This window comes from Cydia strobilella, chromosome 15 (genome assembly GCF_947568885.1).
Source record: "Cydia strobilella chromosome 15, ilCydStro3.1, whole genome shotgun sequence".
In the NCBI taxonomy this organism is placed as follows: domain Eukaryota; kingdom Metazoa; phylum Arthropoda; class Insecta; order Lepidoptera; family Tortricidae; genus Cydia; species Cydia strobilella.
Window position 1 is genome coordinate 8,411 of NC_086055.1, and position 110,645 is coordinate 119,055.

Below are 110,645 nucleotides of genomic sequence, written 5' to 3' on the forward strand. Positions count from 1 at the left end.
TAACCTAACCTAACCTAACCTAACCTAACCTAACCTAACCTAACCTAACCTAACCTAACCTAACCTAACCTAACCTAACCTAACCTAACCTAACCTAACCTAACCTAACCTAACCTAACCTAACCTAACCTAACCTAACCTAACCTAACCTAACCTAACCTAACCTAACCTAACCTAACCTAACCTAACCTAACCTAACCTAACCTAACCTAACCTAACCTAACCTAACCTAACCTAACCTAACCTAACCTAACCTAACCTAACCTAACCTAACCTAACCTAACCTAACCTAACCTAACCTAACCTAACCTAACCTAACCTAACCTAACCTAACCTAACCTAACCTAACCTAACCTAACCTAACCTAACCTAACCTAACCTAACCTAACCTAACCTAACCTAACCTAACCTAACCTAACCTAACCTAACCTAACCTAACCTAACCTAACCTAACCTAACCTAACCTAACCTAACCTAACCTAACCTAACCTAACCTAACCTAACCTAACCTAACCTAACCTAACCTAACCTAACCTAACCTAACCTAACCTAACCTAACCTAACCTAACCTAACCTAACCTAACCTAACCTAACCTAACCTAACCTAACCTAACCTAACCTAACCTAACCTAACCTAACCTAACCTAACCTAACCTAACCTAACCTAACCTAACCTAACCTAACCTAACCTAACCTAACCTAACCTAACCTAACCTAACCTAACCTAACCTAACCTAACCTAACCTAACCTAACCTAACCTAACCTAACCTAACCTAACCTAACCTAACCTAACCTAACCTAACCTAACCTAACCTAACCTAACCTAACCTAACCTAACCTAACCTAACCTAACCTAACCTAACCTAACCTAACCTAACCTAACCTAACCTAACCTAACCTAACCTAACCTAACCTAACCTAACCTAACCTAACCTAACCTAACCTAACCTAACCTAACCTAACCTAACCTAACCTAACCTAACCTAACCTAACCTAACCTAACCTAACCTAACCTAACCTAACCTAACCTAACCTAACCTAACCTAACCTAACCTAACCTAACCTAACCTAACCTAACCTAACCTAACCTAACCTAACCTAACCTAACCTAACCTAACCTAACCTAACCTAACCTAACCTAACCTAACCTAACCTAACCTAACCTAACCTAACCTAACCTAACCTAACCTAACCTAACCTAACCTAACCTAACCTAACCTAACCTAACCTAACCTAACCTAACCTAACCTAACCTAACCTAACCTAACCTAACCTAACCTAACCTAACCTAACCTAACCTAACCTAACCTAACCTAACCTAACCTAACCTAACCTAACCTAACCTAACCTAACCTAACCTAACCTAACCTAACCTAACCTAACCTAACCTAACCTAACCTAACCTAACCTAACCTAACCTAACCTAACCTAACCTAACCTAACCTAACCTAACCTAACCTAACCTAACCTAACCTAACCTAACCTAACCTTTTTTTTTTTTTTTTTTTTTTTTTTTTTTTGACCCAGGGGAAATCCGTTATGGATCCCACCCGGCCCGGGAGAAGCCGAGTGGGTATGTCCGACTTACACGGACTAAAACCCCTGGGGTGTTCCACCGCTCGCTTTTGGACGGGGTTTCGGGAACGCGGCTGCCAACTTCCGATACCCCGTCAGCGTTGCCTATTGGGACCCATTCTGTGGTGGCTGCTCATGCAGCGTCCTCCGCTGAAGGCGCCTCGGAACACTGGAGGGCCCTCCAGCTCAGAACCTCTTCAGGCGGGTGATGGAACTCCCGATCCATCACCCTCAGGTTCCCGTTAAGGCGGCAGCAGTAGCGGCAGCACTCTGGCTGCGAAGGCTCTTCGCCGCCTTCCTATCCTCCTGCGGCGCTGAGGAAGCGAATTGGCGTCGTCCTCGCGCATTCTTTCAGCAGCCTCCTTTCGCGTCATCACTGCGACACTGAAGTTGGCTACTGCCACCCACGCCTCCTCACTGTCAGCCATTTGGTGAATTAGTGCTGGAAGTGAGAGGTCTCCTCCCATAGCCGTGGACAGGACAGCGCGAGGCTCCGCCCAAGCAGGGCACTCCTCGCGCGTGTGCTGGGCCGTGTCCACGGCTCTCCCGTCACAATGATGACACTCTGTGGTTGGCTCCCGTCCTACCCTCTCACACAGGTACCAGCCGAAGCAACCGTGCCCCGTCAGCAGCTGTGTGAGGTGGAAGGAGGGTGTGCCGTGTTTACGTTCGACCCATTTTTTCAGAACGGGCCGAACAGCAGTAACTAGATTCCGGCTAGCACCCGGGATTTCAAGTCGCTCCGTCCATTTATGGTAGAGGACGTCGTGCGCCTCCTCCCTCCATTTTCGGACCTCCTGAGGTCCAGGCCAGTTTTCTTCTGCTCTTGCTCGCATAACCCTCCAGTATACGCTGGATTGGACCTCAGCTTCGAGATCCCAGGGCGGGCTCCCAGCCAGAAGACAGGCTGCTACGTGTGAAACGGTGCGGTACGCTCTAGCTGCCCTGAGAGCTATGGCCCGCTGCGGCCGCCGTAGTAGGGCCGCGTTTCGGGCTCTCAGGGTATCCGCCCATATCGGAGCCCCGTAAAGCGCCATAGAGCGGACCACACCTATGTAGAGCCGCCTGCATACTCCTCTTGGCCCACCCAGATTCGGGAGGATCCGCCCGAGCGCTCCAGCGGCAGCCATCAGCTTTGGAGCCAATCGCCGAAAGTGTTCTTCGAACTTCCACCTGCCGTCGAGGACGAGTCCCAGATACTTCATCGTTGACCCGACGGCAATGGAAGTTCCCCCTACAGTGATTTCTGAGCCATGTGGTGGTTTGTTGCGAGGCCCATGAAAGACCAGGACTTCCGATTTGTGTAAAGCCACCTCTAGGCCCAGTGCCCGTATTCTGTGGACCACGTATGCTACCCCTGCTGTAGCTACGTGGGCAGCCTCTCTGTGGGTCCTACCGCGAGCCGACACCAGGGTATCGTCAGCGTAGCAGGTGATGCTGACTCCCGGCATAGTGGCCCCGCGTAGGACCCAGTCATAACCTATGTTCCACAGGAGCGGGCCCAGCACTGAGCCCTGTGGAACACCGCACGACATTTGTCTTCGCCCCCAGCCGTTAGCAGTTGGGAATATCACAGAGCGCACGGCAAAGTAATCCGCCACTAGGTTTTGCAGGTATTCGGGCACGCTGTGATACTTTAGAGCCGCCTTTATTGTTTCCCAGGGTAGGGTGTTGAATGCGTTGGAGATGTCGAGCGATACAGACATTACCACCCCACCCCGTGAAACTTCCTCTTGCGCGAAGTCTCTGACCCGCGCGATCGCGTCCAGTGTGGACCGAAGTGGGCGAAATCCGTACTGGCAGTCGCTAAGACCCGGTTGCATACTCCTGGTGAGACGAGTGGCTATTATTCGCTCAAAAAGTTTGCTCATCTCGTCGAGCAACACGATGGGGCGATAGGCCGACGGCTGATCGGGCGGGCGTCCATCCTTTCGGATCAGCACCAATTTTCCCGTTTTCCACCGTTCGGGAAACCGCCCGAGAGTTAAGCACGTAGTGAAGAGGGCTCTGACTTTCTCCTCCCATTCACTGAGTGCTATCCCCAAAACACTTCCTGGTACGCCGTCTGGCCCGGGGGCAGTTTTCTTTGAGCGGAGTTTGAGAATAGCCATCCTGAGTTCCACCTCTGTCACTGGTGGTATTTCTGTCACCACTTCTGGTAGACTTGTAATAGGCGGCATCAATGGTGGAACAAACTCGTCCCTCTGTGGGAATAGAGCTCCTACGACTCGCTCCAAGAGGTCCGGCTTGAGACTACTTGTTAGTGGGGGGGTCCAAGGTCGAAGTTTTTGCCGCACAGTCCGATACGGTCTTCCCCAGGGATCTCTATTTAGTGTCTCGAGCCACTCCTCCCACGCCGCCTCCTTGGCTTGTGCAATAGCCGTCTGCAAGACTGTACGAGCAGCCCTATAATTATCGTACAGGATATTCTCATCGGCCTCGTTTCGAGTACGCCTTCTTCTGTATCTGGTATACTGACGGCGCGCAGCCACGCAAGCGTTCCGCAGTTGTCGGAGTTCTGGTCGCCACCAGTATACCTGTTCCTTCGGTATGAAGGGTTTCGCTCTTGGCATTGCCGCGTCACAAACGCGAGTAAGAGCTGCGCCAAGATTGTCGGCTTCGTGATCTACCTGTTCTGTCACTGGGCCGGCAGGGGCTCCCCACGATTCAACAATTGCTGCCTCCTTTGCAAGTTGCCGGTCTAGTTTCCTAGTCACCCATTTCGGACCGTCTCCTGCTCTAGGTTGGGTTTGTCTGTTCGGTGTGGCTGTGGGAGTGGAGAGGTCAAACCGGATATACCGGTGATCGGACAGCGACTCCACGTCTGTTTCTACCCTCCAGTTTAGAATAGAGCGAGCAAGGGCATTGGATGCGAATGTGATATCTACGATTGATTCACCCTGCTGCCTCACGCACGTACTTTCCGCACCGGTATTGATGACATTTAGTCCAAGAGATACTGCCCACTCTTCTAGGACGTCCCCCCGAACGTTTGTAATGGGAGAACCCCATGCTGCAGATTTAGCATTAAAATCCCCAGCGACGATGACAGGGGTGGGGTTCACCTGACCAACTAGAGCTCCAATTTCAGCAAGCATTGTTTCAAAATAAACCAAGGTTTTATTTGGCGAGGAGTATACGCCGATTATGACTACACCTCCTACTATGGCAAGCACGAAACCACGACCCTTCACAGTATTTTCAAAGGGCGGAGATCCCGCTACAGTGGGGGCTACAATGGCCACTGTTTCATCAAGGTCAGAGACCCAGTCATCTCGATTAGGAACGAAATACGGCTCCGAAACGATAGCCACCCCTATACGCCACTCTGCCATGGTTTGGACCATAAGATCTTGGGCCCTGGCGCAGTGGTTGATATTCGCCTGTAGACACGAAAGCGCCATATTATTGTTCGGTGTCCATTGATTCCTCTGTAGCTAGTTGCTGGGAAGATGGGGCGGCTACCGGGCCAGGTCCTGTCTTCTTTCCTTCCCTTGTGGCAGGACGTGCCTTGCCACTTTGACAACCTTTGGCACCAATACGGTGCCCTGCCGGTTTACTAGTAGCCGTGCATATAACACACTTCGCTTCAGCGGTGCATTCTCGGGCTTTGTGGCCTGCAGTACCGCAGTTATAGCACAGGGAGCTGCGATCTACACCTCTATCGCACTTTGCCCCAACGTGGCCTGTTTCCAGGCACTTATAGCAGCGCAACGGCTTTGTTTCTAGCAATACCACTCGCGCAGAGACCCAACCCACTCTGAGCCGGCCGGATTCTAAAATTTTCTTAGCGGCTGCAACTGGGCAGCTGAGCCATAGTGATCCTGAACCGGTTCGCCCTTGTGAGATTGTACCAGATTTTATGGCATCCACTAGACAGCCCCCTTCCAGTGCAACAGATGCCACGACTTCCTCGGCAGTAGCGGAGTCATCAAGTCCTGTGACTCGAAGCTCGGCACATTTCATAGGCCGTCGAACTTGCACTTCAGCACCAATAACTCCGCGGAGTTTTTCGGCGAGCTCGTCCGCTGCTGCCTCGGCGTTCTCGGTTTCCGGAGGCAGCTCTAGCATTCGGGCACCAGTGACTGCTGTTCGAAATCGTAAGGCAGTGATTCCCAGCTCCTCTAGTTTAATGTTTTTCCTCGCCTCGGCCAGGACAGTTTCGTATTTGGTCCCTTTTTCAATTGCCTCCGGTCTTAGCGTTAGTGTAATGGCAGCCGTACGCGGAGGATTAAGTTTCCTTTTTCTCTTCGGTTGAAGACTCGACTTTGGAGCGCTGACCTCTTTGGACTCATTCGTTGTTTTATTTGCTTTCTTTTTCTTTGCATTTCTGCCTTGTGAATTTTTCCAATTTTCGCGCGCAGGCTTAGGCGCGGTAGTCGTTGGTGGCTCCTTAGGGGTTTGTCTGGCTGCGGCCGCCTCCTTGGCAGCTAGACTGGCTTTTTTGGGCTTTGCTTTTGCTTTAGCCTTTTGTTTTCCGTCGTCGGGAATGGGAGAGGCAGGTATCACCGTTTCCGTTACTGATAGGGATTGGGAAGTCGTAGTGCTGGGGCCTTGATCCTCCGATGGTGTCCTATCGGCTGCTAATGCAGGTCGGAGCCTGGGCTCCGGTAGCAGACGGCATTCAATGCCGTCCATGCGTGCATTAAGCATTTTGCTGAGCTGATCGTGAGTGGATCTCGAGACCTCTTCCACGAGCCGGCGAATGTCTGGCTCAGCTAATGCAGCAGGTTGGCTTCGAATTTCTTGCACCTGCCTACGAACCTCCGCTAGCTGGCAAGTGAGCCGCGCGTTGGCTGCTTCTAGGCGAGCAACCTCCTCTGTCGCAGTTCGCGTTCTCAGCTCCTCGAAGGCACCCCTAATAGTCGTGATTGAGTCCTTTAGAATTTTTTGGTGCGTGCCTTTTAGATGGCCCGATGTGTCAATCACATGCTTCACAGCATTTAGGGCATCCTGGACCTTCGACTCAATGGCAGTCCCTGTAAGGTCCTCCTGGTAATGGCCAGGCGAACCTGTGGTTTGCGGCCGGCCCCTACCCCTGCCCCGTTTGGGTGTCACCTTCATATATTTGCTGCGCAATGGTGTGCCTTCCTGGCTGCAAGCCCCAAGATCGCTCTCGGAGCCAGAGGTACCGCCATCTTTGCCCTGCTTGCACCAGTGCTTTCCGGTGGGGATACCATCCTTCATAAACACACCCGCCACCTCTTTAATTGTCTCCCCATCGCTTAGGTGACCTGAAGTTCTCTTATTTGTGTCACCCTCTACCGGGATCCTCTTATTTTCCACGGCCTGGTCCCCATTACTATGTTTGCCGCTTCTAGTCGGCTCAGAGGGCCCAACCGTCATGCTCCTCGCATCAAGCTCGACCTCCGCCTCCTTTGCACCGACGCGGGCATCCGTCTCTTTCTCACTGGGGGCTCCAGCCTCCGACCCCCTCCTAGTACTCTTCGGAGTAGGTGCCCGGGCTACAAGCTCGCGATCGCAGCGGGTTAAAAGCACCCGTAAATCTGGGAGCGATCTCCTCCATTTAGCCAAAGCCTCTGCTTTCGCCGAGGGTTCGGTTGCAACTTCCGTGCACGAAATCACCGCCTTTGCACTACGCACATCCGACACTCCACTCTGTGAGAAGGCTGCTGCCATTGACGACCCGGCCGTGGATTCCGTGAGTTGTGGGGTGGGCTTGGGTTCCTCACGCTTCAGCTTCGGGGATTCAGTTTTGTCCCGGGCCACCCTTGCGTAGTGGCCTCGCCCTCTCTTATTTGGTCCAGAGCTAGGCCTCGCTCCGGGGTCGGAAGCGTCATCACTGGATACTTCCGACCCCTTTACCTCGCTCAGCAGCCGCTTCCGTACATTTCCGGGTCGGTTTGAGGCGGGGGTAGGCAGCGACCAGTCGGAATCAGCTGTCTCGGTATCGGCATCCGTCGCCATCGTTAGAGGCGAATAGTAATCCTCTTCACTAGGAAGGTCGCGCGTGTCTACTTTCGCAGGGGAAAAGAACTCCTCCCTACCTGGGGAGAGCGTCTCCGGCGCACCACGAGCCCTCCTCCCACAAAACACCCTCGTGAGAATTGGTGTGGGTGACCGCACGAACTCCTGCGGTGCCACGGGTGCCTCCTTCTCTCCGTCCTCGATATCAGGGACGGTGTGGCGTATAAAACGCCCCCATTGGTCCCGAATTGGGCGAAACTCCATAATTGGGGGGTTTGAAGAGGGTGCCGCCTTCGCACCTTCCTCGTCCCCTCCTCCGCGTAATCTAAGTACTAATCCGCCTGCATCGTTGTCCAGTAAGTATTTGCCATGGTCGTCGTATGTATCTGTCCTTGAGCGGTGTGCCCCCCCAGAATACGGTGGGCGGCATGTCACCACAGCGCGGGCACTTGCCCGTTCTGTGGTGACACAGAGGATTGGAACCTCCTGGGGTAGTTTTTCCCATTTCTGGCCACTCATGATTTGCTATTTTTTTTAGGGGGTATGCCCCCCCTTCTGACGTTCGTGACTGGGCTCCCCCCAGCCACGCATCCCATCGGCACGCCAGTCACACCTTGGGATTGGGGATTTTTTATAGTGGTTAACTCCACGTGACCTTCCTCTCAGTGAGGCAGGTCCCCGGTCCGCTCAATGCGGGTTACGGGTTGCCCGACGGTGGCCGAAGCCACAACGCCGCACCGGGCGGTCTGCGCCAACCCACGGCAGCTCGTTTCCGAGCACCGACTCCGTCCCAGTGGGACCTGGCGTCTCACACTGTGCCCTCTGCTGGTTTCAGAGGGACACGCGGAGCCGCACATCGGGACCCCTCTCCTCAGGCCTGTCCGGTTTGGGAGGCCCTGTCCGGCATAGCCCTGAGGATCATTGGAGCACACAAACACGGCATTAAAGCCAGCGCAGGAGAAAACTCGACTGCCATTGCCGACTGTGACTGGTAGTTTGCAGAGGGAGAATAGCAATCGCGCAACTGAGCGGCTATCCTCCCCCTCCCAGGGTGCACCACAAGGAGGTCTACCAGCCCTGCACCCCAACCTAACCTAACCTAACCTAACCTAACCTAACCTAACCTAACCTAACCTAACCTAACCTAACCTAACCTAACCTAACCTAACCTAACCTAACCTAACCTAACCTAACCTAACCTAACCTAACCTAACCTAACCTAACCTAACCTAACCTAACCTAACCTAACCTAACCTAACCTAACCTAACCTAACCTAACCTAACCTAACCTAACCTAACCTAACCTAACCTAACCTAACCTAACCTAACCTAACCTAACCTAACCTAACCTAACCTAACCTAACCTAACCTAACCTAACCTAACCTAACCTAACCTAACCTAACCTAACCTAACCTAACCTAACCTAACCTAACCTAACCTAACCTAACCTAACCTAACCTAACCTAACCTAACCTAACCTAACCTAACCTAACCTAACCTAACCTAACCTAACCTAACCTAACCTAACCTAACCTAACCTAACCTAACCTAACCTAACCTAACCTAACCTAACCTAACCTTTTTTTTTTTTTTTTTTTAAGAGGGGAAAATGCTTTACGCATACCACCCGGCGCGGGGACGGGCCGGGATGGTTATGTGGGACTCCCTGTTGTGGGCTAATGAGGCCCCAGGTGTACCCACTAAAAACCCCTCTATTGGCCGCCTCGAGGCTATAAGGCGGGGCACGGGGAACGACCGAGATCACGCTTCCGAAACCCCGCCAGCCGCTGTCCGAACTGCGGACTCATCCTCGGAGGAAGTACTCCTCTTCAGCTTGGAGTACGCCCTTATTTGGCGTACTAACCATCCCCGGGACCCTCGTGTAGGCGGCAGACGTCCCCGAGCCTGCCGCCCACGGGTACCGTTAAGGGGGAAGTCGACGGACGCACGCCAAACGCCTCCGTCCTACGCGCTTGCGGCGCATCGGATGGGAGGCCGGGTCTTCTTCCCTTTCTCTTTCCGCGGTCTCTTTTCTTGCCATTACGGCTTCGCAGAAAGAGACCACCGCTTTCCATGATCTGTCGCTGTCTGCCATAGTTTTCACCACGGCAGGCAGGGAGAGATCGCGCCCCACTACTGCCACGAGTGTGGCCCGCTGTTCTGTCCAAGCTGGGCATATAGCCAGAGTATGTTGTGACGTGTCTTCGGCAGCACCACACTCGTGGCATATTGCCGTCGGTTCTCGGCCCAATCTGTTGCACAGATATCGACCGAAACACCCGTGTCCTGAGAGGACCTGCGTCACCCGGAAAGTCATGGAGCCATGTTTCCGGTCAAGCCATTGTTTAAGGACCGGACGTATTGCCTCTATGGTATGGTGGCCAGCAATTGGATGCGCCAGTCTCTCCTCCCAGCTTGCCACCATTTCCAGATGAGCTGCTTCGCGCCGTCCATCTATTTCCCTTGGTGCTGGTGGCTCATCCCTCTCACGCATCTCCTCGCGCCAGTGGTAAACAGCCGCGAGGGCTCTTGCATCAAGGTCCCAGGGCAAGGATCCCGCTAAAGCACACGCACCGTCCGTAGATATAGTACGGTATCCCCGAATTACCCGCAGCGCCATTGCTCTTTGAGCTTTTCTCAGCTGGGTAATGTTTTGCCTTCCAAGAGCGTCAGCCCAGACGGGTGCGCCATATAAGGCCATGGAGCGCACGACTCCCGTATACAAACGGCGGCATGAGGCTTTGGGCCCTCCCAAATTCGGGAGTATACGCCCTAGAGCCGCCGCTGCACTGAGCAGTTTTGGAGCCAAGCCTTCGAAATGGGCCCGAAAGTTCCATTTGCTGTCAAGTGTAACGCCGAGGTAGCGCAGAGTCGGCCTGACAGCAATCGGGACCCCGCCTACTACGATCCGGGCTCCTACCGGGGGACCTCTGCGGTGGCCATAAAAACAGATGGCCTCGGATTTTTGTAGGGCGACTTCCAGGCCCAACCGCCTTATTCGGCTGACAACGTGGGCAACGCCCGCAGTTGCCAGAATGGCCGCGTCGCGAAAACTGGGCCCGCGGGCCGTCACCAACGTATCATCGGCATAGCAAAACATGTCGACTCTAGGAAGGTTTGCCCCCCGCAGGACCCAGTCGTAGCCAACATTCCAGAGTAGCGGGCCCAAAACCGATCCCTGAGGGACACCGCACTCCATCCTTTTCTGTCCCCAATTTCGTTGCCCAGGCCAGGTCACAAATCGCTCACTTAAATAGGCTCTGATGATATGGGCCAGGTGAGGAGGGACCCTGTGGTAGCGCAAAGCCTCATTTACAGTTTCCCAGGGCATGGTGTTGAAGGCGTTGGCTATGTCTAGCGACACAGCCAAGACGACCTCGCCCCGAGAAACAGACTCCTGTGCCAGCCTTTTGACTTGCAGGATCGCGTCCACTGTGGAACGGCCGCTCCTGAAGCCGTATTGATTTCCGGCCAGGTCTGGACCAACCCCTTGCAAATGCTTGATGAGGCGGGACGCTATGATGCGCTCGAATAGCTTCCCCACCTCATCAAGCAAAACAATCGGCCGGTACGCCGAAGGCGAATCAGCCGGACGACCCTCTTTCTTTAGCAGGACCAGTTTTCCTAATTTCCACTCTACTGGGAAGCGGCCCTGCTCCAGGCATGCCGTGAAAAGACGGATAAGTCGCGGCTCCAGCTCTTTCAACGCGAGGGCCCAAGCGCGGCCAGGGACTCCATCTGGACCAGGGGCAGTGTTCTTGGCTCGCATCTTAATCACTGCTACGCCGAGTTCAGCTGTTGTTACAGGTGGCACTTCAGCTTCCTCCACTTCGTCTGCTCGTGGTGGTGCCATTGTTGGCGGCCTGTTGTTTGCTCCCCTAGGGAACAATGCCGAGACCACTTCGCTGACAAACTCGGGTTCCAATGTTTGGGTGAGCGGGGGGCCCCCGGAGCGCAATTTGTTTCTGACGAGCTTGTAAGGCCGACCCCAAGGGTCCGCATTCAAGGTGTCGAGGAATGCTTCTCTCGCAGCGTCCTTGGCATTTCCTATGGCGGCTTTTAGGGACTTCTTTGCCTCCTTATATAAGGCGTAAAGGTTCCTTTCTGCGTCTTCGTCTGTTCGTCGGCGCCTCTGCCTTGTGTACCGACGCCGCGCGGCTGTACAGTCCTTGCGCATCTGTGCAAGCTCGGCAGTCCACCAGTACACCTTCCTTTTTTGTGGTGGAGGCTTGGCCCGGGGCATCGCCGTATCGCATATTAGTGTCATGGCATCCCGGAACCAGGATGCTTCCGTCTCCACCACTATTTCACCTTCTGGCGAAGGGAGCCAAGCCTGTACAATAGCCGCCTCTAAAAGAAGGTCCCGGTCCATTTTACCGAGAGCCCATCTCGGACCTCCGCCGCCAATCAGTAGCCTGCAATTTTGGCCGGATTGTGCTAATGGGGATGTGGAGACGTCGTAGCGAATGTACAGGTGATCCGACATCGTCTCCACGTTTTCCAGTACCCTCCAATCGAGGACACGGCGTGCCAGGGCGGCATTTGTGAAAGTCAGATCCACTATTGATCCGCCTTGTTGCCGCACGCACGTGTTAGCGACTCCCTGGTTGGCTAGGGTCAGCCCTGACGCAAGTGCCCACTCTTCGACGACCTCACCACGCACGTCCGTCGCCGGCGAACCCCACGCAGTGGACTTCGCGTTAAAATCTCCCGCGACGACCACTGACCCTCGGCCATAAAGCTGGCTAACTCGGGCGCCTACCTCCGCCAGGAACCGTTCGAATTCGGCCAAACAGCGATTTGGAGAGAAGTAGATGCCGACAAAAGTGACACGTTCATATTTTGCCGACACATAACCTTTCCCCCTTATTACGCTTTCGAATGTGCCTGGACCTTCTCCTGCCACCAAGGCGACCACTCCGTCTATGTCTGACACCCAATCGCTTCGCGGTGGGACCCAATACGGCTCAGCCGCAACTGCTACATTAATACTCCACTGAGCCAGGGACTGGACAAGCAGATCTTGAGCCCTGGCGCAGTGATTGAGGTTCGTTTGCAACACTTTTGTTGTCATTTTAATTGTCGGCGATTGCAGTGTCCATCTCGGCTTCTTCCACCGCACCGGTGGGGGGGCTAACATTCTGGGAGGGGGCTCGGGGGCCATCGCCAGCGCGTTTGGTCTTCTTTGGGTTGGGGTTGGTGCACGCTTTGGACCCTATTTTATGGTCCGCAGGTTTTCCCGCAGCATGACACAGAATACATTGTGGTGATCCAGAACAAGCTGACCTCTTATGTCCTGGTTGACCGCAGTTGTAGCAGCGGTCACTGTGGTCTACGGACGCTGTGCATTGGACCCCAACGTGCCCCATCTGCAGGCAACGGAAGCACCTCATGGGTCTTTCTTCAAGAAGGCTGACTTTAGCCGAGAGGCCCCAACCGAGTTGGAGGCGACCAGCCTGAGTGACCTTCTTGGCTGCCGTAAGAGGGCAGCGCACCCACAGAGTGCCAAGTCCTCTAAAGCCTCGACGTACCTCACCGGTCTTTACCAGTTCTGCCGAGCACTCGCCGACGCTGGCGATCGCGGCTACTATCACCTCCGGCGATATTGAGTCGTCCAGCTCTGTCAACCGGAGCTCTGCGCATTTAACAGGTCTTGATACCCGAACAGCTTCTGGACCCAGCTTTTCCTTAAGCGCTCTGGCCAATTGGTCGGCCTTGTCACCACTGGTTGTTCCCGGGACCTCTAGAACTGTACCCCCAGTGATTGCACGCTTGATCCGCAATGCAGTAATGCCGAGTCCAGCCAAGTCGACCCTGCTCTTTGCCTCCGTAAGGACGTTCGCATACGTCACCCCCTTTTCTAATGCCTCTGGGAGCAGTGTCAGAACCACCGCTGAAGAACGCGGTGGTACCAGTTTGCGTACCTTCTTTGGTTGCTGTTTCTGTTTCGGTTGTGTTTTGGAAACAGCATTCTTTTTCTTTTTGCCCTTGGACTTTGGAGCGCCGACCTCTTTGGGCTCATTGGATGTTTTCTTGATCTTGGCATTTCTGCCTCGTACCTTTTTCCAATTTTCGGGCGCAGGTTTAGGCGCGGAAGTCGTTGGTGGCTCCTTAGGGGTTTGTCTGGCTGCGGCCGCTTCCTTGGCAGCCAGACTGGCTTTTTTGGGTTTCGCTTTTGTTTCAGCCTTTTGTTTTTCGTCGTCGGGAAAGGGAGAGGCAGCTGTCACCGTTTCCGTTACTGATAGGGATTGGGAGGTCGTAGTGCTGTGGTCTTGATCCTCCGATGGTGTCCTATCGGCTGCTAATGCAGGTCGGAGCCTGGGCTCCGGTAGCAGACGGCATTCAATGCCGTCCATGCGTGCATTAAGCATTTTGCTGAGCTGGTCGTGAGTGGATCTCGAGACCTCTTCTACGAGCCGGCGAATGTCTGGCTCAGCTAATGCAGCAGGTTGGCTTCGAATTTCTTGCACCTGCCTACGAACCTCCGCTAGCTGGCAAGTGAGCCGCGCGTTGGCTGCTTCTAGGCGAGCAACCTCCTCTGTCGCAGTTCGCGTTCTCAGCTCCTCGAAGGCACCCCTAATAGTCGTGATTGAGTCATTTAGAATTTTTTGGTGCGTGCCTTTTAGATGGCCCGATGTGTCAATCACATGCTTCACAGCATTTAGGGCATCCTGGACCTTCGACTCAATGGCAGTCCCTGTAAGGTCCTCCTGGCAACGGCCAGGCGAACCTGTGGTTTGTGGCCGGCCCCTACCCCTGCCCCGTTTGGGTGTCACCTTCAAATATTTGTTGCGCAATGGTGTGCCTTCCTGGCTGCAAGCCCCAAGATCGCTCTCGGAGCCAGAGGTACCGCCATCTTTGCCCTGTTTGCACCAGTGCTTTCCGGTGGGGATACCATCCTTCATAACCACACCCGCCACCTCTTTAATTGTCTCCTCATCGCTTTGGTGACCTGGAGTTCTCTTACTTGTGTCACCCTCTACCGGGATCCTCTTATCTTCTACGGCCTGGTCCCCATTGCTATGTTTGCCGCTTCTAGTCGGCTCAGAGGGCCCAACCGTCATGCTCCTCGCATCAAGCTCGACCTCCGCCTCCTTTGCACCGACGCGGGCATCCGTCTCTTTCTCCCTGGGGGCTCCAGCCTCCGACCCCCTCCTAGTATTCTTCAGAGTAGGTGCCCGGGCTACAAGCTCGCGATCGCAGCGGGTTAGAAGCACCCGTAAATCTGGGAGCGATCTCCTCCATTTAGCCAAAGCCTCTGCTTTCGCCGAGGGTTCGGCTGCAACTTCCGTGCACGAAATCACCGCCTTTGCACTACGCACATCCGACACTCCACTCTGTGAGAAGGCTGCTGCCATTGACGACCCGGCCGTGGATTCCGTGAGTTGTGGGGTGGGCTTGGGTTCCTCACGCTTCAGCTTCGGGGATTCAGTTTTGTCCCGGGCCACCCTTGCGTAGTGGCCGCGCCCTCTCTTATTTGGTCCAGAGCTAGGCCTCGCTCCGGGGTCGGAAGCGTCATCACTGGATACTTCCGACCCCTTATCCTCGCTCAGCAGCCGCTTCCGTACATTTCCGGGTCGGTTTGAGGCGGGGGTAGGCAGCGACCAGTCGGAATCAGCTGTCTCGGTATCGGCATCCGTCGCCATCGTCAGAGGCGAATAGTAATCCTCTTCACTAGGAAGGTCGCGAGTGTCTACTTTCGCAGGGGAAAAGAACTCCTCCCTACCTGGGGAGAGCGTATCCGGCGCACCACGAGCCCTCCTCCCACAAAACACCCTCGTGAGAATTGGTGTGGGTGACCGCACGAACTCCTGCGGTGCCACGGGTGCCTCCTTCTCTCCGTCCTCGATATCAGGGACGGTGTGGCGTATAAAACGCCCCCATTGGTCCCGAATTGGGCGAAACTCCATAATTGGGGGGTTTGAAGAGGGTGCCTTCGCACCTTCCTCGTCCCCTCCTCCGCGTAATCTAAGTACTAATCCGCTTGCATCGTTGTCCAGTAAGCATTTGCCATGGTCGTCGTATGTATCTGTCCTTGAGCGGTGTGCCCCCCCAGAATACGGTGGGCGGCATGTCACCACAGCGCGGGCACTTACCCGTTCTGTGGTGACACAGAGGATTGGAACCTCCTGGGGTAGTTTTTCCCATTTCTGGCCACTCATGATTTGCTATTTTTAGGGGGTATGCCCCCCCTTCTGACGTTCGTGACTGGGCTCCCCCCAGCCACGCATCCCATCGGCACGCCAGTCACACCTTGGGATTGGGGATTTTTTATAGTGGTTAACTCCACGTGACCTTCCTCTCAGTGAGGCAGGTCCCCGGTCCGCACATTGCGGGTTACGGGTTGCCCGACGGTGGCCGAAGCCACAACGCCGCACCGGGCGGTCTGCGCCAACCCACGGCAGCTCGTTTCCGAGCACCGACTCCGTCCCAGTGGGACCTGGCGTCTCACACTGTGCCCTCTGCTGGTTTCAGAGGGACACGCGGAGCCGCACATCGGGACCCCTCTCCTCAGGCCTGTCCGGTTTGGGAGGCCCTGTCCGGCATAGCCCTGAGGATCATTGGAGCACACAAACACGGCATTAAAGCCAACGCAGGAGAAAACTCGACTGCCATTGCCACGACTGTGACTGGTAGTTCGCAGAGAGAGAATAGCTTACGCGCAACTGAGCGGCTATCCTCCCCCTCCCAGGGTGCACCACAAGGAGGTCTACCAGCCCTGCACCCCAACCTAACCTAACCTAACCTAACCTAACCTAACCTAACCTAACCTAACCTAACCTAACCTAACCTAACCTAACCTAACCTAACCTAACCTTTTTTTTTTTTTTTTTTTTTTTTTTTTAAGAGGGGAAAATGCTTTACGCATACCACCCGGCGCGGGGACGGGCCGGGATGGTTATGTGGGACTCCCTGTTGTGGGCTAATGAGGCCCCAGGTGTACCCACTAAAAACCCCTCTATTGGCCGCCTCGAGGCTATAAGGCGGGGCACGGGGAACGACCGAGATCACGCTTCCGAAACCCCGCCAGCCGCTGTCCGAACTGCGGACTCATCCTCGGAGGAAGTACTCCTCTTCAGCTTGGAGTACGCCCTTATTTGGCGTACTAACCATCCCCGGGACCCTCGTGTAGGCGGCAGACGTCCCCGAGCCTGCCGCCCACGGGTACCGTTAAGGGGGAAGTCGACGGACGCACGCCAAACGCCTCCGTCCTACGCGCTTGCGGCGCATCGGATGGGAGGCCGGGTCTTCTTCCCTTTCTCTTTCCGCGGTCTCTTTTCTTGCCATTACGGCTTCGCAGAAAGAGACCACCGCTTTCCATGATCTGTCGCTGTCTGCCATAGTTTTCACCACGGCAGGCAGGGAGAGATCGCGCCCCACTACTGCCACGAGTGTGGCCCGCTGTTCTGTCCAAGCTGGGCATATAGCCAGAGTATGTTGTGACGTGTCTTCGGCAGCACCACACTCGTGGCATATTGCCGTCGGTTCTCGGCCCAATCTGTTGCACAGATATCGACCGAAACACCCGTGTCCTGAGAGGACCTGCGTCACCCGGAAAGTCATGGAGCCATGTTTCCGGTCAAGCCATTGTTTAAGGACCGGACGTATTGCCTCTATGGTATGGTGGCCAGCAATTGGATGCGCCAGTCTCTCCTCCCAGCTTGCCACCATTTCCAGATGAGCTGCTTCGCGCCGTCCATCTATTTCCCTTGGTGCTGGTGGCTCATCCCTCTCACGCATCTCCTCGCGCCAGTGGTAAACAGCCGCGAGGGCTCTTGCATCAAGGTCCCAGGGCAAGGATCCCGCTAAAGCACACGCACCGTCCGTAGATATAGTACGGTATCCCCGAATTACCCGCAGCGCCATTGCTCTTTGAGCTTTTCTCAGCTGGGTAATGTTTTGCCTTCCAAGGGCGTCAGCCCAGACGGGTGCGCCATATAAGGCCATGGAGCGCACGACTCCCGTATACAAACGGCGGCATGAGGCTTTGGGCCCTCCCAAATTTGGGAGTATGCGCCCTAGAGCCGCCGCTGCACTGAGCAGTTTTGGAGCCAAGCCTTCGAAATGGGCCCGAAAGTTCCATTTGCTGTCAAGTGTAACGCCGAGGTAGCGCAGAGTCGGCCTGACAGCAATCGGGACCCCGCCTACTACGATCCGGGCTCCTACCGGGGGACCTCTGCGGTGGCCATAAAAACAGATGGCCTCGGATTTTTGTAGGGCGACTTCCAGGCCCAACCGCCTTATTCGGCTGACAACGTGGGCAACGCCCGCAGTTGCCAGAATGGCCGCGTCGCGAAAACTGGGCCCGCGGGCCGTCACCAACGTATCATCGGCATAGCAAAACATGTCGACTCTAGGAAGGTTTGCCCCCCGCAGGACCCAGTCGTAGCCAACATTCCAGAGTAGCGGGCCCAAAACCGATCCCTGAGGGACACCGCTCTCCATCCTTTTCTGTCCCCAATTTCGTTGCCCAGGCCAGGTCACAAATCGCTCACTTAAATAGGCTCTGATGATATGGGCCAGGTGAGGAGGGACCCTGTGGTAGCGCAAAGCCTCATTTACAGTTTCCCAGGGCATGGTGTTGAAGGCGTTGGCTATGTCTAGCGACACAGCCAAGACGACCTCGCCCCGAGAAACAGACTCCTGTGCCAGCCTTTTGACTTGCAGGATCGCGTCCACTGTGGAACGGCCGCTCCTGAAGCCGTATTGATTTCCGGCCAGGTCTGGACCAACCCCTTGCAAATGCTTGATGAGGCGGGACGCTATGATGCGCTCGAATAGCTTCCCCACCTCATCAAGCAAAACAATCGGCCGGTACGCCGAAGGCGAATCAGCCGGACGACCCTCTTTCTTTAGCAGGACCAGTTTTCCTAATTTCCACTCTACTGGGAAGCGGCCCTGCTCCAGGCATGCCGTGAAAAGACGGATAAGTCGCGGCTCCAGCTCTTTCAACGCGAGGGCCCAAGCGCGGCCAGGGACTCCATCTGGACCAGGGGCAGTGTTCTTGGCTCGCATCTTAATCACTGCTACGCCGAGTTCAGCTGTTGTTACAGGTGGCACTTCAGCTTCCTCCACTTCGTCTGCTCGTGGTGGTGCCATTGTTGGCGGCCTGTTGTTTGCTCCCCTAGGGAACAATGCCGAGACCACTTCGCTGACAAACTCGGGTTCCAATGTTTGGGTGAGCGGGGGGCCCCCGGAGCGCAAACCTAACCAGAAGTACTCCTCTTCAGCTTGGAGTACGCCCTTATTTGGCGTACTAACCATCCCCGGGACCCTCGTGTAGGCGGCAGACGTCCCCGAGCCTGCCGCCCACGGGTACCGTTAAGGGGGAAGTCGACGGACGCACGCCAAACGCCTCCGTCCTACGCGCTTGCGGCGCATCGGATGGGAGGCCGGGTCTTCTTCCCTTTCTCTTTCCGCGGTCTCTTTTCTTGCCATTACGGCTTCGCAGAAAGAGACCACCGCTTTCCATGATCTGTCGCTGTCTGCCATAGTTTTCACCACGGCAGGCAGGGAGAGATCGCGCCCCACTACTGCCACGAGTGTGGCCCGCTGTTCTGTCCAAGCTGGGCATATAGCCAGAGTATGTTGTGACGTGTCTTCGGCAGCACCACACTCGTGGCATATTGCCGTCGGTTCTCGGCCCAATCTGTTGCACAGATATCGACCGAAACACCCGTGTCCTGAGAGGACCTGCGTCACCCGGAAAGTCATGGAGCCATGTTTCCGGTCAAGCCATTGTTTAAGGACCGGACGTATTGCCTCTATGGTATGGTGGCCAGCAATTGGATGCGCCAGTCTCTCCTCCCAGCTTGCCACCATTTCCAGATGAGCTGCTTCGCGCCGTCCATCTATTTCCCTTGGTGCTGGTGGCTCATCCCTCTCACGCATCTCCTCGCGCCAGTGGTAAACAGCCGCGAGGGCTCTTGCATCAAGGTCCCAGGGCAAGGATCCCGCTAAAGCACACGCACCGTCCGTAGATATAGTACGGTATCCCCGAATTACCCGCAGCGCCATTGCTCTTTGAGCTTTTCTCAGCTGGGTAATGTTTTGCCTTCCAAGGGCGTCAGCCCAGACGGGTGCGCCATATAAGGCCATGGAGCGCACGACTCCCGTATACAAACGGCGGCATGAGGCTTTGGGCCCTCCCAAATTCGGGAGTATACGCCCTAGAGCCGCCGCTGCACTGAGCAGTTTTGGAGCCAAGCCTTCGAAATGGGCCCGAAAGTTCCATTTGCTGTCAAGTGTAACGCCGAGGTAGCGCAGAGTCGGCCTGACAGCAATCGGGACCCCGCCTACTACGATCCGGGCTCCTACCGGGGGACCTCTGCGGTGGCCATAAAAACAGATGGCCTCGGATTTTTGTAGGGCGACTTCCAGGCCCAACCGCCTTATTCGGCTGACAACGTGGGCAACGCCCGCAGTTGCCAGAATGGCCGCGTCGCGAAAACTGGGCCCGCGGGCCGTCACCAACGTATCATCGGCATAGCAAAACATGTCGACTCTAGGAAGGTTTGCCCCCCGCAGGACCCAGTCGTAGCCAACATTCCAGAGTAGCGGGCCCAAAACCGATCCCTGAGGGACACCGCACTCCATCCTTTTCTGTCCCCAATTTCGTTGCCCAGGCCAGGTCACAAATCGCTCACTTAAATAGGCTCTGATGATATGGGCCAGGTGAGGAGGGACCCTGTGGTAGCGCAAAGCCTCATTTACAGTTTCCCAGGGCATGGTGTTGAAGGCGTTGGCTATGTCTAGCGACACAGCCAAGACGACCTCGCCCCGAGAAACAGACTCCTGTGCCAGCCTTTTGACTTGCAGGATCGCGTCCACTGTGGAACGGCCGCTCCTGAAGCCGTATTGATTTCCGGCCAGGTCTGGACCAACCCCTTGCAAATGCTTGATGAGGCGGGACGCTATGATGCGCTCGAATAGCTTCCCCACCTCATCAAGCAAAACAATCGGCCGGTACGCCGAAGGCGAATCAGCCGGACGACCCTCTTTCTTTAGCAGGACCAGTTTTCCTAATTTCCACTCTACTGGGAAGCGGCCCTGCTCCAGGCATGCCGTGAAAAGACGGATAAGTCGCGGCTCCAGCTCTTTCAACGCGAGGGCCCAAGCGCGGCCAGGGACTCCATCTGGACCAGGGGCAGTGTTCTTGGCTCGCATCTTAATCACTGCTACGCCGAGTTCAGCTGTTGTTACAGGTGGCACTTCAGCTTCCTCCACTTCGTCTGCTCGTGGTGGTGCCATTGTTGGCGGCCTGTTGTTTGCTCCCCTAGGGAACAATGCCGAGACCACTTCGCTGACAAACTCGGGTTCCAATGTTTGGGTGAGCGGGGGGCCCCCGGAGCGCAATTTGTTTCTGACGAGCTTGTAAGGCCGACCCCAAGGGTCCGCATTCAAGGTGTCGAGGAATGCTTCTCTCGCAGCGTCCTTGGCATTTCCTATGGCGGCTTTTAGGGACTTCTTTGCCTCCTTATATAAGGCGTAAAGGTTCCTTTCTGCGTCTTCGTCTGTTCGTCGGCGCCTCTGCCTTGTGTACCGACGCCGCGCGGCTGTACAGTCCTTGCGCATCTGTGCAAGCTCGGCAGTCCACCAGTACACCTTCCTTTTTTGTGGTGGAGGCTTGGCCCGGGGCATCGCCGTATCGCATATTAGTGTCATGGCATCCCGGAACCAGGATGCTTCCGTCTCCACCACTATTTCACCTTCTGGCGAAGGGAGCCAAGCCTGTACAATAGCCGCCTCTAAAAGAAGGTCCCGGTCCATTTTACCGAGAGCCCATCTCGGACCTCCGCCGCCAATCAGTAGCCTGCAATTTTGGCCGGATTGTGCTAATGGGGATGTGGAGACGTCGTAGCGAATGTACAGGTGATCCGACATCGTCTCCACGTTTTCCAGTACCCTCCAATCGAGGACACGGCGTGCCAGGGCGGCATTTGTGAAAGTCAGATCCACTATTGATCCGCCTTGTTGCCGCACGCACGTGTTAGCGACTCCCTGGTTGGCTAGGGTCAGCCCTGACGCAAGTGCCCACTCTTCGACGACCTCACCACGCACGTCCGTCGCCGGCGAACCCCACGCAGTGGACTTCGCGTTAAAATCTCCCGCGACGACCACTGACCCTCGGCCATAAAGCTGGCTAACTCGGGCGCCTACCTCCGCCAGGAACCGTTCGAATTCGGCCAAACAGCGATTTGGAGAGAAGTAGATGCCGACAAAAGTGACACGTTCATATTTTGCCGACACATAACCTTTCCCCCTTATTACGCTTTCGAATGTGCCTGGACCTTCTCCTGCCACCAAGGCGACCACTCCGTCTATGTCTGACACCCAATCGCTTCGCGGTGGGACCCAATACGGCTCAGCCGCAACTGCTACATTAATACTCCACTGAGCCAGGGACTGGACAAGCAGATCTTGAGCCCTGGCGCAGTGATTGAGGTTCGTTTGCAACACTTTTGTTGTCATTTTAATTGTCGGCGATTGCAGTGTCCATCTCGGCTTCTTCCACCGCACCGGTGGGGGGGCTAACATTCTGGGAGGGGGCTCGGGGGCCATCGCCAGCGCGTTTGGTCTTCTTTGGGTTGGGGTTGGTGCACGCTTTGGACCCTATTTTATGGTCCGCAGGTTTTCCCGCAGCATGACACAGAATACATTGTGGTGATCCAGAACAAGCTGACCTCTTATGTCCTGGTTGACCGCAGTTGTAGCAGCGGTCACTGTGGTCTACGGACGCTGTGCATTGGACCCCAACGTGCCCCATCTGCAGGCAACGGAAGCACCTCATGGGTCTTTCTTCAAGAAGGCTGACTTTAGCCGAGAGGCCCCAACCGAGTTGGAGGCGACCAGCCTGAGTGACCTTCTTGGCTGCCGTAAGAGGGCAGCGCACCCACAGAGTGCCAAGTCCTCTAAAGCCTCGACGTACCTCACCGGTCTTTACCAGTTCTGCCGAGCACTCGCCGACGCTGGCGATCGCGGCTACTATCACCTCCGGCGATATTGAGTCGTCCAGCTCTGTCAACCGGAGCTCTGCGCATTTAACAGGTCTTGATACCCGAACAGCTTCTGGACCCAGCTTTTCCTTAAGCGCTCTGGCCAATTGGTCGGCCTTGTCACCACTGGTTGTTCCCGGGACCTCTAGAACTGTACCCCCAGTGATTGCACGCTTGATCCGCAATGCAGTAATGCCGAGTCCAGCCAAGTCGACCCTGCTCTTTGCCTCCGTAAGGACGTTCGCATACGTCACCCCCTTTTCTAATGCCTCTGGGAGCAGTGTCAGAACCACCGCTGAAGAACGCGGTGGTACCAGTTTGCGTACCTTCTTTGGTTGCTGTTTCTGTTTCGGTTGTGTTTTGGAAACAGCATTCTTTTTCTTTTTGCCCTTGGACTTTGGAGCGCCGACCTCTTTGGGCTCATTGGATGTTTTCTTGATCTTGGCATTTCTGCCTCGTACCTTTTTCCAATTTTCGGGCGCAGGTTTAGGCGCGGAAGTCGTTGGTGGCTCCTTAGGGGTTTGTCTGGCTGCGGCCGCTTCCTTGGCAGCCAGACTGGCTTTTTTGGGTTTCGCTTTTGTTTCAGCCTTTTGTTTTTCGTCGTCGGGAAAGGGAGAGGCAGCTGTCACCGTTTCCGTTACTGATAGGGATTGGGAGGTCGTAGTGCTGTGGTCTTGATCCTCCGATGGTGTCCTATCGGCTGCTAATGCAGGTCGGAGCCTGGGCTCCGGTAGCAGACGGCATTCAATGCCGTCCATGCGTGCATTAAGCATTTTGCTGAGCTGGTCGTGAGTGGATCTCGAGACCTCTTCTACGAGCCGGCGAATGTCTGGCTCAGCTAATGCAGCAGGTTGGCTTCGAATTTCTTGCACCTGCCTACGAACCTCCGCTAGCTGGCAAGTGAGCCGCGCGTTGGCTGCTTCTAGGCGAGCAACCTCCTCTGTCGCAGTTCGCGTTCTCAGCTCCTCGAAGGCACCCCTAATAGTCGTGATTGAGTCATTTAGAATTTTTTGGTGCGTGCCTTTTAGATGGCCCGATGTGTCAATCACATGCTTCACAGCATTTAGGGCATCCTGGACCTTCGACTCAATGGCAGTCCCTGTAAGGTCCTCCTGGCAACGGCCAGGCGAACCTGTGGTTTGTGGCCGGCCCCTACCCCTGCCCCGTTTGGGTGTCACCTTCAAATATTTGTTGCGCAATGGTGTGCCTTCCTGGCTGCAAGCCCCAAGATCGCTCTCGGAGCCAGAGGTACCGCCATCTTTGCCCTGTTTGCACCAGTGCTTTCCGGTGGGGATACCATCCTTCATAACCACACCCGCCACCTCTTTAATTGTCTCCTCATCGCTTTGGTGACCTGGAGTTCTCTTACTTGTGTCACCCTCTACCGGGATCCTCTTATCTTCTACGGCCTGGTCCCCATTGCTATGTTTGCCGCTTCTAGTCGGCTCAGAGGGCCCAACCGTCATGCTCCTCGCATCAAGCTCGACCTCCGCCTCCTTTGCACCGACGCGGGCATCCGTCTCTTTCTCCCTGGGGGCTCCAGCCTCCGACCCCCTCCTAGTATTCTTCAGAGTAGGTGCCCGGGCTACAAGCTCGCGATCGCAGCGGGTTAGAAGCACCCGTAAATCTGGGAGCGATCTCCTCCATTTAGCCAAAGCCTCTGCTTTCGCCGAGGGTTCGGCTGCAACTTCCGTGCACGAAATCACCGCCTTTGCACTACGCACATCCGACACTCCACTCTGTGAGAAGGCTGCTGCCATTGACGACCCGGCCGTGGATTCCGTGAGTTGTGGGGTGGGCTTGGGTTCCTCACGCTTCAGCTTCGGGGATTCAGTTTTGTCCCGGGCCACCCTTGCGTAGTGGCCGCGCCCTCTCTTATTTGGTCCAGAGCTAGGCCTCGCTCCGGGGTCGGAAGCGTCATCACTGGATACTTCCGACCCCTTATCCTCGCTCAGCAGCCGCTTCCGTACATTTCCGGGTCGGTTTGAGGCGGGGGTAGGCAGCGACCAGTCGGAATCAGCTGTCTCGGTATCGGCATCCGTCGCCATCGTCAGAGGCGAATAGTAATCCTCTTCACTAGGAAGGTCGCGAGTGTCTACTTTCGCAGGGGAAAAGAACTCCTCCCTACCTGGGGAGAGCGTATCCGGCGCACCACGAGCCCTCCTCCCACAAAACACCCTCGTGAGAATTGGTGTGGGTGACCGCACGAACTCCTGCGGTGCCACGGGTGCCTCCTTCTCTCCGTCCTCGATATCAGGGACGGTGTGGCGTATAAAACGCCCCCATTGGTCCCGAATTGGGCGAAACTCCATAATTGGGGGGTTTGAAGAGGGTGCCTTCGCACCTTCCTCGTCCCCTCCTCCGCGTAATCTAAGTACTAATCCGCTTGCATCGTTGTCCAGTAAGCATTTGCCATGGTCGTCGTATGTATCTGTCCTTGAGCGGTGTGCCCCCCCAGAATACGGTGGGCGGCATGTCACCACAGCGCGGGCACTTACCCGTTCTGTGGTGACACAGAGGATTGGAACCTCCTGGGGTAGTTTTTCCCATTTCTGGCCACTCATGATTTGCTATTTTTAGGGGGTATGCCCCCCCTTCTGACGTTCGTGACTGGGCTCCCCCCAGCCACGCATCCCATCGGCACGCCAGTCACACCTTGGGATTGGGGATTTTTTATAGTGGTTAACTCCACGTGACCTTCCTCTCAGTGAGGCAGGTCCCCGGTCCGCACATTGCGGGTTACGGGTTGCCCGACGGTGGCCGAAGCCACAACGCCGCACCGGGCGGTCTGCGCCAACCCACGGCAGCTCGTTTCCGAGCACCGACTCCGTCCCAGTGGGACCTGGCGTCTCACACTGTGCCCTCTGCTGGTTTCAGAGGGACACGCGGAGCCGCACATCGGGACCCCTCTCCTCAGGCCTGTCCGGTTTGGGAGGCCCTGTCCGGCATAGCCCTGAGGATCATTGGAGCACACAAACACGGCATTAAAGCCAACGCAGGAGAAAACTCGACTGCCATTGCCACGACTGTGACTGGTAGTTCGCAGAGAGAGAATAGCTTACGCGCAACTGAGCGGCTATCCTCCCCCTCCCAGGGTGCACCACAAGGAGGTCTACCAGCCCTGCACCCCAACCTTTTTTTTTTTTTTTTATAGAGGGGGAATGCGTTACGCATACCACCCAGGCGCAGGGACGGGCCTGGGATGGTTATGTGGGACTCCCATACAGGCTAATGGGACCCATGGTTTACCCACTAAACCCCCTCTGTTGCCGCCTCACTGCTATACGGCGAGGTCCCAGGGACGCCGAAATACTCTTCCGCAACCTCGCCAGCGGCCGTCCGGACTCGGACCCGGCTCTTGGGGAAATTACCCCTTCACCTCAATGGGCGCCTTGTTTGCGCCCGCCCACGCAGGGACCTTTGTGTAGGCGACAGACGTCCCCGAGCCTGCCGCCCACAGGGACCCTTATGGGGGTAACCGGCGGTCGTATGCCAACCGCCGCCGCCCCACGCGCTTGCGGCGCATTGGCTGAGAGGTCGGATCTTCCTCCCTGCCGCGTTCCGCTGCCTCCTTCTGCACCATCACGTCCTCACAGAAAGAGGCCACCGCCTTCCATAGACTCTCCCCACCAAGCATGGCTTTCACCACCGCTGGCAAGGAGAGGTCTCTTCCCACTGCGGCCACGAGTGCGGCCCGCTGCTCCGCCCACGCTGGGCATCCAGCCAGCGTGTGTAGCGCTGTGTCTTCAGCGTCGCCGCAGTGGTGGCACTGCGTCGTTGGTTCCCGTCCCGCCCTCCTACACAGGTATCTCCCGAAACAACCGTGTCCCGAGAGGACCTGGGTAAGGTGGAAGGAGAGGAACCCCCCCTTTCTTTTGACCCATCGCTCCAGAACGGGTCGGATGGCTTCGACAGTCCAGTGGCCGGCACTTGGCGCCTCCAACCTTTCATTCCACTTGTGGAGGAGCACTCGACGGGAGTCAAGTCTCCACCGTCTGACCTCCTCCAGAGGTGGTTGGATCCCCTCAGCCCGCGCCTCAGTGACACGCCAATAAACATCAGCGAGCACTGCTGCGTCGAGGTCCCAAGGCGGAGTCCCCGCCAACACGCACGCTGCCTCGTGGGAGACGGAGCGGTATGCCCTCACCATCCTGACCGCCATGACACGCTGTGGCCTTCGCAATTGGGCCTGATTTTCGGCGGTCAGGGAGAAGGCCCAAATGGGCGCCCCATATAGGGCCATGGACCGCACTACACCCGCGTACAGTTTCCTGCAGCCCACATTCGGCCCACCGACGTTGGGTAGAAGCCGGCTAAGTGCCGACGCCGCTCCAATTAGTTTGGGAGCAAGTCCCTCAAAGTGTTTCTTGAACGTCCAACGGCTGTCAAGGACTATGCCTAGGTACCGCATTGTCGACTTAACACCAATGGACGTTCCCCCCACCATTAAGCTGGAACCCGCCGGAGGGGCTTTCCGAGGCCCATGAAAACACAAGGCCTCTGATTTATTTAGAGCAACTTCCAGCCCCAGCCTCCTAATCCGAGCCACGACCGACGCTACTCCCGCTGTGGCCAGAAGTGACGCCTCCCTGAAGCTGATGCCTCGAGCCGTTACCAGGGTATCGTCGGCGTAACAGGTCACGCTCACCCCCGGCAAGTTGGCCCCCCTCAGCGCCCAGTCGTACCCGATGTTCCACAGGAGTGGTCCTAGGACAGACCCCTGTGGAACGCCGCACGACAGCCCCTTCTCCTCCCAAGCACCGCGCGCAGGGTACCTAATGGTTCTATCGGTGAGGTAATCCTCCACCGTCTTCCGCAGGTACTCAGGCACGGCATGGCGCCTCAATGCCGCCTTGATACAAGCCCAGGGCAGGGTGTTGAATGCGTTGGCGATATCTAGAGACACCGCCAAAACCACCTGGCCCCGGGACACTGCTTCCTCCGCTAGAGCCTTCACCCTCGCAATTGCGTCGATTGTGGACCTGCCCCGACGGAAACCGAACTGATGGACACTGAGGTTCGGTCCTAGCCCCTCGAGGTGCCGGACGAGACGAGCAGCCACCACGCGCTCCAACAGCTTACTGGCCTCGTCCAGCAACACTATCGGCCTGTAAGCCGAGGGCGAGTCCGGCGGTCGCCCCTCCTTCCTCAGAAGGACAAGTTTTCCCGACTTCCACACACGAGGAAACCGCCCCTGCGTCAAGCAGCCGCTGAAGAGTGCCCTCAAGCGCGACTCTAGTGGACCCAAGGCCAGAACCCAGGCCCGGCCGGGGACTCCATCGGGGCCGGGGGCAGTGTTTTTGGCTCGTAGCCGTAGCACCGCTGCCCGCAGTTCACCTTCTGTTACTTCTGGCGCCTCACCCACGTCTGCTACCATCCCCCTGGGAGGTAACATGGGCGGAGGTGTGTGTTCGTCCCTCGTCGGGAACAGGGCACCGACCACCTGCTCGCGGAGCTGTGGCTGGAGACTTTGCGTTAGCGGGGGTGTCCAGGGGCGAAGCTTGCGCCTCACCATTTTATACGGCCTCCCCCACGGATCGTTATTTAGAGTCTCCAGCATCTCCTCCTCAGCTAAATCCTTCGCCCTAGCGATCGCCCCCTGTAGCAGCTTGACGGCCGCCGAGTATGCAGCATATAGCCGCTCCTCCTCTGGTACGTCTCTAATCCGTCGCCTCCTACAGTGAGTGTACTGGCGTCTTGCAGCAACGCACGACTGGCGCAGATGCGCAAGTTCCGCGGACCACCAGTACACTCCACGCCTTGGGGGAATCGGGCCGGCCCGTGGCATGGCCGCGTCACACACCTCGACCATAGTACTCCCCATTCTTTCCGCCTCCGCGTCGACATCAACAGGGCCTTCAATATCACCCAACACCCAAGCCTTTACCACTGCTGCCTCCATAAATATGTCCCGGTCCAGGAGCTTGAGCGCCCAGCGTGGGCCATCCCCTCGCAAGGGCCGGTTCAGGCAGTTCGGGTCGGCCGGAAGAGTTGAGACCTCGAACCGAATATAGCGGTGGTCCGATAATGTCTCCACATTCTCCAGCACCTCCCAACCTCGAACACAGCGCGCCAGGGCCGCATTTGCGAAAGTGACGTCGACGATTGAGCCACCCTGTTGCCGCACGCACGTGTTTACCGACCCTCGGTTGATAACAACCAGCCCAGTCGACACCGCCCACTCCTCCAGCTCCGCTCCGCGGGCGGTCGTTGCCGGAGATCCCCACGCCCTGGACTTAGCGTTGAGGTCCCCGGCAACGAGCACCTTGCCAGGACGTCTTCTGCCGATCAGCGTCCCGATCTCATCCAGGAACGGTTCAAATTCGGCCAGGGTCCGGTTCGGCGAAAAATACGCCCCGATCAACATCGTGTCGCCAATCCAAGCCGCGACGTAACCGTGGCCCCTTTCTACCCTTTGGAGCGGCGGAGAACCGGCGGACGGATTGACGACTATAGCCGCTAGACCGTCTAAGTCTCCGGCCCAATTGTCTCCAGGTGGGACAGAATAAGGCTCGGCAACAATCCCAACTCCGATTTGCCATTCCGCCAGGCTTTGGGCCAGCAGGTCCTGGGCTCTGGCGCTATGGTTTATATTCCCCTGTAGGAATCGGATGGCCATTACTGATCTAAGACCATTCCCTCTACCACCTCTTTGCGGGCCACAGGTGTTGTTGTGGCCGCTTGGGAAAGCTGCGAGGAGCCCTGCACCCCAACCTAACCTAACCTAACCTAACCTTTTTTTTTTTTTTTTTTTTTTTTTTTAAGAGGGGAAAATGCTTTACGCATACCACCCGGCGCGGGGACGGGCCGGGATGGTTATGTGGGACTCCCTGTTGTGGGCTAATGAGGCCCCAGGTGTACCCACTAAAAACCCCTCTATTGGCCGCCTCGAGGCTATAAGGCGGGGCACGGGGAACGACCGAGATCACGCTTCCGAAACCCCGCCAGCCGCTGTCCGAACTGCGGACTCATCCTCGGAGGAAGTACTCCTCTTCAGCTTGGAGTACGCCCTTATTTGGCGTACTAACCATCCCCGGGACCCTCGTGTAGGCGGCAGACGTCCCCGAGCCTGCCGCCCACGGGTACCGTTAAGGGGGAAGTCGACGGACGCACGCCAAACGCCTCCGTCCTACGCGCTTGCGGCGCATCGGATGGGAGGCCGGGTCTTCTTCCCTTTCTCTTTCCGCGGTCTCTTTTCTTGCCATTACGGCTTCGCAGAAAGAGACCACCGCTTTCCATGATCTGTCGCTGTCTGCCATAGTTTTCACCACGGCAGGCAGGGAGAGATCGCGCCCCACTACTGCCACGAGTGTGGCCCGCTGTTCTGTCCAAGCTGGGCATATAGCCAGAGTATGTTGTGACGTGTCTTCGGCAGCACCACACTCGTGGCATATTGCCGTCGGTTCTCGGCCCAATCTGTTGCACAGATATCGACCGAAACACCCGTGTCCTGAGAGGACCTGCGTCACCCGGAAAGTCATGGAGCCATGTTTCCGGTCAAGCCATTGTTTAAGGACCGGACGTATTGCCTCTATGGTATGGTGGCCAGCAATTGGATGCGCCAGTCTCTCCTCCCAGCTTGCCACCATTTCCAGATGAGCTGCTTCGCGCCGTCCATCTATTTCCCTTGGTGCTGGTGGCTCATCCCTCTCACGCATCTCCTCGCGCCAGTGGTAAACAGCCGCGAGGGCTCTTGCATCAAGGTCCCAGGGCAAGGATCCCGCTAAAGCACACGCACCGTCCGTAGATATAGTACGGTATCCCCGAATTACCCGCAGCGCCATTGCTCTTTGAGCTTTTCTCAGCTGGGTAATGTTTTGCCTTCCAAGAGCGTCAGCCCAGACGGGTGCGCCATATAAGGCCATGGAGCGCACGACTCCCGTATACAAACGGCGGCATGAGGCTTTGGGCCCTCCCAAATTCGGGAGTATACGCCCTAGAGCCGCCGCTGCACTGAGCAGTTTTGGAGCCAAGCCTTCGAAATGGGCCCGAAAGTTCCATTTGCTGTCAAGTGTAACGCCGAGGTAGCGCAGAGTCGGCCTGACAGCAATCGGGACCCCGCCTACTACGATCCGGGCTCCTACCGGGGGACCTCTGCGGTGGCCATAAAAACAGATGGCCTCGGATTTTTGTAGGGCGACTTCCAGGCCCAACCGCCTTATTCGGCTGACAACGTGGGCAACGCCCGCAGTTGCCAGAATGGCCGCGTCGCGAAAACTGGGCCCGCGGGCCGTCACCAACGTATCATCGGCATAGCAAAACATGTCGACTCTAGGAAGGTTTGCCCCCCGCAGGACCCAGTCGTAGCCAACATTCCAGAGTAGCGGGCCCAAAACCGATCCCTGAGGGACACCGCACTCCATCCTTTTCTGTCCCCAATTTCGTTGCCCAGGCCAGGTCACAAATCGCTCACTTAAATAGGCTCTGATGATATGGGCCAGGTGAGGAGGGACCCTGTGGTAGCGCAAAGCCTCATTTACAGTTTCCCAGGGCATGGTGTTGAAGGCGTTGGCTATGTCTAGCGACACAGCCAAGACGACCTCGCCCCGAGAAACAGACTCCTGTGCCAGCCTTTTGACTTGCAGGATCGCGTCCACTGTGGAACGGCCGCTCCTGAAGCCGTATTGATTTCCGGCCAGGTCTGGACCAACCCCTTGCAAATGCTTGATGAGGCGGGACGCTATGATGCGCTCGAATAGCTTCCCCACCTCATCAAGCAAAACAATCGGCCGGTACGCCGAAGGCGAATCAGCCGGACGACCCTCTTTCTTTAGCAGGACCAGTTTTCCTAATTTCCACTCTACTGGGAAGCGGCCCTGCTCCAGGCATGCCGTGAAAAGACGGATAAGTCGCGGCTCCAGCTCTTTCAACGCGAGGGCCCAAGCGCGGCCAGGGACTCCATCTGGACCAGGGGCAGTGTTCTTGGCTCGCATCTTAATCACTGCTACGCCGAGTTCAGCTGTTGTTACAGGTGGCACTTCAGCTTCCTCCACTTCGTCTGCTCGTGGTGGTGCCATTGTTGGCGGCCTGTTGTTTGCTCCCCTAGGGAACAATGCCGAGACCACTTCGCTGACAAACTCGGGTTCCAATGTTTGGGTGAGCGGGGGGCCCCCGGAGCGCAATTTGTTTCTGACGAGCTTGTAAGGCCGACCTCAAGGGTCCGCATTCAAGGTGTCGAGGAATGCTTCTCTCGCAGCGTCCTTGGCATTTCCTATGGCGGCTTTTAGGGACTTCTTTGCCTCCTTATATAAGGCGTAAAGGTTCCTTTCTGCGTCTTCGTCTGTTCGTCGGCGCCTCTGCCTTGTGTACCGACGCCGCGCGGCTGTACAGTCCTTGCGCATCTGTGCAAGCTCGGCAGTCCACCAGTACACCTTCCTTTTTTGTGGTGGAGGCTTGGCCCGGGGCATCGCCGTATCGCATATTAGTGTCATGGCATCCCGGAACCAGGATGCTTCCGTCTCCACCACTATTTCACCTTCTGGCGAAGGGAGCCAAGCCTGTACAATAGCCGCCTCTAAAAGAAGGTCCCGGTCCATTTTACCGAGAGCCCATCTCGGACCTCCGCCGCCAATCAGTAGCCTGCAATTTTGGCCGGATTGTGCTAATGGGGATGTGGAGACGTCGTAGCGAATGTACAGGTGATCCGACATCGTCTCCACGTTTTCCAGTACCCTCCAATCGAGGACACGGCGTGCCAGGGCGGCATTTGTGAAAGTCAGATCCACTATTGATCCGCCTTGTTGCCGCACGCACGTGTTAGCGACTCCCTGGTTGGCTAGGGTCAGCCCTGACGCAAGTGCCCACTCTTCGACGACCTCACCACGCACGTCCGTCGCCGGCGAACCCCACGCAGTGGACTTCGCGTTAAAATCTCCCGCGACGACCACTGACCCTCGGCCATAAAGCTGGCTAACTCGGGCGCCTACCTCCGCCAGGAACCGTTCGAATTCGGCCAAACAGCGATTTGGAGAGAAGTAGATGCCGACAAAAGTGACACGTTCATATTTTGCCGACACATAACCTTTCCCCCTTATTACGCTTTCGAATGTGCCTGGACCTTCTCCTGCCACCAAGGCGACCACTCCGTCTATGTCTGACACCCAATCGCTTCGCGGTGGGACCCAATACGGCTCAGCCGCAACTGCTACATTAATACTCCACTGAGCCAGGGACTGGACAAGCAGATCTTGAGCCCTGGCGCAGTGATTGAGGTTCGTTTGCAACACTTTTGTTGTCATTTTAATTGTCGGCGATTGCAGTGTCCATCTCGGCTTCTTCCACCGCACCGGTGGGGGGGCTAACATTCTGGGAGGGGGCTCGGGGGCCATCGCCAGCGCGTTTGGTCTTCTTTGGGTTGGGGTTGGTGCACGCTTTGGACCCTATTTTATGGTCCGCAGGTTTTCCCGCAGCATGACACAGAATACATTGTGGTGATCCAGAACAAGCTGACCTCTTATGTCCTGGTTGACCGCAGTTGTAGCAGCGGTCACTGTGGTCTACGGACGCTGTGCATTGGACCCCAACGTGCCCCATCTGCAGGCAACGGAAGCACCTCATGGGTCTTTCTTCAAGAAGGCTGACTTTAGCCGAGAGGCCCCAACCGAGTTGGAGGCGACCAGCCTGAGTGACCTTCTTGGCTGCCGTAAGAGGGCAGCGCACCCACAGAGTGCCAAGTCCTCTAAAGCCTCGACGTACCTCACCGGTCTTTACCAGTTCTGCCGAGCACTCGCCGACGCTGGCGATCGCGGCTACTATCACCTCCGGCGATATTGAGTCGTCCAGCTCTGTCAACCGGAGCTCTGCGCATTTAACAGGTCTTGATACCCGAACAGCTTCTGGACCCAGCTTTTCCTTAAGCGCTCTGGCCAATTGGTCGGCCTTGTCACCACTGGTTGTTCCCGGGACCTCTAGAACTGTACCCCCAGTGATTGCACGCTTGATCCGCAATGCAGTAATGCCGAGTCCAGCCAAGTCGACCCTGCTCTTTGCCTCCGTAAGGACGTTCGCATACGTCACCCCCTTTTCTAATGCCTCTGGGAGCAGTGTCAGAACCACCGCTGAAGAACGCGGTGGTACCAGTTTGCGTACCTTCTTTGGTTGCTGTTTCTGTTTCGGTTGTGTTTTGGAAACAGCATTCTTTTTCTTTTTGCCCTTGGACTTTGGAGCGCCGACCTCTTTGGGCTCATTGGATGTTTTCTTGATCTTGGCATTTCTGCCTCGTACCTTTTTCCAATTTTCGGGCGCAGGTTTAGGCGCGGAAGTCGTTGGTGGCTCCTTAGGGGTTTGTCTGGCTGCGGCCGCTTCCTTGGCAGCCAGACTGGCTTTTTTGGGTTTCGCTTTTGTTTCAGCCTTTTGTTTTTCGTCGTCGGGAAAGGGAGAGGCAGCTGTCACCGTTTCCGTTACTGATAGGGATTGGGAGGTCGTAGTGCTGTGGTCTTGATCCTCCGATGGTGTCCTATCGGCTGCTAATGCAGGTCGGAGCCTGGGCTCCGGTAGCAGACGGCATTCAATGCCGTCCATGCGTGCATTAAGCATTTTGCTGAGCTGGTCGTGAGTGGATCTCGAGACCTCTTCTACGAGCCGGCGAATGTCTGGCTCAGCTAATGCAGCAGGTTGGCTTCGAATTTCTTGCACCTGCCTACGAACCTCCGCTAGCTGGCAAGTGAGCCGCGCGTTGGCTGCTTCTAGGCGAGCAACCTCCTCTGTCGCAGTTCGCGTTCTCAGCTCCTCGAAGGCACCCCTAATAGTCGTGATTGAGTCATTTAGAATTTTTTGGTGCGTGCCTTTTAGATGGCCCGATGTGTCAATCACATGCTTCACAGCATTTAGGGCATCCTGGACCTTCGACTCAATGGCAGTCCCTGTAAGGTCCTCCTGGCAACGGCCAGGCGAACCTGTGGTTTGCGGCCGGCCCCTACCCCTGCCCCGTTTGGGTGTCACCTTCAAATATTTGTTGCGCAATGGTGTGCCTTCCTGGCTGCAAGCCCCAAGATCGCTCTCGGAGCCAGAGGTACCGCCATCTTTGCCCTGTTTGCACCAGTGCTTTCCGGTGGGGATACCATCCTTCATAACCACACCCGCCACCTCTTTAATTGTCTCCTCATCGCTTTGGTGACCTGGAGTTCTCTTACTTGTGTCACCCTCTACCGGGATCCTCTTATCTTCTACGGCCTGGTCCCCATTGCTATGTTTGCCGCTTCTAGTCGGCTCAGAGGGCCCAACCGTCATGCTCCTCGCATCAAGCTCGACCTCCGCCTCCTTTGCACCGACGCGGGCATCCGTCTCTTTCTCCCTGGGGGCTCCAGCCTCCGACCCCCTCCTAGTATTCTTCAGAGTAGGTGCCCGGGCTACAAGCTCGCGATCGCAGCGGGTTAGAAGCACCCGTAAATCTGGGAGCGATCTCCTCCATTTAGCCAAAGCCTCTGCTTTCGCCGAGGGTTCGGCTGCAACTTCCGTGCACGAAATCACCGCCTTTGCACTACGCACATCCGACACTCCACTCTGTGAGAAGGCTGCTGCCATTGACGACCCGGCCGTGGATTCCGTGAGTTGTGGGGTGGGCTTGGGTTCCTCACGCTTCAGCTTCGGGGATTCAGTTTTGTCCCGGGCCACCCTTGCGTAGTGGCCGCGCCCTCTCTTATTTGGTCCAGAGCTAGGCCTCGCTCCGGGGTCGGAAGCGTCATCACTGGATACTTCCGACCCCTTATCCTCGCTCAGCAGCCGCTTCCGTACATTTCCGGGTCGGATTGAGGCGGGGGTAGGCAGCGACCAGTCGGAATCAGCTGTCTCGGTATCGGCATCCGTCGCCATCGTCAGAGGCGAATAGTAATCCTCTTCACTAGGAAGGTCGCGAGTGTCTACTTTCGCAGGGGAAAAGAACTCCTCCCTACCTGGGGAGAGCGTATCCGGCGCACCACGAGCCCTCCTCCCACAAAACACCCTCGTGAGAATTGGTGTTGGTGACCGCACGAACTCCTGCGGTGCCACGGGTGCCTCCTTCTCTCCGTCCTCGATATCAGGGACGGTGTGGCGTATAAAACGCCCCCATTGGTCCCGAATTGGGCGAAACTCCATAATTGGGGGGTTTGAAGAGGGTGCCTTCGCACCTTCCTCGTCCCCTCCTCCGCGTAATCTAAGTACTAATCCGCTTGCATCGTTGTCCAGTAAGCATTTGCCATGGTCGTCGTATGTATCTGTCCTTGAGCGGTGTGCCCCCCCAGAATACGGTGGGCGGCATGTCACCACAGCGCGGGCACTTACCCGTTCTGTGGTGACACAGAGGATTGGAACCTCCTGGGGTAGTTTTTCCCATTTCTGGCCACTCATGATTTGCTATTTTTTAGGGGGTATGCCCCCCCTTCTGACGTTCGTGACTGGGCTCCCCCCAGCCACGCATCCCATCGGCACGCCAGTCACACCTTGGGATTGGGGATTTTTTATAGTGGTTAACTCCACGTGACCTTCCTCTCAGTGAGGCAGGTCCCCGGTCCGCACATTGCGGGTTACGGGTTGCCCGACGGTGGCCGAAGCCACAACGCCGCACCGGGCGGTCTGCGCCAACCCACGGCAGCTCGTTTCCGAGCACCGACTCCGTCCCAGTGGGACCTGGCGTCTCACACTGTGCCCTCTGCTGGTTTCAGAGGGACACGCGGAGCCGCACATCGGGACCCCTCTCCTCAGGCCTGTCCGGTTTGGGAGGCCCTGTCCGGCATAGCCCTGAGGATCATTGGAGCACACAAACACGGCATTAAAGCCAACGCAGGAGAAAACTCGACTGCCATTGCCACGACTGTGACTGGTAGTTCGCAGAGAGAGAATAGCTTACGCGCAACTGAGCGGCTATCCTCCCCCTCCCAGGGTGCACCACAAGGAGGTCTACCAGCCCTGCACCCCACCTAACCTAACCTAACCTAACCTAACCTTTTTTTTTTTTTTTTTTAAGAGGGGAAAATGCTTTACGCATACCACCCGGCGCGGGGACGGCCCGGGATGGTTATGTGGGACTCCCTGTTGTGGGCTAATGAGGCCCCAGGTGTACCCACTAAAAACCCCTCTATTGGCCGCCTCGAGGCTATAAGGCGGGGCACGGGGAACGACCGAGATCACGCTTCCGAAACCCCGCCAGCCGCTGTCCGAACTGCGGACTCATCCTCGGAGGAAGTACTCCTCTTCAGCTTGGAGTACGCCCTTATTTGGCGTACTAACCATCCCCGGGACCCTCGTGTAGGCGGCAGACGTCCCCGAGCCTGCCGCCCACGGGTACCGTTAAGGGGGAAGTCGACGGACGCACGCCAAACGCCTCCGTCCTACGCGCTTGCGGCGCATCGGATGGGAGGCCGGGTCTTCTTCCCTTTCTCTTTCCGCGGTCTCTTTTCTTGCCATTACGGCTTCGCAGAAAGAGACCACCGCTTTCCATGATCTGTCGCTGTCTGCCATAGTTTTCACCACGGCAGGCAGGGAGAGATCGCGCCCCACTACTGCCACGAGTGTGGCCCGCTGTTCTGTCCAAGCTGGGCATATAGCCAGAGTATGTTGTGACGTGTCTTCGGCAGCACCACACTCGTGGCATATTGCCGTCGGTTCTCGGCCCAATCTGTTGCACAGATATCGACCGAAACACCCGTGTCCTGAGAGGACCTGCGTCACCCGGAAAGTCATGGAGCCATGTTTCCGGTCAAGCCATTGTTTAAGGACCGGACGTATTGCCTCTATGGTATGGTGGCCAGCAATTGGATGCGCCAGTCTCTCCTCCCAGCTTGCCACCATTTCCAGATGAGCTGCTTCGCGCCGTCCATCTATTTCCCTTGGTGCTGGTGGCTCATCCCTCTCACGCATCTCCTCGCGCCAGTGGTAAACAGCCGCGAGGGCTCTTGCATCAAGGTCCCAGGGCAAGGATCCCGCTAAAGCACACGCACCGTCCGTAGATATAGTACGGTATCCCCGAATTACCCGCAGCGCCATTGCTCTTTGAGCTTTTCTCAGCTGGGTAATGTTTTGCCTTCCAAGAGCGTCAGCCCAGACGGGTGCGCCATATAAGGCCATGGAGCGCACGACTCCCGTATACAAACGGCGGCATGAGGCTTTGGGCCCTCCCAAATTCGGGAGTATACGCCCTAGAGCCGCCGCTGCACTGAGCAGTTTTGGAGCCAAGCCTTCGAAATGGGCCCGAAAGTTCCATTTGCTGTCAAGTGTAACGCCGAGGTAGCGCAGAGTCGGCCTGACAGCAATCGGGACCCCGCCTACTACGATCCGGGCTCCTACCGGGGGACCTCTGCGGTGGCCATAAAAACAGATGGCCTCGGATTTTTGTAGGGCGACTTCCAGGCCCAACCGCCTTATTCGGCTGACAACGTGGGCAACGCCCGCAGTTGCCAGAATGGCCGCGTCGCGAAAACTGGGCCCGCGGGCCGTCACCAACGTATCATCGGCATAGCAAAACATGTCGACTCTAGGAAGGTTTGCCCCCCGCAGGACCCAGTCGTAGCCAACATTCCAGAGTAGCGGGCCCAAAACCGATCCCTGAGGGACACCGCACTCCATCCTTTTCTGTCCCCAATTTCGTTGCCCAGGCCAGGTCACAAATCGCTCACTTAAATAGGCTCTGATGATATGGGCCAGGTGAGGAGGGACCCTGTGGTAGCGCAAAGCCTCATTTACAGTTTCCCAGGGCATGGTGTTGAAGGCGTTGGCTATGTCTAGCGACACAGCCAAGACGACCTCGCCCCGAGAAACAGACTCCTGTGCCAGCCTTTTGACTTGCAGGATCGCGTCCACTGTGGAACGGCCGCTCCTGAAGCCGTATTGATTTCCGGCCAGGTCTGGACCAACCCCTTGCAAATGCTTGATGAGGCGGGACGCTATGATGCGCTCGAATAGCTTCCCCACCTCATCAAGCAAAACAATCGGCCGGTACGCCGAAGGCGAATCAGCCGGACGACCCTCTTTCTTTAGCAGGACCAGTTTTCCTAATTTCCACTCTACTGGGAAGCGGCCCTGCTCCAGGCATGCCGTGAAAAGACGGATAAGTCGCGGCTCCAGCTCTTTCAACGCGAGGGCCCAAGCGCGGCCAGGGACTCCATCTGGACCAGGGGCAGTGTTCTTGGCTCGCATCTTAATCACTGCTACGCCGAGTTCAGCTGTTGTTACAGGTGGCACTTCAGCTTCCTCCACTTCGTCTGCTCGTGGTGGTGCCATTGTTGGCGGCCTGTTGTTTGCTCCCCTAGGGAACAATGCCGAGACCACTTCGCTGACAAACTCGGGTTCCAATGTTTGGGTGAGCGGGGGGCCCCCGGAGCGCAATTTGTTTCTGACGAGCTTGTAAGGCCGACCCCAAGGGTCCGCATTCAAGGTGTCGAGGAATGCTTCTCTCGCAGCGTCCTTGGCATTTCCTATGGCGGCTTTTAGGGACTTCTTTGCCTCCTTATATAAGGCGTAAAGGTTCCTTTCTGCGTCTTCGTCTGTTCGTCGGCGCCTCTGCCTTGTGTACCGACGCCGCGCGGCTGTACAGTCCTTGCGCATCTGTGCAAGCTCGGCAGTCCACCAGTACACCTTCCTTTTTTGTGGTGGAGGCTTGGCCCGGGGCATCGCCGTATCGCATATTAGTGTCATGGCATCCCGGAACCAGGATGCTTCCGTCTCCACCACTATTTCACCTTCTGGCGAAGGGAGCCAAGCCTGTACAATAGCCGCCTCTAAAAGAAGGTCCCGGTCCATTTTACCGAGAGCCCATCTCGGACCTCCGCCGCCAATCAGTAGCCTGCAATTTTGGCCGGATTGTGCTAATGGGGATGTGGAGACGTCGTAGCGAATGTACAGGTGATCCGACATCGTCTCCACGTTTTCCAGTACCCTCCAATCGAGGACACGGCGTGCCAGGGCGGCATTTGTGAAAGTCAGATCCACTATTGATCCGCCTTGTTGCCGCACGCACGTGTTAGCGACTCCCTGGTTGGCTAGGGTCAGCCCTGACGCAAGTGCCCACTCTTCGACGACCTCACCACGCACGTCCGTCGCCGGCGAACCCCACGCAGTGGACTTCGCGTTAAAATCTCCCGCGACGACCACTGACCCTCGGCCATAAAGCTGGCTAACTCGGGCGCCTACCTCCGCCAGGAACCGTTCGAATTCGGCCAAACAGCGATTTGGAGAGAAGTAGATGCCGACAAAAGTGACACGTTCATATTTTGCCGACACATAACCTTTCCCCCTTATTACGCTTTCGAATGTGCCTGGACCTTCTCCTGCCACCAAGGCGACCACTCCGTCTATGTCTGACACCCAATCGCTTCGCGGTGGGACCCAATACGGCTCAGCCGCAACTGCTACATTAATACTCCACTGAGCCAGGGACTGGACAAGCAGATCTTGAGCCCTGGCGCAGTGATTGAGGTTCGTTTGCAACACTTTTGTTGTCATTTTAATTGTCGGCGATTGCAGTGTCCATCTCGGCTTCTTCCACCGCACCGGTGGGGGGGCTAACATTCTGGGAGGGGGCTCGGGGGCCATCGCCAGCGCGTTTGGTCTTCTTTGGGTTGGGGTTGGTGCACGCTTTGGACCCTATTTTATGGTCCGCAGGTTTTCCCGCAGCATGACACAGAATACATTGTGGTGATCCAGAACAAGCTGACCTCTTATGTCCTGGTTGACCGCAGTTGTAGCAGCGGTCACTGTGGTCTACGGACGCTGTGCATTGGACCCCAACGTGCCCCATCTGCAGGCAACGGAAGCACCTCATGGGTCTTTCTTCAAGAAGGCTGACTTTAGCCGAGAGGCCCCAACCGAGTTGGAGGCGACCAGCCTGAGTGACCTTCTTGGCTGCCGTAAGAGGGCAGCGCACCCACAGAGTGCCAAGTCCTCTAAAGCCTCGACGTACCTCACCGGTCTTTACCAGTTCTGCCGAGCACTCGCCGACGCTGGCGATCGCGGCTACTATCACCTCCGGCGATATTGAGTCGTCCAGCTCTGTCAACCGGAGCTCTGCGCATTTAACAGGTCTTGATACCCGAACAGCTTCTGGACCCAGCTTTTCCTTAAGCGCTCTGGCCAATTGGTCGGCCTTGTCACCACTGGTTGTTCCCGGGACCTCTAGAACTGTACCCCCAGTGATTGCACGCTTGATCCGCAATGCAGTAATGCCGAGTCCAGCCAAGTCGACCCTGCTCTTTGCCTCCGTAAGGACGTTCGCATACGTCACCCCCTTTTCTAATGCCTCTGGGAGCAGTGTCAGAACCACCGCTGAAGAACGCGGTGGTACCAGTTTGCGTACCTTCTTTGGTTGCTGTTTCTGTTTCGGTTGTGTTTTGGAAACAGCATTCTTTTTCTTTTTGCCCTTGGACTTTGGAGCGCCGACCTCTTTGGGCTCATTGGATGTTTTCTTGATCTTGGCATTTCTGCCTCGTACCTTTTTCCAATTTTCGGGCGCAGGTTTAGGCGCGGAAGTCGTTGGTGGCTCCTTAGGGGTTTGTCTGGCTGCGGCCGCTTCCTTGGCAGCCAGACTGGCTTTTTTGGGTTTCGCTTTTGTTTCAGCCTTTTGTTTTTCGTCGTCGGGAAAGGGAGAGGCAGCTGTCACCGTTTCCGTTACTGATAGGGATTGGGAGGTCGTAGTGCTGTGGTCTTGATCCTCCGATGGTGTCCTATCGGCTGCTAATGCAGGTCGGAGCCTGGGCTCCGGTAGCAGACGGCATTCAATGCCGTCCATGCGTGCATTAAGCATTTTGCTGAGCTGGTCGTGAGTGGATCTCGAGACCTCTTCTACGAGCCGGCGAATGTCTGGCTCAGCTAATGCAGCAGGTTGGCTTCGAATTTCTTGCACCTGCCTACGAACCTCCGCTAGCTGGCAAGTGAGCCGCGCGTTGGCTGCTTCTAGGCGAGCAACCTCCTCTGTCGCAGTTCGCGTTCTCAGCTCCTCGAAGGCACCCCTAATAGTCGTGATTGAGTCATTTAGAATTTTTTGGTGCGTGCCTTTTAGATGGCCCGATGTGTCAATCACATGCTTCACAGCATTTAGGGCATCCTGGACCTTCGACTCAATGGCAGTCCCTGTAAGGTCCTCCTGGCAACGGCCAGGCGAACCTGTGGTTTGCGGCCGGCCCCTACCCCTGCCCCGTTTGGGTGTCACCTTCAAATATTTGTTGCGCAATGGTGTGCCTTCCTGGCTGCAAGCCCCAAGATTGCTCTCGGAGCCAGAGGTACCGCCATCTTTGCCCTGTTTGCACCAGTGCTTTCCGGTGGGGATACCATCCTTCATAACCACACCCGCCACCTCTTTAATTGTCTCCTCATCGCTTTGGTGACCTGGAGTTCTCTTACTTGTGTCACCCTCTACCGGGATCCTCTTATCTTCTACGGCCTGGTCCCCATTGCTATGTTTGCCGCTTCTAGTCGGCTCAGAGGGCCCAACCGTCATGCTCCTCGCATCAAGCTCGACCTCCGCCTCCTTTGCACCGACGCGGGCATCCGTCTCTTTCTCCCTGGGGGCTCCAGCCTCCGACCCCCTCCTAGTATTCTTCAGAGTAGGTGCCCGGGCTACAAGCTCGCGATCGCAGCGGGTTAGAAGCACCCGTAAATCTGGGAGCGATCTCCTCCATTTAGCCAAAGCCTCTGCTTTCGCCGAGGGTTCGGCTGCAACTTCCGTGCACGAAATCACCGCCTTTGCACTACGCACATCCGACACTCCACTCTGTGAGAAGGCTGCTGCCATTGACGACCCGGCCGTGGATTCCGTGAGTTGTGGGGTGGGCTTGGGTTCCTCACGCTTCAGCTTCGGGGATTCAGTTTTGTCCCGGGCCACCCTTGCGTAGTGGCCGCGCCCTCTCTTATTTGGTCCAGAGCTAGGCCTCGCTCCGGGGTCGGAAGCGTCATCACTGGATACTTCCGACCCCTTATCCTCGCTCAGCAGCCGCTTCCGTACATTTCCGGGTCGGATTGAGGCGGGGGTAGGCAGCGACCAGTCGGAATCAGCTGTCTCGGTATCGGCATCCGTCGCCATCGTCAGAGGCGAATAGTAATCCTCTTCACTAGGAAGGTCGCGAGTGTCTACTTTCGCAGGGGAAAAGAACTCCTCCCTACCTGGGGAGAGCGTATCCGGCGCACCACGAGCCCTCCTCCCACAAAACACCCTCGTGAGAATTGGTGTTGGTGACCGCACGAACTCCTGCGGTGCCACGGGTGCCTCCTTCTCTCCGTCCTCGATATCAGGGACGGTGTGGCGTATAAAACGCCCCCATTGGTCCCGAATTGGGCGAAACTCCATAATTGGGGGGTTTGAAGAGGGTGCCTTCGCACCTTCCTCGTCCCCTCCTCCGCGTAATCTAAGTACTAATCCGCTTGCATCGTTGTCCAGTAAGCATTTGCCATGGTCGTCGTATGTATCTGTCCTTGAGCGGTGTGCCCCCCCAGAATACGGTGGGCGGCATGTCACCACAGCGCGGGCACTTACCCGTTCTGTGGTGACACAGAGGATTGGAACCTCCTGGGGTAGTTTTTCCCATTTCTGGCCACTCATGATTTGCTATTTTTTAGGGGGTATGCCCCCCCTTCTGACGTTCGTGACTGGGCTCCCCCCAGCCACGCATCCCATCGGCACGCCAGTCACACCTTGGGATTGGGGATTTTTTATAGTGGTTAACTCCACGTGACCTTCCTCTCAGTGAGGCAGGTCCCCGGTCCGCACATTGCGGGTTACGGGTTGCCCGACGGTGGCCGAAGCCACAACGCCGCACCGGGCGGTCTGCGCCAACCCACGGCAGCTCGTTTCCGAGCACCGACTCCGTCCCAGTGGGACCTGGCGTCTCACACTGTGCCCTCTGCTGGTTTCAGAGGGACACGCGGAGCCGCACATCGGGACCCCTCTCCTCAGGCCTGTCCGGTTTGGGAGGCCCTGTCCGGCATAGCCCTGAGGATCATTGGAGCACACAAACACGGCATTAAAGCCAACGCAGGAGAAAACTCGACTGCCATTGCCACGACTGTGACTGGTAGTTCGCAGAGAGAGAATAGCTTACGCGCAACTGAGCGGCTATCCTCCCCCTCCCAGGGTGCACCACAAGGAGGTCTACCAGCCCTGCACCCCACCTAACCTAACCTAACCTAACCTAACCTAACCTAACCTAACCTAACCTTTTTTTTTTTTTTTTTTTTTAACCCAGGGGAAATCCGTTAGGGATCCCACCCGGCCCGGGAGAGGCCGAGTGGATATGTCCGACTCGCACGGACTAAAACCCCTGGGGTGTTCCGACGCTCGCTTTTGGGCGGGGTTACGGGAACAACTTTGCAGACCTCCGAGACCCCGCCGGCGTTGCCCTTGCGGGCCCATCAATTTGGGGCTGCTCCAGCAGCCTACTCCGCTGAAGGCACCTCGGAACACTTGAGGGCCTTCCAGCTCGGAAACCTCTTCAGGCGAGTGATGGGGCTCCCGACCCATCACTCGCAGGTTCTGTCACTCGCAGATTCTGTCACGCAGTTTCTGTTAGGGTGGCAGCATTCGGGCTGCGAAGGCTCTTCGCCGCCTGCCTGGCCTCCTTCGGCGCTGAGGGAGCGAGTTGGCGTCGTCCTCGCGCATTCGTTCAGCGGCCTCCTTTTGCGTCAGGACGGTGACGCTAAAGGTGGCCACTGCCGCCCATGCCTCTTCACTGCCGATCATACGGCGTATCAGCGCCGGCAGTGAGAGGTCTCTTCCTACAGCCATGGACAGGACAGCGCGAGGCTCCGCCCACGCAGAGCACTCCTCGCGCGTGTGTTGGGCCGTGTCCACGGCTCCTCCGTCACAATGGTGGCACGCTGTCGTCGGCTCTCTTCCAACCCTCTCACACAGGTACCAGCCGAAGCAGCCGTGCCCAGTCAGGAGCTGTGTGAGATGGAAGGAGGGTGTGCCGTGCTTTCGTTCCACCCATTCTTTTAGAACGGGCCGAACAGCGGCCACCAGGTCCCGGCTAGCTCCCGGGATCTCCAGACGTTCCGACCATTTTTCGAAGAGCACATCTCGTGCTTCTTCCCGCCAGTGTTGAACTTCTTGGGGGGCGGGCCAGTTTTCATTCCTCCTAGCTGCCAGCACCCGCCAATAGACCGTGGCCTGAACGCCGGCTTCAAGGTCCCAGGGCGGGCTCCCAGCCAGCAGGCAGGCTGCTACATGCGAGTTATCGCGGTATGCTCTAGCCACCCTGAGAGCTATGGCCCGCTGCGGCCGGCGCAATAGGGCCGCACTTCGAGTTCTCAGGGTGTCCGCCCATATTGGCGCCCCGTATAGCGCCATTGAGCGCACCACGCTCATATAAAGCCGCCTGCAGGCTCCTCCTGGACCGCCCAGATTTGGCAGAATCCGCCCAAGCGCTCCGGCTGCAGCTAGCAGTTTTGGAGAAAGGCTCTTGAAGTGCTCCTCGAACTTCCATCTGCCGTCGAGAACGAGTCCCAGGTACTTCATCGTTGACCCGACGGCGATGGAAGTTCCTGCCACAGTGATATGTGCCCCTTCTGGTGGTTTATTTCGAGGCCCATGGAACACGATGACCTCGGATTTGTGTAGAGCCACTTCTAGGCCCAGCGCACGGATCCTATGTACCACATATGCCACTCCTGCTGTGGCTATGTAGGCGGCCTCTCTGTGGGTCCTGCCACGGGCCGACACGAGGGTGTCGTCAGCATAGCACGTAACGCTGATTCCCCGCAATGTGGGCCCGCGTAGTACCCAGTCATAACCGATGTTCCACAGGAGCGGCCCTAGCACCGAGCCCTGTGGAACACCGCATGTCATTTCCCGCCTCCCCCAGCCGTCTTTTGTTGGAAATACCACAACGCGTCCGGCAAAGTAGTCCGCTACAATTCTTTGTAAATATTCGGGCACGTTGTGGTATTTGAGTGCCGCCTTTATTGTCTCCCAGGGCAGAGTGTTAAATGCGTTGGAGATGTCCAGTGATACGGACATCACAACCCCACCCTGAGAGACTTCCTCCTCTGCTAATTCCCTTACGCGGGCAATCGCGTCCAGTGTCGAGCGCTGCGGGCGAAAGCCATATTGGCATTCGCTCAAGCCCGGCTGCATGCTTCTGACTAGACGAGACGCGATTATCCGCTCAAAGAGCTTGCTCGTCTCGTCGAGCAGCACTATGGGGCGGTAGGCCGAAGGCTGATCAGGTGGGCGTCCCTCCTTCCGGAGGAGCACCAGCTTGCCTGTTTTCCACCTATCAGGGAACCGCCCCTGAGTCAAGCACGAGGTGAATAACTCTCGGACGCTTTCCTCCAGCTCACTGAGTGCGACTGCCAAGGCACGCCCAGGTATGCCGTCGGGCCCGGGGGCTGTCTTTTTAGAGCGGAGCTTGACGACTGCCACACTCATTTCGACCTCTGTCACCGGCGGTACTTCCGTCACCATTTGGCGTGGTCTCATGGTCGGCGCCATAACTGGTGGCACGAATTCACCTCTTTCAGGGAAGAGAGCGCCCACGACTCGGTTTAAGAGCTCTGGTTGGAGGCTGCTTGTTAATGGGGGTGCCCAAGATCGGAGCTTTTGCCTTACAGCTCGATACGGCCTGCCCCACGGATCCCTATTGAGCATATCTAGCCACTCCTGCCAAGCTGCCTCCTTGGCCTGTGCGATTGCCGTCTTTAGGTTTGTACGAGTGGCCCTGTAGGTGTCGTACAGAGCATCTTCCTCGGCTGGGTTTCGGATCCGCCTTCTTCTGTACCTGGTGTACTGGCGACGCGCGGCCACGCAAGTGTTCCGCAGTTGGCGGAGTTCTGGTCGCCACCAGTACACACGACGCTTTGGACTGAAGGGTTTGGCCCTGGGCATTGCTGCGTCACATACGCGAGTCAATGCGGCGCTAAGATGTTCGGCCTCTCGTTCTACCTGCGCTGCCTCCGCCAGGCCAGTGCTGGCATTCCAGGACTCGACAATGGCCGCCTCTTTTGCAAGCTCTCTATCCATTTTTGACACTAACCATCTTGGGCTGTCCCCTGCAGCGGGTCGGTTTCCCCTCCCAGCGGCAGGATGTGTCGAGACGTCGAACCGGATATATCGGTGGTCCGATGCCGTCTCTGCATCCACCACCACCTTCCAGTTTTGAGCACGGCGTGCCATGGCGTTTGACGCAAAAGTTATGTCCACTATGGACTCGCCTTGTGGCCGCACGCACGTGCTTTCCGACCCGGTGTTGAGGACAGCCAGTCCTAGTGATATAGCCCACTCTTCGAGAACTTCCCCTTTGACGTCTGTTGCTCGACATCCCCATGCCGTGGATTTCGCGTTAAAATCTCCGGCGACCAGCACAGGTATAGGGGATATCTGTCCGACCAGAGCGCCGACATGTGAGATCACCTGCTCGAACTCAGCGAGCGTGAGACTGGGTGGGAAGTACACGCTGATGAAAGCAATGCCACCTATGACGGCAAGCACGAACCCTCTCCCCCTCACGATGTTCTCAAAGGATCCAGATGTAGCGGATGTTATGATGGCCACTGATTTGTCGTGGTCTGAGACCCAGTCGTCCCGATTGGGAATAAAATAAGGCTCCGAGACCATAGCTACTCCTATATCCCACTCTGCCATGGTTTGCATCAAGAGGTCTTGGGCCATGACACAATGGTTGATGTTCACCTGCAGACACTTGAGAGCCATATTATTATTGTCCGGTGTCCATCTGTTCCGCCTCGTCCGCTTGGGATTGGTTGTTGGACCGATCAGGAGGTTGTGATCGAGAAGATCCATTTTCTGTCGTTCCTCTACCTACTTTTTTGCCCTTTTGGGGCTTCCCGCCACAGCAACCTTTGCTGCCTAGCGAGTGTGTCGCCGGTTTTCCAGCAGCCTCACAGACAGCGCAGTGCGCTTCAGCAGCAGAGCATTCTCGAATCTTGTGTCCGGGTTTTCCGCAGCGGAAACAAATGCTACTGCGGTCTATGCCCCTGTCACATTTTGCGCCTACGTGTCCTTCCTCCAGGCAACGGTAGCACCTTAGAGGCCTGGCTTCCAGTAGCACCACCCGTGCTGAAACCCATCCCACTTTGAGACGGCCTACGTCTACCACTTTCTTGGCTGCTGCTACCGGACAGCTTAGCCAGAGTGATCCATTTCCATTTTGGTTACGTGACATAACGCCTGCCTTAATTGTATCAACGGCGCAGTCCCCCTCTGCAGCCAACGCTGCGATTACCTCTTCGGTGGTTGCGGAGTCGTCCAGTCCGGTAACTCGAATTTCCGCGCATTTGACGGGCCGCTGAACCTGCACGTCTGTGCCAAGAACTTCTCTGAGTTTGGCGGCCAGATCATCTGCCGCCTTTACGGCGTTTTCGGTTTTAGGGGGAATCTCTAGCATTCGAGCGCCTGTTGCCGTGATTTTGAAGTGCAGTTGGGAGATGCCGAAATCCTCCAGCTTGATATTAGCCTTGGCCTTGACCAGGACTGCATCATATTTTGCACCTTTCTCCATTGCCTCCGGTTTCAGCGTCAGGGTAATGGCGGCAGTGCGGGGAGGCTTAAGTTTAATTTTCCGCGGGGCCGTCTTACTGGGTACCCTGGACCGATTTGCCGCCTGTGCTGTCGGCTTTTTACTTTTCTTGCCCCCTATGGTACTCCAATTTTGTTTAGCGGGCACCGGATCCGGTTGAACGGTGGGTGCCGCAGGTGTCTGTGTAGCCGCGGCTGCTTCCTGCGCTGCCATACTGGGACGCTTGCCCTTCTTACCTTTCTTGCCGTTTTTGTTTGTTTTTGCCTTCCCGTCGGTAGGGGTAGGACCAGTGACCGCCGTTAGTGTTGCTGATACCTGGGATTGCGTGTTCGAGGTACTAGGACCTACCTCATCCGGTGCGGCACGAACAGCTTCCGCTGCTTTTTTGTCGGCTGCTAACGCAGGGCGCAGCCTAGGTTCTGGCAGAAGCCGACTCTCAAGGCCCTCAAGACGGGCGTCTAGCAAATTGTTAAATTGATCGCGGGTGGAGCGCGATACTTCCTCCATAATTCGCCGAATGTCGGCCTCAGCCACCGCTGCAGGCTGGTTTCGCATCTCGTCCACTTGTTTGCGCAATTCTGCCAGCTGCCATGAAAGCTGGGCATTTGCTACCTCTAGGCGGGCAACCTCTTCCGTGGCAGTGCGAGATCTTACCTCAGCGAAAGCCCCGCCAATAGCCTCCACCGAGGCTTTGAGTTTTTGTTGGTGAGTGCCTTTCAAGTGGCCCGAAGTATTAGTCACGTATATGATGGCACTAAGGGCATCCTGCACTTTTTTATCTATTGCAGCCAATGTCTGCTCCCCAAACTGGCTGCCAGCGGGAAGATCTCGACTCATTAGACGCTCGGCTCTTTTCCGAGCCGCTGCTTCCGCCGATGCGTTAAGGGCAACCAGGTTTTTCTCTGCCTGTATCTGCCTTTCGTTCGCTTTTTCTTCGCTTATCGCAGCCTGGAACTTTCCAAAGCCCACGTAATTGCCTGATGTGGGCGGCCGGCCTCTGCCCCGTTTTGGGGTTGGTTTCAAAATTTTGCGGTAGTTTGAGATCGCGCCTTCGCTTAGCGCTCCGATGTCACTTTCTGAGCTGGATGCGAGCTCTTCTGCAGGCCTTTTCTCCGGCTTCTTCCAAAATTTGTCTCTAAGGTTTTCCGTCGAGGGCACAGTACGTATGCTAGAAACCGAAGACTCGGAATCAGATAGCCGAGTGACTGGCGCTGTAGCATTTAATATGTCGAGGCGCTCCAACGACACCCGACACTCTCGAACTGGTGACGCAACAAACTGCATCTTCGGGGCGCTTGTCTCCGCAGCGCCCTCGGAATCATCGACTTCGGCGTCCGACTCTCGGGGGGAGAGGAATTCTCCTCCACTGGGCAAGTCACTGCTGTCCACCCTTGTGGGGGAGAAAAACTCCTCCCTCCCAGGTGATGAGAGGATGGCCTCCGCGGCACGGGCCCTCCTCCCACAGAATACCCTCGTGGGGATTGGTGTGGGGGTCCGCACGTATTCTTGCGGCGCCACTGGTGCCTGCTCCTCTCCGGCCTCGCCATCGGGGACGACATGGCTTATAAAGCGCCCTCGGTTGTCCCGGACAGGGCGGAACTCCACCGGTGGGGGGTTTGGAGATGGTGGCGTGCCAGCCTTCTTCGCACCTTCTTCGTCCCCTCCTCCGCGCAACCTTAACAGTAATCCGCATGCATCGGTGTCCATTAAACATTTGCCATGGTCGTTGGTTGTCGTCCTAGAGTGGTGTGCCCCCCCAGAATACGGTGGGCGGCATGTCACCACAGCGCGGGCACTTGCCCGTTCTGTGGTGACACAGAGGATTGGAACCTCCTGGGGTAGTTTTTCCCATTTCTGGCCACTCATGATTTGCTATTTTTAGGGGGTATGCCCCCCCTTCTGACGTTCGTGACTGGGCTCCCCCAGCCACGCATCCCATCGGCACGCCAGTCACACCTTGGGATTGGGGATTTTTTATAGTGGTTAACTCCACGTGACCTTCCTCTCAGTGAGGCAGGTCCCCGGTCCGCTCAGTGCGGGTTACGGGTTGCCCGACGGTGGCCGAAGCCACAACGCCGCACCGGGCGGTCTGCGCCAACCCACGGCTGCTCGTTTCCGAGCACCGACTCCGTCCCAGTGGGACCTGGCGTCTCGCACTGTGCCCTCTGCTGGTTTCAGAGGGACACGCGGAGCCGCACATCGGGACCCCTCTCCTCAGGCCTGTCCGGTTTGGGAGGCCCTGTCCGGCATAGCCCTGAGGATCATTGGAGCACACAAACACGGCATTAAAGCCAGCGCAGGAGAAAACTCGACTGCCATTGCCACGACTGTGACTGGTAGTTTGCAGAGGGAGAATAGCAAACGCGCAACTGAGCGGCTATCCTCCCCCTCCCAGGGTGCACCACAAGGAGGTCTACCAGCCCTGCACCCTAACCTAACCTAACCTAACCTAACCTAACCTAACCTAACTCAAAACCTAACCTAACTCAAAACCTAACCTAACTCAAAACCTAACCTAACTTAAAACCTAACCTAACTCCGAACCTTACCTAACCACTGTAATTGCGAAATCGCCAATGATTCTAAGGAAAATTTTAACAGCGCCATTTATTATTTATTGCATTTATTGTGTGGTGCCATCTACCGGTATAACAGAATAATTACTTTAAAAAGCTTGTAATTTGCATTTAGTAGATAAGTCTGTGAACCTATGTATATTAGGCAGTAAGCATCCCGAATAAAATAAAATAAATTAAAAACTATACTGCGTGTATTTTTGATATAACCGCAAACGACAAGACGTACTAGCACAACATTTTTACAAGGCGTAGGTTCTATAACGTTTCTGTAAACATTTTTAATTTAATTCTCAACCTGCATGGAAAGTTTTGAGCGGTAATGTATTTCCTACATCAGTGATCAGGATCACTCGTGACAATTATGACGTCTTTTCAGTAAATGCCTAAGAATAGGAGTTGGCAACTGCGGCCACCACTGGTACAAATGAGGCTGGAGCTCCTCTTCTTGTAGCTGTGGGCATCCGGATCAGACCATCAACCACATCATTCTAGAATGCCCTCTTACTGGATACACATCAGGCCATGTAGATGATGTTAAGATCCTGTCAGATGAAACAGTCGCCTACCTGGGAAGGGCGAAATTCTAACTAACCATAAGTTTTGTTTTTAAATTATAATCCAGTGACAAGTACATGTGCCATACGATAAATAAATAAGTAAATGCGATGTTCTGAGTCTAAACAAATAAAGTGGGAATAAATTTCTTGCTGAATTATTTTATAAGGAAACATCTTACGTAACACCATCTCGTGAGGGCACATTGAACACAGTTTGTTTTGTATAGGAATTGGAGACTATTTCCTAAGAACAAGTTTGAGAACAAATCAAATTATTTTATTAAATATTTTGATGTGTTTTTTAAAGTAGGCACACTACTATATATAAATTAAAAACTGTAATAGATGTCATATATTAAAGAAAAAGTGACGAAGCCCTCCAGTGCCGGCTCCGGCCTTCACCACTGGAGGGCTTCGTCACTTTTTCTTTAATATATGACATCTATTACAGTTTTTGACTATTTCCTAATTTACATTAATATTGATTTGCACATTTGTTGTGTTTGCATTAAAAAAAACTAGTCGACTCATAACACAAGTTACACAAGGTTTTAGAATTTTAAAGCTATGGGAAAGATAAAATATAGCCAATGTTTACATCAAATTCGTGGCCTACTAGCGCCATCTAGTGGTCTCTATGTGAACTAATAATAATATAACTTATTGATGTATTTGAGGAAGTTCGCGTTACAAAGGTTATATACAGTTTTTTAAGTCTCATTCTCTCTTTCTCTTAAATATATGATATGACTCAACCATATATCCATATATATGTATACCATCCATCCATCATGATATGCCATCATCTATGATCTATGAATTTCAGTCATCAACTGTTTGTGGTTTCGTGTTTTGGCTGCCTGCCTTGATTAATTATTTGGTTCCTTTAAAATAATCATTATTCATACGGTCTTTTTAGTTTCATTCATAACGTAAGCTACCACATATCGATTAGAGCATTTTAGTTTTTCTACTCCTCAATAGATGTCGGTTACAGTATCCCTATTTGTAACGATTTGGTAATATATACAATTTTCGTTATGCTTTAATATTTTTGTAATCCCATAAATCATCTCGCTGTGATGTAATGTAGTGTAGGAAGTGTGGTCGTACTCGGATGGCAAGGACCACCTGCAACTGACCTCTGCAACTGCTCTCAGTTACTTTCTGTTTAAGTCGCAGACGAGTAAAATGTTGATATTGGGGTAGAACGTGTACAAATGTATAGACAAAAGTGGAATTCATATTCCTGCAAGTTTCATATTACGAGAATATCCCCTGAATGGGTATAAGTGCTAAATCCGGATTCAGTTATTATTTTCTATAACAAGAGGTATTTTTTCCGCAAAGATATCTATGATTTTTTGAGTAGAATTTAATAAGCTTTAATGTTGCCTTACACCATATTTTCATAGAGAACGTATATTTAGAGTAAAACGCAAATTTTTCCAGGATGGTACACATTTTCCAAGATGGCTGCGATTCCTCGAGGTCCCCAAATGTCAAATAGTGTGGACATGAAAAAGAGACCTTTAATTAACATACCTACCAAATTTTATATCTTCGGAAGGATTTCGAGGTTAGACTTAATCCGATTGTGCTAATAGCTTAAAGTATTATATAAAAATAAAAACTTAATCTATACAAGATAAATCACAATTTGAGTTTAGTAAAGAAATTAAATCAAGGCACATTATTACTATATAATTGTAAACAGCAGGTGTGTTGTGTCTATGTTGTTTGTGTGTGTTAATATAATAAGTAATAAGTTTAATTTGTATGGAACCCTCGGTGGGCGAGTCCGACTCGCACTTGTCCGGTTTTTTTCCTTTTGAGGTACGGAACCCTAAAAATACCGTCAACATTACATGGTATTTTGACGAGCAACAAAGGTTCAAATAAAACACAATTAACACAATTAAGAATATAATTACCTACATTTTATTATAGCTTGGACTCTACTCTTGGTCATTAAGAATTCAGACTTACCTAAGTATATAGTTTTATCCATAATATTATGCAAATGTATCTGAAAAAATATGATAGGTTATTTGCCGCTACTGTATATGGCGTAAATAGAACCTTTCATAAACAAATAAATAGTTAAGTAGCATCTCTTTTGTTTTATTGATTTCTCAAACAAACTAAATTAATCGCAATTTACTATACAACAAGGTTCAAATTAAAAAATATATAATAAAATTGCGAGCGAGTGAGGAGCGAGGATAAAATGAGCACTTTAGTCGTGGGGATCGTTGAAGGAAAGCTTGTGCTTGACGAGCCAGAAGGAGTCCACCACGCCGCCGTCCTTCTCCACCGACGTCTGCAATCAATCAACCGATCACATTACACAAGGCGATAAATGGTTATGTTATGTGTATGTGTACGGGTGTCATATATTATCATACTGCTGTCATACCGGTACCGGTACCGGTACCGGTATGACGGTGGGTACGATACGACGAACGTTTTGAGACCGGAAGTACAAAATCATTGTACAACAAATAATTACGCCAATCCAATTAGATCCATAAAAAGCGTTTTGAGGAATTAATTTGCAGTATAATTATAGCTTAATATCGTTTTGATAGGTACCTTATTAAGTCCTAAATGCGTGTAATCCGAGTTTGCGCAATCCCATCAGGTGTGCGATAAAATCAATTTGATTGGCCTAAATATGTTTCTTGTTAAAATATAACAAAAAAAAATGTTTCATTAAAGTCAATTGCCAAGGTCACCAAAAATGGTAAACAAGGGTAGTTTTAAGGATAATTGCCATACCCTACGAGGGTGCCATGTGATCTTTTCCATTATAACATCTATTGTATTGTATACCATGGTTTGTAATAAATAAACGATATTACTAGTATATTAAAAGGCAAGGGACTCGAAACCAATTTTCAATACTCTCTAAATAATCAAAATTAAATATGCTTTGAATTGAATTCAACATGTCTCATCATGTACCTATTTTAATTACAATATTCGGGAAAACGTAAACTAATGGAAGAGAGAACTAGAACTGTAAAGTTTTGGAGGAGCTTTAATAGGGTAAAACAACGAGACAAACATAATAAGAAATATTTGCCGAATAATTCGCCTTTGGAAAACTTGCCGAATACCGATTAATACCGAATACCGAATAATATCGATTACCGAAGCCAATCTCTAGTTAAGACCGTTTTACATAATGCTCCCCAAAACTGTTTCCGGGGCCGTCCATCAGATTCGGTCGGTTCCTAAGATGATGTGATGTAAAAGTGACACCATAATAATATATGCAGCTCCCACAAAGTACCTGTTCGATGTAGATGTGCGAGTGATTGTGTACCGCCATCCTCGTGTAACCGAAGTCGTCAGTCCGGAACGCCGACCACGCAGGGTGTGTGCCTGCAAATATAAATATATACAATATATATATTCTGTAAGTAGGCCTCAAAGGTTTATTACACAAGTCAATACGATATTTAGATATAGTGACATCATGACAGTGGCATTAATAGCTATGTGCAAATTTGGCGGTGCGCGGTGGGGGAATTACCAGCAACGCCAATGCACGATATGGTGAAAATATGAACTATGAGCTTTGGTGGGGCGACATCTTCATACCATTTGTTTGGAAGCAATATGTCCCACAGCCACTAGGTCGTCGCCACAGTCATGCATGGAGCGAATAGCGACATACAATATACATAGCAACATTTATAAATAGTATAACAGCCAATACCAGAGGGCAACCGCAACCAGAGATGTACGAGGATGCGTACGTAGCGTACGTAGCGAGCGAGAATATATTAATGTAGCCTACATTTGGTTCTTAACAAACAACGCAATGCAACCTACTCGCACATCTCTGGTATGGAGGAAATGCAAATAGGTAACGCAACCTAAACCATAGACATAGACACAGACAGTTCACTAACCGTTCGTAAACCTTATTGCGAAGTTGTCCACCAATGATTAGTTAGAAAGTTAATATACACTTTTTACCCTAGTATAGTTGAGAAGTCGATAATAATGTTTTTGGTAGGTAACAATAGGTGTGACACTCACCAGTAAAAGGGTCCTGGCCACCGTGGTTACCTGCGGACCCTGTCACGATGTGGACTGGCGCTCTGAAATCAATTACAAGACAAAATTAAGTTAAATCAATGAAATATTATTTATTCTCAAACAACTAAAACCCATAGACCGTACCTTACAGATTTGAAATTATATAGGTAGGTACCTATATACAATAATATAAATCTTAAGAACCAAAAATCAATATCACTAATACATATATTGATGGTTTATAATTAAATTGCATCGACAATTCGACAACACAAAACTTTACTTATAATTTTATTTGTTGTTGGTAGTGGCGCGCCGAAACCGAAATATTTTGCAACGACGCCGCCACCGACAAATGTTCGGCGTGACCTTGATTAGTTGTAATAAGCTGTGTATTTTATAGCAGACGTTGACAGTTGGAAGTTAATGTGTTCTTTTAATGTGACGATGAATAATTTCTTCAAATAAAGTTTTACATCCATGAACGTTTACTAATTTAAATTATTTATCTCATTACTTTGGTCTTACATTAGTTAAGGCCTTACAGTAGTCTAGGTCGTGGTCGAGTATTCAAACTCCGTCAAAAAATTATGTACGAAATATCATTTGATGTTTAATTACCATTCGTGTTGCAGTAAAAAAAACAGGACTATTTAAGACTAATCCCAATAAGGCTTAGTTTCCCCTCTTGGTTGGAAGGTCGGTTAGTTTAGTAGTCACATTCGTAAAAACTAGTACGTTCTAATATCAAAGGCCCACGTTAAGCCCACGGCTTCATCTCAGGGCCTACGCTAATTAGTTGCCAACTCCCACGAGCCGTGACAAAAAGCCAGGACAACGCTAAGAAGATGGTGATGAAATTCATCCGTATATTGTGCACCTTGGGTCGGTGTAGGGCTCGGCCAGCGAGCCGTTGTAGACAGTATTGTTGTAGATGGGCCACAGGCGCTCGTACGAGTGCTCGTGCGCCCAGAACACGAGGTCTACGGCGTACTGTTGCAGCAGGGGCTCGAGCCCTGTGAAATACAAGCAGTTCATTGTAAGTGGGGCTGACTCCTAAAAGAATTTTGTCTAATGGAAAATCGTCAACGCACTACGTTTTTATGACCTTATTTTGAAGAACACGCTAAAATAAGCATATTTTGTATTGATACCTTTGTCCTAAAATCTAAAATTGTTGAGATATACTACACTACAATATACATTTTTTACTATGTACAATAAAATGTAGCTATAGCTATAGCCTTTGGTTTAGGTCGCCTCAATAAAAAAGTTTCAGTCGAATTACTTGTTCACATTTAATAATAGTTACATTTCTAAACTACTTCAGCCCTAGTTGCAACGTAATACACAGACAGATCAAACGTAGACCAATAGGTTACTGAGCACCGTAAGAGCTGCCGATTAGACCCCCGTGATATACCCAACTGACCTTGATTTTTTCATACTAAACGCAACACTGTGCATTTGTCTGGCTATTACCAAAGTTAAAGCAGATTTACTTAAAACTTTGTTATTCTTCGCAATTATTTACAAATTATCATTAACTAGCTTTTGCCCGCGAGTTCGTCTGCGTGAAATCAGTATAAACAGGAGCTATAGTAAGTTTAGCGCCTGGATAAAGTGTAATATCAATCATTCAATTTGAGCATAAGCCTATTGCTTGACATCAATTATCAGGCAATTCATTATATTTCTTTTTTTTTTACTTAACTTTACTTTACCCTTTTCACTCTCTTTAGGGACGATTTGCGACATAAAAACTATCCTATTCGGTTCAGCGGTTTAAGCGTGAATATACACAGACAGACAGACTTTCGCATTTATAATATTATTATGGATTGCAAAAGTGTGGGATACCTAACTAATTTGTTATCGTTTACGGTATAACGACGATATAACTACGGTACGGTATAACTAATTTGTTATCGTTATATGCAAAAAAACGAGGTATAACTTATACCTCGTTTTTTTAGCATTAGAAAAATGGTAAACAATCTTGACATGAGTTTTTATTGCAAATTAAAAAAACCGGACAAGTGCGAGTCGGACTCGCCCACCGAGGGTATGTACTTTTTAGTATTTGTTATTGTAGCGGCAACAGAAATACATCATCTGTCAAAATTTCAACTGTCTAGCTATCACGGTTCATGAGATACAGCCTGGTGACAGACAGACGGACAGCGGAGTCTTAGTAATAGGGTCCCGTTTTTACCCTTTGGGTACGGAACACTAAAAATAGTAACTATTACTTTATGAAACCAAAATAAAGCAAATCATCATATATGCTATGTAACAATTACATAATTATGTTTACCTTATTTCTAATGCTACAAAAACGAGGTATATTATAGTATGGTTGTTAGTTTGTTATTGACATGTGTTTCTAAAGTATAGATAAAACAATATCAGTTACCTACATTACATGTGCATTGTGCAATTTGTGCACATTCCATAAAGTAGTTTTAATGATGTTTTTACAGTTATAAACATGCCTTATTTTATTGAGTCATTGATTGACATGCAGTATAGATAGCACGTGTATTCATTAATGTCAAATTAAACATGATTCATAAAAAAAGTCTTGACTAGGTTATAATAGTTATAAATAATACGAGTATATCGGTGATTCCGTCATGAAGTTGCCTAGTAACTCACACATTTATACCTATAGGTTATAGGTGTGCATACTGTGCATTATGGAAATGGGAGTCAGAGATATCACATGGAGTACTTTCATTTATTTAATTACATAAAAATAAGCACTCACTTGTTACACGAAAAAAAAGAGCGGTATCGTACACTGATTGTTCTATACAGTATGCCATTACGATTAAATAAATAAATAATAGTTATTTGTTTTACAAGGGGGCAAAGTAATTGATACCCGAGCAAGCGAAAGATTCCAAAATTGAACCACGAGTATAGCGAGTGGTTCGATAATTGGAATCTTGAGCGTTGCGAGGGTTTCAAAGCACGAGGGTTAAACAAATTTTGCCCCCAAGTGAAACACAAAATTATTCACCACACCAACGCAAGGAAAATACTAACTGTAAAATATCAAACAAAGAAAAAAATCCTACTTCATATACCAATCGCTCTCTTATCTTTCTTGATGCTGAATACTGAGGATTACCCAGTTACTTTAATCGGTGTGTCAAACAGTTTGTGCAACTATGGCTATTCTGTTTCATTTAATTAATAATTGATGTATATTTGACGTCACGCCGATCATTTATCGGCGGCGGCGGCGCGCCGGCGCGGCGCACACGTCTAAACCTCATACTCTGTTTATATAAGATTACAAGTTACTTACGTTACCAATCATTTATTCCGATATGTGACAGTTTCTTATATATGTTCTATGAAATACTAGCGTTATCTAGTTTGCGTCGGGAACAGCGACATCTGAGGTAATTTGGACAACAAACTAAAGCTTGTAAACTAAATACTACATATCGCCTTGAACATACTCATACTCATTAATCTATAATAATATTACCAATTACACTTCACAATTTCATTTACATAATATATTCATTTCATTAAAATAACCATTAATTAAAGTAAAATAAAACAATATAAAAATAATGAACACATTTCAAATATCCAATAACAATTAAAATACAAAATATAAAATTAAATTCAGATTAAATCATTATTATTATATTCTGACATGTTATAAAAAGCATTTGTAGTCAACCATTTTTTGTACTGAGTATAGAATATAATATAACATTTAAAACCTTCGCGTTTTGAGTACATATTAAATCACATTTACAATCGGGTCTATCGCGAATTTCAACAAAAATAAATCAAGAAATCGTAGAAATCAAGTTTCAATATTTGTATGGAAGATCGTACCTTCGCACCTACTTTTTAAAATTAGCCGCCTTCTTACTGTCAAAGCTGGTTTGACATTTAAAGTGTGTATCCGTTCGTAATACGCACCGGGTCCGAAGAAGGGATTGCCAGTGCGCGAGAACTCGTACTCGCAGTCCGGGAGGTCGTCGGCGTTGCTGCAGTACATGGGCCGGTGGCCCATCAGCACGATCCACGGCCGCACCGTCCTGGGGACACCATTCAAATCTATACTCTGGCAAGCCTGCTTTGAAAATAAAAAATATAGGCGAAAAGGATCGATCGACCTTTACAAGGCCGACAACGCACTTACAACCCGTTAGGTACCTACTATACCATTAAAAACTTTGGATATTGCGCCTTTTTCTACTGACAAAGTTGATTTGTCAGAGCACACTTGCTTTTGTTTCTATTCTATCTATAAAATCTATAGTTAGTGCCGTCATCCATATTTTCTATGCTAAAATTTTTAAAAGAACCACAGTAAAAACTAAAAATCACTAGTTTAGGTCATCTCAGAGAGCCGTTAATATTGATTTTAGTGGCTTAGCCTAACAAGCAATTTACAATCTCCCTATCGCGTGTGTGCTCTGTTTTAAAATGATCGGCGGCGGCGTATCCGTACATTTTAGCGTCGGCGGCGCGGTAAGAATGCCCGTTGGTGGCACGCCGACGCGACACACGTCTAATACAAATATATTATCCCCATCACATTCAATGCTTATGTTGCAAGATAATCTGGGAAATCTAAAAAAAAATCAACATTAAGAAAGAAAGGAAAATATTCGTCGACATAAGGGAGTTTATAGAAGTACCTAAGCTGTTTTGCCTTCTATAGTTCAACGTATTTAAGAGACAACTTGTAGTATTTTTCTTATAGCTTGGGTACGCTGATAGCTGCCATCTCCATACAATCTATAACCTTAAAGCACATAAGATGATAGCTGTCAACGTACCCAAGCTACATCAAGCATAGAACCTCACCTATTCTCCTTATGACTAGCCATAGCGAGATCCTTTTCCAGCCACTGGTATTGTTCGTAGATCATCTTGACTCCATATTTGATGTAGTAATAATACTCGGTGGAGATGGCCACGAAGTGCACCGGCCCCAGGTCGAAACTATAGAACATGCTCTCCGTGCCGCCCGGCATTGAGAAGCGCTCTCGGTAGTTGCTAAAATTACTGAAAACGCAAGGAATTCAAGTAAATTCACAAAAGCCAATTCGCAAATTCGCGCCAGCTTTCGTGAATTGGTTGATTCACGAAAGCTGGCGCGGATTAAAATAAGAATTTAGACAATTTCAGTACAAGTTTCTAGTCAGCTCTTATAAATCAAGTTATTGAAATTGAAATCATTTATTTCAGGTACAGAACAGAACCCATATAGTGTTAGTACAAAAATTATAATGCTACCTATATCTATGTTAGTGTGTGTGTGTGTGTGTGTAGTTATACCATCATTGATTTTTTCATCATCATTTTAGTGTTTTTTATTTAACCTTATTATTCGCCTGTCTGTCAAGTCTGTGCCTGTTACGGCACTTACTAGGTACATATCTAGGTTCATCTCTCATAAAAACGTTAATGATTAAGACCACGCCGCGGTTAATATGAGAAATAGAATGGTGTATCCCAATTTGTCCCCGCCGAACACAGATGGGTATAGGCGATTCATATAAATTATTTCTAGCTGTCCCCGCCTCCTGATGTATGGCGGCAGTCGCGTGGGGCAAGGACAAATGGGAATACACCGGCATAGAACGGCATAAACATAAGAGATAGCATTTCCAATTGTATTTTTTTGTTGATCGTGATAGGTACCACATCCGTGCCGCAGTAACGTTTTCCAGATACCAAATCTTCGGTCACAGTTTGCGTTAGTACTCACTAGGCCTGTTCATGGTTGCCGACGCACGTCATGTAGGGGACGACGGTCGCGATGGGCTCGATCTGCCGCATGAACTGGTCGCCGACCCTCGCGTTGTCTGTCGCCATGTCGTAGCCCATGTCGCCCACGTGGAGGATCAGGTCGAAGTGACCCATTTCGGATTCCTCTTGGAGGTATGGCATTGCCTGTGGATAAAATATTTGCCGCTTATTTAAGGACATCAGTCTTTATTTAAGGTTCCAGACCATTCAAGTTGTGTGTATTTTAGACATTTACGAGTGTGTGTGTTTTAGGCGTGAACTAGCCGGGTAGCGAGTAGCCCGCGAACGCGGTGGACCGGTCCAAACAAACACCCAAATGTCGTTGAAAACTAAGCCAATATTGTAGAAGCGAATATACGGCAGTTTTAAGACAATAATTGTTTGAAAGTTGCGAAAGACCAGTACCAGTACCACGAGTCACTGACCTGACAGTGTCAACACTAACATATACGCTAACGTCTTCGTAATTTACTTTCTATACATCTCGCTCGCACTAATATGTCAATACGAGTGAGATACATAGAAAGTAAGTTACGTATAGTACGTAGACGTTAGCGTATATGTGTACAGGATGAGTGGAGTGTTCGTTTCAGAGGATAAGGCCCTATTTTGACTGGTGGACTTATGGATCGAAATGGAGAATGGAAGTGAGTGCCTTATTAGTAGGTACAAGAAGTAGTTTGCCTACTTGAAGAATATAAACTTACTTAGTTTACACTTACTTTGGCGCCCTCAGTGCCCATGTCTCCGAAGACGGCAGCGCGCACGGGCCAGTTGTTCCCTTTCGGAACCGTGCGGAAGGAGAACAGGCTCGACACGCCGTACTCTGAGCCCACGTTGTACACTGCCACGGAAAAATGATAAAGACTTTATCACTGAATTGTCTGTTAATAAATTAAAAAATTATGTAAAGCGCAAACTTATTTCTAAAGCTTATTATACCACACAAGACTACATGAATGATAAAACACCGTAGGATTAATTGTAACTTGAAATAATTAATTATTTATTATATTTGAATAATGATGCATTTGATATTCCAATCAATATATTACTTACTTTACATTTTATTTTTGACATTTAGATGTTATTCTAGATACTCATACTCATACTTTATTGGTAATATAAATTACATGTCAAGATTTACATATGTACATTTTGGAAATGTAAATGGATGAAATCAATTATTATTATTATATCATTATTACAGCATTATTACTTAATTATTATTATTAACGTCATTTAGTTTTGTTACATAATTAACTTATTTATACATATTTTGAGGTCAGATATTCTTCGACACTATAAAACGGCCGCTCAATAAGCCAATTTTTGAGTTTTGCCTTGAAACCAGGCGCATCAGTTATGGATGCTGGTAAGTTATTGTAGACAGCGGGGTACCTCTGGACTAGTATTTTTTTATACAATTTTTTATTGAAAGTTTGAAGATCTTATTGTGAAATTTTATTACCTATTAAATTTGACATGTGCATAAAAATTCAATTATTTATACGTTTCGATTGGCACTTTCCATAAACGATTGTCAATTGCCTAAGCAGAGGACTATGGATGGTATAGAAAGGATGCCAATCTCTTATGGCAGAATTGTTGCAAAAGTGACCGCTTTCAGCTTTAAATAATAGTTCCTAATCTCTCCGGTGGCGCTAGTTAGGCTCTGGGACATGAGTATAACATGAACCAACAAATAACCCGACCAAATTACGTAGGTTGTTTTAGGTAGTATTTCGGTGTATAGTGGCGCCGCCTAATTACTGTTTTATGATGGACACTTTTCATACATAGAGATTTGGCTCCTTTATATAGTCTCCATGCAGAGGACTTATTCAAATATTCATGCGATTCAGTCATGCTTAACTTTATAATTGGAAAAGCTTCTTAGCTGTTTACTCCAATGGCCGTGAATTTCATGATGACGTGAATTTGGCAGCTCTGGCCGCGATGTAGGTATGGTATCTCATCTTAAGGTATGCGCAATAAAATACTTTTACTATTTTGCTATAGATAGCTATCGCAGCTCTGCGAGCTGCGAGAACATTAATTACACTTGTGCATTGTGTGGCTTCTTATTGTAAGTACTTAACTTACCATATTTAGTGTCATAGTGCAGATCCGGCAGCGTGACGCGGTGTGTGTACTGTTGGCGCCGCTCGTTCCCGCCGTCTTCGAACAACGAGCTAGCGCCGTAAGCGTAGTGCTGCAATTCGTCCACGCCGTAGTGAACCACGCTGGGGGTATCGTTGAACGTCGACCACGTTACTACAATGTCGTTGGACTTTTCTGGAGTCATAATTAAATTCCGCATTTTAGGTGATTGTAATAGAAACTATAAATTGTACATTACATTTAAAAAAAAGTGTACAAAAATTTCCATACATTTATCGATCCTTCCATTCCGTTACCGTCATGCAACGTCTATAAAAATGGTAACGGCGGAGCCTGCAGCGTAGCGTCGAGCTGACAAGAGATTTCAGCAGCGTGCACTGAGGGCGCTCGTATAGGTACGTATTTGTTAAAGATGGTTGACGCGTTGTACGCCCCTCTGGGTGCCCTGCTCGAGCCTTCACTCAGTTTGTTTTGCACAATTAAGCTTTTATATCTTTAAGTTGCAATCGTGTGCTGCTTGACTTACCAGAAAGTATAGAAGATCTCTAGAGGATAGTCTTAGTCAAACTTATGTCCGACAATTCAATTAGCCTATTTACTACCCTATCCTGCATATCTTGTACTAAATCGACTAATCGAACTGTCATTTAGCATCTGGAATATAAAAACAGAGCTTATGCACATGAATTACCGCCAAAGGCAATGTGGACCTGTTCAGGGTTACAGTGAGAGCAGTAGTACGGCTCCGTTATCGGCGGTAGGTACTCTTCCACCGGCTCCACCGTGATGTACTCGGCCGCCGCCGCCGCCGCCGAGCCCCACTCTTCCGCCGCCAGTCCGGCGTACGGCGGCTGCGCCGACGCCGAGGCAAACGCCGTCAGCGTTACAAAGAGCACGAGCAACTTCATTGTGGCTCCTCACTGCTCAACTAGGTAAAAAAATGGGTTAGTTTAGAAGAGGTAAAGCGAAATAGTGAAAATACAATTATTGTTTTATTTGTTCATATATTAATTATAATAATAAATATTATTATTATATCCGGCCTCAGCCACGAGGAGAGCTTGATAGCTTTTTTAGTAGGTAAGGAAAGTATATGTTACCGTCCCACAGTGTTTCGTCTAGAACAAGCTATTAGGTGGACAATAGTTATTTGTTATACAAGGGTGCAAAGTTGTATTTTACCCGCGAGTGTGGAGTTGAAACATGAGCAAGCAAAAGGATTGTATAGTTGAACCACGAGCGAAGCGAGTGGTTCTAAAATAGAATCCTGAGCGTAGCGAGTGTTTCAACACACGAGAAGTAAAATACATTTGCACCCGTGTGTAACACAAAACTTTTCTCCTCACTATAGCGAGGAAAGTGCAACATCCACAGGCGTTAGATCATCTTCATCACTGGAATCACTAATTTTTTTACGATATTATAACAAAAAACACTAGAAATTCTGATTTTTACGTGAGTCGGTGAGAAGAACAGTAAAAATTTTGTTGACAATGTTGACATTTCTGTTCTGACGTATGAAATGTCAACGATGCGTTTTGAAATTGCATCGACTCAACTTGTGCGTTCAGAATTATATTTAACATAATTATAAAAAGTCTAACGTTTCTTATGGAATTTTAAGGTTTATGACTTAAAATTATTAAATAAAGCTAAATTTGGTATTTTTTATTAAATTCTCAAACCATTTATTTAATGATAATTAATATCGAACGAACCATTATTATGAGCGTTTTACGTTTTGTTATCTGTCAAGCTACTTAAACACGCTCCATCCAAGGTCAAATTACTTTCCCCACTAGTGGATAAAATGCGTTTTTCCCTGCTTGTTTTAAAGGATAATAGACTGCTTTCCGAGCTAGTGAGGGGAAAAATTATTTTTTTATGTTTTTGCGTAGTATTAGGGTTAGTATTGTTCAATTAAATATAATTAATAATAAAAAAATTAAATACCAGGAAAAAAAGTAAAAATATTAAAATAAAATACCGTTGGGACTTAGTCAATTTGTGTAAGAATGTCCCTATAATATTTATTTATTTATTATTTTACAGTTCATTGATGGATACATTATTTTTTAAATTATTTACTTAAGAATATATAGAAAATTAATTAAAACATTATTATTAATAATTTAATAATTACTCTGTTGAATTAAAATCATAATTTTACTGAAAAAAAAAAGATATCCATTGAATTCACAATAAAAAGAGCTGCGTTAAAAGTATTTTAAAGTATTTTTTAAACCTATCTTTAAAAGTAATGTAAAAATTCTTTTTCACAAACAATATGGTATGTAAGTACAATAGGTGGTATGTAAAAAATTCCAGGAGCCCGTTTGTCAAAAGCTTGTAACTTGTAATACAAGTGGAAGTCCCTTTCTAACAAAAGCTGTCAAAAAGCGACATCCGCTTGTATTACAAGTTACAAGCTTTTTAGAAACGGGCCCCAGTACAAAATAGTACATTTCGATGCTAGTGCGGAAAGTATGTCATTAGCATTTCGCTAGCAGTTTAGACTCCCCCATAGCGAGACACTGGAATAGCCTTCATGAAGTGAGTTGACCTGACGGAATTTTGTTGACATTATTAATATTTATTTTGTATTTGTGAATTTTTGTAATGTGCCTTTTTATTTGATTTGTGTGTTTAATGACGGAAATTTTAATTTAATTTAATTTAATTTTAAGATTTGTTTTAATGTACCTATTTATTGTTATTTTAATTGTGCTCGTGATTTTAATGTAATATGGATCTTGTTATCTACAACAAAGAATACAATACAATACAATACAATACAATACAATACAATTACTTCACGAGTACCGAGATATCTTTCCTCGAGCCACAGGCGAGTGGCAAGACTCGGGACGAGTGAAGAATGACATTTCCGTAAGTGTATCGAACGACGTTTTTTAATACAGTTGCGAAAAAATAAGAAAAACAACAAGTAAGGAATTCGAAACTTTTATATTATTAATTCTGTGACACCATTGACATTGACATTATGAAGAGGTGTTTTTTTAGCTGGGTGTTATTATTATTAAACCCACTTCAATTAAAGTTTTTTTAATGCATGTTCTATAAGACAGAAACAATTGTATATATAAAACATTGTACTATTATTACCCAAATTTCGTTGTTAATTACGATTATTTGTGTATCGTACATTTATAAAAACAATATCAAATGTTGCCTTTGGAAACTAAAAGCAGAAAGAAAAAACGCCTCTTCTTTGACAGGCGTTCCGTTCCATTCAGACAACTTATTAAGAACGGTTTTTCAATATTCAATATAAAAAAAATAGACGTGTTATAATGATGAAGACGTAAGTATTAAAATATGAAATATGTATATTTTTCGTATTCTTACATTAACAGTAGGTTTTTTTATGTTGATTCCGACGTTTAAAGGAATCAATAAGTAGTCATGAATTGGAACGAGAATAAATTAAAAAAAATTGGAAAAGTAAAAAGCAGCTTTTGGAGCAACTGTATTAAAAACATATTTTGCTATAAGTACAATTGCCATTCGTTTCCAACTAACTAAAACTTATTCCAAATCGACAATGTTGAATATTGTTGATACAATTTTTTGCAGTTATGTAGGTATTTTCACTAGGTACTAGAGGCAAGTTTAGGGTATGTAATATATATGTATTCTTGCCAACCCTTATTTTCAATAAACTGCAACATTGCTAACATAACATAAATGAGCCAGGCGGCTAAACATAAACATAAGCGTGGGTGGGATCTAGCTCCCGCTAAAACAATATTTTTAATTAAGCAAAACTACACTTTATGTCCCATAGCTACAGTTTACTTTCCTTAGTTAAACCCAACCTAATATGGAGCGGTGCCGGTAGGCATACGGATTGTTGATTAGGGTCGCGATTGACTCACTATATACCTATTGTTATTTTCCTCATAAAAGATTGCTACATTTAGTTCCGGAGATTAAGTCAGGAGCTCAAAAGGTGCAATATTTAACTAATAGGGGTTCCTTTTCCACAAAATACCTACGAGTAGCCTAGTTAGCCGAGACGTCTCAATATCGGCGCGGGAATATAGTTCTTAAGTAACATAAGCGTTTAACTTACCAATTAAAAACCAGCACCGCAGCAGACATGTAAGTATTGAGCTAAAATAAATTTTAAAGAACTTGTATTTAAACGCTCAATTCAACGACGACCGCCCTCACTCGACAATTGAGTTAACTCAATTGACCAATGCTGAACCACCAATCCCGGCAACGTCATGTTCATGTCATAACAAATCGTGCATCATTTAAATACTATTCCGGAACTCTTAATTTTTCCTACAATAAACTTAATTTCAAAATAAATACCAAAATTAATATTAACATATTATATAATAATAAAAGTGTCATTACGTTTTACCATATTTATAATTAATTGTTCTATATTGATAAAGTTTAGTGTCACCGAAACTTGAAGTCGTTTGAATAGAAAATGGTTTCAGAACGTGTATTGACGTCATGTTGACGTCTTTTGAGAATTGCCATATAAAAAACAATATCAGATTTTCTACGTTAAACTATAGTTTGTCAAAGGACTGTCTCATTTCAAACATAGACAGAGAAAATTCAGAGAATCATATTATCTTTGTCTTACACTAGTACTAGAACCCAAAAGAAAAGAACGAGTATAGTTTTTTTTGTTCTTATTTACTGCCTTTGGTTTGACCAACTATAAGATACTTATTTTTCCCCTCACTAGCTCGGAAAGCCGTCTTTTATCCTTTAAAACAAGCGGGGAAAAAAGCATTTTATCCACTAGTGGGGAAAGTAATTTGACCTTGGATGGAGCGTGTTTAGCTTTTGACAGGTTACAAAACGTAAAACGCTCATAATAATGGTTCGTTCGATATTAATTATCATTAAATAAATGGTTTGAGAATTTAATAAAAAACACCAAATTTAGCTTTATTAAATGATTTTAAGTCATAAACCTTAAATTCCATAAGACATTTGTTTTTTTAAATGATGTTGAATGTAATTCTGAACGCAGAAGTTGAGTCGATGCAATTTCAAAACGCATCATCAGAAATGTCAACATTGTCAACAAAAATTTTCTCACCGACTCCGACACGTAAAAATACACAACTTCCAGAGTTTTCTGTTATAATATCGTATTATCGTAAAAAATGAGTGATTCCAGTGATGAAGATGATCTAACGACGCCTGTGGATGTTGCACTTTCCTTGCTATACCTATAGTGAGGGGAAAAGTTTTGTGTTACACACGGGTGCAAATGTATTTTACTTCTCGTGTGTTGAAACACTTGCTACGCTCAGGATTCTATTTTAAAACCACTCGCTTCGCTCGTGGTTCAACTATAGAATCCTTTCGCTTACTCGTGTTTCAATTCCACACTCGCGGGTAAAATACAACTTTGCACCCTTGTATAACAAATAACTATTACTTAATTAATTTAACACCTAATTCCCTTAACAAAGTATAATATTGAGTGTTAGTGATAATTGTTGTCATATAATTTTATTACTATAGCCGGTCAAGCAATTTTGTCAGTAGAAAAAGGCGCGAAATTCAAATTTTCTATGGGACGATAACCCTTTGCGCCTACTTTTTTTTTAATTTGCCGCTCTTTTCTACTGACGGGAATGGCTTGCCAGACTATAGTTAAAATTTTGTTTCGGCGTTCAACATTTTTTTAAACTGGTCCTGGTGTTTTCTGATTTAATTTCCACAATGAGTTGGTATCCTAGTCCCAGCGAGCGTTTGACAGTTTGGTTTGACCTTGACATGCTTGACATGACGTTTAACCTAGCCTAGCGTTATAAAATATTGTATTGTATGCTTTGAATCGTTTAATTCGTTTATGCTATCGCGATAATACCTATTGCCCTTGTTTTGCTTTAAGTAATCGGAAACTGAGGATGCGCAGTTTCATTTGATTCGTAACAACACTAGTGCGCGGCCATTGTTATTATTACTTTACTTTTAATAGAAATTTAGCTACAGGCTACAGCGGGTACTGGTTGAAATTGTTACTATGAAATTATTGTTCCTTTTCTTGGTCCTGGGCGCCGCCCGGGCGTATGATTGTCCGTACTGCCAGCCCGAACAAGTTCACATCGCATTTGGAGGTAATACTTAATTTTTTTAAACATTGCATTCCTCACATTAATTCAGAATGTTTTCCAAATCAATGCGCAGTTTTACTGTGATCATTAAAACATCTTTTACTGTCAGTATAGTAGATTATTTAAAATGAAGTATAAAAGGATTTTTGTAAATGTTTTAAGTACCTAATACACAAGAATCGTTTTATTTGTTAGTAAGTACATTGTTCACCTTTAAGCACATAGCCATGTTGTAAATAAGGAAAGTTAGAACCAGGTTAGTACCTATTTACTATTTATAATAGGTAACGTGAGTCATTAACATAATATTGTGTTATGTCTTTGTTCTACAATAAAGCAATAATTATACAGTCAACATCAGAAGTAGCTGAATGAACCCACTGTTCAATATAATCTGTACACTATTTAATTATTTAAAACTTGGACAAGTTTGACATAAAACTTTTTAGGTGGTTATTAATATATATAGCAGCCATTCTCAAAGTATGCTCCGCAAAGCCTTTGTGGGGGCTCCGTGAGAAAAAAATAAAAAACCAGCTCGCTCTTCTGTGTCTGGTTCACAGTTCAACAGTGACAAACGAATAATTTTAATTTGGGCTTCGTCAAATATTTTGCTTTCCAAAAGGGTTCCATCACCAAAAAAGTTTGAGAACCGCTGCCTTATAGGATCACTTTGTTTTCCATCTGTCCATCAGGACCCTTTATCTCGTTAACGCGTGGAGGTATCAAGATGAAATAAAAACCATATCCGCAGGTCTACAGCCCCTTGAAGCTGTGAAAAAATTAAACTCCTAAGTCAACATTAAAAAAAGTTACGGCGGGTTTATGCCGCAAAAAGAGTAATTTTCCTTATTTAAAATCATGACATAAATGCTTTGTTTTATACCCATGTATGAGGTATAAGCAGTTTATTTTATAAATAATGTGTTATTTTATTATTTTGTTTCTCATACATGGAACAATGTGTGTGTTCTGAGGGCCTACTGCGAACCACGTTCGACATGTTGCCTCCCTGTCACACTTACATACGAATTTGCAAGCATGACAGAGAGGCAACACGTTGAACGTGGTTTGCAATAGGCCCTCTGGACTAGACATTGCCCACCTTAACATAATGGAATCGTAGCCAACAAGCCAACACTTTGTTTTGACAATTGAATGAAGTATAAATGGTACAACAAGCAGGAGCTGCCCTTGCCCGTGTTGTTGGACACAGACAGACAGAGGCAGCACTTGCCAGGGCCAGGGCTAACACCCTATTAAAGGTAACATAGGATTAAAGTAGCTTACACATGTGTACGAAAACCGTACTACGGGAACCACAGGAATCGTGAATAATCACTACAATTTATATTTTAAGTACTTGATGATTTATTCTGCAACACTTAGAAGCTATTTTTATCAGTGACCAGTAAGTAATGAATAGATATGAATTGAACAAAGACAACCAATGTTGCCAGCCAGATAAAACATTTTTATAATGATCTACATTTTACATTAATCTTTGCATGTTAACTTTATTGTAAATATTTCTAAGTTATTTATACAAATTAAGTCTAATATTTAAATAGATTAAAGTACATATTCAACTAAACTTGTACAATCATAATCCATGAACATAAAAAGCAATTAATCACTAAACTCAAATGATTTTCAATTATACCCTCAAGCCCTCAACTGTCAATCATGAAATTGAATGTTTACATTGTTCGTTATCCACCATTAGCTAACACATGCTATTTTACCTCTGAAATAATTATTTTATTATTTACATTATACATTATTAAGTAAAACTGCTTACATATTTCTCCTTTATCTGTCTATCAGTTGACATAAAAATGACTTCACACTGGACTAGTAATCAAACATAAAGAGCAAAAACATTTTAAAAATAACTTGTCCATTGCGGTATGTTACTGAATTACTGATAAGAAAATAAGTCAATGAGTCTCATTGTACTGATCTAATATAATAATATAAACATGTATTTTATGTAGCCAAATACATGTTAATTAATATTGTAAGGATTTAATAACAAATAATTTACATTAACATTTAACATGTACAATTTAAACTTATGCTAACAAAACCTAAAACTAAACTTTGAATATAAAAGACTTCCCCCAAATCACCTCCTTCCGGCATGGTCGCAAGGACGCTAGCGGCGTTACCCCTCTGCACCGCCAGACTTAGCCTCTGGGCAAAGAAAGCGGCCGCCCTATGATCGCCTGAGACGCCTATCAACCGGACCGACACTTCCTTTACAAAATTCTTGGTGTCGGTCGACCACGGGCCCAATGTCTCTATTGCAAGCGCCGCAAACTCGTACTCATTCGACAAGAACGCGTATTTGCGGCGCTTGATAGTTTGGGCCTGGTCCGCGGCAGTCCCAGGCTTCCGAGCCGACCCCTCCACGTGGGACGGAGCCAGCGTGTCCACGCAGGTGGCGTCCCACGCCAAAGGGCGACCCAGGCTCCAGGGCACGAGCGTGCAGCCATCAGGTCTCTTCCCGACAGCTGCGCAGAGACCTGACGGCTCCAAAGTCGCTGGGAGAGAGGCAGTGCTGAGGGCGCGGCGGATTAAGTCATTTAGGGTGGCATGCCTGTAAAGCCTGCCAGCGCTCAATCTGCAGTGCAGGCCATGCCGCCCCAGAGTGTCCACCGGCAGGGCGCACCGACTGCAAGAGTGGGATTCGCAAATTCGCAGACCCAGGCGAAGGCAAACCGCGATTCGCAGAGCTGATGGTTCTAGAGCGGAGCCCAAGTTTCGTGAAGGGAGCGCGTGCAGCCAATAACCCGATTCTTTTTCGCCACAGCCATGAGCCTGGCTCGTTCATGCTGGTCCGCGGAATTTTGTAAAATAATTTGGTGGTTCCTCTTAACATTAAAAATGTCCCATGCCGCTTGGCTTGATTTCTCTCTCGGTGATTGATCAACGGAATGGTCCGCCTCCCAAGCCATTTCCGCGTCCGCCAGGTACGACACCAACACGTTAGCGGTTGCAGGATTTCGAAGAATACCGCCAACGAGGGTGAATGTACTGTAAGCAAACGACAAAAACGCCGGGAGGGCTAGATCTCCCGTCAAACGGATACCGAGTCCACCAAATTTAATCGGGAGGGTAGCCTGAGTCCAACTTGATGGTGTAAAATTGACGTTTAGGATCCTACTAACCGTTTCCCTCAGAATATTATCGACGTTTGACGTAATTAAGGGAAATTTCCAGACTGGGGCACAGCGGAGAATATACATGAACCTTGGTGAAAAAAGGCAAAGCCGCAGAATGTAGATCGCCATGTGTGGGTTAATGTCGTATAACAAATTTGAACATTTATTAAAATGCTCGATCTTACCATTTATAGACAGCGGAATGGATTCCTCCAAAATAGGGGCTCCTAAAAGCGTAAGGGTGTCGCGCGACAAAACCGAAATGTTTGGCGTGATGAGGTTAATGTCATCGATTACAGACGACCTGGCGTCGGGGGAAATGGCGTCCGAAATGAACACCTCACACTTGTCGTAGTTAATTGCCAAACCAATCTGCGCAAACCTCTCATTTATAGTCTTTAAATCCGCTAAAACCGATGCCTTTCTGCCGCCAATAGTGCCGTCGTCAAAGTACCAAAAATTTAAATCAGACGCAAGCTGGGTGATGATCGGGTGGATGGCTAGACTAAAAATTACTGGACCCAGCGGATCCCCCTGCTGACAGCCCACACAAGATGATATTTCCTTATTTTTATACATGAGGCTAGAGGCGGAACCGTAACATTGGCATAGGTAGCCGTATATTTCTGGTAGCTCTTTCTCTACTTGGGTCAGAAGAAAACCGCGATCGATAGAGTTAAACGCGTTACGGACGTCAATCTTTGCCAGAATTTCAAAATTTTGGCTATCTATAAAAGATCGGGCCGCATGTACCGCTCCCTCGCACCCCCCCTTAAGGCCAAAACCCAGCTGAACGGGTTCAAACTTTTCTGTCAAGCGCGAATGAAACTCGCGACAGCAAATTTTAGAAGTCAGTCGCCGAAAAGTGTTTCCCACTGCTATTGGCCGAATACCGCCATCTTTTTTTTTAGGGCGATAAGGTTAGCCCCATAAAGTATAGGAGTAATTTCTCGGCAAACTTTGCCTGCGAGCATTAGGTTCGTCAGCGCAGTAAGCTCCTCTAGTAATGTTTCACCGGCATCCCCTGCGAGTCGGCTGGTCAAATCCTTTAAATGTTGCGGTGTGATGCCATCTAGGCCGCCGGCCGACCCCGCAGGAAAAGTAAGCACGGCCTGCAGAACTCCAGCCTTTGTTACTTGTAGTGGTTGGTGAGAGTGCTTCTCCTGTAACGCAGTAAGTACGGCAGGGGAGTATGACGCCAAAGTGTCACTGGAAAACAATAACCTGTTAATTTGTTAGCTATAATTATATTTTGTTGTAAAATACCTATATAATAAATAAAATAAATTGAGCCTTTATTGCTGCTCTACGTTGATGACAGTATTAGGTATTTCTTTTCCGACGGTTGGGTTTTGTAACAACAGCTTGTTTTTCGACAGAGGCCCCCTCTAAAGATTGCTATTTCTCTCTATCTCTTGCAAGTCTAATCCATCCTGGGCCGGCCACCACTTTTTTGAGGTCATCTACCCAGCGTTTCCATTGGCCACCCTGGTTCCTTGCACAGCCTATTGGGTACCATTCTGTTATCTTCCTGGTCCATTTATCAGTTTTTTCTCTTATCATATGTTCTGCCCACTTCCATTTTAGTGTTTTACATACTTTATTCGCATCTCTGAAACAACAACCAACTAAAACACAAAACAATAATACAACAGAAACAAAATACTTATTTAGTGGTTGATTAGCAACAAATACATATATTCAATTATTTATGTCACATCACATTATAGATAAAACGGTTTAGTTTACATAATGTCGGACTGTCATTGTCATAATCATAATATTATGCATGTTTATGATTGCCTGTTGATCTGTGACATGATGCTGTCTAATTCAAAGTCAATATAATTACTTATTGTTTGTGCAACAATCATGTAATTAATCATGTTATAAGGTATCATGCCCATGTTCTAACAGTTGAAACTACCAGAGAGAGTAGACTTTATGCCTTTGCAGTAAATAAATAAATAAATCCTTTGGGACAGTCTTACACAAGTCGAGCTCAAGCTAGCCCCACAGTCAGCTCTATAAGGCTTGTGTTATGGGCTTATGGTGTGCTTATAGGTACTACACGACGATATATAATTATATACTATAATAGATATAGACCAGCCATTCGCAAAGTGTGCTCCGCGGACCCCTAGGGCTCCGCAATTAAGGCCTCTGTAGGGGCTCCGCGAGAACAAAAATCATTAACCAGCTCTTCTATATCTGGTTCACGGTTCAATAGTGATGAAAAAAAAAATTTGTTGGGGCTCCGTCAAATATTTCGCTTTCCAAAGGGTTCCGCCACCAAAAAAGTTTGAGAACCGCTGATATAGACAAATACTTAAATACATAGAAAACATCCATAACTCGGAAAAAAATATCTGTGATGAACACACAAATAAATGCTTCTTCTTCGTAGGCACAGGCAGGGTCAGGGTCACTACACTCACTACACTACCGACTACGCTAGGCTAGGAAGGTTTAAGAATTGACAATTTATCAGTGTGGAGGATGAGTCATGAGTTTCATGAGAATTTATTTATTTTAAGATTATGCCTGCTATAACCAGGGGTCAAGGTCCATGGGATACTTTCATAATTTGTAACAGAATATGTACCATGGTTTGCAATAAACGAGTAGGTATGATTATGAATCATAATTTATGGTTTAAATATACCTACTATAAAGAGACTCCTTAGTGACTATACATTTTACTTCCTATTTGCAAATAGGTATTTTGTTGGTTGTATTGTAATGTTAACACTATTTGCAATCTTGAAATCGAAAAATGCATGTTTTAATTTACCATATTCTGGTCCTTGTGTTTGTTTTACTACTTTGTTCAGGATTTTGCTCCTGAAAATTGTGGGATTTGTGGGGTTAAAACACGAAATAGAGAAACTCAATTTATTGTAAATTTTGTAAACTTAACTTTGAATATTTTTTACCTCCTAAGTCCCAGCTTTTTTTAAACGTTATAGTCCTAGCTAGAGGCCTCTTGTTCATTTTTTTGCACATCAAATACTAAATATTTGCGGTCAGTCCTCCTGAACAGACTATTTACAACTCTAATATGGACTGTCAGAATACTCCGCGTGAGCATTCAAATTTGAAAGCGGGGGGCATCTTAACATTTTGTACCTAAATATGTACTATCGGTGTTTATTACTATAGTAATTTACTTAATGCTGGGACTGAAGGGTGACTTTATTATATTAGGTGAAGTTGTGCCTGTCATAAAAAATAAAATCGGGGATGCCTCTGACATGTCCAATTACAGGCCTATATCGCTCGCCACTGTTGTGGCCAAGGTATTGGACGGTTTGTGTGATGATAGTTTAGGACAAAATATTAAACTAAATGACGCTCAATTCGGATTTAGGCCGGGTCTATCGACCGAAAGCGCAATCCTTTGTTTAAAGCAGACCGTCCATTACTATACGTCACGCGAGACGCCGATATTTGCCTGTTTTTTGGATTTGTCGAAAGCGTTTGACATGGTGTCTTACGACCTATTGTGGAGGAAATTACTCAAGGAGACGACGGTCCCCCGTGACGTCGTCTCTCTTTTTCAGTATTGGTATGGTAACGGTAATGGCGGGTGCCTTGTCCGAGGAGTACGTGATGCAGTGCGGGGTCAGGCAGGGTGGATTGAGCTCTCCTACATTGTTCAATCTATATATGAATGGCCTCATCGAGGAGTTTAGCAGCGCTTGTATAGGATGTCACATAGAGGACATGTGTGTCAACAACTTAAGCTATGCTGATGACATGGTGCTGTTGAGCCCCTCGATGGGGGGTCTAATAAAAATGTTATTAGGCATTTGTGAAACGTATGCTGAGGCCCATGGGCTTAGGTACAATGCGTCTAAAAGCGAGCTCTTGCAATTTAAATCAGGCAACAAAAGTTACCAAATGCAGGAGGTTAAGCTTTGTGGAACTCCGTTAAAGAGAGTGGATACATTTAAGTACCTGGGCCACTGGGTCACAGACACACTGTCTGACGTCGAGGACATCGAGCGGGAGCGCCGAGCGCTGTGTATCCGCTGTAACATGTTGGCCCGCAGGTTTGCACGTGGTAGTAAAGAAGTAAAGTTAATATTGTTCAAAGCTTTTTGTCAAACTTTCTACACGTGCGGTCTGTAGGCTAACTTTACGCAGAGGGTGTACGGCGCTCTGCGTGTCCAATACAATGATGCATTTAGGATGCTGTTCAGGTTGCCGCGGTATTGTAGTGCCTCAGCGATGTTTGATGAGGCTCAAACAGACTGTTTTTTTGCCATCATGAGGAAGCGATGCGCGTCACTCCTCAATCGCAGCCGAAACAGCACGAACAGCATCCTTAGTACGCTGGCGCAGCGTTGGGACTCGCCCCTAGTCAAGCGGTACATGCAGCTATACGCACCTGTTGCTGCTCCGCCGCGAAAGTTATAAATGTAATGTTCTGTTATGTAATGTTTTGTTCTGTTTGTTTTGTCCAATTGTTTGTTTTGTCTAGTTAATTGTAATACTAACTCTAAATTAAGTTATTGTATGACCTAACCCTATGGACGTCAAGTTCGAAATAAAGAATTTCAATTTCAATTCAATTTCGATTATTATGTACAAAGTTTGGTACCGCAGGACTTAGGAGGTTAACTGACAAATAGAAGGCAATTTAGCTATTGCAACAACAACACAGTGAATCACATCTTTAATTTGTTTTATGTTTTTAGATTTTGGTATTCTTTAAACTGACTTCTTTAGTAAAGTTTTCTGTAAGTACTTGTCAAGTCAACATCAAGTATCAACATAACGTGGAACGGCGCTGAAGCTGAGCCATATGTACTTGATTACAGAGAAACCCAACGACATCGTGCTGACATGGACCACGTTCAACGACACGCAGGGCTCGTACGCGACCTTCGGGAAGGGGCAGCTGGAGGCCCAGGCCTCCGGGTACAGCACTCTGTTCCGAGACGGCGGCAAACAGCAACGCGAGATGTACATACACCGCGTCACGCTGCCCGGCCTCGACTATGACACCACATACGGTATTTATGATCTTTAGGTAGTATTTCCACCTCTCCTAATAATGTCGCGTGCGAAGTGGAGATGCACGGCACGAGTTACTATAGAGGAAACTTAAATCACTAGACTACGCCCGTACTAAGTTTACACTGACTAGGCAGAGACTTTCAATTCATTTATTACATTAAGATATAGAAGCGCCAGTAATCTTATTACTTTATAGTACGGGCGGTGACCGTATGATCTACTTCGTCATCCGATACAAGGATAAGCCCCATGGCACACGTTCATAAAAGTGATGCTAAGTTTGGAAAAAACAGTAAAAAAAAATTAGAATTGACCGAAAGCACGAAAAAAAGTACCACTTCCGGTTACAAAAAAAAGTGAAATTTACGTCATCTGATACAAAGATGAGACTGGTGGTAACATATATAGAAATGTATGTGTAGCTTCAGAAACCTCTCGTCTGCCAGTTCCTGTAATGCTTGTACCAGGGTATATTGATAGTACACATTTGAAGCGCCATCCATATTTGACGAAGCACTTGTCAGGAAAATTTTGCGTGATCCGTCTGTACCTATAGGTGTGCCTACAATGTTTGAGGATTCCATCATCAAATATTAACCTGAAGGTAATGGAACTAACACTACACTAACATCTCCAGCTCCACGACACGACACTACACACTACCTACCAAGTCAGAGTCAGACGATGCAACGGAGCGCAGCCACGCCGTTAAGTCGTCGCCCAAATCTAATGTTTAATTTGTCTTTGGTTTTTATTTGTAGTTTTTTTTTATGTTTCCTTGTATTCCTATTTTGTAGTTTCACAGTGCCTTGGCTTTTACTGTAATGCTATAATGTCACTTATTTCAAGACTAAATAAATAATAAATAAACCGGCCAAGTTCGAGTCGGACTCGCGCACGAAGGATTCCGTACCATTACGCAAAAAACGGCAAAAAAAAACACGTTTGTTGTATGAGCTGTTTTTAGTATTTGTTGTTATAGCGGCATCAGAAACATTATCTGTGAAAATTTCAACTGTCTAGCTATCACGGTTTATGAGATACAGCCTGGTGACAGACAGACGGGCAGTGGAGTCTTAATAGTAATAGGGTCCCGTTTTTACCATTTAGGTACGATTCTTATATAGCTCAGTTTGGCGCATCTTCGAGAAGTCTGTTAAAAGTGACAGTTCGATTTGCCCAATATGACCGTTACGTCTTTTTAGGGTTCTGTACCCAAAGGGTAACAACGGGACCCTATTATTAAGACTCCGCTGTCCGTCTGTCCGCGTCTATCCGTTTGTCTGTCTGCCACCACTGACGTCACCAGTCTTTATGAACCGTGATAGCTAGACAGTTGAAATTTTCACAGATGATGTATTTCTATTGCCGCTATAACAACAAATACTAAAAAGTACGGAACCCTCGGTGGGCTAGTCCGACTCGCACTTGGCCGGTTTTTTTAGTATATTGGTACACAAAAGATAGGGCAGTAAATTGGTTTAATTTATTTTGTAGGTTATAAAATCAACGATTATAACAGTAATTCGTTTACAGTATACAATGTGGGTTCGGACTTCGGCATGTCGGAGCGGTTCTCCTTCCACGTGCCGCCCGAGGGCAACGACATCCAAGTGCGCGCCGCCATCTACGGCGACCTGGGCAACAAGAATGCACACGTGAGTACCAACTACCAACACCCACCATCACCATCCCTCTCTCATCCTCCCACCATTACCATCCATACATCCACAACTTCCACAGGGGTCTATCGGTGGACCTGTGCTTTTATTCCCACGGAACGCTCATATGCGGCGCATTACGCGCTCGGCTCGACCACATGTAATAAACGGTCTTGCTTGATTTGTCCTTGCTGGCTTGCGTTGCGTGCAGTCCTTGACCTCACCTATCCTATACGTCGCGTGATGCTTGCAGTCCCTCCCATATCTGCAAGAAGAGGCGGAGCGCGGGAACTTTGACCTGATCCTGCACGTGGGCGACTTCGCCTACGACATGCACGACGACAACGCGAGGGTCGGCGACCAGTTCATGCGCCAGATCCAGCCCATAGCCTCGCTGGTGCCCTACATGACGTGCCCCGGCAACCACGAGGCCTCCAAGTAAATCATTTACACTTTCTTGTTATTTGTTTATACAATACAATAAGGATCAGCGCGATCGTTTGAAAATAAAAAAGTTTTAGATATGCCAAATCAAAAAAAAAACATAAACCATAGACTATAATCGTATGTACCTATATAATAGTTACAAGGGACAGAACATACGCAATGGGACTACTTTGCGTATAAGACACTTGATTTTTTTTGTTATTTGGCATGGAAAAACAAGAAGTCGACTGTTTTGACATGGCAATTAGGACTTTTTAGTAGTATATATACCTTCGTTGGCATGCATGTCTTTATTTCATGCTCATGTTTGGTCTTTCTTTCAATCACTTGTTCATGGCTGATTTTTAAAGGTAGGTATAGTAATTTGCTGAATGTTTCCGCAGTAACTTTAGCAACTACCGCGCCCGCTTCTCCATGCCGGGATATCGAGGCACCGAGAGCATGTTCTACAGCTTCGACCTCGGACCCGTGCACTTCGTGTCCATCTCCACCGAGTACTACTACTTCCTCCAATATGGAGCGCATATGTTGTTCGAGCAGTTCTCCTGGCTCCAGCAAGACTTAGCTAAGGCTAATGAACCTAAGAACAGGTAATAAAAACAACAAAAAATGTGAAATTCTGATACTTCACGTTTATTAAAGAAACTATATTGTTTTAGTGGAATGTAATTTGAAGTATTATTAATCGAGAAATATCAATCTCTTATTTTAGACCTTATAACTATGGTCACTATTATTGGTCACTTGAATGCAGTGGGTCCCATATGTTCGCCGTCGAAAAATAACACCTCTACAATCTCTTTCTCTTTCGTCTTTGTACAATAAAGAGTTTATACATACATACATACATACTCGTAACGTGGTGTGTTCCATTGCACCATTGCAGAGGCGAGCGGCCGTGGATCGTGCTGATGGGACACCGGCCCATGTACTGCAGCAACTTCGACGACATCGACTGCAGCTTCGAGTACACCAGGATAGGGATCCCCTTCTTCGGCCTGAGTGAGTCTAACATCAACCTTACTCTATACACATAAGGTGCACTCTCCTGTACTCTGATGACTGCAGCTCCGAGTACACGAGGCGAGGGATCCCCGTCATCGGCCTACTAAGTGAGGCAACTGACAATATCAACCTTATAGCCGAGGCATAAGGTCCAACTCTCAAGATATCGACTGCGGCTTAATTTTCTGAATTTTTCAATTGCTAGCTAGAACCTTGTTGAGCCCCATTTGCGTACCCCATTAAACATACCGTTTAAATTGAAAAGTCAACGCTATTTCTGCAATAATATGTTACTCTTCGAAGGCCACAAAAAATATGTGACACGCTCTTATGGCTCTACAAATAAGATCGTATCAGATAATATTGCGGCCTTCGTTGTGTAACAAATTATTGCAGGTGGCTATACAAATGCCGGATGCTTGCCTTATTGGTATTAAATTGTCCAATCTTAATCGTAAGTATTGTCATTACAGTATTCGGATTTTACAAACGTACCTAGTTTAAATACGTCCAGCAACATGTACAAATATAAATGTATTGATTGTTTATTGCACAATACATGATAAAGTAGGTGCAAAATGACGGACAAAACGCCTTAAGGCATTTTCTACCAGTCAACCAATGACTGAACCAGAAATATTAAGTAGGTGTAGAGTATTTCATTTCATTTCATTCCATGTTATTTATTCATATACATTGTGTTTGGATGTTTACATTATTAAATAAAACATGCCTATTTACAAATAATTTACAATTAAATAATTTCATTTACAATTATACAAAATGTCAAAATAATACAATATGTCAAAAATAAATAGCCAATAGTCGAATCATGATCATGATCAAGTTAAATAATAAAAGTTAAAACTCGTCAACGCTGTAATAATTTTTTTCCAACAGAAATAATTTAAGTTTCGCTTTGAATTTCTTGTGACATGTCATAGATTTAAACTCGATAGGCAACTTGTTGAACAACTTCACTGCTTGAACTCTAGCAGTTTTGCGACACCACCGCTAATCGCGACGCTGCAGTAAGAGGGAAATTTTTCGTTCTCGACTGTAGTCTTAATGCCATGTCAGCCTGTGACTCATAACACTCGATGTTTCACGACACTCGTCAAGAGAACTAAAATATAAAGAGAGGGAGCTGTCAATATCTTTAACTGTTCCATATTCAGTTCGTTTCTAAGACTGCGCAAAGCATAACAACCCGAAGCGATTGAGTCTTCAACAGACTTTAATTCCTCTTTCCAATTCAATAGATTGTCAATGTACACACCTAATATCTTTATATTGTCAACCGATTTTATTATTTGATCCGTAATTCTTATGTCAAGTCTATCATTATTCCTAGAAGTAGTTTTAAACAGTATCGCTTGTGTTTTGTTGCTGTTTAAGACCAAGCTGTTAGCATTGAACCAGCGACAGCTATTATATAGCAAATGAAATTGTAACCAAAAGTTATTACTTAACAAACATTTTTAGGCCTGTCCCTGGAACCGCTGCTAAAGCAGTACGGTGTGGACGTAGTAATCTGGGCGCACGAACATTCGTACGAGCGCACGTGGCCGCTGTATGACAGTAAGGTCTACAACGGGTCTCTGGAGCACCCGTACACTAATCCTGGGTGAGTCATCGAAAAAGTACGGTGTGGACGTGGTGGTCTGAGCGTACGAACATTCGTACGAGCGCTCGTGGCCGCTGTACGACGGCAAGGTCTACAATGGGTCTCTGGAGCTCCCCTACATTAATCCTGGGTAAGTTTGAAGTAGGGATCTTTAAATCACGGCCCGCAAACTTGTATATTTGGCCCGTGGAAATTTCGAAAGCTGGAAGGTCAAAGACCATACAATTTTAACGTATGTATTTATTTGCAATAAGGTTTACGTATTGTATGTAACAGTGTGGACGATGCTACTTTCGTTATTACCGCGGTGTATTCGGATGCCGGGAACGATAAACGTATTTAGGCAAGTCACTTTTTATACATAATATATTTTTGATTAATTGGCGCCTTTTCTTTTTGCTGGAGTAATTATTGTTATGAGTGTTGCAATTTCGTTTACTTATTGTATTATATTGTCCCTCGACTCATGTCACTATCACTTTTAATGCTTGCCGTATATTATGTTTGTCTAATAGGCTTTATCACCTCACGTGCTAGCTAGCAGGAGTACCTAGGTTTAAGTAAACGGGCGAGACGTTTAAAATTATGGCACAAATACGCATGTATCGTTTAGGAAATAAAAGCTAGTGCAAATCATTTTGAACACTTCGTCCGTTTAGCATTTTATTATGTTTGTTTGCTTCGGTTGCCGCTCTCGTTCACGAACGTGCGTGTGCGTGTGCGTATGGTTGCAGCGCTCCCGTGCACGTGGTGACGGGCTCGGCCGGCTGCCAGGAGAACCACAGCCAGTTTAACGGTGAATATTTTACTTAACGTTTTAATATCACGCGGTACAGACGGGGGGTATAATTATTTTCCATCGCGTTTTCACGGAAACGTACGACCCGGTCTCGCTACTTCGGTCGGACTCGGTACAAAAAGTACCGACGTCGACCGAAGGAGCGCGACAATTACGAACGCTTCCGAGAAAATATGGAAAACAATTATGTACTCCGTCCGTATCGGACTAGTGAAACGAATGAAAGCGTCGTTTCTGTAGAAATAGAATTATATGGGGCATTTTCTATGAAAGGAGACCTGATTGTTAATGGCGCTCACGCCGCACAGCGCCGCGCGGCATCGTATTTGTATCGGAGCATCGTTAATAATGGCGGAAGCGCCATCGACAATGAGGTCCCTTTTTATAGAAAATACCACACATGTTATATTATTAAATTGAATAATCTTTTCCATCTCTCTGTCGGAATTAATGTTCAATACCTACTCGTGATAGTTTAAGTTTCGTTGTTAGTAAGCCTTGTAATTGTAAATATGTGTGGTGTGTGTTAGTTACACGGCCGGAGTGGTCGGCGTTCCGCACGCCGGCGTACGGCTACACGCGGCTGCTCGCCGCCGGGGCGCAGCTACACTTCGAGCAGGTACCGTGACCGTGACGTGCCTACTTACCTTAAAACCAGCGCTCAAAAACCAAACGCCCGAGTTAAGCCTTTATTAGGCGGAGGGAATTTATTTCCTTATGATTCTGAACTTTATTGCAAAGTGCTAGGTTTTAATTTTTCATACTTTCTGACACTTTTATGCCCATGAAAGGGTTAAAGAAATCGATGTCGTGAATCACGAGGACGCCGTTGCCAAAAGTCGTTCTGACCGTCTTGAAGATTCGACACACTGGCGTCTCTGACACCAAAATGAACTTGTTCAGATTGCAAAATTATGTGATTTAGTTAGCATTCGCGCGTACTTAGAGTTGTGCCGTTCTCGAAAACGTTCTCCATTTCCTGTGGGAAATATTCTCGAGCGAGAACATTCCCCGTACAAAACGGAGAACGTTCTCGAGAACGGCGCGACTCTCCTCGTCCTCGTTCGTACATATATGTATTGCCGCGAGCGAGACGCACGGGCGAATGATAACAAAATGACATCATTTTTATGTTGGAATGTATATTCAAATTGGCTTCTCCATTTTTATAAACAATACGAGTAGATTAAATTATTATAATTGAAAGTGCGCCTTCTCTTAACCTTTCATGTACTCGTTTATATAAATCAGGGATGTATTCAAATCAAACAATGTGTAGGTATAGTATGAATTTTCTCAAACGATTTTTGCACGTAAAACCCTAACTAAACTGTTAAACAAAAGCCATTGTTTCTTTTGCGTGAGCGGTTCCAGGCACGTGGCAAAGAAACAATGTCCTTTAAAAAGCAACTGTACCGTGGTGGTTTTCAAGTTCAAGTCTATGTACGATCGACCGCCTCACTGTAGGCGAGCGCTCATATTATTACGGCATGTATTTAACAGATCACCAGATTTACTAAAATTTAACACCAAAAAAATCGTTTGTACCACCAGAAATAATGAATGTCAGGGTCGCAGTTCTAACCTAACCTAACCCACTTTACAGTAGCATTTTGTTTCTGTAAGGGTCGCAGTTCTAATCTAACCTAACCCACTTTACAGTAGCATTTTGTTTCTGTAAGGGTCGCAGTTCTAACCTAACCTAACCCACTTTACAGTAGCATTTTGTTTCTGTAAGGGTCGCAGTTCTAACCTAACCTAACCCACTTTACAGTAGCATTTTGTTTCTGTAAGGGTCGCAGTTCTAACCTAACCTAACCCACTTTTCTTCTAGCATTTCGTTTCTGTAAGGGTCGCAGTTCTAACCTAACCTGGGTTAGGTTACTTTTATAGTAGCATTTCGTGTCTGTAAGGGTCGCAGTTCTAACGTACAGTGCGGGGTACGGGGGGTTGAGCGGGAAAGGGCTAGTAATTTTGGCATCATTTTACTTTATTTGGTAATATGTATACATTTTTTAGTAATCATAGCGGTTTATTTAGGTAAAAATATCGCATTAATTTGCTCTTCAAGATTTGGTGGTCATTCATTATATTTGGTGGTCATTCATGATTTTTGGTGTTTGAATACAATTTTAAGTGCAATCGTGATTTAAGCAGGTGGTAGTTTTGTAATTTTAGACCTTATTTTTTGGTGTTTAGTATTTTTTGGTGAAAGAGATTTCTTTATTTAGGGTACCAAAGTATTTTTGGTGGTAATTATATTTGGTGCCTATTATTACATAGATTAGAACCTTAAAACCCATACGATACAGCAGCTTTTTAAACGACATTATTGCGTTGCCACGCGCTCAGAACGGGAGCCGACCGCTCACAAAAAGAAACAATGGCTTTTGTCGAAAAGATTAGGGTCTTGTTAGGTTGGTAACATCACTAGTCTAGTTTGACATTTAGTGTTTTCTGTGGAAACTCCTTCTTCCACCCAAGATGGCGTCGCTGTACAAGTGTCGGGACTGAGCTCCACAAGTATTTAAGTAAAATAAATTATATAAAGTCAGTTCGTCTTTCTTTCATCACCATTATAACAGGTCTTAGGGGTAAAAATCATTTGAGAAAATTCCAACTATATAATATATATGAATAACATATTATGTTTTTCATCTACCGAAATTAAATACAACATTTATGAATTTTGGAGATAAATGAGTTGTTACATCGTCAGGTGGACGTGGAGCAGGGCGGCAAGGTGGTGGACACCTTCCGAATCGTCAAGGACCGCCACGGGGCCTACCACTACGACTAAACCGTGGGCCCACATATCCCTACTAGTAATAAACCAAGCACGGGCCTTGTACCACTGCCACTAGCACTAGACCATGCTACACTACAGGCCTCACCCTACCTGCCTTGTACTGGGTCTTATACCGCTCCCAAGAAACAACCCGGAGGGTAACTAAACCACAGGCTCTACCGCTACCGCTCTCTAACACCGCGCGCTAACACTAAACGATGGGCCCCATACACACCCCCTATACTATGGCCTGGTGGGCCCTACACTACACCGCTACCTGACATTGGGCCTCATACTGCTGCCACTGGACACTTGACACTGGATCGACCAACAACGTGTCTACATATAAACCATCAAACACAGTCGTCATAATTAATAATGATTTGATATCTGTACTACATACAAGGTTCTCAAAAGTATCTCAATATTGATCTTATTAAATGCTTTCGCCATATTACAATAGAAAACACCTAAAAAACACTCCAACGCGTTGATAGTCGTGTTTAAATCGAGCTCCTTATGCTTCGTTTCGATATTTGTGGCTTTCCATCACAGAAGGGTCCTAATATGCTTCAAGTACAATAAGGATGTTTCATCTGAAATTTCAATAGAAATTCTGATAAAAATTTCCTTATTGCAGGTAAAGCATATGCACCCTTCTGTTCTGGAAAGCCACATATAATCTCATGGCCATTATACCTACATCGAAAGCATCAAAGGTCACTGGGAGACTGTATCAATAGATATTAGGTAAGCTAGGATTACGAGCTACCTACATTTGTGATGTATTATATATATTTTCTTATGCATGTTTTTTAAGTTTTTTTTGCTCTTTGAAACAGCTTTAATAAAAAACGTAACGGAATCTCGAAATTGTATACCTATGTATATTAATATTAGATATGGGTTTAGCGTTATTCGCTGTACTAAATGTAGTGCCAATCATGTAATTGTATTTCCTAATAAATTTTACAAATAAATTGCTTTCATTTTACTCTCCTTAATACGTAAAACTACAAATGAAATACACTTCTCTGAACCTATAGTCTGGTTTTTAAACTATAAAAAACTACGCCATACATTTTCTATGCAAGTGAACGTTTTATACTATTTCCTATGAATAGTAGGTATGTACTTCAAAGTAAAAAAAAAACAGTACTAAAATGTTGTTTTCAGTAATTGAAACTTTATTAACTTGTTTTGAGTAGGAGCTATTTGCGACTTTAAATACTTAATTTTATAAAGTTAACGAATCGTTAGTTAACGGTGTGGATGCGATGCTCGTACCTATTGCATAACATAAGTGAGCAATAAGTTTAATAGTTTGACTACAAGTATACCTACGTTTCACACACGCGCTCGTAAGAAAACAATAAAAATGTAGGTATGGTCAAGTTGGGTAAGTGAAACATACTTTTCCCCTCACTAGCTCGGAAAGTTGTCTTATCCTTTAAAACAAGCGGGGAAAACGCATTTTATCCACTAGTGGGGAAAGTAATTTGACCTTGGATGGAGCGTGTTTAAGTAGCTTGACAGATAACAAAACGTAAAACGCTCATAATAATGATTCGTTTGATATTAATTATCATTAAACAAATGGTTTGAGAATCTAATAAAAAATACCAAATTTAGCTTTATTTAATGATTTTATGTCATAAACCTTAAAGTTCCATAAGAAACGTTTGTTTTTTAATAATGATGTTAAATATAAGTTGAGTCGATGCAATTTCAAAACGCATCATTGACATTTCATACGGCAGAAATGTCAACATTGTCAACAAAATTTTTACTTAAAAACTTCTCACGTAAAAATACAGAATTTCCAGAGTTTTTTGTTATAATATCGTAAAAAATAAGTGATTTCAGTGATGAAGATGATCTAACGCCTGTGGTTGTTGCACTTTCCTCGCTATAGTGAGGTGAAAAGTTTTGTGTTACACACGGGTGCAAATGTATTTTACTTCTCGTGTGTTGAAACACTTGCTACGCTCATGATTCTATTTTAGAACCATTCGCTTCGCTCGTGGTTCAACTATAGAATCCTTTCGCTTGCTCGTGTTTCAATTCCACAGTATCCACACTCGCGGGTAAAATACAACTTTGCACCCTTGTATAACAAATAACTATTTTAATACAGTCGCTCAAAAAGTGCTACTTTTCGTGGCTGTTTAGCGTGCGGAAAGTTGGTTTTCGCGAACTAGTGCTTTTTACTTTTCCAATTTTTTTAAATTTTTACTTGTTCCAATTCATGACTACTTATTGATAGTGTAAAAATACGAAAAATATGCATATTTCATATTTTATTACTTGCCTCTTCATCATTATAAGTATTATAACACGTTTATTTTTTAATGTTGAAAAACCGTTCTTAATAAGTTGTCTGAATGGAACGGAACGCCTGTCAAAGAAGAGGCGTATTTTTTTACTGCAAGAATGTTTTAAGTTTCCAAAGGCAACATTCGATATTGTTTTTATAAATATACGATACACAAATAATCGTAAATAACGATATTTAGGTAATAATAGTACAATGTTTTAATATTTACTATTGTTTCTGTCTTGTGGGTTCAATAATAATAACAAGATCTATTCTAGTCGAATAAAAGCTAGAAAAACACCTCTTCATAATGTCAATATCAATGATGTCACAGAATTAATAATATAAGTTTCGAATTCCGTTCCTTACTTGTTGCTTTTCTTATTTTTTGGCAACTGTATTAAAAAACGTCCTTCGATACACGTGCGGAAATGTACTATTATTTTGCTTGGGGCAAGAGAACCAGTATGAAGATTCCATACAAGTGTTTCCTTTGCCCTTAATATTGCAAGTAACAGCAGCAGTCTGAGCTTATATCTCTGCGATAAGGTTTCCGACTTGTCCTCTAAGTGTGGACGATGGTATAGTGCGACATAAAATAGTACTTTAAATAAAAATTTCCATGCTAAATTGTTGCCATGTTTAAGCATTTTACGTCAAAAAGGTGACAGTTAAATAGGAAGTGGCGTCCTCATTTATTTTCTACAATTTCTTGTCGGACTATACATACCTACCGACATATACTAAAGTGACCATTATTTTGTAGGTATACATTTTATTTTTCACCTCAGCAGCTCGAACAAGCCTACTTTCGTCACTCCCTGGAGTGAGGAAAGTGAAACAATGTAGCTTTTTAATTTAGTGAAGGCCATGAACTTCATACTACGGTACGATACGGTACGGTACGGTACGGTCCGGTCCGGTCCGGTCCGGTCCGGTCTCGTATCGTATCGTATCTTATCGTATCGTACATATTATAATACTTATTTTTCTGTTTATTCTGTGTAATTCGAAATACATTTTAACCTTTAATATGTTCTCACTACTGAGGTGAAAAATTATGTGTGCAACACGAGAGCAAAGTTATTTTACATATCGTGTTTTTGAGTCCCTCGCTAAGCTCAAGATTCTACCTTAGAATCACACGCTTCGCTCGTGATTCAATTATAGAATCTTTCGCTTTCTCGGGACTCAAAATAAACACTCGCAAGAAAAACCAACTTTCCTCTCTTGTTGCACAAATAACTATCGTTGCGTTCCAATGGCGTTTGTTACTTGTGAATTACGACCGGTTTGGCCTAGTGGGTAGTGACTCTGCCTGTGAAGCCGATGGTCCTGGGTTCGAATCCCGGTAAGGGCATTTATTTGTGTGATGAGCACAGATATTTGTTCCTGAGTCATGGGTGTTTTCTATGTATTTAAGTATTTATATATTATATATATCGTTGTCTGAGTACCCATAACACAAGCCTCCTTAGGCTTACCGTGGGACTTAGTCAATCTGTGTAAAAATGTGATATAATATTTATTTATTTATTATTTATTTATTTATTTATTACTCCAAAAACCTTTGTACTAGAAGGGTTAAGCCTTTATAAGACAGGAAAAATATTTCCCACAGTGATTATGAACTTTATTTCAAAGTGGTAGGGTTCATTGTTGCATAATGTCTGACCCCCCCCCCCCCCCCCCCCCCTACGCCCCTTGAAGGGTTAAGTGGTAAGGCCGTAGTGAGATGGAGATGTGACTCGATGACGTGTTTCAGGGCGCCCGTGCACGTGGTGACGGGCTCCGCGGGCTGCCAGGAGGGCCGCGACCGCTTCTATCGTGAGTAGCTACGAGTATAACCCGACCCTGATATCTTTGTATGATGTGAGGTGAGGCTCAGTCACGACACCAAAAGGTTGATGTGTACCATGATGAGATACCTACGTTGATACCGCGGGCACTGATGGGAATAGTTTTCATTCAATCATTCCCATTTGTCCGCGCTTCATGTACGTCTAAAACCAAAGAGACTGTAGTGGTGGCGGCAATGTGCCTATTAACAATGATCTCTTCGATGAATAAGTAGTACAATAAATTGCAGATAACCCGTACTCGTGGTCGGCGTTCCGTGCGCAAGACTACGGCTATACGCGCTTCGTGGCGCACAACCGGACGCACCTCTACATGGAGCAGGTGAGCTTTGAAGCCCCAGCGGAGGCCTAAGAGGGTGGCGAACATAAGAACGTACAGCCAATATCGATATACCGTTATCTTCCTCTCTGTCCTTCGAATATGCAAGAGCGATAGAGAAGTAGATAACAATATTTCCATTTATGCGGTCAGGGCAGATACCCAAGGCCTCGCTGTTGCAGGGTTATTTTTTTATGTTATTTTTTCCTACGGTTGAAAATCAAAGCAATATACGGTCGTGGACGGAATAGTCCCTATGAAGGAATTAGCCACATTGACCTTACATAATTATGTTATATTCCAGGTGTCCGCGGAGCTCAAAGGCCAGGTGATCGACTCCTTCTGGCTCATCAAGACCAAGCTCTCCTTCAACATGCCTTGAATTCTAATCAACATATAAATATATATATATATATATACGTCATTTATATTTATAATATTAATGTTATATAATATTAATTCATGAAGTTTGAATTGAACCTTTATTAACCCAAGATCTAACTACAATATTTAGGTTTTTTGTTACTTTACTAGGTACCTACTAAAACTAACTAAGACCATTCGATATGAAGAGTTTCATTCTCGTTATGCATTTCTTAGCAAGTATTATTTTCAGTACAAACAAATAAATAAATAATTATGTTTTTTTATATAAAAGGTTTTATTATTACTTTATTATTCTTGTACATTCTCCATCAATTGATTGAGATGCCACATTTTAAAGAATGTGATTTAGCTTAATCTATTTTTAAAATAGAAACAATATCAATCATCACATGTAGCATATCATTCACAATGATAATTAAATTTTATTTAAAGTCAACTTGTAAAAATCTCTTGTCAATGCAGACTAAGTTAAAGTTAAAAGACATTTACTACATTGAAAAGAGTACAATTTTGTAGTAAAACATATCCAAATTATCCAAGCGGTTAATAGAATATTCTAAAACGAGAGCCATCGAGACAAAGTAAAAACGTATACATACAACACTTACTTTCAACATGACTCCAGTCTAAAAATTATATAACACATTTTTCCAAGACAATTATAAGTATTACGTAAAAAAAACACATCATCAATTCAAACCACTATTAAATCAATAATGAATTATGAGCAAGCTATCGTTTCCCCCTTTTCTTATTAATGTGCTCATACAAGGCGTGTATGTTGTTCCTCACAGCCTTCTTCAAATTGTTGAAGCCCTGGGTCTGCTGCGGCTTCCTCACTTTGTTCTGCAGCTTGGCCTTGGCGGCCACCACGCTCGGCGCCCCCGCCGCGCGCGTCAGCAGCAGCGCCTGCAGATACTCCTCGCTCGGCTTACTAGAATACAGAGTAGCCGCCAACTTCAAATACGAACATACCTTCCGGCTCAACTTGAAGAACACCCCCACAGTACAGTTCCGACTGTGATCGAACGGATCCTGCACGCACATCGGCGTATCCAACTTGAGCGGCTGACACATCCCATTTCTGTACAGATCTTTATACAGATCAAATTCTTCCGGCACATCATTTAACTTCTTAAAACATTCCCGGACTATAGGATACCCGAGGAACGGAGATACTATACTGTTCTCGAAGTCGTAACTGCCGTAGTAGGAGAAGAAACCGCCTAAGATCTGCAGCAGCGACCGTTCGTTGTTGCTCCTATGCTCGCGTTCTTCAAACGCAGTATTCCAATTGTCGACATAATCATAAGGGACGAGCTTCTGTAAATCACACACGGGGGGTAATATTCCTATGTGTTGGAGGTAGAAGATTACTAGTAACGTTAAAGCGTAATTTGGCATTAAATTCGTGCCGGTTAAATTGTGAGCCTTGGACCAGTATTTAACTAGTATGGCGAGATCGAGCGCTCTTCTGTCCGAGTGGAGTAGATAGCATATCAGCTTGCTGTTTCTGACGCCTGACGGGCTTTTGAAGCTTAGATCGCAGTTGGTCCGAGTGGGGGTATGGAGGAACTTGACGATGGGGACTTTAGCTTGGGCGATGGCGAAGAGTTGTGCGAAGATGTTGGGTCGGCGGCGGAGGATGTTGCGGGCGGTGATGACGAGGTTGTCGCCGGCCATGCGGTACCACACGGGGACGTGCACGTAGCAGTCCACGTCGCTCGTCTTGATGCCCATGCCCGTCACCACGGACCCGAATGGGATCACTTCACAGCCTGAACCAGAAAATATTAAAATAATGTTAAATTATAAAAGAAAACATTTACGTAAGAATAAAATGTATGGCTCAGGAGTAAACAAAATAATAACTCAAATTTATAAGACATTAAAGTAGCGTGAGTGGCGTACTTTTTAACCCGCGACGCAAAAATGGGCCGATTTCGATGCGTTTTTTTTTTACGTGATAGCGAGTTTTCTTGCGGTGCTTCTTAGCCATGTTTCGTGGAAATTGATCCAGCAGTTTGAAGAGTATCAGGTCTTTTCCAAAATGACGTAAGGCATTTTTGGCATAAAATGGATTTTGTAGGCATATAGCGTAGTGTAGGGGTTTTTTAATTTAATATTTATTACCCAGGATCGGTAAGGTATTAAGATAGGGCTAAGTTAATAAACACTAAAGTAATAAACACAAGGCATATACAAAGGCAAATGCAATATTCACACAAATCACACACAGACAATATTTGCGAGGGCAGATTGCAAGCAAAACATGAAAATGTTAAAGTTGGCTCGATAGAAAAAAAACACAAAAACAAAACATGTCAATTTTTATTTATTTTTAAATTTATGTATATATTGTTACCCTGCATAACATGGCAGTATTATTTTAGTTAGTAATAGGTAAAAACCTGCGGTAAGCTGCTCGTCATGTAGGTGGTCATACCTGGCCACTGTCCTCGATGTCCCAAAACAGGCAGCGAGGCTCTCCACCTCCTCCCGTAACAGCCGCACGTATCGGAACAGGCAGGCCACCTGCTCGTAATGTAGATGTTCATACCTGGCCACTGTGTCCTCAATGTATTCTCAACGTCTCGGAACAGGCAGCGGAAGCTCTCCACCTCCTCCCGGGACAGCCGCACATAGCGGAACAGGCAGGCCACCTGCTCATCGAAATCACCCTCCAGCCGCATCCATGATGGGTCTAGGATTTCTCCGCCTGCAATAATTGCTTTTAATATGACATTTTTAGTTCAGGGGTGTCTAATGAAATGTTGATGGTTATTAAACAATAAACTATATTATATCATATGTTCCTATACTATATGTATATAATCCATAATCAGTGCACCGTCGTGAACTATTTTAAAAACAGACTCGAACATTTTATGAATGGACAAAACACAAGTGCACGTATCGTATCAGCTATAAGCTGCCTGTCAATTTATATACACGGTGGTTTTTTTTTACTCCGTTAATTTCGGGGTATGAAAACTAGTAGTTATAAACTTCTTATTACGAAAGTTGATGTTATGGTGATGCTAAGGAGAAATACAAATAACGTGTTTACCTTGAGTGTCCATGATTCCCGTTAATCGTGAATATCAGCATAACATCATAAGTTGTGATTTAGAAGTACTCTTATTCGTACAGCAACCAAACAATGTAACAAATTATGTAAAATATTGTAGTAAATAATAATATTATATCTTTAGCTCAACATGGGCTATCAGTTCAGTTCAGTTCAGTTTTTGGTTCTTATGGCATCTGTCCATTGGGACAATTTTGCCAGCATCAAGGTTGTGGGAGCAGAATTTCAGTATCAGAACTCGATCCAGTCCGTGTAGATGCTTGATCGGTTGAAGAATCTAAACTACTATAGGAATAAAAATAGAAAAAATGGACGGCCAGAAAAACCAATAGAAACATGGGCTATCGTTTCGGTTAGAATGTCATTTGTCATTGTCAAATCAAATGTAGCAAGCAAACTTTGACAATGTCACAATACGGTCCGAATTGTACGTATCTCTTGCACGGGAGCATGTATAGTTGGTCGAACCAAATTGTCAGTAAATAAAATAATATATTATTTTAGTTGGTTGTTGAACGCTGACGGTACCGCTTCGGGCCACTTGTGTTAGCTTTCAAAGAATTAATGAATTACATGTACCTAAGGTGAAGGATGGATAAGGTGGGAAATATCTCTTGTTGTTTTCCTGTCCAGAATGCTAGAGGACAACCGAAGAAGTTCGTTTCAGAATAAAACGTATGATATTAAAGAAAAACAAACGCCTTATGAGAAATAAAATTTAATTATTGATTGAAAATTAATTAGAATTATACATACAAAAAATAGCATTAACAGACATTCAAATTCTCCTTAAAACGATTCTGATAAGTTTAGATGCTCTATACCACAATTACCTATAGCTCTTAGTCCATAGAAGTTAGTTACATTCAATATTACTAGGGGCAATAATCAAGTTTTTTAATCTATTTGAGTGAGTATGTAATGTACACGCTAACATGAAGGCATCTGTCCGTTTTCCCCGGCGCTCCTGGTGCGGCCGCTCTCGTCCGCGGGAGCGCCCTGCTTTTTGTCTTTGCCCTTCCTGTTCCTGTGTCTTGTCTGTCTCTTGACAATTTCTTGGCCGGTGTCATTGTGGTCACCGTGCTGTGATCTATTTTTGTTCTTTGTTGATGTGTTCTGAGACTCTTTCCCCTCATTTTGATCGTCTACTGTTTGTTGCTGATGTGTTTTGTCGTGATTTCGCATATTATTCATGTTTGTTCGTGATGATTTGCCGGTTAAGTTTAAAGCCTCAACCCTGTCATTTAAGTGGTTTATTGGTACATCTTTGTCAGCGTGTTGCTTTTTACTTTTGCGCCTCCGCGGCGATTTATCGGATGCGTTTAACCCATCCTCGTCAGGTATTTTGTCCGCTTGAACTTTATTGTCATAATTTTCTTTCGTATCACATTCTTTATCGTTTTCACTCTGTTTTTTAACAGCACTATTTGATTCATTTTTACAGTTTTTGTCCGCACCTCTCTCTTTGCGTTCTCCTACTTCCGAATTGGTCGCGTTCGGATCTATTCTCTCATCCTCGTAGCTGAAATCCGAATCGCTGTCGGAGTCGCTCTTGTCTAAATCATTGTCTTGTTTCATGGCCTCGTCGAGTTCTTTCGCGGCGGCCTCCTCGTCCGTCACGGCCGGCGCTCTGTTCTCGGCAGTCGTATGTTGGAGGGGTGTCTTGCAGCAGGGCCTGTAGAGGATGACGAACCAGTGCTGGAAGGTGTTGTTGAAGAACTTGCCGAACTCCTTGAAGGCGTTGAGGTCGCCGGCGGCGTGGCGCACGGCCACCACGGCGGAGCGCGGTGCGTTCACGAACGTCACCAGTACCGTGAACCGCACGTCGATCACGTTCTTGTCCACTTTCATGATCTCGTCCGTGATCATCGTCTCCCGGTCGAGGAACTTGAGCCCCATCACGCTGTACAGCTTGGAGAACGTCTTCCGCTTCCAGATGGCGCGGGTGATCGCGCCCGTGTACCACTCCTTCTCTCTCCTGGTTATAGCCTCGATTATTTTACCGTTTTTAATTATCTCCACTTTAGATTTTTTCTTTGTAGCTTTTTCCTTCTCTTTAGTGTCGTCCGATTCAGTGGTTTCACTTTGAGGTTCAACAGTCTCCTCCGATTTAGAGTCTCTCCTTTGTTTAATTTCTTCTCCTTTGTACACTTCCAATTTAGAAGTTTCTTGTACAAGCTTCGAAACATCTTCAGAATTTGCCCTTAATTTTGCAGTCTCTTCCAGTTTGGTCGTCTTGCCCAATTTGGAGGATCCGGGTGTCTCCTCCGGCTTAGAATTTTTTCCTCCTTTGGTTTGTCCAGTTTTCGCTCGTTTAGCAGGTTTAACGGCCTCCTCCTTGTCCTCAATTTTGACAAGCTGCACCCTGAGAATGGTGCGGAAGATCTGGAAGGCGACGTCCCGCACGGCGGCCTTCCAGTCCGGCGCGACGATGTTCCCGACGAGGCCGGGCGGGAGGCGCGCGCGGAACTCGGAGCCGCCCTTCTTGGCCCGCGGCAGCTCCGGCTTCTGGAGGAGGATCGTCGGCAGCAGCCCCGAGAAGTCTTTCACTTTTTCTTTCTCGTAGGCGTCGGCGGCGAACTTGAAGTACGCGCAGATATCTGCCGCTAGCCGCGAGGATACCGAGGATGCGACGTTGTGACACTGCTCGAAAGGGTCCTGGACGCACATGGACGTCATGAAGCGAATCGGGAGCGATACTCCGCCGCAAACGTTCTTCTTGTATCGACCGAACTCCTCGGGTAGAAGCCTCAGGTCCCTAAAGTCGTCCTTTTTGACCGTTCGACCGAGGAACGGGCAAACGACGAGGTTCTCGAAGTCAAAATTTGCATAATACTCAAAAAACCCGCCGAGCAGCTCCGCTATGGACGACGCGTCGGTCGCCTTGGGGACGCGGCGCATATCGCTCATGAAGCCCGTGTTCCAATAATCCACGAAGCAGTCATAGCTGCGGTCCCTCTGAAGCCACTCGACCGCGGGCAAGATCGCGATCGGCGGCTGCTGGAAGTAGAATATGATCATCACGGTCAACGCGTAGTTGGTCAACTTCCCCGTGCCCGTGAGCTCGTGGACTCGCGCCCAGTACTTGACGGCGACCGCGACGGGAATGAGTCTAGGATCGCAGAAGAGAAGGAAGGCGACGAGCTTGCTGTTCTGCGAGCCGAGCGGAGTTTTGAAACTCAAATCACAGTAGACGCCGGTCGGGATGTGAAGGAACTTGACGATGGGGGTGTTGGCGCGCGGGATGGCGAGGAGCTCGCCGAAGACTCGGGGATGGGCTTGTAGAGCGCGCTTGGCGCGGGAGACGGCGCTGTCGGCGGCGTGCGCGTGCGCGTGCGCGTGCGCGTGCGCGTGCGCGTGCGCGTGCGCGTGCGCGTGCGCGTGCGCGTGCGGCAGCGACACGAAGCAGTCCGCGTCCGACGACTTCACGCCCAGCCCGGTCGTCACCGAGCCGAACGGGATCGCGCGGCAGCCTGCATATTCAATCTAATTAGCCAAATATTTATATAACGAGGCATTTAACAGCTGGTGGAGGATGCCCTATGAGATGTCCGCCGGCTCCACTAGGTACAGGGAAACCTCGACCTCATTATGACATAACGATACTCACCGGGCCACAACTCGCCGAGCACGTACTCCAGGTCACGATAGAGCTGGCCGAGGCGCTCGATCTCGGGCTGCGTGAGACGCACTGCGGACAGCAAGGCGTCTAACTGTTGATGGAAGGCGCCCTGGAGCGGGATTTTCGTCGGCTCCACTATTGTGCCTGCAGGGAGTAAACCTTACTTTAGAAAATCCAAACGGAGCACGGATAGACGATCAAAATCGATAAAAATATGCTACTTCTATTTATTCTGAAGAACTGCGAAGGTGTTCTTTCAGACAAGCAACTCGTTAATTGATCGAAGTGAAGCGAGCGAAGGTCTCCGTTTCAGCTTGGCCAAAAATTTTTTATCGATTCAGTTTTTAAATTTTCATAATTTTTAGGGCAAAGGGTAAAAACGGGACCCTATTACTAAGACTCCGCTGTCCGTCTGTCTGTCTGTCACCAGGCTGTATCTCATGGACCGTGATAGCTAAACAGTTGAAATTTTCACAGATGATGTATTTCTGTTGCCGCTATAACAACAAATACTAAAAAGTACGGAACCCTCGGTGGGCGAGTCCGACTCGCACTTGGCGGGTTTTTTTCTATTTTGTTTAATTATGTCCACTGCAATTATTAGGCGTGAATGCGAGAGACTAGATTTCTTGCTTTTTAGGGTTCCGTACCCAAAACCCTTGAAGTTCTGTCCCCTGCCGACCCTGGGGTCTCTCTTCCGGGGCTGCCTCTGAGGTCCGGTGTGGACGGTGCAGGCCGCGACCGTCATGGTGGTACCCTGGTATAATAAACAGCTCACCCTTGAAGTTCTGTCCCCTGCCGACCCTGGGGTCTCTCTTCCGGGGCTGCCTCTGAGGTCCGGTGTGGACGGTGCAGGCCGCGACCGTCATGGTGGTACCCTGGTATAATAAACAGCTCACCCTTGAAGTTCGGTCCCCTGCCGACCCTGGGCTCTCTCTTCCGGGGCTGCCTCTGAGGTCTGGTGTTGACGGTGCAGGCCGTGACCGTCAGGAAGGCGCCGTACACATTAACAGCCCGACTCGCCCTAGAAATATAAATAAAGTAACCGCTGTGATCTTTGTAGTTTCCGACCATAAAGTAGGTGGTCGTGTTGTACTTTGTAGTTTTTTTTTTATAGGACATAATATTTCGTAACGAGTTGAATCATGAATATTCGTGAACGTCAGCTGCCGCTCCGTCGTTATACTCGTTAAACGTACTGTATGGCTGCCTGGGCATGCTCGGGATCCGTGAATTCCAGGCAGGCAGCCGTGTCGGTGATCCAGTCTCGGTTGAGGCGCACGGAACCGAACTTGCAGAAGGCGTGGGCGAGGTCCTGGGGCTTGGTGTAGGGCGGGTAGCCTGCATTCAAACGGATTCCATAGTTAGTTATCGTGGATAGGTTGTCGTTTTTATGTCTGATATGGAGATCGGTCTAATCTTAATAAAAATATGAAGTAACGTTCATGTTCCATTAGGTACTAACCGGTAACGAGCACGGCATTGGGCAGCAGGTCATCCGCCTCTCCTTTCCTGCGGCGCGCGTCCGCCGAGCGCACCTCCCTCCCCCTCCCCCTGCCCCTGCCCCTCCCCCACCCCGCGGGCGCCGACAGCAGCTGTCCGCGCGGGTGCGGGAGCGGGAGGGGCGGGTGCGGGAGCGGGAGGGGGGGCGGCGCCGCGAACGGCGGGCGGGAGAAGGGCGGCCGCGACGGCACGCGCGGCACGGTCCCCTCCATTATTGAAGAGTGTGTTCTGGAATGTTTCAAAACAATTAACTCGATATTGCCTCGCATGCGGGCCCTAGCGACCGATGAAACTGAGCCAGCCGTTCCGGACGCGACATCGCACACGTCGTTTCAAACCAAATGTATGAAAAATTAAAAGCCCCTAAGAAATAAGGTAAGGTTGAGCATCCATGAATGTTCAATGAACAGGAACTTAAAATTTTAAAAAAAGTTGCGCATTATACTATACGCACGCACCTATTGTTACTTCAGTAACTTTTATACTAACCCATGCATTAACATTTTGTAAATGTCATTTAGCAAAATGGAACTGCTGATAAAGACCATTAAAATGGTGTTTTTTTTACTGTTTAAGGCAACAATCAAACTCGAAAAGAGCAAAAATATAGCACACCAACCTGTAGCAACGTCAACGACTCTATCAAAGTACTTGGTCTCTAAAAAGCCGTTGTCATTGCCTGGAGTCAATATAACTCCATTATCTGACTCGTAGAACTTTATTCCATCCTCCAGTGCCTTGCCCAAGTTAACGTAAATATGTATCTGTGCGTTGTTTCTGAGCCCACTGATTACAGTCCGGTCTGTGTGTAAACCTTTGGCAAGATGGATGTGGCGTCTTCGCATTCGGCTGAGCCCAATCTGTTTTATCTGTGGCCAGCAATTGGTGAAAGTGCCATGGACAACTGTAGGGTATTTGGCCTGTAAGTAAAAAATTATGTTATTTTATAACATTTAACTAATCGCTGTCTGAGAAACGATTTAGAAATTATATCAATTTGTAATGCTTTCAGATTTCTGGGAAAAAACATATTGCATGTAAGTAAAATATCTAAACTTCACAGATATATACATTAACCAAAGAATTATGAAATAATAATTAAAGTACAGCAATACTTGTCCAAATAGCAAACTAAACTCTTCTTCAGTGAATACTTACTCAAAGTAAAAGTTTGTAGGCAAGGTATATAGTCTGTATTTCTACTTAGTGCTTAATGATAAGTAATCACAAGAACCAATTATGTGGCTGTTTGAACATGATACAAGCAGGGCTTATCATAATGAGCAACAATAAACCATTGGTCTGTATACCTTCCTAAATAAATAATCAACCAAGTCAACAAACACAGGAAGTTGAATTATTATAATATTTAAATATATGAAGGATATTCACACAAAAAAGCTTCTTAAAAATGTACATGGCCATGCTGACCTCATCCAATTTTTTTGACTTTAAATATGATAGTGGCCATTACAAGATTTGATTGTTGCCCATTTCCTTGCACTAGTCAGCAGGGACCGGCCCGCTATCCCTTATCGGGGTTTTATAAGGGTATTGCATAAGGCTTAACTCACCATACCCTTTGCCAGACGAAACCCTTTGTTTTGCTTTTAAAAACCCTTATATAAAGCTACCACATTTGAGTAATCGGTAGCCCAAATACCCTTACAAAACCCTTATCATCCCCTCACCAACACCTTGCATATTGCTTATAAGGGTTAGCCTTATAAAGGGCTTCACTTTTAGCATATAAGCGTGCTAATTTAAGTCGTCTACCTTGTTCATAAAGCACACATTACTTCGAATCCGAGCGATCGTCGGCGGCGACGGCGGCGTTCTTTGACTAGGCACGTATTTTCTTTCCTTTTCATACACTACCGTAGATATATACTAATCCTGTCTCTTTCACGCAAAGGGAAACCTTTATAAAAAGCGCTTAAAGATAAGGGTAACCCTTATTAAGGGCTAGCCTTATTTTTGGTTAGCTTTTCGGTAAGGGTTAGTCAAAGGTAGGGGTATGAATGGGCTTGCAGTTCAAAAGGGAAAGTCTTTCAATGTGTTAGCCGTGTTTAAGTGTCGCCCATTGAAAGGGTTTTATCGCGGAAAGGGTTGTCCAGTCCCTGCTAGTCAGACATTATGTAGTTTTTCATATTTTGGACAACTCTTTCATGTTTAGCCTTACTTTCATGATATCTTTCATAATTTCCTAATACACAATTCAATAGTTACAGAAAAGGGACATTTCATGATTTTCTGAACAATTTTTGAAAATATGCACTAAAATGAAATTAAAATAAATTACGTAAAAATAAATAGAGTTAAGAGGCAATAATTATCTACTCTAGAAAAGAAGAAGTAGAACAAATAAAGCTTTAATAATAATAATAAAAAATTGTCTACTCACCGTCAGAATGGGAGTCAACTCCACATCCGTAACTTTGTCAATGCTGTGTCCCTGGTTAGCCTTGATCTCTGTCGCCCCGGTGTCCGGGTTCACTCTCAGGTGAAATCTCTGTTTCTCATTATTTCGGACGACCCTCTTTATGTCGCTGCTGCTGTACTGCTTAAATGATTTGTGGATTAAGATTTTTTCAATGTCAATGTATCCTTCTGGGCTAAAACAGAAAAAGTGACATCTTTTGAAAGTACAGTTAACTGATGCATAGGATAGGCTAGTTGTAAGTGACTGCCAATGAAGCTGGTGGTACGGGGGGTTTGAATCCCTGTTGTATTTATTTATATGATGAGCACATGTCCATTTATTAAGTTATTAATTATACCCATTTATTTACACTTTGATATTGTGAGTCACACACTCATCATTGACACAGTGAACTGAAGTTTTGTTGTGTTTTGTTTTGTTGTGTTGTGTGTGAAGTTGTGTACTTTAATGCTTCTTTAAATCCTACTTTAATTCTTGCAATATCATAATCATAAAGTTTACTAATTGTGTTGCTGTTAGTTTAAAGCTTTTCAAGAATGTGGTAGTACCCTGCTTAATGTGACAAATGTTCGCTTAACTTTTAACTTCCAACATTCTTCTTTTAGAGGGGTAAAGTTTGGTTATTTATAAACCAAACTTTACCCCAGTTAACCTTTAACCAGTTTAACAACAATTGATCTTCTAAGAGAAAATGAACAAAAAGTACAAAGGCAATATACATACGCAATTTTGATAAACGGCCGACGCGAAAATGAAAAACTATTTGGGTGTTGATAATAATGTCAGGTTTACAACTTTGCATTACAGCAAGGATAAGTTAACAGAAACTTGTTCAAAGCGCCGTTATGATAATAATAATACACTCACGGAATACACCTATCATGTCAACAAATAACGAACCTCAAGTCGAATCCTTCCTTTACCGCTCCGTGTCGTAAAAGCCACGACAAGGATTTACTCAGCTGTATATCCTTACTGTTCCTACAAAAATCACCACACCACTTCAGCTCAATCAGCTGCAATTTAAATCAGGGAACAACAAGTCAAACTGCTTCGTCAACATAATTTCAACAAAAGAGAACAGTTGCACTTACATTTAGCAATGCAATTTATTCAGTGAGTATTTGCGCGAGAGGCGTGAAAGCACTTTGTAATTAACTTTTTTAATTTCGAAAATAATAATTAACATGCAAGTATAGGTTTTAAATTAGAAAATAATGGAAAAATTAATACTAAAGTTGCGGGCCTGTCCGGACGATTCAATATGAGGGGTGAAGGAGAGGATTGCCAGACTAATTTTACAAGTTCCTCTATCTTTTCTTTTATCGTTTTTTGCTCACCAGTTGGCGCCTTTGTTTTTTTTTTTTTTTTTTTTTTTTTTTATCCTATCTGGCTTTTACTCCCCGCAATTTTGCACGGGGTGAATTTGCCAATGTCGGTTTTTGACTTTCACACGTGAGGAGAATGTTCGGTAGTCTGGGAGGTTGTGGTTGGGAAGACCTAAAAACGAATAATTGTTATGAACATCACAGACAAACACATGACGAATACAAAAATTAGTAGAAAAAAAGCGGGAAGTGGGTGACAGAACGTTAATAGTGCCAACATGAAGGAAGTGGAAGAGAAGAAAACGATATATAAAATAAATATGAAGTATAGAATAAAACATAAATAATTAGACGCATTAGATTATAAAAGATAAGACGCTATTTAGAGTTTAATGTTGTTCGTTTGTAAATATTTAATGAGTATAGAAGTAAGCCTAGTATCCATGTGACAAAGCAGTGAGCTAAAGCATATAGGTCGTGGAACATTTTCGGGTAATACATCGTACAGTGAATAACTACACCCTGAACAAGCAAAGAAGATGTGGTCCAAGTTACCCTCATCCAACCCGCATTCACACAATGAGTTCGCACGGACACCAATCATAGCCAGAAATAACGGAGTACATACTTTACCTAAGCGTAAACGACAAATGGTCGATATTACCCATTTCGGAGAAGTACGAAAACGATAGAACCACGGTTTTCGAGTAATTCGAGGTTGTACACAGCCATAATGTTTACCTGTCTGTATTCTAGAGGTATCCCATTGCTTCTGCCATGTATTAAACATATTGGATAGCGCACAACTCAATAGGTCAGTACCGTAAATTTCCTGCTTCATTGATCCGATGTCAATCGCTCGTTTTGCCCACATATCAGCCATCTCATTGCCGTTAATACCACAGTGGCTTGGAACCCACCCGAGAACAATATGTAGGCCCCTTGATTCACACCTACGTAGCAAAGCTTTGATTTCGAGAATCAATGGAAATTTTGCTTTGAATTTGAATTGGTTGCCTACAATAGCCTGCAGGCAACTCCTACTATCAGAGATGATAATGGTGTTTTTAATATTGTGGGTCTCTGCATATTTGACAGCCTCAAGAATAGCAACTGCCTCGCCTGTGAAAATGGATGCTTGAGGAGGACATTTAAATGGGAGGGCAATATTGTACCGAGGAATCCACACCGCTGCTCCCACACATTTTGTAGGATCCACCTTTGAAGCGTCAGTAAAAACCGGTAAGTAATCTTGCCATTTATCTAAAAATTTATTGAACTTGTTGTTTGCTCCTGGATCATTTTTGAAAATTCCTATATCTAATAGAACTTTAGGTGAATATATTAAGGTCTCAAATGCCACCTCAAATAAAGGGTTAGCGCCGGATTTATATAGACTGGGGTTAATATTAGACAGTTTTGAAAAAGACATTATTATTCTTGGAAAGGCTTTATATGTCCAATATCGGTTTTCAGTGACCTCCAGTGCCAGTGCCCGCAAGCGTGGAAGCAACAAGTGGTTGTTGTAAGAGCTGGCTTTGATCAAGAACCTGTCGGCAAGATATTGTCTGCGGAGAGACAAAGGAGGTTCAACAGCTTCTACCTGCATGCCATTTTTGGGAGAAGGAAGCATAGCACCCAGTATGATCCTTAAACATTTTGCCTGTATGAGGTCTAATTTATCTAGGCCATCCTTATTGCAAGGTTCCATTAGAAATGACCCATAGTCTATATGGCTGCGTATGATGGCATTGTATAGTAGCTTCTGGCAATAAGGGTGAGAGCCCCACCAAACACCTGATAATGCTCGCAGAATATTAATATTTTTTTCACATTTACTCAGTACATATTTGTGATGTGAGGAGGCCGACATTTTGTGGTCTAAAATAACACCTAGAAATTTTACTGACTCTTTACTTGGTATCATGACACCACCATAACGGACATCTGCAGGAGGCATGATCCTTCTGCGACTGAAAGTCACTAAACAACTTTTTGTTGGCGATAGGGTAAGACCATGTTCATCAAGCCAATCTTTGAGGTAACCCAGCGCTGTATTCAGACTAGCAGTGGCTTTGTCCATTGAGTTTGCTGAGGTGTATAAGACCAGATCATCAGCATACTGCAAGACATTACAGAAGGAAAGGACAGATTGTTCCAAGTCGTAGGTGTAGATACTGTAAAGCAGGGGGCTGAGTACAGATCCTTGCGGGAGACCTCGCCACAAAGTCCGAGGCGGGTAATAGGAATTACCATTTCTAATTTTAATTGACCTACCCATGAATAAGTTGGTGACAATATGTACAATCTTCGCGGGAATGCTCAGATGAAGCATTTTTGCCCTGAGCACCGGAAGAAGGACATTGTCGTAGGCCGCAGAGATATCTAGGAAACATCCCAGAAGATATTCGTTTTTCGAAAAGCTTAGTCGGATATCAGTTGCTAAAATGTTTAAACTGTCCATTGTACTACGGCCCTTTCGGAAGCCAAACTGCGTGTCAGCTAGAATACCTTTGTTTTCCACAAACCATTCGAGTCTGTTTTTAACCAGATGTTCCAGTATCTTTCCCATTGTCGCGGACAGGGCAATCGGGCGATATGAGCTAGCCTCGTCTGGGTTTTTAGACGGTTTTAGGATTGGAATAATGACTTGGGTCTTCCAGTCAACAGGGATCTCTCCCGTGCCAAAGGCATGGTTTAGAATACCAAGCAGGTACTCCTGTGAGGATGTATTTAACTTAGATAGGAAACAGTATGGTATGCCATCCTCTCCCGGTGTAGTATCTCTCAATCCACTAAGCACTAGACTAAGCTCTGAGAATGAGAAAGGCATGTCTAGAGAGCTCCCGGTGCCTGGCAGCGGGGGAAGTAACAAACAGGATGCTTCAGGGACAGTTGGCGGGGCAAGTTTATCTGCAAAGTCTGACAGCCAGGAAGAATCTGTGGTGGCCATAGATTCTGGATTAAACGAACCCCTGAACCTCCTTATATTCCGCCATATAAGTGATGTAGGGGTTCTAGGAGATAAATTCTCGCAGAACCCCTTCCATCCCCTCTTTTTTGCCTTTGCTAGGAAGCGTTTTGTACGGGCCGAGATTTTTTTGAAAGAAATGTAGTCTTCCAAATTTCCTGTATTGTTGAAATCCTGCTCAGCGGCATCTCTTTTTTTAACGGCTGCCGTACAGTCTGCGTTCCACCACGGGGGTGATGGGATTTTGAGTTTAGCAGGTTTCTTTTTTGGTATATATTTATCGGCGGACTCTATTAACACATTTTTAAATTTTATATATTTTTCATCCTGACTTATTTCGCTCGTGTCCCACTCTTTCATATTTTCCTCTATAAATAATGCATAATTGGGCCAGTCTGCTGATTGAATTTTGTGTTTCAGAAGAGGTTCGGGGGAAGGAGATGGAAGAATAGAAGAAGGCTTGGTGATAATAATCGGGAAATGGTCACTGCCAAACGACTGGCGTAATACCCTCCAGGATAGTAAAGAAGACAAACTCGGGGAACAGACAGATAAATCGGGAACTGATTGGGGGTTCTGGCCTGGGTATACCCGATGCGTGGGAGTTCCGTCATTAACAACTCCTACATTGATTTCATCGAACAAATCCAGCAGGGCTGATGAAAACGCATCCGAATGGTATGACCCCCAGGACATATTGTGACAATTAAAGTCCCCTAAAATCATAAGAGGAGGTGGAATCGATTTGAGAATAGATTGTAATTCATGCATATTAACTACTTCAGGATGGGGGATATATATAGAGATGAAATTAATGCCCATAACCCTGGCAGCTACGGCATTAATCCCATCCGAGTGAGGGGGGATATGAATTTGGGAGAAAGGGTAACTGCGCTTGATCAACAACGCACATCCGGCGTGTCCATCATTACGGTCCTCCCGGAGACATGAGAAGCCCGGCACTCTGAGAAGAGTGCCGGGACGTAACCACGTCTCCGAAATAGCCGCAACAGACACAGCATAGGTGTTGATGAGCTGAATAAGGTCAGGTTTTTTTGGGACAATGCTTCGGCTATTCCATTGTAGAAATGTGACCGGGGGGGCCGTTGTTGTGAAATGTAAGTCTTTCAGCGAGTGTGATCATTAAGGGCGCAACGTCGTTCGGTAGGCAATCGCTCCACTTAGCGATTATGTTTGTTAAAAATTTTAAACAGAGCTCCATTAGGTCTTCATTGTGGGTGATTCTATTGTAAGAACTATTCAGAGCTTGGCCATTGGGGAGTTGAGGTGGGGGAGTTCGGACAATATTGTTGTGGGCTTCTCTATCATAACCCGGAGAGAGAGAGACCCTCGTTCGGGGCGCTCGATATACGGTTTTACGATATGAAGTGGTGGGCGGAGGAGAAGGAGATGGCCTGAAAGTATTAGGGTCGCATGGGGGCTGTGAAGATCGGGAAGAGTCTGTAACCTGTTCAAACATGATTCTTGCTACATCTGAATATGGCTTACGAACCGCTGAGAACTGTATTGCTGCTTCTGCGTATGAGACATTCTGCTCAGACATGGCAAGTTTAATGGACTTTTGTCGACCATATTCATTGCATACTTTGTCTGTAGCAAAGTGTCTGCCTGAACAGAATATACACGTCACATGTTCTGGAGCTACATTGCATCCATCACCGGGGTGTTTTTGTGCACACTTATAACATCTAGCATCAGACCGGCACTGTGTTTGAATATGTCCGAACCTAAGGCACTTTCTGCATTGAATAATTGGCAGTTGATATACTTCTACAACTAGTGAGGTGTAGTAGGCGAAAATTTTTGACGGTAAGGATTGTCCTTCAAAGGTAACCACCACCGACTGGGTTGGTGCCCAGGATGGGGATCCATCATCTTTTGTCACTTTCCGCTGCAGACGGCGAGCCTTAAGGATTTTTCCTTTGCCTTCTTTGAGGTTTGTACCGTTGACTAAATCCTCCATAGTCCAATCCGAAGGAACTCCCCGTATAACTCCCATACGCGATACATGGTATGAGGGAATATCAGCTATAAACTTATTTTGGGCTAGTAGCGGGTGCTTTAAGAGGCTATTTGCATCAGCTGCTGTGGTGAAAGTAACTGCTACTCTGTTGCGACCTACTGACTTAATACCACCTTCTTTTTGGATGTTGTTAACCTTTGCTTGAGTAAGCAAAAGGCCTACATTGATGGGTTTTAGGGAAGCATTGGAAGATGGTACAGACTCTCTAGAGACGTGAACTATAAATGGTCCACCATCTTCGGCATTGTACTCTCGGTATTTGCTGTCCAGACTGGGGTGTTTGTATAAATGTGGGTTGAACTCGACTGGATTGTTTTTGTTTAAATCGACTGTAGTATTTTGACTTACCTCCATTGGATTATTTTTATTTAATTCGACCACATGACTATTATTAGGCTCGACTGTATTATTTGTATTACCCGACTGCTTGTCGGCCTCTGTCGTGTTAATTACAATTTTTTTAGGGGAAGGCTCCAGCTTGGTCGGTGATAAATCTAAGTTACGCTTACGCTTACTTGAGACGTTCTCCCAGTTCATGTCATTATCATCAGCCTCATCTGGAGGCTTCTCCTTCTCGTTACCATCCATCTAAACGCCTATATTAAAATATTCCACCACCTGATTAGTAAATAAGGAAAGTTGTTTTATTTATGGGAATATAACCTCAAAACGAACCACTCACTCAGCGCGCTACTCCTCCTGCTCGGCGCCTTTGTTGATGGTGGTCCAAAAGACTAAAGAACAGCTGTCAGTCATTGAAGTGACAAGTGACATTTGACATTTCGAACTATGGAAAAGACCACCATCTACACTAGCGCCCCTAGCGGCGAATTCATACGCGTTAGCCCTCATTGCTACGTAAGCATTTAAAAAGAAATATAGTCTGTCAAGCCATTTCCGTCAGTAGAAAAAAGCGTCAAAGGACAAATTTGAAAAATGTAATAATAATAACTCCACGGCCGACTTCGGCCACGGCGACTGCTGTCAACTCCGTTGCTGTCGCTGGTGTGCTCGCAAGGCAAGGCGCGAAGGGTTGTCATCCCATAGAAAATTTGAATTTCGCGCCGTTTTCTACTGACAATATTTGCTTGACCAACTATAGAACGCGTCTCTTCTTTAAGCCCCCCATTCACACTCCTACCTTGCAGTCCTCCTCGCAGGACTGCGGAGTAGGGGGTACACTACATAATTCCGAAATTTTTTATTCCGAATTTTAGAATGTCGAATTTTATCATTCCGATTTTTAAATCTCGACACATAAAAATTCCGACTGTCGTAATTACGAATGATGAAAATCACGAAGATTTATATTTCCGAAAACCCAAAAAGCCGATTTTTGTAAATTCCGAACCACATAATTCCGATTATAACAATTCCTATGGTGACAAACACCGAATTTAACAATTACTATTCTTGAAATCTCGAATTCAGAATTGCCATTTATCCGAAATTTTAAATTCCGATCCACATAATTCCTATTATAACAATTCCGACAGTGACAAACGCCGAATTTGACATTTACGATTTTCAAAATCACGAATTCGGAATAAAATTGCTCTTATTCCGAATTAACGTGATTCCTATTTTAAATATCCCAATTTTTAAATTTCCGAATAACGATATTCCGAATATATTGTTAAAGTTCGTTTTCTTGTGGGTCACAGTTCTAACCTAACCTAATCCACTTCTCTGGCCACAGTTCGTTTTCTTGGGGGTCGCAGTTCTAACCTAACCTAGCCCACTTCTGGCAACAGTTCGGGTTCGCAAGGTCGCAGTTCTGCCTAATTTATTTATTACTAAAACGTGAGTCTTCATTTGAATATCACGGATTTCATTTTTCCGACCTTACAAAATACCGAATTACTAAAGTAAAACGTGAGCCTTTATTTTAATATCACGAATTTAATTTTTCCGACCTGACAAAAGACCGAATTTCTGAATACCAAATTATTTTATTTCCGATCGGACAATGATTTTTCGTAATTTAGGAATTCGGGAGAATATACTTTCGAAAAAGTGTAAAATCGGAACTATAAGCTTTCGGTCAAGTGACAATCGGATTTTAAGTTTTCGGAAACAGCACATTCGTGATTTTATTCCATCGTGCTTTTAAAAATCGTGATTTTGATATTTCGTACTTATAAAAAATCGGGATTATGAAAATCGTGGTTATAAAAATCGGAAAAACGTATTTCGGAATATTTGGGTGTTCCCCGGAGTAGGATATAGCTCACACACTTCCTACATTGCAGTCCTACCTACCAGAGGACCTACCACGAAAGACGAAAATCGAAATTTCTCTATCTGCCTCCCTATCGCTCTTGCGATAAACTAGAATATCTAGTGATAGAGAGGCAGATAAAGAAGTTACGCTTTTCGTTTTTCACGGTAGCCCCTTGTTACGGTGGTCTTGAAATTCCGGCATGTGCTATTTCTAAAAGAAATATTGCGATTTTGGTGATTTTTGATCACATGCACATCAAATTCCTTTATATATTTCAATAAAATCTGCTAAGCCCGTGTTTTTCATCGTAAACAAAATGGTGGACTGCAGTCCTGCATTAACATTCACGGTCCAATTCGCTACATTGCAGTCCTGCTACGTAGGACGTCAACCCACGGACAATCCTGCGCGGCGGACTGCAGCGGTGGGCGGACTGCAGCGGTGGGCGGGGCTTGTAGGACTTGTAGGACCCAAGAGGCATCCTACCTGGGTTTTGTAGGACGCAATGTAGTCCCGCTACCACATTCACAATCCTACATAATGAGGCGGACTACGAGGCGGACTACCATGTAGGAGTGTGAAAGGGGGGCTTTAACAAAATACGCCTGACTGACCTTTATTTTAAAATTTAAGAAATGGCTTACTGAAGTGGATCATTTATTTTTTTACAATGTACGTACTATGTATTATAATATTTATAATAGTTTTTATTCTATTGAGAATCTATTAAGATTTGGTGGTTTTTAAAGCATTTTTCGGTGAATGTTGAATTGAAACTTTCATCATTAACCTAGAATTCCTCTATTTTAGGGGGATTTTTTTTTTAACACATTGGCAATAAAAGTTGTTTCGT

The 110,645-nt window shown here is 47.5% G+C and overlaps 4 protein-coding genes and 1 long non-coding RNA gene across 7 annotated transcripts; 1 reads left to right on the top strand and 4 right to left on the bottom strand.

The window, feature by feature from the left end:
• Window positions 1–52,982: 52,982 nt before the first annotated feature.
• On the bottom strand, window positions 52,983–67,281 carry LOC134747684 (acid phosphatase type 7-like). Its single transcript, XM_063682291.1, has 11 exons — window positions 67,140–67,281; window positions 63,735–63,971; window positions 63,026–63,217; window positions 61,642–61,763; window positions 60,879–61,063; window positions 59,972–60,172; window positions 59,078–59,196; window positions 56,007–56,142; window positions 55,127–55,188; window positions 54,372–54,463; window positions 52,983–53,396 (listed from the first exon to the last, which is right to left on the bottom strand). Exons 2-11 carry the CDS (start codon window positions 63,949–63,951, stop codon window positions 53,313–53,315), a joined length of 1,410 nt encoding a protein of 469 aa, XP_063538361.1. The 5' UTR covers window positions 63,952–63,971; window positions 67,140–67,281; the 3' UTR covers window positions 52,983–53,312.
• Window positions 67,282–68,814: 1,533 nt separating this feature from the next.
• LOC134747685 (acid phosphatase type 7-like) lies at window positions 68,815–90,712 on the top strand. Of its 2 annotated transcripts, none has more exons than XM_063682292.1 (10): window positions 68,815–69,168; window positions 77,159–77,353; window positions 78,894–79,015; window positions 79,272–79,456; window positions 79,849–80,055; window positions 80,352–80,467; window positions 81,956–82,097; window positions 89,767–89,828; window positions 90,091–90,182; window positions 90,484–90,712. In XM_063682292.1, exons 1-10 carry the CDS (start codon window positions 69,075–69,077, stop codon window positions 90,559–90,561), a joined length of 1,293 nt encoding a protein of 430 aa, XP_063538362.1. In that variant the 5' UTR covers window positions 68,815–69,074; the 3' UTR covers window positions 90,562–90,712. The 2 variants fall into 2 exon arrangements, with proteins under 2 accessions (XP_063538362.1, XP_063538363.1); XM_063682293.1 differs by lacking the exons at window positions 89,767–89,828; window positions 90,091–90,182; window positions 90,484–90,712 and adding exons at window positions 82,832–82,893; window positions 83,427–83,515; window positions 85,616–86,673.
• A 158-nt stretch (window positions 90,713–90,870) lies between these two features.
• LOC134747686 (terminal uridylyltransferase Tailor-like) lies at window positions 90,871–93,985 on the bottom strand. Its single transcript, XM_063682294.1, has 3 exons — window positions 93,637–93,985; window positions 93,127–93,285; window positions 90,871–92,344 (listed from the first exon to the last, which is right to left on the bottom strand). The coding sequence occupies exons 1-3, from the start codon at window positions 93,647–93,649 to the stop codon at window positions 91,299–91,301; spliced, it is 1,218 nt and encodes a 405-aa protein (XP_063538364.1). The 5' UTR covers window positions 93,650–93,985; the 3' UTR covers window positions 90,871–91,298.
• Window positions 93,986–94,359: 374 nt separating this feature from the next.
• Window positions 94,360–99,542, bottom strand: LOC134747688 (speckle targeted PIP5K1A-regulated poly(A) polymerase-like). 2 transcript variants are annotated; one of them, XM_063682295.1, is made up of 6 exons: window positions 99,402–99,542; window positions 98,745–99,010; window positions 98,479–98,620; window positions 98,179–98,303; window positions 97,268–97,423; window positions 94,360–97,130 (listed from the first exon to the last, which is right to left on the bottom strand). In XM_063682295.1, the coding sequence occupies exons 2-6, from the start codon at window positions 98,992–98,994 to the stop codon at window positions 94,588–94,590; spliced, it is 3,216 nt and encodes a 1,071-aa protein (XP_063538365.1). In that variant the 5' UTR covers window positions 98,995–99,010; window positions 99,402–99,542; the 3' UTR covers window positions 94,360–94,587. The 2 variants fall into 2 exon arrangements, with proteins under 2 accessions (XP_063538365.1, XP_063538366.1); XM_063682296.1 differs by lacking the exons at window positions 98,179–98,303; window positions 98,479–98,620; window positions 98,745–99,010; window positions 99,402–99,542 and adding an exon at window positions 97,937–98,042.
• A 1,661-nt stretch (window positions 99,543–101,203) lies between these two features.
• On the bottom strand, window positions 101,204–102,506 carry LOC134747689 (uncharacterized). The gene is made up of 3 exons (XR_010128353.1): window positions 102,320–102,506; window positions 102,126–102,206; window positions 101,204–101,342 (listed from the first exon to the last, which is right to left on the bottom strand). It is a non-coding gene; the product is annotated as an uncharacterized LOC134747689 (long non-coding RNA).
• Window positions 102,507–110,645: the final 8,139 nt, after the last annotated feature.

Coding starts and splice junctions, on each gene's coding strand:
- LOC134747686 (XM_063682294.1), bottom strand. Junction 92,345..93,126: donor ATTGAGGACACAGTGGCCAG/GTATGAACATCT, acceptor TTTCTGGTTCAG/GCTGTGAAGTGATCCCATTC.
- LOC134747688 (XM_063682295.1), bottom strand. CDS start 98,994: ATGGAGGGGACCGTGCCGCGCGTGCCGTCGCGGCCGCCCTTCTCCCGC. Junction 98,304..98,478: donor CATGCCCAGGCAGCCATACA/GTACGTTTAACG, acceptor TTATATTTCTAG/GGCGAGTCGGGCTGTTAATG. Junction 97,131..97,267: donor GCTCGGCGAGTTGTGGCCCG/GTGAGTATCGTT, acceptor TTGAATATGCAG/GCTGCCGCGCGATCCCGTTC.
- LOC134747684 (XM_063682291.1), bottom strand. CDS start 63,951: ATGAAGTTGCTCGTGCTCTTTGTAACGCTGACGGCGTTTGCCTCGGCG. Junction 61,764..63,025: donor GCACTATGACACTAAATATG/GTAAGTTAAGTA, acceptor TTTCCGTGGCAG/TGTACAACGTGGGCTCAGAG. Junction 60,173..60,878: donor GGCAACCATGAACAGGCCTA/GTGAGTACTAAC, acceptor TTGCGTTTTCAG/TAATTTTAGCAACTACCGAG.
- LOC134747685 (XM_063682292.1), top strand. CDS start 69,075: ATGAAATTATTGTTCCTTTTCTTGGTCCTGGGCGCCGCCCGGGCGTAT. Junction 77,354..78,893: donor CGACTATGACACCACATACG/GTATTTATGATC, acceptor ATTCGTTTACAG/TATACAATGTGGGTTCGGAC. Junction 89,829..90,090: donor GGGCCGCGACCGCTTCTATC/GTGAGTAGCTAC, acceptor AATAAATTGCAG/ATAACCCGTACTCGTGGTCG.